Genomic DNA, 144,179 nt, shown 5'->3' with positions numbered 1-144,179 from the left:
ACATACATGAATAAGTTTTTTGAGAAAGTTATTTTTTATAAATAATAAATGTAGTTACTATACATTTTCTCCTCACTAACGTGTTTATTTACTAAGGTATTTTTGCCGTAAGTGAATATTACTAGGGATATTTAGCAGTATCTGCTCAGATACGACAAAAGTAGCTTAGCAAAGTGCTATTTAGAGATAACAATCGGGAGCGGTGGCTTAGCAAAATTATGTTTCTGCACTTAACTAAGCAATGAATATATTATGATATAGTTCATGATATTCATATTAAATGAATTTTCGTTTACTAGACTCCACGTAGACAACTTTTTATTCGTCAATAAAATGCTTCATTAAGTAAGGCATGTGTCTTTATAATTGATAAATGCAATAAATTGAAATATAATTTATGTTTTACATTTATATAATACATTTTTTATTATCTTCAATGGCATGAACTTATAGAATGTAAAAGATATTTATTGAATACAAATCACAATACAAAAAGAAAACATGACAATGTGCTTAAAGTGCAAATAGAAAATCTTAACAAGTGCAATAATTAATCATTTTTGTCGCTTACTGGCAACTGATTCCAAAACGCAAAACAACTTTGCGGTATTATACCTTTTTCCGAATTAAGAAGATTTTTGATTATGTTATTTTTTTTTCGATAAAGTGATCCCAACTGCATGTTCATAATGTTGAGGCAGTTTAATGGCATTTTTCAACATTTTGATGTTTAAAAAGTCAAGTTCTTTCCATGTAGTATCTTTATAGTTTTTTTTTGTAGAACAAAATGTTCTTTCCTCTTTCCGCCCGCAAATGTACGATATCACGTAAATAGGGCAAATTGTAGTTATCAGTTTTTCCCTTGTTGTTAGTCATAATTGATCTCGGGTCACCTTTTGTTGCCCTTGATACATTTCTGTTATTATTTTTTCTTTTTACAGCATAGTCTTTCCACTTGAAAAAATCATTTGGTTGCATTTCCACCACATTAACTTTTGCAGATGTAGATTTCACCGCATTTTTGAAATCGTCAAAATCGTAAATCTTTTTTGTTTTATGGATTGCTTTCTCAACCTGGTGATGAAATGAATCACAGGACATAAAAGTATACCCTGGCTCAAAGTACTTGATTTCAATTATGTCTGCATCATGTAGATAGAATTGATGCAGAACACAAGAAAGCTTAGGAAAGCCCAATTTTTATTTTGCGATGAGCAATTATCCATCCATAATACAATTTGCTTCATATCCCGACACGTCGTTATGAGAAACTTATATACCGTGCTTATAATTTCTTCTTTATTTCGGCCTCGTATGGCATCATGCCATAAGCATGCAACAGTCGGATTGTTTGATTTTTTCCCTACTGGTACGAAACTTTCATTGTAAACAGTTAATCTTCGGCTGAAAATAACAGATTTGAACATCTCACACCTGGGAAGCATAATTACTTTTTCCATGTCGACAGAGTATTTCATAACTTTGTCTATTGCACCCTCATCCGCATCCTTTTTATACTCCGCTCTAGCTGTAGTAGCTTTTTTAATGTGATTGTTCCATGCATCACAATGGCAATCTATTTTATGATGGTCTTCTGCATGTTCATGCAATATGAAATGCTCGCATAGTTCGCATTCTTCGTTACCTAACTTAACGAACGATATATTCATCTTCGATACTTCTTTTCTATATAACTCGTACGAACAAGAATCAGGATGTCTTTTTGTGAAGTCATGATACATTTTTTTAACGGTTAAGTCACTTGGCAAATAACGTCTGTTTGGGGCGTGCTCTCTTCTATAATGAGCAATTTTAGGTTCGAAGGATTCAATATGTTCAATGAGTGACTCATGATTATATTTATTCTTTGGAGCCCTTCCTCTTCTCTTGTCAAACTCGGGAGATATCTTACTTTTCTGTCTAGAGAGAGTTTGTAATATTGAGTCGTTATGTTTTTTATATCCTAAGGTTGCAAGAAAAAATACTTTACAAACCTTTACAGTGGTACCTTCATTTGTTTTCAAATAAAACGTATTTGTATTGGAACGTCTTGAGTCAGTCCTGCAAGTCTTTCGTTTAACAGGCATTTTGCTGACCATGTTGAGAACAAAAGATTTTCTGCCCTCTACAGAAGTAATGGCCCAAAATTGCTCATTTATTTCAATTCGCCTATTCTCATTGATGTTTGTTCTGCACACAAATTTGCAACTTTCACTGCATGGAGCCAATATAGGGTGAGATTCTTTAATCCTCTTCAGCTTAATGTCATTTCTTTCTTGAATGGAAAATTCAATTTTTTTCCTTTTTCTTGAATTCCCCTCTTTAGTTATTAGGCTTGAACATTGAAATTCTTTCCGTACATTAAAGCTGTCTGGATTTTGTAAAGGCTCATTACCTATCGGTACACTGTTAACAAGTTCAACTTGATGTTCTTCAAACTGGCTGGGTGAAGATTCTGTTGACTGCTTTTTATTTCCTTCCTTGCCACAGTTATTTTCAGGGTTTGCGACTAATATTGAAACAGATTCTTCAGTGGTTAAAGTATTTGTTGAATTTACTGAAGTGAATATGCACTCCTTTGTGTGATTTGAAGGCCAACATGAGGTATCTTGATCAGAAGAATTAGGTGGCAGGGAACAGTCATTACTTATTTCACAAACATTGTCCAGTTCTTCTTCGCAAATAAAACTAGCAAAATCTCCAATGCGACTAGACATACCTTTTGGCGATTCTCCATTGTCATAATTAACGTCTACATTAAGACTAAAAGGTGTATTTACATTACTCTGAATGTGACTGGAATCTTCTTCAGAATTAAAACTGATAGACTTAGCTGTCGCTAAATTTTTTTGCCAAAAATCTAACAAAATTTCCCTTCTGGAAAATACCATTGTCTTGTTCATGCATTAGAACTGTAAAAGCAATAGTTGTATTTTCATTTCCAGATTACTCAATTTAATGTATACGAGAATTTTAACAGCAGACGATGTTGGAGGAAAGTAAAATAAGAATGTAAAAGAATAAAATAAATATTTAGCTAAAATAAATCGGAAGTATAATTTTTGCAATTATTACTTACGATTTGAGAATTGTATCTTCACAGATAGTGACTAATAAAATAATTTTTTTCAAGATCAATCATATTAGATTAAAGTTTTTTGGTTTCAACATTTATTAACTGAGCGAAAAGATAATTTTTACAACAGACGATATTTAAATAAAAACAAACATTAAAAGAATGAAATCAAATTTTTAGCAGAGGAATCGGACATGAACATTTACAAACGTTTCATTTTTAAAAATGTCTGTCATAAAACAAATATTCTAATACAAAGATTTCAATATTTGAACAAGCATTAGTTTAAGATCTTAATTATTTTATTATCGGTCCACATCCACTGATTAATTCATAAGGGGAATGAAATTTTAGAATTCCAGCTCAATGAACTGCAACACTCTTAAGTGTTGGATTGCTAAGGCATAAAAGTCGTATCTACATTATACTAAGGGAAAAAAGGGTAACTACACAGATACCACTTAAGATGCTTAGTATTTGTCACTTACGTTGAAACTACCTTAGCAAACCATGCAAAATGAGCAGATACCACTTTTTTTCGAAGAATTTATTTTATATTTCCCGTTCGAATATCATTAAAAAAATTCACATATAGATAAAGTAAGATGCAAAGGATAACCTGGTGACAATAACTCATTTTTGATAAAATGTGCAGATACCACATCTGTGCTTAGCACGGCAGAATAAGCAATCGTGATTCCTCAATAAATAAAATAATAATTTGAATTTTGAAATTTCGAATTCAAATTATGTTTTTCGCAATCAGGACTGCGACACGACCCTACTCATTGGAGTTATGGTTTCTACAAACGACTCCTGTCCCCCCAAACCTGCCCCTCCTCCTAGGTGGTTACATGTGTATAGTGGTGTGTGTAAGCGCATGTCAAGCTAAATCAAGCCAGGAAAATTTGAATGTTTTTTTTTTTTGACATCCTTCAAAGGCATTTTTACCCCTTTTTACACAAATCAAGTCCATAACATTTCAACGCTTGCCTATGGGGCGTACCTATGGGCTCTAGTCTCTCTGGTGAACTTTTAGGATGGTGCCCTCCCCCCATACCGTTTCATAGAAATTCATTTTTGAAAATAACATTAACAAGTTATGAAACGGTAGAACCTGATCGTAAGTAAAATATTCTAGCAGAAGTAGGGGGATCCGGTTATTTCTTCCGTAGGAAAACCTCGATATTGTTGTATGAAAAAAGCAGTTTTAGACGATCTTTGAAAATGGAAGGTGAAGTTTTGGTTCCTCCTCCCGGTAAATTTTGGAATTGAATTTCTAAAAGCGCAACTGCAGATAACCTTCGACTGTTTTTGAGAGAGGGGTCTACGGGGGGTTCTCGGCCAGTAATTACTAGGGGTGAGACCGTTAAGCCCCAAACCTCTACACAATCTGAGATAACAACAGCAATTTTAAAAATTTTCAAAAATAGACGAGGGAAAGGTCCTGAACCTTTTCCCCTTAACATTACCAAAGATAGTCTAAAATGCATTTTTTAAGACTACAATTTTGAAAATTTCTCAGGAGAGAAGCCCCCGAACCGCCTGTTATTTAGTTCATCTTATGCTTTCGATTAGTTCACATTTTTAATATTTAGATCTAGTTTTGACTCCCTAAATCCATTTTGAACCAGAAGCTATGTTCTCTTTCTATATTTAAAATTCTTTTTGAAAAAAATCAGATACCATCAATTTTAGAGACGTAGCCTTGGTACTCGGCCAAATTCTGATCAGATACTCGGTTAATACCGAGTAGTTGCAAAAAATTGAATAATGTCCAAGACATACTAAAATTTATAAAAAAAAAAGAGCAAGCATTGTGTTCTGCAATCATTTACAATTAAAATTTATAAGTCAAATTTAAATTTTGAGAATAATGAAGTTAGTAATGCTTCAATGGAATAAATCTTTATTTTGATGTCCCCAAAGTAAATAAAACTTATTTATTAAAAATTACGCAAAAAAGGTAAGTATAGAAAGTATGGAATTTTTATATTAAAAATGGATTTTTGCTACAAACAAAAATTAGTTATAAAAAATGTAAAAATACCTTTGTTTAAAAAATAAAAGGACATAAAACAACGTTAAAAGTACAGTGCAGAAACTCTGCAGACACGTGTTTTGGCCTTACAAGGAATTCCTATTTCAATGCACAAAATGGGAGCTCGTAGATTTAAAGGCATCCAACAAAAGTCAGATTTTTTTGTTGAATGTCTTTACATTCTTTAGCTCACATGTTATGCACTGAAACCTTGTAACGGGGGGGGGGGGGCAGAAACACGTTTCTGCAGTGTTCCTGCACATTTGTTTTATCTGCTTTTAAAAATTATTTATGTTTGGCGGATTAGAACTATAATTGATTGTTATACAGTGAAACCCCTCCTAACGGACATCCCTCTTATGCGGACAATTCTTAATTCCCCAGTTCCAATGCAAATAACATTAATAAATCCCTGTCCTGCCGACACCTCTATACTGCAGACAAAAAATGTGTCCAGTTAGGGTCCGCATTAGAGGGATTTTACTGTAATTTGTTTTAATTCCAACTTGATTAATCATACCTTTTATTTATTTATTTTTAATTTTAAAAATAATTTTTTTGTAAAATTTTTGACGTAAACAAAATTGTATATAAAATGCGCAATTAAATTTCAGCAGGAATTTAGTTTTAAAAACTATTATATGGACAAGGTGGTCTATACTACTATTCCAATAAATTCAAAATTCATCACATGTGTGTCGGTGGTTCTTCTTAAAACATAATTGGTACTCGATAACTCGGCCGAGTACTCGGTAACTCGGTACTCGGCCGAGTAGTGAAAGGCCAAGTACTCGGGCAAAGTGCTACTCGGTACGTCTCTATTCAATTTCATATAGTTGCCCAATTTCTTGACCTCGCCTCGACCATGCATCCCTTTTCCGTTAATTATCTAAACCCCCAGGCTCCCTTGTATAGTGGTACCCCCATTACTGAAGCTCTGGGCATGCCTCTGTCCCCAGCTACTGAAAAGTGGTTGCGAAAAAAATTCTGAAGGTTTAAAAATTTTTAAACCACTGTTTCAGACTCTCAATACGACAGTTAATTAACAGGCAAAAACTTTTAAAATAAAAAATAGTAAGCAACATGGCCTGTATGATTTCACATGAATTGACCCACATACTATTTATTTGCATACTATTTTCTTAAACATATTATCACCAAGTATCTGATATGTTTCTTTACTAGAAAACTGGTACGTTTTCAACATAAATCTTTCAAAGTTTTATAGGAAACTGTTTTCACATTAATATAGGAATAATTTAATAATGTGAAATCGTTTCAGCTGTTTCTGTGTGAAGATGCTGGTATCAAGTTCAGCTCTGTGTGACTGGACGTCTCATCGTCGGGAGATCCCATTCGGATGCGAGTGAGTTTCAATCGTTGAACAGTTTGCGATATAGGTTTGCTGTCCCGACAGTCTTTCGAAAGAGGCCATTCAATGTTGCTCTCCACAACATCCTAAAATAATATTTTGTGACATCACAGTAGAGTTTTTAAAACTTTGGAATCGAAGAGTACATGTTGAACATGCCCGATATGTAAACAACTTTCACCCGCAAGAATTACAAATTCAAGCTGCAAGGAGCTTATTTATGTTGCTTTTAAAAACTTTATATTGAAAGCATAAATGTAGACTCATTGGAAAATACATACCTTTGACAACCAATGTTTTCATTAGATTATTCTCCCTGGACATTGCTCAACAAAAGAAATGTGAAACACTTTTTCTGGATACAAATTGTGGAACTTCTGCTTTGCTTAATATAAACTTGACAAGCTGAATAGAAAAAAAAGAATCATGTAGCGTTTTATGTGTTGAACTGGCATATTATTGATTTTCTCTTTTAGAATCTATGCTTTTACGCTTTTGCTTCATTCGGAAAAAAAAAAAATTGAATTATTTTGGCATGTCTGTTCCTATAGAAACAAACTCCAATGTGCTTGAAACATTGTACACTAATGAAAAGCCATATTCTTTTGATGATTGTAAAGAGACATTTTCTCAAAATTCAAACTTGGAAACACATTTGACGCTACACGCTATTGAAAAACCATATTCTTGTGAGTACTGTAAAAGTACATTTTCTTATAGTTCGAATTTGAAAAGACATTTGAGGATACACACTAATGAGAAGCGATATTCTTGTGAGTGTTGTAAAAGAAAATTTTCTTATAGTTCGAATTTGAAAACACATTTGAGGATACACACTAATGAAAAACCATACACTTGTGAGTATTGTAAAAAGACATTTTCTCAAAATTCAAACTTGGAAAGACATTTGAGGGTACACACAAATGAAAAACCATATTCTTGTGACTACTGTAAAAATGCATTTTCTGATAGTTCGAGTTTGAAAAAACATTTGAGGATACACACTAATGAAAAGCCATATTCTTGTGATTATTGTAAAAAGGCATTTTCTAGTGGTTCAAACTTAAAAATACACTTGAGAATACACAGTAATGAAAAACCATATTCTTGTGAGTACTGTAAAAATGCATTTTCTGATAGTTCGACTTTGAAAAAACATTTGAGGGTACACACTAATGAAAAGCCATATTCTTGTGAGTACTGTAAAAAGACATTTTCTTTGAGTTCGAGTTTGAAAACACATTTGAGGATACACACTAATGAAAAACCATACACTTGTGAGTATTGTAAAAAGACATTTTCTCAAAATTCAAACTTGGAAAGACATTTGAGGGTACACACAAATGAAAAACCATATTCTTGTGACTACTGTAAAAATGCATTTTCTGATAGTTCGAGTTTGAAAAAACATTTGAGGATACACACTAATGAAAAGCCATATTCTTGTGAGTACTGTAAAAAGACATTTTCTGATAGTTCGAGTTTGAAAAAACATTTGAGGATACACACTAATGAAAAGCCATATTCTTGTGAGTACTGTAAAAAGACATTTTCTGATAGTTCGAGTTTTAAAACACATTTGAGGATACACACTAATGAAAAACCATACGCTTGTGAGTATTGTAAAAAGACATTTTGTACTAGTTCAAATTTAAAAACACATATGAGGATACACACTAATGAGAAGCGATATTGTTGTGAGCGTTGTAAAAGAACATTTTCTCAAAAGGTAAACTTGGAAAGACATTTGAGGATACACACTAATGAAAAGCCATATTCTTGTGAATATTGTCAAATGACACTTTCTTATAGTTCGACTTTGAAAAGACATTTGAGGATACACACTAATGAAAAGCCATATTCTTGTGAATACTGTAAAAAGGCACTTTCTGATAGTTCAAGTTTGAAAAGACATTTGAAGATACACACTAATGAAAAGCCATATTCTTGTGAATACTGTAAAAAGATATTTTCTTTGAGTTCGAGTTTGAAAACACATTTGAGGATACACACTAATGAAAAGCCATATTCTTGTGAGTACTGTAAAAAGACATTTTCTTACAGTTCAAGTTTTAAAACACATTTGAGGATACACACTAATGAAAAACCATACGCTTGTGAGTATTGTAAAAAGACATTTTGTGCTAGTTCAAATTTAAGAACACATTTGAGGATACACACTAATGAGAAGTGATATTCTTGTGAGTGTTGTAAAAGAACATTTTCTCAAAGTGCAAACTTGGAAAGACATTTCAGGGTACACACTAATGAAAAATCATATTCTTGTGAGTACTGTAAAAACACATTTTCTGATAGTTCAAGTTTAAAAGCACATTTCAGGATATACACTGATGAAAAGCCATATTGTTGTGATTATTTTGAAAAGTCATTTTCTGTTAATACGCATTTGAAAAGACATTTGAAAATACACACTAATGAAAAGCCATATTCTTGTGAGTACTGTAAAAAGACATTTTATTACAGTTCAAGTTTTAAAACACATTTGAGGATACACACTAATGAAAAACCATACGCTTGTGAGTGTTGTAAAAGAACATTTTCTCGAAATGCAAACTTGGAAAGACATTTTCGGGTACACACTAATGAAAAACCATATTCTTGTGAGTACTGTAAAAAGACATTTTCTGATAGTTCAAGTTTTAAAAAACATTTGAGGATACACACTAATGAAAAACCATATTCTTGTGAGTACTGTAAAAACACATTTTCTGATAGTTCAAGTTTAAAAGCACATTTCAGGATATACACTGATGAAAAGCCATATTGTTGTGATTATTTTGAAAAGTCATTTTCTGTTAATACGCATTTGAAAAGACATTTGAAGATACACACTAATGCAGGGATTAAAGTAAAACAGACAAAAATATAGGTTTTTTTTTTTAAATATAGGACACATTTTTAAAAAAATATAGGATTTATAGGCTACCAAAAAAATTATTAAATTTTGCATACATATCATTAAAAAGTTACCTTTTTGTGCCACTGATGAAAATATATGCATACAAAACTTGTTAGACATATATAGCTTTTCGATTCTTTACTATCAGTGTATAAAACTTAAATTTATCACACACATAAATAAATAAAAATGATGATAATAGTATAGGAAGTAATAATTTATTTCAATTTAAAAAAAATCAAAATCAAATGAAATTTCTGTAAAATTGGTGTAAACTTGGCAATTTGGCACAAAAAGCTGATTTGCCATCTTGGATCCCATTTTTCGGAGATCCTGGATCTTCAGGATTTGGATCTAGGAAGCTGAAAATTTGCATTGATTAGTTTCAAAGGCATCTCTACTATTCTATAAAATTTCATCCAAATCGGAGATGGTCGAGTGGGGACCCCTAGGTCACTTGACATGGAATGACTCGTAAGAATTTTTTCGTAGTTTAAACTTAAAAAAAAAAAACATGTTTGTATGTCTCCTAATACTTGAGCATGTATTGATATAAATCAGGCCCGATTATGAACATGAATCTTTTTAACAATTTTATAAGAACTTGTTCTTATATTAACATAAAAACAATAATATAATATCTTTTCAGCTTTTTATGTATGAAAGTGCTTTTTAATGCCAAGTTTGGCTCTGAAAAACGGGACATCACATCGTTAACATCGGAGATTCTGTTTGGATGCAAGTGATTTTCGAACATTGAACACTTTATGATGTTGGTATGCTGTCTCGACATGATTTTGAAGGAAGCCATTCATTATTGCACTCCATTATATGGTGAAATAATACTTTAATATCGTACTTCAATTTTTGAAAATTTGACATCTGAGAGTAGATGTGGAACATGACCTATGTATAAACAGCTCCTACACAGAATATTTAAAAATACAGGCTGCAAAGTTCTTATTTATCTGTTTTTGTGAAAACTTGCCACCGAGGGTAATGATTTAAGAGTCCTCGGGAAATAGATGCCTTTGACAACAAATGTCTTCATCAAATTGTTGGTAGAAACCCGTATTCTTATGATTATTCTCTAAGGACATTCATTGCTCAATAAGAGAAATTTAATGCAATTTTTCCAAAAGCAGATTGTGGAAGCATTACAACTACTCTGGTTAGAGAAAAGTTTGATGGTTTACAAGCCCTTCTGAAAGTAAGAATGAATCATTTAATGTTTATGTAATGAAAGGGAATAATTTCGAACATACCTAGAATTTATTTTTGCACTAGTACATCATTTAGAAAAATTTATTTTGACATGTCAGTTTCTATAAATGCTAACTGAAATATATGCTGGAAACGTTGTGCACTGAAGAGAAACCCTTCACTTTTATTGTTGTTCAAAGACATTTTCACGTACTTATGATATGGAAAGACATTTGAGGATACACACTAATGAAAAACCGTATTCTTGTGATTATTGTGGAAAATGCATTTGAGGATACATACCAAGGAAAAACCATACTCTTGTGATTATTGTAGAAAGGCATTTTTTCAGAGTCCCCATTTGAAAAAGCATTTGAGGATACACACTAATGAAAAACCATATTCTTGTGATTACTGTTAAGAGGCATTTTCTGATCGTTCAAGTTTGAAAAGGCATTTGAGGATACACACTAATGAAAACCCACTTCCTTGTGATTATTGTGAAAAGGCATTTTCTAAAAGATCCAACTTGAAAAGGCATTTGAGGATACACACTAATGAAAAACCGTACTCTTGTGATTATTGTAGCAAGTCATTTTCTCAGAGTCACCATTTGAAAATGCATTTGAGGGCACACAGTGTCGAAAAACCGTACTCTTGTGAATATTGTGAAATGACATTTTCTGGTAGTTCACAGTTGAAAAGACATTTGAGGGTACACACTACTGAAAAGTCATATTGTTGTGATTATTGTGGAAGGGCATTTTCTGATCGTTCAAGTTTGAAAAGGCATTTCAGGATACACATTAATGAAAACCCACTTCCTTGTGATTATTGTGAAAAGGCATTTTCTAAAAGATCCAACTTGAAAAGGCATTTGAGGATACACACTAATGAAAAACCGTACTCTTGTGATTATTGTAGCAAGTCATTTTCTCAGAGTCACCATTTGAAAATGCATTTGAGGGCACACAGTGTCGAAAAACCGTACTCTTGTGAATATTGTAAAATGACTTTTTCTGGTAGTTCACAGTTGAAAATGCAAGTGAGGATACACACTAATGAAAAACCGTATTGTTCTGATTACTGTGAAGAGGCATTTTCTGATCGTTCAAGTTTGAAAAGGCATTTGAGGATACACACTAATGAAAACCCACTTCCTTGCGATTATTGTGAAAAGGCATTTTCTAAAAGATCCAACTTGAAAAGGCATTTGAGGATACACACTAATGAAAAACCCTACTCTTGTGATTATTGTAGCAAGTCATTTTCTCAGAGTCACCATTTGAAAATGCATTTGAGGGCACACATTGTCGAAAAACCATCCTCTTGTGATTAGTGCGACAAGACCTTTTCTCTTAGTTCAAGTATGAAAAGGCATTTGATGAGGACTGATTACAGGGCTGCCAGTGGCGACTAAAAAAGCAACCATTGCAACTATTTTGAGAAGTTGCAGACTATGACGACTGTTTTGGCTTAAATTAAGGCAAAAACGACCATTTTGTTAAAAAAAAAAATGCCACTATTTTGCCTATAAGCGATTAAAATGTAAAATGGTTTTCTTAGTAACTCTGTTTTTAATCTTATTATTACTGTTTCATTCTTTATTTATTTTTTTCGATTTCTTACAAAAAAAAAAAAAAAATGAAATTATTTGTACTGGCAAATTGTACAAACTCAGTGCTTAATCTGTAGTATTTTTTTTTTGTGATAATTATAATGAAAATCATTCCTTACGAGGCAATACAGCATTACCATACATTTTGAATACCTGGTGCAAAAAAAAAAAAAAAAAAAAAAAAAAATCGCAACTCTCAAATTAAAGTATTAAATTCTATATTTATTTTATTGTTTTACTGTAAAAAAAATATGAATATAAGAAGTATTACATCGAAAGAGCGTACATGAGTATGCGCATCTATTTTTTGAGTTATTAAAAATACATGAAATATTTAACAGGGGTGAAGTTATTTAATGTATACAACATTTTTTCCCCCTTCAATTAAGGAATGTGTTTCAATTAAAAAATGAGTTTATCTTATCAATGCTTTTAAAGTAGCCTCCTCTCATTTAGGTATTTTAGTCAACTCTGTGTCTTTAACATCTGGCAACCCAGTCATTTTTCTCTTCTTGATGTTTTCTGCTGCTGTATCATTCCGACAATGCCATTTAATGAACATGGAGCAATCAGCCTCATATTACGGCATTTCACTCTTTACTAATAATGAAGAGATACAGGCAATATACCGACAGCCCAGTTACCCCATTCAGAGACTGCAATTTCGTCCTTGTTTGGACTCGTCAGTCTGGAATAGGGAATAACTTAACTGGAGGCAGATGTCATTTCTTTAAAGCTGGGGATTACCAACAAACTGGTACATATAAGGAAAGTGGATAACCGGGCTGTCGATATATTGCATGTAGCTGCCTTAGTCTCGGACAAGGACGGTAACTAACTGCTTGATGAAGTGATGTTTTTTTATTTCTTCATTTTGAAAAGATAAAATTATCTGTCACAAGTGCCTGTAATATTCAGTGTTTTGTTAGAACAATTTTGTAACGATCAATGAATGTATGTGAATTCTGAACTTGTTTTAAGTGATTGTTAGTTATGATTGTTGGTCAATAAAAAGATGCCTCTTGAAAAGCTGGTCGTGCGATGATGTGTACCTATGTAATGCCAGCAAGTCGTTGCATGTGTATAGAATATAAAAAGTAAAGCGCAAAAATAAAAACAATGGGGGGCGGGGGTTAAAATGTGCAAAGCAACTATCTTTTAAGCGAAGAAGATAGGCAAAATATGTTTTTTTTTTTTTGTACATTGTAAGCGATATAAGCAATGTAAAACTATGTTCCTAACTAAATGAGATCAATAAAGCAAAACTTATTGCCCCCCCCCCCCCAAAAAAAGACGGGGGAAATAAATAGTGTCAACTGATTGTCTGGCTAAGTTAGTTAATTTGATAATACCAGATCAAAGAACTTTTTTTCACAAATGCAACTCGATAAATCTAGATTAAAAGGTGAAGTTACCTTTCTTTTACTTTTCTTACGGGGTTCAGGTGCACGTTTTACTACTCCTTTATGTTTAAGGCGGATAAGCTGATTTGTACAATTTTCAAATTTATGGTTTTAGAAAGCAGTGTGGGAAAGAACATCCAGATTGAGAGCTAAAATACCCCCTCCCCGCCCCCTCCCTTTTTTTTGTCGGGTGCCTAAGTACAATTGAGCCAAAAGTTTAGAAAAAAAAATGTTTTCTGCCATACAATCGTGGCTCACTCCTTTTAAAATTATTATTTCATTTAAAATATAGGGCTATGACCCCCCCCCCCCCCCCCACCCATGTTTTAAATGAAATAGAAATGTATTGAAGCACTTGATTCTGATAAAGTATAATTAGTAAAACCATTGACATAGTCAATCTAATTATAAAATAATATTTTCGTAAAAGTTTTCTTTTTAATGGAACTGCCCGGGTATTTGTTTGCATTCCTTTGACGTTTCTGCAAAACTGAAAAGCTTCTTAGATTATTTCTCAAATCATTCAGGCAACGCTGTCTTATAACATCTGTGACTGTCAATATAGTTATTTACCCACTTCCTTAGTTTGTACTAGGGGGCACCGCCCCCTGTTTGTTTCGCTCACCACCTGCTGTGGCTCAATCCGAATGCGGCGGATGACCATTGATATTTTTAATGTTTTTACACCTGAAGTCCGGCCTCTTAAAAAGTTTGAAAGGGTGAGACAGAGCGGAATGGCTTTCCTTGGATGTCCTGCTTCCAACAGTACCAGTATCGACTTGGTAGACGCTGCCAATTCGGAAGAGATAGGATTACAGTCATATACAAACCAATAGCTCAGAAATTACTGATATTGAGGAGAATTGGTACGATTTTAAGAATATTAATAGTGAAGGGAGGGATACTTCCAATTTAAAATGAAGGCTACTGCAAAAATGTTACTGTAAACAAAAAACGAGTCTTGCATTGAGTTGCCAATTTAGAATTGAAAATTTTTAACAATAACATTCCATTAATTCTAAAATCAACTTTACATTCAAAACAGACGCCATTGATGTTTTTCTGCACTTGCGAGGGATTTTTATAACAGCTCGAGAGCAATAGGGAAGTTTATGATTTTTCAATTTTATTTTTATATGATAGAGTAACATGTATGAACATCATAGGTGAAAAAAATTTTGCGATACGATAAGTAGTTTTTTTATAATTAATTTTTAAAGTTCAAGCCCTTGTGACGTAAAATGGCATAGGAAGTGACGTCATGCGCTCTTCCGATAGGGTAGAAGCCGAAGGTCACGCATTCGACTTCGAAGACGAAATGTAAAAGGCTTATTTCCTCGCATTTAACTCCTCGCGTTTCTAAACCTGTCATCCTCTCGGAAATATTCGAATATCATCATTGATGTTACATGAGGAAGATTATTTAAATTGTGCTTTAACGAATCCGACCTCCACAATGGGTTTAAAAGGATTATTGAATTTCTAAAAAATAAAAATATCAGCGCGCTCAAAATGTTCCTAGCGAAAACATGGGATCTTCGTCGGAAGGCTGCCCATTCGCGCCCTGTGACGTAGGCTCGTGACGTTTCAGAAGCACGCACTTTTGCGCTTGGATTTTTAAAAATCAACCACGGTCTTTTTAAAATTCGGCGATGGTGAATTTTTTAGTTTTGAGGGTCAATTAACAATATCCAATAGCTAAAATATGAACATTTAATAGGTTGCAACTTTCCTATTGGAAATTTTGTGGGGAATCGGGACTGAAGACAATTCGCAACTCCAACGAACTATAGGGGGCACTGAAGTCACTGTCTAATGGCGGACTTAAAAACTAAAACAAACGCACGTGGTAACGAAGAAAATGCTAAAAGTGTTGTGATTTTTGTTCGCACATATGATTTTTTCGCTTTATTCTTTTTAAATTAATTTTCAAAGTCTTGTGGATATTCTGGCCCACGTAGAAAGAAATGAGAATTCAAGAAGCGTTACTAAACGTCAAAGATTAATGCAAACTACGTAGTTCGTAGTTCTAAGCAGCTATTTCCACGATGTTGAATTCGATATTTATCAATTCTTGATAAAACTAAATAATAATTGTAGCCTGAAAAGAATAACAATTAATGCTAGAAAATTCAATATGACATCACAAATTATTATCGAAAGAAGATGATACTTTTTTGCCTTGCTTGGCTGGCGCTTATTGTTTTGCATTTGTAGCTGAGTTATTTCTCTCGAATTCCCGAATCGGTTAATTTAAAAATTTTCTGTTTCGATTTTTCTAATTTCTGAGTTACGATTTAATTGTGTCATGTTATGCAAATCATCAACAAAATTCTCACGGATATATGGTGGTAGTTTTCTTTTCAGTTGATTGACCATTATTTCTTTTCACTTATCGAATTCTGTAATCTTACTACCATTTTATTCCACTCATGATAAAAATTAAAAATTGTTTAACTAAAAACACGAAATCTCGCCAAGGCTACTTTGCTTGCACAATACTAAAACTATAACCCTAAACAAATTTGGCGAAACCTTTCAGCTGAGAATAAAAGGAATAAAGTAAATTCTTTCTCGGTTAAACATTTTTCATTTTGTTCTACGATAATAAATTCAAGAAAATATTTTGCATACTGTCCATTCCAACTAAATGCTGCTGTAAAATATGGTAAGTTTAATTAATTTAAGATTACCCCCCCCCCCATATTCTTACAAATTCATACAAAACAATAAAAATTTTTACCTTGCATAACGTTATCCAAGTTTGTTAATCCAGAATTTTCGCTTTCACCAATTATTAAGGAAATAATGAAAACTAACATTATTTTGAGAAGCTCGAGAATACTACTAAGGGACGAATTAATTTCTGTAGCTGAAAGCAAACTAAGACACATCGATTGCGTTAATAAATACTCAGAACAAACTGCCTGTGTTTACGTCAGCAGACATACGTGGAACGCAACGTGGCAATGTTTCAGTTTTCCCGGCAGTTTTATAAATCACCGCAAGGTAGCGTATTCGAGCGCTGGAGTTCCGAATCGCAATGTTACACTTAGGTTGCGTTCGCCGAACCTCCTCGGTCGACCGGTAATAACCGGTTGAAAACCGCAGCGATCAATGGTTGCGTTCGACGAGCTCGACCGGGAGCGACCGGTTAGTTAATCACGTGACAGCTAATGATCACGTGCTCCAATCAACCAATCAACTGCTTAGAATGGTTACCGCTATGGTAACCGGTAGATCATAGAACGCTTCAGTTAGTAACCAGTTACTTACCGGTCGACCGGTGAGTTTCGTCGAACGCAACCTATCAGTAATCTCACCGGTTACCATTTTCAACTGTTGATTGGTTGATTGTAGCACTTGGGGAAATAGCGATCGCATCGGTGCATTGTGATCGGCCGTGTTTCACTTGAATCTCTGTGTAAACCGCTCGCTAAAATAGGTAACACTATTCGAGCACGAGTAATTTGATGTATATAGAAGAGGAGGAGCTGTTTGTCGTATTTCATTACGAGCATGGAGGATGGCGCCAGATTGAAATGAATTAAAACTTAACTGTGACCGATTACCTTTGCTGACGCGCCAGCCCCGGGTTATCCCTTGTGTTGTTGTTGCGTTTTTAATCTCATCTAAACATTCTATTTAACTATATTGCTTTCTTTTCAAGTCGCTTCTATTCGTTTTTATAATTCCCTCAAGTGCCAGGACCATCTTTTGTATTTCACGCAAAACTCCTGTTGGTTAAGGCGTTGAAGATTATCCTTCGAATGTTGGCAGAAGACAACAGAACAGTAATCCACCAATCTTTTTTCAACTATATCGTTATTTTGATGCCAATGAGAAAGTGATCGTAAGTATCTAGTCTCTTTGGGAATAAAAAATGCCAAGTGTTTATGTGTGTAACCTTCTGAAGTGTTTTGGGCTGTCCATAAAAAAGTCACTTTTTTTAAAACGTAATTTGATCATTTTCCTCCCTTTATCACATAGTATTATTCTGGCCTTGGGAAGGTTAAGGGTCGTATCTGCAGAAATGAGGTTTTGAGGTAGTTAAAGAAACGCGTTTTGGATCCTATACGAGCAATAGGGAGGTGTTGACATTTGACACATTTTTCGCAACCTTGTGCATTCAATAAAGCTTAAGTTTAATGAATGATATACAGGGGTGCCCATCCCCCACCTCCCAAGTTCAATGGCAAAATCCCCCCCCCAGAAAAAAAAATTCTCAGCCCTTTTTCCCTTTTTTATTTTTAGCTCTCTTTTTTATTTTATTATTTTTTTAAAAATATTTTTATGTATTTATTTATAATAATAATTATTATTTTATTAAAAAAATTTTGTGCTATGTCAATAACATACACACACACACAAACTGCATAAATAAATGAAATGAAATATAAGCAAAATAAAATGAAATAAATAATTTAAACTAAAAATAAATCATTTTGATGGCGCAACTTGCCCATAATCCCTGTGGGCACCCCTGACAATACAGATGCAGAAAAAAGAAAAAAAAAATGCTGATACTCTGCCCTCATCGGGCATTTTGATACATTTTATTCTGTTTTTGATATTTTTTAACAATATACAACTTCTCAAAAAATATAGTTTCTGACAGTTGGGAGGGACACAAGAGTTTAGACAAAGACGGTAAAAACCACGGTTTTTACAGTAATTTTTACCTTAGTGTCCAAAACCTTGCAGACCCTGATACATGTGTACATGTGATGGTGTGATGGACATGTGTACATGTGATAGTGTACGTGTATACGCTAGAGCAGCGGTTTTGAACCCATGGGCCGTGAGAAGCCCATTACTGGGCCGTGGACACTGGTAGCGGATTTGAACCAAAGTAAATCTTAGGGTCTTATTTTCCATTTTTTGCAAGAACTCACTTATTAGATGCATCATCACTCAAATGCTCTAATTAAAATTTTTCATATTTCTTGGGAACTTCCCCTAAAATTGAAGGTGAAATCTAATGAATCAGAAACATCATTTTGAAGAGAATTGTCAAAGAAACTACTAGTATCAGCTTCAAGCTTCAAGTTAAAAATGCTCCTCCTCTGTCGAACTGGCATGACTAACCAGTGAATCGGGACGCTCGAGTTCCCGAAAGCAAAAAACTGCTAAGTTTGCAACGTACATCGCAGAACAGATGCTTGTACTGCAGAACAATCCTGTTCATATATGAAGGAGAAACTCGGATAAATTATCTGCAGAAAATCTACAGGTTTTTGCAGAAACTGTTGGTTTTCTGCAAATATCTCCTAGCTAAAGATGTAGTTTTGCAGAAATATTACACAGTTTCTGCAATTTTGTTTTTTCAAATTGGAAGTAAACTTAAAATTTCCGCAAATTACGCTTCTTCGGCTTTAAACTCGCGCAAAATGTCAAGTTTTATCTGTCATTTGCAGGAACTTTGGATTTACTTCAAATTAAATAAATCTGCTGAATTTCTAAAAAATTACATCTTTAGTTAGAGGATATTTGAACAGGAATTCTACAGATTTGAGCAGAAAATTTCATCTTATACTTCTTACCCCTGGGCAATTCCATGATGTCGGACGTAAAAAATGAAGAAAATTTTCTCAGTTTTATTTCCATTTACCAAATATAAACTGTTTAAAAATGATCCAATTTTTTTACAACATACTTACTACATCTCACTGATTAAAAAAAATGTTAGTTTTTCAAAATAGATCCCTAAGGTATAACTTTAAAAATTTAAAGAGTTGGTGTCGGACATTAACACACAAATAGTAAAATTGATGGTTCACTTAAAAATAGTGTTGTGGATTGGGTAAATACCCAGTGGGGGTAGGTAAATATTTTTTGGTTATTTACCCAAGGCCTGGGTAAGTATCCAAAAACTGGGTATTTTACAAAAAAATGCAAAAAGTGAATGAGAATTTTTTTTTTTTTTTAACCACCTTGCAGTTAATGACGAGATATCTCGTCCATTTAACATGTAATTCTGGGACTGTCCAACTGCAAAGGGGTTAAATCTAAATATGAAATAATTGGTACAACTGATACATACATATGTATTACACAGTTTATAATTTTATTTTTTATCGAAAAACTTAATTGAAATTATCAAAGAAACATATTGCGAACCAAAGAATCTTTCTTTATCCAACACATTTAATGTGAATATCATATTAGAGTGCTGAGTTGTTTCACACAATAATTCTTTAAATATCTGATCAAAATACAAATTTTAGGGAAAAATTTATTGATAGGGTTGGTTATACAAGGTATTCCGTTTTAACCTGCAAGACCTTTATTTTTGCAACCGTTAGTTCTAGATGCTTACTTCCAATTGCAAAAATATTCAGATGCAGAGTAAAGATATTGAAAGTTTGAAGCAAAAATAAAAATGAATCAAAAACTACAAAATTTAACTTTTTATACAGCTCTAGGTCCCCTAACTTATATTTAGAGAAATGATCTGAATTTAAAACTTACTGACACAAAAAAACTTGACATTTGTGCAATGAAAACTCAAGGAGATATTCCATTTGAAAGTTTTAAGGGACCATGCAGAAGATGAAATTAGAACTTATTACCCTTTCAGAAGAATGACATGTTGGCAAAGTAAAAAATACGAGATACAGTAAAACCCCTCCTAACGGACACCCCTCAAAGGCGGACACCTCTCTTATGCAGATAATTTTTAATTCCCCAGTTCCAATGCAAATAACATTATTCAGCGTTCGAAATTACTGCTGGTCCGCTGGTCCCAGACCAGTGAAACTTGCCTACCTAGGACCACCACAATAAAAGAATCAATGGTCCTTGGGACCACCAATCTTTTTCAAGTAGCTTTACATAATTTTAAGTCACACATCCACATTTTACTCATTATATAGTACAAGGGGATGGGGTGGAGTTCGATAACGCCCTGAACTAAGTAGCCCTGAAACTAAGTAAAAATAGTCATATTAAATTATCAAACTTTTGGTAGCCTATTTTAAAGGCTGCTAATGAAATTGGTTTTCAGACTGCATGCACGCACACACACACACTTGGGTATTTAATATTCCATATTTAAATGTTTCATAGCCAAGGAAAATTTACTCTTTGCTTACTTGTTAGTTTAAGTGTAAGTTTAAATCCGACCAGTGGTGTTATCTGTGGACCAGTATATATTTAAGTTAACTGGTCCGAAGCACCAGTAAGATTTTTTACTGATTTCTAACGCTGTTATTAAAACCCTGTCCTGCGGACACCTCTCTCGGACAAAAACAATTGTCCCCGTTAGTGTCCGCATTAGAGGGATTTTACTGTATTTACATTTTTCATTTCTACTCAAAAATTCATGCAAATGTTATGCCGTGATACGCAAAACACGCTGCAAAACCTTGAACAATTTGAAAAATCACTCTGCACGCATATAATTTTATAAACACTCATTAACTGCAATATTTTCCCCCAAAAGATGTTACTGACGGCGAGTGTAAAATTGTGTAAGTTACAAAACGCTGCGTTTCGTATCTCAGTGAATATTGGTCGTACTAATGTCAAACTTTTTTTGTAATTGTTTTTCAATGGAGATTATTTGGAACAAATCTGATATACCCCCCTCTTGGCGACTTTTTCCTGTTGGCGCCAAAAAAGCGTCGCCAAGAAAACTGTCATTAATTATTTAATGAAATTAATGCATTAATTTTTTTCCGTTGTTTCTCCGGGATACGAGCCCTCGGTCTCATAGTACTTTCGTAATGAGACCTCGGCCCTGCCTCGGTCTCATTACGAAAGTACTATGAGACCTCGGGCTCGCCAGTTATCCCTCCGACTTTTAATATACATCACAGTCGGATATAAGTCACAGATCTCCTCCGTTCAGTATACAATAAAGTCACAGATTTTATGTGAAATTAACACCATTTTTGTGCTACAAAAATGCCAACCAGACCAAAATACAAACTACCAGAAACACACTAAAAACACAATAATTCAAAATATGTTCACTTACCTTTTTTACTTTTCTTTTACTTCCTCACGTGAGGCAGTGCACATATGTTCCGCTCTTAGGGAAATTATCCCATTTTTTATTATCATTACTTTACAAAAATATTTAAATTATGTTTGTTTTGACAAAAAAAATTCCAAAAAAAACAACCTTATTTTACTTGTATTTTGTACTCCACCCAATTAATTTCGCGAATTATTTCCAAAAACTTTACAAACATATCCTCATTTTTGTATTCACAATTTTTTTTGTATAAATAATAAGCTAAATAAAATTTAAAATCCCCTAATCTATTATATGTTGGTAGAGTACTTTTAACGTGTCTCCATGTGGATTCAATTGTGTTAGTGTGACATTTAGTTTCTGGATCTACAAAATTAAGTTTATGGTTGACTATTAAATGTCCATACCCCTCCTCCCCCAATGTATCATATGCCCTCCAACAATCGGAGTGCACCGTCGTGCCTGGTAGTATCCACTGCTTAATTGCCAAAAATAGAGTTTCCCTACCCCTATCCCCAACAGCAACCAAAAAAGTTTTCCCCGAACCCCGTTCAACCCCACCAAAAACCCATTGTCCCTCAACTGCATGTCCCCGATTATATTTTCTTTTCCCAAATTTAGATTCATCAACTTCAATAACTTTCCCAACCCCCCCCTATTTGTTCGGATTTTAATTCAATGTAATTTAATATTTCTTCATTAATATAATTTCGCCAATCGGCTAAAGTTTGTGATGAAAAAAAATATTGACTTTCAATATCAGCAGTTTTGGTCCCAATTAAAATCTCATATGTTATCAAAAAAATCTCCTCTATTTTCAACTTGCTAGAACTAAACCATGACCCACTCCTGATCGTTGCTTCTTTTCCACAAACAACACCCCCAATAACCTTTCTACAAAAAAAAATTAACCCATCTGAACATTTTTTAGCTTTTTTAATTTTCATAACAGAATTACATCTAGAACATAACATTTCATTCTTAAGTAAACCAATTTCCCTTAAAAATTCTAAAAAAACCTCTTTATTTTCAATTAGTTTAAATATAAAAAATCTATTTAGGACTCCGGTACGTCCAAACGTTGGACGACCTGACGAAAAAGAAAAAGAAGATTCATTCAAAAATTTCAATTGATACATTTGGACAACATCACAAACCGAACTCATAATTAAAATAGAAAATTCAACTAAATTAACATTAAAAAACAACAAGAAAAAGAATACTCTAAAATAAAGTTTGAATTGAAACTTTATTTTAGAGTATTCAACTTAAAATCTCCCTAAGAGCGGAACATATGAGCACCTACCTCCTACCACACAGACACGTGCAAAAAGACAGACTTCGAGAAACTACTTTCCAGCGTTCAAGTTGCAAAACCAGGGTTGCCAAGTTATCGCCTTATTGGCGATTTTCGTATCGAGCGAAAAATTAAAATCTCGCCAAGAGGGGGGCATATCAGAGGAGAGCCGATTATTTCCCTAAATATCAATAAGTCAGAGGACCTGGGGCCCTTGTAAAAAGTTAAAATTTGTATTTTTTTACTCAATTTTATTTTTACTTCAATTTTTCAATATCTTAAGGCTGCATTTGATTTTGAACATTTTTGCAACGGGAAGTATGCATCTAGGACTAACGGTTGCAAAAATAGAGGTCTTGAAGGTTAAAACAAAACACTCTGTATATATACATAGTGGAATACATACAGAAAAGTATTTTAGTTGAATATAAATTTTTGAAATAAATACCCGGGTTTTATTACCGGGTACCGGGTTACCCATTTTCCGGCTATTTTACGTCACTACTTAAAAATTATTAAAAGTCTGTGAATTGGCTTACATTTTAATTTTAGAAACAGCATAATTCTAAAGTACACGTATTATTGAAGCATATTTCAGTTTTCAAATAATATTATAAAGAAAAATATTATTAGCTTGGTGTCGGACGTAAATTGTTCTCATTTCACGAAAACTATTGCTCTTAAATGTAAATACATAACAATGATTACAGTCACAAACATGTAAGTTATAGGTTACATATAGTGCAACAAAATTTGCCAAGTAAATTCCGCAGTAGGGTTGGTTGGGGGAAGTGGGTCACTCCTCTAAAACCGAAATATGCATCTGGTTTTCATACTTTTTTTACATTGATCATGTCATGGTTTATCACAGTGATTGGTTTTGCATATATTTGGGCTTTGTGGAATTTTTTTTAGGTCAGAGAGTTTATAGTCAAAAAAAAAAAAAATCTGAAAAATATTTTTTGGCAAGTTTCAGCAGCATTTTTCAAGGAAGTGTTTCCCGATTAGCATTAATTTTTTAATAATCATTAAACATTCATGTACAGTTGAACTTAAGGTGCATACTACATATACCTCAAAACTCAAATTTTGAATTGGTAGCCAATGGCTACCAGATCCTCCTAAAATGGTAGCCAAATCTCAAAAAATGATAGCCAAACTTTATTTTAATTTGAATTATTTAATTTATTTTATTCCGTTTATTTATTTAGTATGTGTGTATATGTCATTGGCGTAGCAAAGAACGTTTCTTATAAAATAATAATTAAAAATAAATAAGTAAATAAAAAATATTAAAAAAATAAAATAAAATAAAAAGCGAACTAAAAATAAAAAAGGAAAAGAGGGTTGAGGAAAATTTTTAGAGGAGGGGGGGGGGAGGAATTGAACTTGGAGGGAACAGGCACCCCTGCCCAGATATTATTTAATCCATCTTTTGCAAACCATAATCTGCATTAATTTATCTTTAAGCAAAACACATCACAATAAAAAAATAAATAAATAAAAAAGATTATTATTATTATTTTTAATTTTTTTCAGCTTTCAAAACTTCTAGAAACATCACAGCTTTCAACCAAAACACGAGTTAGTTCCTTGATAAAGAAAACAACAAAATACCAAAAACTTGAACAGAATGTAAAACCTAAACCACTTGCGATTCTACAAAAATATTTTTTTGTTTTTACAAATGCATGCATAATTTTATAAAAATTGAAGCCTGAGTGTCAAAAAATAAATAAATAAAAGAAATTTAATCAATCTAAAACAAAACGAAAAAAAAAACAAAAAATGAAATAAAAGACCAGCAGAAGAAAAAAAGGGTTTCAGCCGTATTCTTTCCACCTTCTCTAGACGCAAGGGTGCCATTTTTTAAAATTATTTATGTGTTTTATAAATACGATTGTACTTCTCTTTGTTTATTTTGGAACACACATTTTCCTCTTCTAACTGGTGAAAATGGACAATCTACAACGCGGCGCCATTTTGAAAATTTACCGCGAAACTTAAAAATAACAATTTTTTTAAGGAGAAATAAAGTAAATAAACGGATATGTCCTCTCTTCCAGTAGGTTTTATATTTTAAAAAGAAAAAAAAAGGAAAAACAAACAGTATGATTGAAACAAAAAATCAAAAATCTTGCAAAAAAAAAATTTTTTTTTTAGCGATATCGTTTTTAGCTTGTCTCGGTGCATTTTGACTCAAAGGCGCCATTTTTGTTTATTCATATGTAAACCAAATGTACAAGATTAATTCTTTTCAATTCTTTCTATTTTGGAAAGGACATTTTCGTCTTAACTGGTAAAGATGAACAATAACAACGCGACGCCATTTTGAAAACACGTAGTTTAAAAATACCGCGAAACGAAGAAATAGCCATTTGTTAAGGAGAAATAAAGTTGAAAAAGGAATTTAAGATCAAAAAAGCATAATTTACTAAATTGGTGTATGAAATTTGTCTATTTTTATGATCGCGTGTAAAGAAAGCCGAGTTTTCGAAGTAGAAGTTTTGTAACGAATTTGCCGTCTTGATTGCGATTTTCGTTTTCTATTCAGAACAAGAACACGTAGCACAATTACCCACGATTGGACAATACTCCCCCCCTTCCCTCCTTCATCCCCGGCGATCCGATAGCCGAACTTTTAGTGGACAAAAGAATTTGGAGAAAGGTCATATGTCAAGACTATAGGTCAGGGAAAGTTGCATTGGCGAATGGTAGCCACATTGGTGACTGAAGTGAAAATAATGGTCGCCAAAATTTGAAAATTGGTCGCATTTGGCGACTGGCGACCGCGAGTTTTGAGCTTTAATACTACAATCAGAATTTTTGAGTAAAATATTTTATTAAAAGCTGTTTTAGAGGAGGGGTTTACTTACTATGTAAAACTTCGCTATAAGACGTCCCCACACTATGGGGTAAGTGGTCCCCCCCCCCAACAGTGAGGATTTGAAAATCAGAAGCAACTTTGATGAAATATGTGTATTAGTGAAATACAAGACAACTATGCTGACTTAATAGGAATTGATTTATATGGGTTGAATGTTGATAATGGTTCTTCCTTAGCCAACTTTACATAGACACAGTCATTTAGTGTTTCCAATTTCTTTTTCCACTTATAGTTTTGGCAAATTTGCCAAAATTGATCTTAATCAACTGTACTATGTTTATTCAACACACCTTTTCTCAAAAGGGGTCATACTTACCCCTATCAACCCTAAATGTATATACAATAAATTCACTATGTTGTTTATTATGCATGTTTCACTTGAACTTTGAAATCAAAGGCAAAAAAAGGAGAAACAAAGTTGAAAACATATGTTGTTTAAAGGAATGTAACAGCGTAAAAATTTTTTTACGTCCGACACCTCGATTTTAGTAAATAATATTCATTTGTTACAAAATGAAAATAGGTTACATCAAAGAGATTGAAATTCTTACTTTGTACCCAAAAATACATGAGTGTAGCTTTAAAATTATTGACTCAGCATAATTAACTGCACAATTTGGTGTCGGACGTAAAACACTTAATGTACCCCAGAGGAATTCTTTTACAAATCGAAATGAATTACATTTTGACACATTTTTGCAACATCACCAGCAACACATTGTATCTTTAAATGGTTATCCATCTTAATTCATAATATTATATGTATTTTTTGGAAAAAACAGAATTTCTTTGAGTGTCGCCAAATATGGTTTGAAAATACTCAAGATGTTGACCTTAGTTTAACCTCCTGTAACTTATTTATAACTGAAGTGATCAAATTTTTGACAGCCATTCCAAAATATACAACTCTTTACCTTTAAAATGACACCTCATTTGTTTAGAAATTTTAATTTTGAAAATTTGATCATCTGGTTGACCTCATCATGGAATTGCCCCCTGTTTATTGCTCTTTGGAAGACCCTTGTATTGGAAATTGTTCTGAAGGTAAATTTATAATGTATGAATTTATGTTGCAGAACAATTTCAGTCAAATGATTTCACGTTGCAGAACACCACAAAGTACAGCAAAATCTGTCGACAACGATACTGTTGGGACATAAAAAAAATATCGTAATAGACAGGTTATCGTTATAGGCAGTTTGATTATTCATGCTGATATTTTTCTGGGGCCAAAAAAGAAATTGGAACTAATGTCATATATCCCACCCTTGGTGACTTTATCCTGTTGGCGCCAAGAAAAAGTCGGCAAGAAAACGATGTATGATGGCATATGTCATACATCGTTCTTAGCGATGCTTTTTTGGCGCCAACAGGAAAAATTCAGATAAAAAAACATGATCAAAGCATTTCAGAACACAATATGTATAAAAGCAACATAAAACCACAGCAAAAAACATCATAAATATTTGCTTTAAAAATACCAGAAACTACAAAGTTTTTGTACACAAAGAAAAATTACTAGAAGGTATTTAAAATGCTTAAATTAACAAATTACTATCACAGCTCACCAAAGAAATATGTACCAATAGAAATTAAAGAATTAAAACTATTTTCCAGCATGCATTTCATCAAACAAAAACTTTTATCATACTTACTTAAAAAAAAGCAAAGCGATTCAATATGCGATGTTTGAAGCGGAAAACACTCCCAAAATGTAACTTTTTCAGAAAAAACGCTTAGTTATTCAAATTTCAATGTATGAAAAGTAAAGATGTCTTGACAGAACATCCCAAACATAAAAAATACAAAAATACCATATATTAATTTGGTATTAAAAAATGCTTTCAAAATACCTACTATATTTTACATAAAATAACACCTTCATATTTTTATAAAATCGTAGAGTCAACTTATTTTCAGAAATTCAGTACCTAAAGGAGGCATGTTTGCAGAATATGCTTGAATAGTTCTTGGCATGCATAAGAATTAACTTTTAGAATAAAATAACTGCACTTTTTTTGTAAAATAAATTTACATGCAGTAAATATAAAGTTAAAAACTACTCAAAACCCTCAAGATTTTGTAAAAAAACAAAGGATTTTGGTTAAATGAGAGTTTTCTTTTTTTAATTCTGAGTTAAAAACTTACGTTTTTATCATATAAATCCTCACTCTCAGTCTGAAACACAACATATGAAACAATGTGCCTTACCAAGACATACCCCAAGTTGGATTTTACACTAAATTAATGGTCAAGTTTAAAGAAATTCGCATTTTCTAATATTTATTCATTGAAACACAAATACTGAATCTAAACCAACACAAAATAAGCTTTCCTATAAGGTATATTGCACGAAAAAACAAGAATCTATGGACCGCTAGCAAGTAAATATGTGTGAACAGATCTAAGTTTGCCTTCGGGTTGCCAAACACAGGTTAGTTAGCCAGGGATGCCATGCTTAAACAGTTATCGCCTCGTTGGCGAGAAAAATATTTCAACTTTGTGTTAAACATCTGTACCAAAAATTTGTTATAGACAGGCTATCATTATCAGGGTTGGCAAAAACCCGGGTTTTTTTTAAAAAAAGCCCATGGACCTAGGGTTTTTCAATAAAACCCAACAAAAGCTGGGTTTTTTAAATAGAAATGTGGGTTTTTTTTTGTCTTTTTTTTTTTGGGAAAATGTGGGATGCTTGTATCATATTGTAGCGTAAGTATAGGGACAAAGCACAAAAATTGTCTTGGGGTAAAAAAAGCTGGAAAATTCAGTGTTTTCTGAAGGAAGGTATAAAAGATGACAAAACCCAAGAATGGTAAAGTTTCAGATTTTTTTAGTTTCCATGATTACCAACAGTTAAGACAAAGTTACTTCTCGAATGATGAAATCTATTGTTCGTTTCTAATTACTACTTTTTTTTTTTTTTGCATTTTACTTTATTGTATTTCGTTTTGTTATGCAAAACTACTCTAGAACTTCAAGTAGTTTAAATCCCTTTTTACTGAATTCCACCTCAATCAAGACATGTCTTTGAATTTTATGCTTCCTGTTTTTCTATTTCTGCATACACAAAGTAAGAAATATTAAACTTTTTAGTAAGATAATGAAAATGCTGTACATCCTATTCTGTTTTTTGTCCGACAGTTTGTAAAACCTGTTATTGTTAATTTCTAAAAAATATACCTTGATTATTCGAGATTTGTGCCGTGTTGGTTTGCAGAAAATAATTCACATGAAATCCTTTTAGCTAGAGCAGTTTCCTCAGTACAAACTTAGTACGATAATTCGAGTTATTTATTGACCAGTTACAGAAAAAAGTTAAATACATTTATTTAAAAATCTTTGAAGTATTTTTTAATTGCCATTAAGAGTTAAGAAATACTATTAAAGTTCAAAATTCAGTTTTTATGTTCATTGTTTGTGGTGAAGAACAAATAAAAAAGAAGTTTAAATTGTGAAAGTATTTAAATTAATTTTTTTAAAAACTACTCAGAAAATTTTAAAAACCCAAAAGTGGGTAAAATAATGGGTTTTTTAAATGTTTTTTTCGAAAAAACCCTTTGGATCCAACCGAATTGGGTCCAATTTGGCCAACGCTGATCGTTATACACAGGTTTCACTGTATTCTGCTTTGGGGCTTTTCAACAACCTACCAATTTGAATGAGACTTATCTCTTCTGACTTTTTTAATAAATTACATTCATAACTTTTTCATAAGATCTAGACACAGACACTTTCAGTTTTATAATTAGTAAAGATTATCTTTTCTCACTATTTGAATGATTTCCCTCGTAAATGTGCCCCGTTACTCAACAAAATTAAGAGTAATTATGATTGTATCTAACAATTTTATTAAGATTTATTTTTCTATTGTTGATTACAATCAAATATTTTAAGATGTTTTTGTTTTTGTGTGCAGGTGCTGCTTCATGCCCAATTCAACTCTTTAAACTGGACATCACATCATAGACATCGGGAAATTCAGTTTTGATGCAAGTGATTTTCAAACTTTGAAACGTTTTCGGTAGAGGTATGCTGTCTGAACATGCTTTTAAAAGAGGACATTCATCATTGCACTTCCTTGTACTGTAACACAATATTTTATTATATTATAACAGATTTTTTTTTTAATTTTGAATCCAAGAGTACCTGTTGGATATGTGTACAAACACCTCCCACACAAGATCTCTTAAATTGCAGAATACAAAAGCCTTCTTTATATGTTTTATGAAAACATATAAAAGGGATAGGGAATAAATTTTGAGTCTTCTAGAAAGGGGTGCCATAGACATCTGATGTTTTTATTAGATTGTTGATAAAAATCCGTAACCCTGGTGATTATTCTCTAATGGTCAGCAAAAGATATGTTATCCATGTTTTCTTCTTAGAGACATTTGCTGTACATAAGTAAAATTTGGCGATTTATTACCTGTACTGAAGAATATAAGAAGAAACATTTAAGGTTTTTGTTAAATGAAACTGCATATTATTGAATTCACCTTAGAATCTGCCTTTGAGCTACTGCTTCATGTGAAAAATAATCTTCAAATTATTTGGACATGTCTCGTCCTATAAAAACAAACTCAAATGTGCATAGAAGGTTGTGCACTGAAGACAAACCATATTCTTGTGAGTATTGTAAAAAGTCATTTTCTGTTAATTCAAGTTTGAAAACCCATTTGAGGATACACACTAATGAAAAACCATATTTCTGTGATCAGTGTAGTAAGACATTTTCTCAGAGTTCAAGTTTGAAAACCCATTTGAGGATACACACTAATGAAAAACCATATTTCTGTGATCAGTGTAGTAAGACATTTTCTCAGAGTTCAAATTTGAAAACCCATTTGAGGATACATACTAATGAAAAACCATATTCTTGTGAGTATTGTAAAAAGACTTTTTCTCAGGACTCGCATATGAAATCACATTTGAGGATACACACTAATGAAAATCCATACTATTGTCAGTATTGTAAAAAAGCATTTTCTGTTAGTTCAAGTTTGAAAAAACATTTGAAAATTCATAATAATGAAAAATCATATTCTTGTGAGTTTTGTGAAAAGTTATTTTATGATAGTTCGTCTTTGAAAACGCATTTGAGGATCCATACTAATGAAAAACCATATTCTTGTGATCAGTGTAATAAGACATTTTCTCATGCAGTGAGTTTGAAAACACATTTGAGGATACACACTAATGAAAAACCATATTCTTGTGTGCATTGTAAAAAGACTTTTTCTCAGGACTCGCATATGAAATCACATTTGAGGATACACACTAATGAAAATCCATACTATTGTCAGTATTGTAAAAAAGCATTTTCTGTTAGTTCAAGCTTGAAAAAACATTTGAAAATTCATAATAATGAAAAATCATATTCTTGTGAGTTTTGTGAAAAGTTATTTTATGATAGTTCGTCTTTGAAAACACATTTGAGGATCCACACTAATGAAAAACCATATTCTTGTGATCAGTATAATAAGACATTTTCTCATGCAGGGAATTTGAAAACACATTTGAGGATACACACTAATGAAAAACCGTATTCTTGTGAGTATTGTAAAAAGACATTTTCTCAGGACTCGCATATGAAATCACATTTAAGGATACACACTAATGAAAAACCATATTCTTGTGATCAGTGTAATAAGACATTTTCTTATGCAATTAATTTGAAAACACATTTGAGGATACACAGTAATGAAAAACCATATTCTTGTAAGTTTTGTAAAAAGACATTTTCTGATGGTTCTAATTTGAAAACACATTTAAGGATACACACTAATGAAAAACCATATTCTTGTGAGTTTTGTAAAAAGGCATTTTCTCAGGACTCGCATATGAAATCACATTTGAGGATACACACTAATGAAAAACCCTACTCTTGTGAGTATTGTAAAAAGACATTTTCCTTTAATTCAAATTTCAAAACACATTTGAGGACACACACTAAAGAAAAACCATATTCTTGTAAATTTTGTAAAAAGACATTTTTGGATAGTTCGTCTTTGAAAAAGCATTTGAGGATACACACAAATGAAAAACCTTATTCTTGTGAGTATTGTAAAAAGGCATTTTCTCAGATCGGAAATTTGAAAACACATTTGAGGAGACACACTAATGAAAAACCATATTCTTGTGAGGATTGTAAAAAGGCATTTTCTAATAGTTTCTCTTTGAAAAAGCATTTGAGGATACACAAATGAAAAACCATATTCTTGTGAGTACTGTAAAAAGACATTTTCTGATAGTTCTTCTTTGAAAAAGCACTTCAGGACACACACCAGTGAAACACAATATTCTTGTGAGTACTGTAAAAAGACATTTTCTAATAGTTCCTCTTTGAAAAAGTGTCTACTCTTTGAAAAAGTGTCTAAGGACACACACCAATAAAAATCCATATTCTTGTGAGTATTGTAGAAATACATTTTCTGATAGCTCGAATTTGAAAATACATTTAAGGATACACACTAATGAAAAACCAGTCTTGTGATCAGTGTAATAAAACATTATTTCAGAATTCAAGTTAAAAACACATTTGTGGATGTACAAGAATGAAAAACCATATTCATGTGATTAGTGTTATTGGACGCAAAGTTTAAAACCACATTTGAGGTTACATACTAAAGAAAAAGCATATTCTTGGCATTGGTGCTTGCCGATGTTGGCTGATTTGAACATTGTTATACATGGGCAGTAAAATATTACAATATTCTAATACATTGCGATGTTTCGGTAGTTTTTCTGTTCCTTAAATCTGGTGTGCCCTCGGTGGGCTTGCGGGGAGTCATGGTGCTTGGTGCTCTACTGAATTTTTTTAGAGGTGTTTGGAGTTTTCTTTTTCTTTGTTGTATTGACGTGGGGAGAGAGATGGCCCTCCTGAATAAATAGAAGCAAAAGAAATTTTCACTGAAAATCATATAACACCAGTAACACTTCCTTTCATATGTTTTCTGGAGAAGTTGCCACCCCACTCCCCTCGTAGTAATGAAGTAACAGTATGTGTGTGAGATGATTATTAACTGAACGTGATGTTTTTGATTCTATGAATAAGGTTTGAATGTAACTGCAAGAAATTTGAAAATATGATTATTTCAAATAAGCATAGTATTTTAAAAAATAAAAGAGTAAGTTTTGTTAATTTGGATTAGCCTCATGAAATCATGACTTCAATAAAGTAATTAAAAATGATTAAAGTCTTTTGATTTTTTGAATCTTCATTTTGCAGTTTTAGAGAATGTAATTCTAAATATTAAATGTGTTGTATATACAGCATCAGCTTCAATTGAAAAAGGTACAATCTCTTTGTGTGCGTAACAGATTTCCCTACTCCAAAACAAAATATTATCATAATTATTATTATTATTTTTTTTTTGTGAATCTTACATTATTACCCCTCTAGTGGGACGAAAAACAGGGGAGTTTCAGAACGTCAAAGGACATCTCTGCCAGCAGATTAAAATATTCGAGAAAAGCTGGATTTTTATAAGAAGAACCCTCTATCTAGGTGTTGCCCCCGTAGTGGAAAGAAAACTACCCTATGTGAATTCCTGAGCATCAAAGAACCTCTGTGCCAAATTTGAAAAAGATCCGACGGGAACTTGATTTTTATGAGGAAAACCCCCATGGGGTATTGCACCTCCCTACTGCATGGGTGCAAGACCTTCCGTCTCAGGACGGATTTCCGTCTTGGACAAAATTTCCGAGACGGAGGTCGGGACGGAAAGCAATTCGATGATTTTCTTTCAGTTTTTACTTAAAAAAGAAAAATTGAGTGTTTGAAAAATATGCTTTATTTTTTTACTGGACCGTTCCATAACAACGAAATTACATCAACATTCTCTCGATTTTTCGCCATGAACTTGTTTTGCAACATGCTTTTAGAGGAGTGGCTTTTAGACTTGAGCCGTTTGACTTTTTTTAGGTATAGCTCTACTTTTTCCAACTCACTGCATTGCAGACTGCAGAGTTGCTGGTTATTCTTCCTGAATTTTTGAAATAATCGTCTCTAATTGAAAATCCATTTTCGATCATCCTTTCGTTTTTTGTTTCATTTGCGGATTTTTTTTTCTTTTGCAAACTTTACACACAAATGAAAATTATCTGCGTTCTTAAAGTGTCTTACAGTTGAATCTGAATCACTGATTGAGAGTGATTGCTGACGAGATGAAATGTTTACGCCACAGCAAAGGGCGTCCACATACCAGGTAAAATGAGAACTATCAGTGATTTTAAAAATTTTAATGAAAATAGGAATTTATTTAATTTGAATAGGAAGCTGGTTTGAACCACCGATGAGCACCCGTTCCTGCATTTTTGACAAGTGTGGAGAATCACTAAATTCCAATGCCATTTAATCTAACACTCGCTATAATGGAACTATGGGGAGGGGAGAGAGAGAGAGAGAGAAAGAAAGAGAATAAGAAAAATAACGGCAGCACACGAGTCCGCGAAAAAACGCTGCTCTTGCAAAGATAGTAAGTCCGCAAATTAATCCAAGATACTGAGGTCTTAAAACTTTTATATCTTGGACAATCCGGGGGAGGGCGGGGGGCTACTCTCTCCCCCGAAAATTTCTACATGTTGAAGTATTGAAATGCAAATAAGGCTATTTTTGACTGAGTTAAGAGTTAGGGAATTCGGGGGTCTTTCTAGAAACATTTTCGAAATTGTAGTATTAAAACTTTGGGTTGTCTTTCGCGATGTGGCGACTGGAGTAGCTCTTTCAATAGAAAATTAATCTTAAACACAAACTTACACTTCCTTTAGTAAACACAATGAAAGGGGGGGGGGTATTCTACCGCCCAACCCGAAATATGTTTCTGAAATTTTAAAGAGATTTGTTTTGAGCCAACTTTTGATAGGAAGCTTCTTTCAAAAAGTTTCCGAAATTAAAGTATTAGAACTTTTAGGCGGTCATAAGTCATGTTTATAGGTAAGGGGAGTACTATTCCTATAAATAAAAATTTAGAAACTGAAGCCTTAAAAATTCAAATTTAGGACATTTGTGGTGAACTCAGAGGAAGAGGTTCGGGAGTTCTCTTCCGAAAATTTTTGATCCTGAAATATTTAATATGCTACTTTAGTTATATTTGAGTGCCTTAAGAGGGATGTGATTCAGGGGCCCTGCCTGGGGTAAGGATTCAGTTCTCCTTTTTCTTTTTTTCTAATTAATGAATATTGGAAAGTGTACCTCGTTTAAAAATATTTACTTCACTGGAGTGGTTTTTTTATTGCTAATTTCACCACCTGCTATCTTATAAAAGAATTCTTTTTCAAATGAAAACCGTTGGGGAGGGGGAGATGGTGTCAGTTCATTATTATTAGTCACCCATACCCCTCCCCCACTTTTCCTTCTATCTGGCTTTGTTGACGCTACCTTGGGTGGATTTGCTGATGATGCAAAAGTGAAAATCTTATGTCCCAAGTCATTTTATTGCTGACATAAAAATGTTTGCGCTCGGCAAAAAACTAATGGCGGGGAGTTGCAAACGCTTTTATCCCTAACATTATCCAACATCGTCTAAAATTGCGTTTTTAGAACTTCAATTTCGAAATACTGCCAAAGGAGGGTTCCTGAACTCCATCTCTTCGATAATACATTCAAAAAGCATATAAACGTTATGAAAGATGGAGTACAATTTCGTTTTGAAAGCTTCAATTTCGGGGAAAGCCCAGAGCGCCCCCCTCACCCTTTCTCTTATATTTTTGAAGGTCGTCCAATATTGTGATTTTGGGACTCAGTTTGAAATAATTGATCTAAGAGTCCCTGAACTCCTCTTTCCTTGAAAATGGCCTACCATTGCGTTTTTTTGGACTTCAATTTAAAAAAGTTAAGGGGGGAAGCCCCACCCTCCGTTATTGGCTAGGTTTTTGGAAATACGATAACAAAATGTTTAAATGTTACAATTTAAAGGCTTGAAATTCAAATCAAACACAGATTCCAAAACTGGCATTGTTAAGAACTACAATATTTATACACATAGATTATTCCTTAAGCACGCATACGTGGGGGGGGGGCTGAAAATATTTTCCGTCTTGAACACATCACCAAACTTGCACCCATGCCCTACTGCTTAGAGGGACAACTACTACCTCATTCCAACTCATGTGCATCAGAAAATGTTTCTTCCATATTTGGAAAAGATACAATAAAAAACTGGATTTTAAAAAGCCCCCCCCCCCCCCTCCCTGAAAAAAGACTACCCTACGTGAATTCCTGAGCATCAAAGAGCCTGTGTGTCAAATTTGGAACAGATCCGACTAAAACTGGATTTTGTTTAAGGAGCCCCCCCCCCTCAGCAGTTAAACTCCCCCTCAGGTTAATAGTAGCGGCGTTTGGCCGAATTGGGTCCTTCAGATGCATCCTGCTGAATAGATCGGCTGGGTCCATCACAAACGAAGCAGCGTTTCCGGATATATTGTGATAAGACGGGAACCGAGGTATATCAAAAGAACGGTAAATAGAAAATCGGTCTGCCGATGATTGCTTGCTGTTTTGTGTTTTGCAATGTATTGCCCAGTCCTACTTGTGATAATTGTGAAAAATCCATATGTGACGCTTCTTTTTTAAAAGTACATTTGAGATAACACACTAAAAAGCAAGCCATTCTTGTCAGTGTCACTACTGTAACAGGGATGCTCACATAGGGGGATCAAGGCGCACGGGGCCCTAAGATATTTCAGGTGTGGGGCCCCTTTGGTAGTTTGAAAACGTTTCTCTCGGTGGTGTAAGAACCTTCTCCCCCCCCCCTTTTACTATGTTTGTCTCTTTCTTCTGATACATGCAGCAATATTTTTACTTTTATTGATCGTGTTTTAATGTGTTTTCTCTGATGTCCTGTTTGAATTGTCCTTAAAAGGGGAAATGGTATCAAGATAGGGATCTAGGGGTTCCCCCCCCCCCGAGGAAGTTTTGAAAAATATATATAAAATTCTGCAATTTACAAATACAAATAAAAATACAAAAGTGACGACCAGCAACAGGCTCTGGGCCCAACTAGGCTGGTCCTAGTCAATTTACAATCCTTAGTGAAGATCAATGGCCCTCTTAAAACTATCTACTGCCGTGCTCATTACCACCTCTTCCGGTGAGCTGTTCCAAGGTTCCACTGCTCTGCTAAAATAATAATTTTTCCTAATATCCATGTTAGCCTGAGATTTAAATAGCTTAAAACAATGACCCCTTGTCCTGTTTTCAGTGCTAAACTTCGGCCCCGTAACATCTTTCATTTTAATAAATTTGAACGACTGAATCATGTCCCCTCGGTCTCTTCTTTGCTCAAGACTACATTTTTAGCCTTCTAAGCCTGGAATCATAGTCTGTGAGAAAGTCCATTTATTAGCCTTGTAGTCCACCTTTGAACCCTTTCCAATACATTAATATCTTTCTTAAGATAAGGAGACTAAAACTGAACAGCGTACTCCAAATGAGGTCTTACCAAACTTCTAAATAAGGGCAGAAGAACTTCTTTAGATTTGTTTGAAATAGATCTATTTCAAACAAAACACCCCAAATTTTACGGGGTTCCTTGAATCAGAAAGGAATGGGCCCCAACTGTTGATCCTTCCATTCTGCTTTTGAATTTATGATTTGTCTTATCTGTGTACGGTTATAAAAGTATTTCAACGGTGTAGTTATTCAGTAGTACTTATTACATTCTAAACTACTGGGCTTATACATTTTTCTTTTTAGTTCGTTTTGTTTTTACGCAGTTGGGGTTTTTTGTTTTTATTTAATAATTTTTTTCATTAAAGTGGAAGGTAGATCCTCTCTTGTCCACGTGAAAAAATAACAAGAAAAACCTTTTTCTTGTGATTTTTGTAAAACAACATTTTCTCAGGCCTCACATATGAAAACACATTTGAGGATAGACACTAATGAAAAACCATATTCTTGTGATCAGTGTAATAAGACATTTTCTGTCACAGCGCATTTGAAAACACATTTGTGGATACACTAATGACAAACCATATTCTTGTGATCAGTGTAGTAAGACATTTTCTCAAAGTTCAAGTTTAAAAACATTTACATAATAAAGGAAAACCATGATTAGCGCTGGGTGATGTTGCACATTTTAACATCGCATTACAGCAGTGAAATATTGCAATGTTGCCTTAAATCACGTGTACCCTCTTTGAAGAGGGCTGGGGGCGTGGGATGCATTGTGCTCTATTGAAATCTTCTAGTTGGTGTTGGGATTTCTCTAATTCTTTGTGTTACTAGGGGGTGGGGCACTCCTGTATAAATATACATAAAAGATATTTTCACTGAAAATCATTTCTCTAACACCAGTAACAATCTATTTCTTATGTGTTTTGGGAGAAGTTGTCCACCCCCCCCCCCTCCTGTCTCTCTCTTTTTATTATAAAATAGCTGTATGTGTGTGAGATTATTATCAACTGAACATTATATGTTTGATTCAAAAATAAGTTTGGAAGATATGAATGTAACTGCAAAAAATTCAACAATACCACCTACTATTTTAAACAATACAATAGAGGGTTTGTTAATTTACAATAGCCCGAGTTAAATAAAGTGATTATAAAACATTCAAGTTCTTTCATTTTTGGGCATTCCTTTTGCAATTTTAGACTGTTATTTTATATATTTATTTTTGTGCATAACAGAGTTCAGCTTTCCAGAACTAATTGTCATATTTTTTTCATTTAGAATCATAAAGACATCTGTGCCAGTGTATTTTTATTCGAAAAATATTCACAGAGGTGGTTGTCCCCCCCCCTCCTTAGCAGAACAAAAACTACCTTATGAATTCCTCAGCTTTAAAGAGAATCTGCTAAATTTCGAAAGGATTCGATAAAAACTTGATTTCAATTAAAAAAAAAAAAAACTCCTATGGGGTTGGGCCCCCATGTCTTTGAACCCTTGTTTGAGAACTCGCATTAAAAACAAAGGCTAGTGCTGTAAAATGACATGCTTTCGAACTTCATATTTAATGACACATTTATGGACTCGCACAAAAGAAAAACCATATTACTGTGAGTATTGTAAAGAAACCTTTGTTCTGAGCTTTGAATACACATTTGAGCGTGCACACTAATCCAAAACCAATGCTTAAAAGAAAATAAGTAGCAGTCACATTCGTTTTTGTCATTCAGGGTGTGTATGCTCTTTCAAAACCATTCCAATACTCCTTCTTTTTAGGAAAAAAAATTCAAAGAGCGCTTTGAATTCCTGCATTTCGCAACTCATCCCTTCAAAAAACTCTTATTTTTTCATTTTAAAACTAAAATCTCATTCAAAAAGTGACAATTTTCTCGTTTTCCTAGTTAAACGTATATTTCTTCCCTCTTTTGGTATTGTCATCGAAGCGATGATTTGTCACAAAAATGTTTACTTTCAATTTCATAGATATTTATCATTGCACAGAAGCGCCTGGATTTCCATTGGATGAAAATGGTGCTTTCAGTCGCCTGCCAAAATATGGAGCATTGTATGCAGACTTGCTTTTGTTTGTAGGGAGACTGTAATATTCAGGTGAAGGGTCCAAGGTTTTAAGGGGTTGAGGTAGAGAGTCCTTAGACATTGAAAAAACAGCAAAATTCCTTAATTTCTATTCGTGTTGTGTGCTTATGTCAATTTTTTTCATTTTCTTTCTATCTTTTTTTGAACGGTAGACATCAAGTTGAAGAAGCTGCCAAATTGTCAAATAGAGTGGAGGGTAGCGCCCTCTCCCCAGCACCTTTTTTTGGCCTCAGCCGACATTGTTTGCATTTGGGTTTATGAGCTTATCCAAAGGGGGGCAATGGATGGCACCTGCACTCCTTCCAAAATAAATAAGATTTAAAAACCTTAAATTGACGGTTGCTTTACTTTCTAAGTCTATCAATCACTTCAACTGTAGTAGCTTTGTCACTAACTTTGAAAGTATGCTTAGGGATCCTAAAAAAAGGAAAAGAAATTGTGTGTCTAGTTGGGTTAATATCGCTATCAGTTTAGAATTACATTGCTACAAATTTTGGAGGGAGGGGGAGGTGGACTGGTCCCGTAATCGCCCAAAAGATAGACCTGCCCAGGGCCGAAATTCATATTTTTTGGAGGGGGAAACTCTCAATTTGCCGTATGTAACTCCAAATTTCATCAAATGATGGTAATTTTGCCGAATGGGACTACAACTTTTGCCGAATCATCAGACAAAACTCGCCGAATATAGAAAATTTTGGAAGGTTACAGGAATCGCACATCGAGGCTCCCCTGGCCTGACCCCTACCCCTTACATATTGAGCTGGATACGCCCTTGTTTGGGTTTGACATTGTTTTTAATACTTTTAAATTTTCATTAGAAAAAAATCTGCTCCTTAATTTAGGGTGTCTTGTTCATATTTCAAGTTTAGATATTATAGTTTAGTGGTTAATTCAGGAAAACGTCGTTAAATCCTAATAGATGTAGCGAAAGGAGCTGAAAGCTTGACCAGTTCCTGGCAATTATGTAGCGGATGCCCTGTTCACACCCGTAGCAAAGAATATGTGTTTAATGTATTTCTCACATATATTAAATTATAATGGAAAGCATTGGACCTCCCCCTCCCCACACACTGGAAGAACCCTTGCCATAGATTCTACTAAGTAAAGTAATAATTTCAAACATAATGTTTTATTTTTTGGGGGGGGGGGGTGGAAATATTTTTATCTTGTCTGTAGTATATCAAATAACAATTTGGATTATTATTTGATAATCGGAAAAGAGAGGAAGGTGTCACGTATTGCTCTTCTTCAGCTCGAATGGGGGGTAACCCCTCCCTATCTGGAGCCGCTCCTGAATAAAATTTGCAATGGATAGCAAAGTTGCGCATTTTATACTTAGTTTATGTAAATGTTTCATTTCAGTATTATATTATGAAGTACATTTCAGTATTATAGTACAAGATATTTTATTTGTTTTAATCAAATCAGTTTTTCTTTGTTTTTTCGCAGTCCAACGCATAGTAAAATGCTGGAAAAACTTTTCGATCGTAAACTCTTAATGCTAGTTTAAAAATAAAAATCGTAAAACAAAATTCTGAACAGGCATCTCGTTTACAGGACCAATCTGTGAGCTTAGGGCCAAATTTGAACTGTTATTCCCTCCCCCGCCCCCATCCTCGACTGCTTGCATACGTAGACACCTGTATTTGTAATTTTACGGAGGAACTAAGAAAACGTTTCTATTTTGAAATAGTAATTACAAAAAGGAAAAAAGATAAAGTTTGTTTTCTTCTATGATAATGAAAGGGCATTTATTAAATACCTTCAATAAAGCATTGCCATTTTCTCTGGCGACTGCGCAGCTTATTAATTTTAAGTATAGTCAAAAATTGGCCCAATACTTATTAACCAAAATAATTCCAGGTACATAAATTAGCATCAAAGTCTCAAAAATCATATTCATCATACTAACATAAAGGTAGTGTTTGTTGAAAAAAAGTCATCATTCTCTTCAAATTTTCCAACTTTCTGGTTTTGTCTCCATTTATTTAACAGATCCTCTTAACATGTGAAATCTACATTTTGCGTTAAAATTTAGATTTTTTTTTTTCTCATATATTCAAAAATGGGACACAGAAACGTGTTTGGACTATCGTTTTCCGGAAAGTTTCACTTTTGGTTTCAATTCTATCCCGTAGCGCAGGTGTTCCGAAACTTTTCGATTCGCGGCGCCGTTTGAAGAATTATAATTTTTCGAGGCATCCCGGTCTTTATCATATATGCGTACGAATGTTATATATTAATATCGTGGGCATTTCGCGGCATCCTTTTTCGTGGATTAATCGGTAAAAATCGGCTAAAAAGAAAAATTGTGAAAGTGGCCGCCAGCCGGTGTCCTAATTATTTGGCGCATCTCTACTCCGCACCAGGGAAAAAAATGACGTTTATATTCTGTTTAAATTCTTGAGACATTAAACAAGAAACTGAAAACTTTTATATATTTATTTTTTTCTCTCCTTAAGAGAGAAAATGAATAAAATGCATATGACATTCAAATCCCAAAAATGAGGAAATCAATAAAATATTTGTAAACGAATTAGTTTCTTTTACTTCAACTATATGGGCGATTCTCGAAAAAAGTGTCCCGTGTGCATCGCTATTTTTTCCAGCTAACCAAAGCCTTCAAAAAATAATGCTGTTGAGGAATAATACATGCTTTAATATACTATCAAAGCATAACAGTTAATCCCATATTTAATTAATAGTTACTTGAATAAAATAAAAAACTTAGCATTAAGCACGGGACATTTTTTCGAGAATCGCCCATATTATATTTTATCATTTATTGTGGGGCCTATTGACAGATTGTGTTAAATTGATCCCTTCTATTTTGGTCGAACTTAGAAATATCAATCATGAATTTTAATCTCTTTTGATATTTTTCAGTTGTTCCCAGGTTCCATTGTTGTAATACCCCCTTAGTAGTTAGCACACTCATAAAAGTATATTTCAATTTTTCAGAAAATTCGACGTGATAAACAAAGGTTACACAACATAGTTTTAAATTTTAATCTATAGTCTTTTTCAATAAAAATATTAATTTAAAATTAAAACCCTACCATTGTTTGGAAAAGTAACACAATCTTGAAAACTAAGAAATTACGACATAGATAGCGAAAATGAGTGAGCTCTATTTGCAAATCGTGTATTAATTTAAAAAGTAACTCTAATATATGGACATGCATACTTGATGAACATTGCATGACTGACACAATTTTGCCTACTCATCATTTAGTCATTAACTAATGCTTTTCTTGCTTAGTCTCTCTAATTTATCTTTTATTATCTTAGAATTTACTTTATATTGTGGGGCTTCTTGGCAGAATGAGCTACACTTCCATTTTGGCCACATTTTGCAACAAGAATATCAAACAGGAAGTTTTGATCTCTTTTGTTTTTTTAGCAATCACGATTGCTTATTGTTCTCACTTGACTGTTTTGATGTGCTATCATTTTATTTTCCCGCCAGCACCCTCTGCAGCATCAGCGTCAACCGGCTCCTCACGATGCTGCTTTTTCAGCGAAAACCATCTCCAGGTTGCATCCATATGCCACACACGCGCATACATACACAACTACACACACACAAACACATATGCCTACACACATACACATTCCCCACCACACACAAACACTCATGCACACAACTACCCACACACTCATACCTGCACACAGACACAAACACACATGCCTACATACACATACCCCCCTACACACAAACCCCACACATACATAAACACACATGCCCATACGCATACACACTCGTGATTGCGAAAAACATAATTTGAATTCAAGATGTCAAAATTCAAATTAATTCTTTTTTTTTTCAATTTCGCCCTTATTAGACATGCTCCATCGTACCTTTTAGTAGAGTTCATTTTCAAAAGAGAAGCATATCCTCTGTAATATACAAATATACACAGCATTGATGAACTGTATGTCTGTGAGACAATTTCTTCTACTCAAATTCATCCAAACACAACTAAACTAGTGCTTATTCGCTATATTAGCACCCAAAATTCACCTGATTAAAATGTCCCCCCCCCCCCCACCTTTTCTAGGCTTCTTCCATCCTATGTAATATAAGAAGTTTATAGATTGATATAACTGTATCACTTTGTCACACTTGTAAGATAACATCACACAGAAGTAACAAATTTGATGTGAGGTTTGCAGAAAAAAAAGTAACTATTTAATAGAAAAAATTAAATATACAGACATAGACTTGGATATAAGAACTTTATTTTTAGCTACGAAAAATACAGGCACCATTTCAAAATATTTAATCTTAACTTCGCGATTAATGAAACAGAAATGTGATACATGGTTATAAACACAAAACTATTTTAATAAGTTGATTTAATCTCGCCAAGCAGGTGGTGCAGTTGATACCATTTTATTTTTCAAAAACGCCTAAACTTCTAACATGAGATCATAAGAGATGCGGGAATAGAGCTGTTTTAATGAGGATTACTGGACTGCATTGAATGCAGCCGAGGCCCTGACCCTAGATGGGCACCCTTATAAGATATCCTACATGAAAGAAATACAGTGAAACCTATGAATAGCGGACAGTCAAGGGACTAGAAGTTTTGTCCATTATTTGGAGGTGTCCGCTATTCGGAGGAACTACTTAATTTACCTTTTCCAAAATGAGTTGTTGTTCCCTTTGTAGAACACAATTGAAACAATTGCGAAAGGTTTACTACATTTTACGTCAAGTGTAATTAATCTGTTTGGAGTAATATCCCACTTATTGGGACGTTCTTTGCACGAGCAGCTCTGAACCACTTCATGACAACCTCGTCGATTTAACTGGTTTCTGTTCTGCAAAACTTTACATTTTTTAAATTTTCATTCGAACTCGCAATCCACAATTTTCTAATTTCGTCTTTATCTTTTAAAATTTCGCTGAATTGAGTTTTCCCAACTTGAAAACGATCGGCAAGACAACGCACACTTATTTTTTCTTTTTCGGCAACATCCAAAACATTAATTTTTTCTTTCAATGTCAGTCTCTTTATTTTAGTTGAAATTTTAAATTTCCAATAATATTGTCACACAAAAAAAATCAACTAAATCAACACGCCTTTAGGAAAGTTTGCAACTGCAAAGCTACGATTGCTGCATGAAAAGCAGGTTCACTTGCCTCAATTCATTTCAGGGTATGAATATCCCATTACCAACGGCGTCGATTCGGCAGAGTAACCCCCTTCCCCCCACACATACTTTTTATGGTTAATTTATTTATTTTATCTCGAGTATCACTATTGCATGATTGACAGTTGGCAATATGACCTTGAATATGGGCAAATCTTTTTCATGTCTAAAAATTAAACAACCCAACGAAACCACGGCGCCATAAAGCCGACTACTACAGGCGCCGGTCTGCTCAATTGCATCTCCCGAGAGCCCCAGTTAGAAAAAGCGCCCAGTTTCTTCTTTTTTATCTTAACTTTTAAATAGTTATTGTGTACAAAATTTATTAAAATCTTAAGAAAAACGTTCGTTAATTGTTAGACTGATATCAGTTTTCACTTATCTGCTTTAATACTCTCAAAACTAGCCGTATCAAAATTATGACTTTTTTTTTTCTTTTTCATTTTCTGCTGCCCGCAAAAAGTACCATGTCTTTTAGTTCTTTTTTCTTCTGCCCCAACTTTTAAGCCCCAATCGCTGCCTCTGCCCATTACCATCCTTTTAATTCCAAGAAACAGTGATAAGGGAATGACGGGGGGGGGGGGGAATATCTGCTGTGGAGGATGAAAAGCTTTGTAAGGCAAGCAGTTACTGAGATATTCTGTGAAAAGAAAAAAAACGGAAGTGCTACAATTGCAAGGGAAATTTTTTGTGAAATGACTGTCCGTTTTTCGGAGTGTCCGTTATTCAGAGTGAATTACATGGAATGGCCTATATTTAGGGACTGGGACTTGCAAAAATGTCCGTTTATTAGAGCTGTCCGTTATTCGGGAGGGTCCGTTAAGGGAGGTTTCACTGTAGTAATGAGGCATCAAGGAAAAGGGATTACATTGTGATGATGGCTCTTTGTTGCACTGAGCAAAACGGGGGACACGCAAAGGAGCTTCGATAGCTGGAGTAAAATTGCTTTATACATTTCCATAAAAGTTGTGTAAAGAGGGAGAGGTTTTTAAAGAAATGATATGGGAAAAAAAACTTATTTAAAACACGCACGCACAGAAGTTTCTCTTGTACCAGTCATTGGAAATTGAGGGGTTCAACGAAACTCCCCACACTTTCGGGTACACTTCATTTACAAACAAAAAATGTAATACATTCAAATCTCAATCCAGTTAATACTTCAAGTTATGGAACGTTACCACAGCTCCTCAAGGAATACTTCAAGATAAAGGAATATTTGAAATATTGAGAATTAAATGTGTGACACAAATAAAAAAAATAATGGGTTCCGGGATTTATTCCAGATGGATGGAGACCTCAGTGATCGTCAGTGGTGACCGGGGCTTGTTAAATATGTCCATGGTCACAAAGTCCTTCAAGTTCCCATGCCAAATAGAACTTCTGGGGCTGCTGGATCCTGCTCTGAATCAAAAAACCAGAACTGTCTTCAAGGCCCCATCCAACTGGTTAATCTTCATATTGTAGTAAGTATGGGGACCCTGGAGGGCTGAGAGAGAGAGAGAATCCCATTCTTCAGTTGATTCTATAACTACTCTTCAGGCTCAGAAAAAAACGAAAAGCACAAGCAGAGTTAATGGCAGCAAATGAAGCCAATTCCTTCTACTATGTGCCATTCAGGCTGCAACTAGACACCTGAAATAGTTCTTGGACTCTGGGAAGAAAAAACAACTTAATTTAAAAGCGACATTATTACAATGCTAATGGACACAAATGTTTTTTTCATCCTATTCAGAAAAATAATATACATTATTTCTCAACATGTTTCTGATTAAAAGATTTCGTCCATAGGTACACTAGTAAATTAGCTGTTATCAATACTTATTCGCTATTACTCTTTTTATCATCTATTACACCAAGGTGTAACCATGTAAAAAAAAAAAAACCTTAGCTACGATTCCTTTATAATAGAGATTATATCAAGCATAGAAGCAAGACACATTCATACGAAAGATTATTCAAGAAACAAATGCATTACCTACATATTACCAGAAAATTCTCAAAAATATAGTAACAAAACCAATTCAGGTTGAGAATCAAGTTTTGTAACAGTCTAGGAGTAAATCTAGTTTCCAATAATCTAATAGACAATAGAATAGCATCAGAAAGTAACAATTTTAAAAATCAAACAAACCCATATTTCCGTTGATTCAGTAATTACTCTTCAGGCCCAGAAAAAACCGAAAAGCAGAAGCAGAGGAAATGGCAGCAAATGAAACCAATTCCCTCTACTATGTGCCATTCAGTCAGGAATTTTCAGCCTCTGCAACTGGACACCAGAAACAGTTTTCAGACTCTGGGGAAGAAAAACTTAATTTAAAATTTTAATGCAACACTATAACAATGCTAATGGAATGGTATACATTAGTTCTCAAAATGTGTCCATCATATTCAGAAAATAATTAATATATTTTGCTTCTCATTATGTTTCTAATTAAAATATTTCTTCAATAGGTACAAGTAGTAGCTGTTATCATCAGCTTATTGTTTTTAACTTTTTTGTTGTCTATTACACTAAGGTACCATCTATTATATAAAAACAAGTATTTAGCTATGATATCTCAATAGAGATTATATCAAGAATAGAAGTAAGACACATTCTATTCAAGAATTGAATGCATTACCAGCTTATTACAGGAAAGTTCTCAAAATATAGTATGCTACAAAATCAATTCAGGTTGGGAATCCAGTTTCATAACCGTCCAGGAATAAAATAATTTTCTATTTACACAAACAAACAATATAGAATAGCATCAAAGAGTAGATCTGTAATAACTTAAAATAGATTGGACATCTTTCTGCATATAGGGAACAAATTTTCAAGAATAAAAATGACTGTTTAGAAACTGTTTTATAACTCAGAAAGTTAAGAACTTGCATCAAATGAATATATTCCTGCTTTACAAACATAACTCGGTCAACAGGTACACCTAAATTTTGAAAAAGAAAAATGTATAAATCTTTTTCTTCTAGAAAATACCATATTTTGCCCCTGTCTTTAACTTGGGTAATTTTACTCAAATGTAACTGATTCATGTAGCCTTGAAATAAAAATATACATTAATTGAAGAGATAAAATGAGACAAAACACTAAATCACCGTTAAAAAGGCACACTATATAGAAAGAAATAATATTCAAAGCTAAATATAAGATAATATAGCAGCAGAAGTTATATTCAGGCAATGTAAAGAAGTAAATAAGTCAATTCTCAAAATAAAAGAGTGATACTTAAATCCAACAGAATTAATCGGCTGAATTATACACGTGTAAATTAATTATATTCTACATCATCATTAAAAGAAGAAAAAGAAGTTACTGAAACGATTTCGAATCGAAGAGAGAGCAACAATAACATTTGTCTAAAAAGCAAAGTATTAATTACATAGCAAGAAATTATTGACAGTCAAATTAATCAAATCCTTATTTACTTCATATCCATAATTACGACGTTCAACATTGAGCGAAACCGTTTTGTAAGATACTATTAAAAAGCATTTCTTTAGAAATTAGTTATCAAATATGAAAGCTACAATAAACGTAAAAGTTTAGTTTTTTTTAAATATAGATAAACATGTACCATTGTTTGTTTCCTTTATGAAGCAAAGCAAAATCCTCTTTGTTCTCGTGTTCTTGAGCTTCAAACCATTACGAGTTCACTCTGAAGAAAGAGAAATGCATAAATTAATCCTTTCATCTCAACAGCTCAATATTAAATATACATTGTAACTTGTTATTGACATCAAATTACATTAAGGACATGCAAGATCCAGCGAAACCATTTTGTAATACATTAACTAGAGACAATTTTGGAATAAATATTACTTGAAATAACAAATGAAACTAGCAACATTGTTAATTACGGCAGTAATATAGGGATTTTGTGAAACATAAATTGAAACTAATCTTTTAAACATACCTCAGCTAAATCCTCAGGCTCCCTCGTGTATCTACTGATTGTTCGCGCGCCAAACTATTGCATCGCCAAATGTCAAGGTTGCCGTAAATTCCCCTGTCAAAATCGCCAGGATTTTACTCTTATTAAAGTCTGCCCAGAAGAACTTCTTTTTGATTGCGCTACAAGTCACGAAAAGTTTTGTCATAGCAATTAAGAAGTGAATTGGGAACTAACTCTAAGTGCCAACAGTTAGTGCAAAAATTAATTCTATGAATTCAATTATTTGTCTGAGAATATTTTATGTTTAAAAGAGCCTCGCAAAATTGCATCGCATACGTCTACTTTTGCTCTCGCGCCGCCACTGCTGATGACACAGATACTAAAACATCTGCACGTGCACATTGTCATAAGCGATTCCTCCTTTTCCTGCGCTGCGCGCGCAGCAGTCACAATTATTCCCTTCCCCCTATGGAAGAAAGTGAACACCGCAGATTTTCCCTGCCCAGAGAAGTCGAGAAACGGCTAAGTTTTGAAGTCTACAACATTCTGGCACAAATTATTTAAAAAAGCAGCTATTTTGTAGTGCTGCCATCTATGTTCATAATAAAGAGCTAGAGATCGACCCAAAAGCCATTTTCCGTTCCAGGTGCGAAAGCGGCTTCAGAAACGTATTGAAGTTGTTGCCTATTTCTACAAATTTGTAACAAAGTAAAAATATAAAAGTAGCCACAAAAATATTTACAGGAAATGGAAATTCAAAAGTAGAATATGATTTGGAATATCGCACCTCCAACAGAGAAATCATATTCGATAGTGCTGCCATCTTTACTCATGATATCGAACTAGAAAACACCCCAAAAGGATTCTTCAAAGTGGAATGAAAGCTAAATTTTTTCATTTTATTTTACTTTAAACTGTTTTAACTTTCGAAAAAGCTACGGTGGGCATGAAATAAGAAAAAATTATTTCCAAACAAATCTGAGTGTCTCAGAAAAAAATAAATAAAAGCATAGAAAAGGAGAATTGGAATTTATACGATTCGCAACTCCAACGAACTATAGGGGGCACTGCAGTCACTGTCTAATGGCGGACGAAAAAACTAAAACAAACGCATGTGGTAACGAAGAAAATGCTAATAAGTTTAGTAAATTTTGTTCGTATGCATGATTTTTTCGCTTTATTCTTTTTAAATTAATTTTCAAAGTCTTGTTGATATTCTGGCCCACGTAGAAAGAAATGAGAATTCAAGAAGCATTACTAAACGTTAGAAATTAATGCAAAATACGCAGTTCGTAGTTCTAAGCAGCCATTTCCACGATATTGAATTCGATATTTATCAATTCTTGATAAAACTAAATAATAATTGTGGCCTGACAAGAATAACAATTGATGCTAGAAAATTTAATTATATGACATTACGAATTATTGTCAAAAGAAGATGATACTTCTTTGCCTTGCTTGGCTAGCGCTAATTGTTTTGCATTTGTAGCTGAGTTATTTTTCTCAAATTGCCGAATCGGTTCATTTTAAATTTTTCTGTTTGGTATGTTTCAAATTTCTGAGTTGTGATTTAATTATGTCATGCTATACAAATCATCAACAAAATTCTCACAGATATATGGTGGTAGTTTTCTTTTCAATTGATCTACCGTTATTTCTTTTTACTTATCGAATTCTGTAATCCTTCTACCATTTTATTCCACTCATGATAAAAAATAAAAATGGTTTAACTAACATGGGCGGAATCTCGCCAAGGATACTTAGCTCGCACAATACTAAAACTATAACCCTAAACAAATTCGGCGAAACCTTTCAGCTGAGAATAAAAGCAACAAAATAAATTCTTTCTCGGTTAAACATCTTCCATTTCGTTCTATGACAATATATTCAAGAAAAAATTTTGCATACTGTCTATTCCAACTAAATGCTGATGTAAAAAATGGTTTGTTAAATTAATTTAAGATTTAAAAAAAAAAAAACATATTCTTACAAATTCACACAAAACAATAAAATTTTTTACCTGGTATAACGTTATCCAAGTTTGCTAATCCAGAGTTTTCTGGTGTTAACGCGCTTTCACCATTTCTCAATCAAATCACTTTTTAGAGGGAAATAATGAAAACTAACATTACTTTGAGGAGCTCGAACACTTTCTGTTGCTGAAAGCAATCCAAGACACATCGAATGCGTTAATAAATACTCAGAACAAACTGCCTATGCTTAAGTCAACAGACATACGTGGAACGCAATGTTTTAGTTTTTTCGGCAGTTTTGTAAATCACCGCAAGGTAGCGTATTCGAGCGCTGGAGTTGCGAATATTAAAACTTTTTTTTTCTTCTGATATTAGGTTATTTTAATGAGTTTATTATTATTTTTTCTTTTTAAAAGCGATTAAAAGATTTTCTTAATTTAAAAAATATATTAGCTGCTTTGTTTAAAAGGTTTGTTCGTTTATTTATTTTTACGAAACGATAGAGGAGAATGTTGTACCATGGGACGTTTGTACCTTGGGACACTGGAAATTTCTATCTATTTTTAGCAGCCACGTTTTTGTAATCTCTAATAGTAACCTTCACCACTAAATGGTGTCATAGTAAAAATCAGCATCAAATGAGTAAAATTGACGATTTTGTGAGATAAAAAAAAATTTCACGACTCAAAAGTTAATATTTTCTTCATTTTTATTTCATTTTCTGTCTTTGTATTTGTAAAACTAATCAACTGAATTTTATTTTGTTATAAAAGAGAAGAACTTTAAATAATTTGGTTATGAGAAAATAATGATAGTGCATCTATATTGACTACCATTTTGGTTTTTCTTAAACCACGTGGTGATTGTGCCTTGGGACAGACAAACATATTGTACCTTAGGACATGTTTCAAGCAGGGGCGGATACAGAAAAATCTTTTTTTTGGGGGGGGCACGAGAAATTACCCCCCCCCCCCCACCTTCGATGTTTCATAACAAAGTTTTACTGACTTTATTTTTAAATGCGCGTGTTTTTTTAATTATTTTTAAAGGATTCTTTCAGGTCTATGAATCTACTTCTAAGTACATGAATATTATGCACTTTTAACGCGGACGGAAAACATCTTTAACGTTTCAAATCATTTAAATGCTAAACCCAATATAATGTCACCGAGATGCTAGACAATGCACGGCTTTACATAGGAACATTGTCATAAGAATTATAACACGAGGGCAAGGTTATCAAATAAATTCGTACTTCACTTGAATTTTTTAAATTAATTTATAAAGAAAATCATAACTTCCTAACATATAAGTTTTACTGAAGAATTCGGAAACTATTTCTGTGTGAATTTCAAAACAGTTGCTGATTTGTTCTCAAAGCCATGATACAGTTGAGATAACATATTGATACTACATGCCGTTTCCATTAAAAATCATGGTCTTACTAAAAAACTACCATATAATCATTTGCAATTTTTTATAAGCTGAAGAAGAAATATATTATTTCGCAAATAGGTTCTTGGATCAAAATGACTCTCTTAGGTGAGCCTACACATAAAAAAAAAATGTTTATTATTGATTCAATCAAAGAAGAATTAGTAGAAGAATCGCGATAATACGGTCCCTTGAATTCGAAACCAGTAAGTTAAATGCATTCTGCAATTCTGAGCCTCTGACTCCAGTAATAGTTCTTTAGCAAACGAAAATGCTTTTATTCAAAATATGCTGTCTGTGTTTTGTGTTCTTTTTAATTAACTACGTGAAAAATGAAAAAGAAAAGTCAATTAAAAAGTAATAAATAAAATAGTGACATTAATTCATCCTTTTGGGGGGGCACGGCCTCCTAGGCCCCCCTTAAAATCCGCTACTGGTTTCAAGGAACAACATATGCATGGTTCTTAGCAATTGAGATATATTTAGGAACATGGAACAATGTTCTAATCCTTTTTAGTCTTTTAAACACAATTAATGTTTTAAAATAATTCATTATTTATTATTCATGATCTAGTTCATTACAATATTTTTTTTTTTTTTTTTTTTTTTTTTTTGTCACTTAGTGCAAAATTGGTTCAAGTAATTGACTGTTTCCTGAATCATGAAGACTTTCCGCTAGTACAACAGGATGTGTCCCAAGGTACAATAGGATGTTGTACCTTGGGACAGCTTGGAACTACTACTTTAACTGACTGGCAATACTTTATTTTCAAACTGTCTGAATTGTATAGAAATATGTTGCGGAATTGAAATGTGACTTCTAGATTTTAAATTTGGTTCAAATAATTGACTTTAAAAACTAAACTATGAAGTGTCCCAAGGTACAACACTCTCCCCTAGTACCTCTTTTAAGCAGGCTTGCCAGATCTCTGAAATGGCCAACCAAGACACACGGAATACCCCCCCCCCCCATCGCTAGTATTCAAAAGGAAACCAGGGGGTGATGTTGGACTCAAGTAAAACTTTCTATAGACAGTGTGACATTTTCAGAAACTATGAGGACCCCCCCCCCCCCCCATAAAAAATTTTGCAACATGCAAACGGTAATTATTGAAAAGAAACATTTTAAAAGTTTTCTTTCTTTTTAAACAATTTTTCAGCTTTATAATGTGTTGTCAGCCCAAAATATTTGGAAATTTCGGATCACGAACACCCTTTAAGGGCCCTGGCTGGTTCTTAGCGTATTTTAGAGGGTAGTTCATTCTCAATGCTATGATTAAATATTAATTATGAGCCTAAACCAGGGGTAATAATAAATGATACAAGCAGATAAATTTAAACATTTTATTTTTTACATGTTAATATTTATTAGTTACTTTCGTAAGAATAAATATTTTGCCTAAAACATAACTGGAAAAGTTAGTCATTAGCATGCAAAGAAAAAAAAGTATTTTCATATTTTTCATCCATGCTTTTTCCTCACAGCAGATTAATTCATTTGGGTTCAGCACTGCCCCATGACTAACTTTATGCAGAAGACTTCAATGTGGTGTCACTGTTATTTACGTTACATTGAATTGTAAATTACATGACATGATGCAAATTACTTCAAAAAAATTACTATAAATTACATAATTTTGATTCCACTAAATGTTTGAACAAACTTTAATTTTCAAAATAATATATTTTTTTTCAATTGACCAGCTCAAAATTTTCTTTGGCACCATATAAAACATTTTCAATATTTAATCTTAAATGTAAACAGTCTCCGCCCAGTATAATATTATACAGGGTGTTTCAAAATGAATAGCGAGGTTTTAACATGTTATAATATGTATCACACCAAACTTACAGCCGCAAGTGATATATCAAATGAAAGAGAAACTCAAACAGTGTTACATAATAGCCTACAAGTGTTCAATGTGAGCACCATTCGTCACTCGTCAAGACGATATGCGAGTTCTTCCCAAACTTTGATGAGTGTCTCATTAGTAATTGCTGCAAGAGCTGTTTCAATCCTGTTCCTTAATTCGAGAAGGTCGGCTGGCAGTGGAGGCACATACACACGGTCCTTAATAACCCCCCCCCAAAAGATAGAAATCACACGGCGTTAGGTCGGGTGACCGTGGGAAACAAGCCCTGTCATTCGGCCCCTTACGGCCAATCCAGCGTTCGGGTACAGTTAAGTTAAGCCAATCGCGTACCTCATTACGCCAGTGAGGCAGCGCACCATCTTGCTGAAAGATAAAACACAAAGCGCTTTCTGTTCTTTAGTCGCCATCTTTGCTACAAGCGCTTTCTCGCGGATTGCAGCAGAAAAATTCCAAGCGCATGCAAAACTGTTTGAGTTTCTCTTTCATTTGATATATCACTTGTGGCTATAAGTTTTGTGTAATAAATATTGTAACATGTTAAAACCCCGCTCTTCATTTTGAAACGCCCTGTACTACAAGCACACAACATGCATCATTTCAAATATCTCCGAATAAGGGACGCCTCTCTTTAAGGGACAGAAAGTTCAGTTTTCTTAGTATTTCCTTACTGAGAGGTTCTACTGTATTTTCATAATGGAAGAATTCATTGGAACTTCAATGCTTAAATACCAGAATTCGGGAGCATAACCAAAACAGAGCCCATTAGCTAGTTTTACATACGAATAAACTTTTTACTTAATACCCGGCATTTCTAATTGCCCCTTAACCCTACATTATTTCTGTTAGTATTTTAGTAATGAATTACATACAATTAAGGAAAAATTGGAAGCTTGAAATATTTCATACTAATAACTTTATTTTAATTGTTACCTAATTACTCTTGCAGGGGAAAAAAAGAGTAAGTACCAATATGAATATTTGTTTCGACTAGGTTTTTACAACTTGCTGTCCAGAACATGATGAAGCATTAATTCTTGCATTTATGAAAAAATTAGAAATAAAAAACAAATGTTTTTTAAAAAATGAAATTGAATACTTGTGCAGGGGTATTTTCACAATCAGAAAAAGCAACACACTATTCCATTTATTTAGTAACACACTATTCTTCATACCTATTGCTAATGGACAAAAATTTTATTGTGTGATAATATTTAAATAGGGTGGTATAAAGCAGTGATTAGATACATGAAATACACAGCCAAAAAAAAGCTCAGTTATTCCAACCGATGACTGCAGTTTCGTGCTTATTAGCACAGGGTGGCGACAGGAACTGTAAAAAAAGTTCCCTGACTTTTTCCTGATTTCCCTCATTAAGTCCACCAAATTTCCCTGATTTACGTTACCAATGATAACGGTTTTCTTTCTTTGTTCTACTTGAAATCCATTGTATGTTTGTATTAAATGCAGTATTTTAAACGTTTTAAGTTGTGTAAAGGTAAAGGTAAGATATATTTTAAAAAGATGCTACTTTTTTAATAAAATGGCTAAAAAAAAAACAAGAAATTTTTTTGGAAGGAAAGAAAAACCAACAAAACAGTATATTAAACTTTTATACATGGAAAGATAATAGAAAATTCAAAAAAAAAAAAAAAAAAAAAAACTTCCAGAAACGACTTAGCATAAGAAATTTAAGAAACTATTAAAATTACTCTTAAAAACATATGTGTATTTATGATAGAACTACAGAGTAATTGAAATTATTTTGAACTATGTTTTCAAACAGTATAATAATTGTTGCAAGAATAACAAGTAATAGTGCAAGAATAGAAGTAAAGTAGTTATTCTTATCTAACTAATTGCATATTTATGCAAAAAAGATGAAAACATTTGACATCCATTCAGAGGGAGCTTTTCTCTAATCAAGAATATAGGTTTAATAAATGAATACAGCATTTTAACAATAAAAAAATAAAAATATTTACTTAAGTTCACAAGTTAACTCTATTTCAAACGATTTCAGTATGTAACGAAAAAAATCTTAGATTGCTTTTGTAAGAAACAACTTTGAATGCAAGAAGAAAAAAAAAAGCAATTAGTTAATATCAAAATATATAAAAGAATACAACTTGGTTATAAAATTAAAAAATTACTTAAGTCTGAAGAAAAGAAAACCTTTATAATCTGCGGTGACAACAAATAGTATAACGGCAAAAAACAAAGTTTTTTTAATTGAAAGTTCTATTTTGGCAATTAAATTAAAAGCCCAAAGAAGTAATAACTTTTAAGCTTTTATAGTATTAATTCAAAAACCAAAGATTTCTTCTTGAAATCGTGATTACAGTACTTAATTACTACGAGACAATGAAATAAAGGCAACGGAGCTAAGGCATTAATGATGGCTTCCTCTTTGCCTGTATGGTTGTTTATTTTACGTAGCATTGAAATCGTAAAAGGAAATTTCAAGCTAGGTAAAATAAACAACCTAACAGACACAGAAGCAATCTTAATAAGTTCATTCTGTGGTTAATAAGATTCAATACTTTGACGTTGAGGAAAAAGGTGCACAAATATGGGGCAGTGTATCATCGCACCTCATTAATTTTACTTTTTTTGAACAGATAATTGGCGGAAAATGCGTAGGGAATTAGAGTATTAATTTTGTAAAGCAAAAAAAAAATTTTTTTTCTTCATAAAATCAATTTTCCCTGATATTTTGTTATTTTTTCAAAATTCCCTGATATTTCCCTGATTAATAAAGTTCCCTGACTTTTCCCTGATCTGTCGCCACCCTGTAGCAGAGTCGTGCGCACGGGTGTCACCAGGGGTACCGCAGTACCCCCATTAGCTCAAAGAAAACAAAAATGACAGAATTAAAAGTACAGAGCACCTTAATGTTTCGCTGAAAAATGTGTCCGTGGAGAACTTTAAGGATGGTGCTCCCCCCCCCCCTCAAAACCGTTCATTATGAAACATCATAATCTAATCGAAGAAAAATATTTTCGTAGAAGTCGAGGCATCCGGGGATTTATCTCCTACTAAAAACACGAAGCTGTATTGCTTGTAGTAGTAAATTTATCGATAAGCGTTTGTAGTTTGAAGCTCGTACATTAAGGTGTTTAAAGAATCACTGAAATACAAATGCGAATTCGGTTTTCTTTTGACAAAAATCTTTTCAGTCATTCAACACTTTCTCATAAAAGTATAAAAAAACCAAAAGCTTTTTGTTGCGTGAAAGTTAATTGTACTTTTGATATCTTTTTTCTGTTAAAATACGATTTTGAGGCAGCAATGTGCTTCGCCTGTTAGCCTAACATTGACAGATGAAAAGAGAAATTGATGAATGACCAATTTTAAGGATTTAGGAAGACGTTCCCAAGAGGCCCTGAGACGTCCTGTCAAAGGCGCCCACAGGGTACTAATTGTAGTGCTAAGCATTTAAGATAGGTATCGAGATATGACTCTCATTTGCAAACAGGTATGAGTAGAGACTACCTCAAATCTTAGACCCCCCCTTTCTCTTTAAGATTCGCGGCGGTCCCGGAGGAGCCGGATTACTCATGAAAAGACTGATTATGATTTCGATTACGATTATGGGAGTATCACAGACAGACTATGATTATTACACAAAAATGTAATCGATTACTCAGATTACGATTAGGTAATCGGCAATTACTCCCTGATTAAAACAAAATAGAAGATAGAGACAAAGCAAAGAAAGAGAAAGGAGGGAAGTCTCCGAAACTTATCCTTTTATTTAACGTTACCAAAGGAACCTAAAAAAACCGTTTTTGAAACTTTGATTTCAAAAAAATTCCAAGGGAGAGTTCCCAAAGCCCCATCCTTTCACTCTCTTTATAGAGATGGCTTACGATTACATATTTAGGACGTCTACTCCTTAAGACTTCTATTTGTAAAATTTTCTGAGAATCCCCGAACCACTCCAACTTAATATCAAAGTTCGTCTAAAATTTTTATTTTAAAGCTTTAATTTCGAACAGTATTATTGAAGATCATCTACAATTGCATATTTGAAATTAAGTTTCAAAAAACACCAAGTGAGGGTACGTGAACTTTTCTGCCCATTACCAATAATCCTCTAAAAACTGCGTTTTAGAAGCTGAGCCCTCTTGACCACATTGTTGAAGTTCGTCTGAGAATTCGTTTCAAGTTCATCGACCATTCCGAAGTGCCTACATCCTTAAAGAACGTCTGTAATTGTTAGAGCTAATGTTTCGAGCACTTTCTGGGAAACAGCCCCTTACCCTACTTACCTAACCCCTACTTCTCAACCCCCTTTCTTCCCTCCCCTATACCGGAAATAATTCTGTTTTTAAAAGTTTCAATTTCGAAAAATGGACGGGAGAAAAGTCCCTGAACCTTTAGCTTCTAACATTACCAAAGATAGTCCAAAATGCATTAATAAGACTACAATTTCGAAAAATTCTCGGAGAAGAAACCCCACCTCCTCATTTCTGAATGAATATTTTGCTAACAATTAAGTTCATAATTCTAATTTAGATCTAGTTTTGTTTTGACTGCTTGACTCATTTTTAAACCAGAAGGTAAGTCCTCTCTCTATATTTAAGATGTTTTGGAGAAAAAAAAAATCAGATGCCACTAGTCTCATACTCACCGAATGTTTCGACTTCGCCAAAGCCCTGCCCCCCTTTTCCGGGAGTTATCTAAATCCCCAGGCCTGGTATAGTGGTACCCCCATTACTGAAGCCTAGCGCACGCCCCTGCTTATTAGTACTCATCAGCCCGGCATAGGAAGTGACTGAGCTGGAGGTGGAAAACCTCTTAAGGAAGTCAAGAGTGCCAAACGAACTGGTAGCTAATATAGAATTAGCACAGACCAGACGAGTGATCGAAGCAATGGTTCAACTCGAAGATTGAAGGCGAGGAAAGGTATTTTCAATAAGTTACCGCCCTATGGCCTGGACTAAGGCAGAAATACATGAAATACACCGCCAGCTCAGTCATTCTAGCCGAGGACTGCATTTTCGTGCTTGTTAGCACTCATCAACCCGGCATAGGACATGCGACAGCTTAGTTGGCCCATTCAGTAACCAAACCCTGATCCTCGCAAAAAGCATAAGGAAGTTAGAAGGAAATCTCAAATCAGTTTTATTATTTTTCGCTTAAAAAATATCCGTTTTTTTGGGGGGTCCCTTCCCAGCTCGGAGGCCCTCGGCGATCGCCGACTTGTCCAGTCCGGGCCTGGGTTAGGCAAATTCTGAAAGCTTGTGACCAGAAGAATGGTTGATGGTAACAAATAGACTGACATTGTGTGTTTTTTTTAATATATAAAAATATGCATTTGAAAAGTAATGTAATGTGTGACGAATTGGAGAGGAGGTAAAGTGAAGTGTGACCCTCTTTGATAAAGAGGTGAGTGAGGTCCAAAACATTGAAGTAAATGGTGATATTATTTATAAATGGCTCATAAGAAGTTGTTTACAGATGATGCCAAGCTTTGTGTGGGAAGGGTGGGATAGGGGAATTCTGACAGCTTGTGACCATGCAAAGACAGGGGTTATCAAATACAGTTACATTACATCATTTTTATAATATAATGCACAGAAAAAATTAGCGTGGTAAGTTACTAAGTGGGGTGGGGGTAAGGTGAAGTATGACCCTCTGGGACAAAACTGAGTCGAGGCAAAAATAGGGAAAAATAGTACATTACTGAAAAAAGACCCTCATAAGCAGTTTGCTCTTAGTAGACCGTTTTGTGGGAAGGCTGGTTTAGGAAAATTGTGATATCTTGTGACCAGGTGAAGAAAGGGAATAATAAGAAGACTGAAATTACATTTATTTAAAACAAAAATATGCATGTAAAAAGTATTGTGGCAAGTGACAATGTATGGAGAGGCTAATGTGAGGTGTGACCCTTTGTGTCAAAGGGTAGAGTGGGGTCAAAAATATTGAGATATAAACCACCCTTAAGAAGATGTTTACAAATGGTGTGAAGATTTGAGTGGGATTGGTGGGTTAAAGAACTTCTGAAGGTTTGTGAACAGACGAAGGAAGGTGGTCACAAGCAGACTGACTTCAGTTTTATATAAATATGCATGCGAAAAATAGTGTGGTAAGTAACAAAGTATAAGGTTAAGTGTGTACATGTGTGATAGAGGTTAGTAGGATGTAAAATATTGAGAAAAATGGTGACATTACTGAAAAACAGATCCTCAGAAGTAGTTCGCAAATAATATCAAGCTGAAGTGTGACCCTTGGGGGGGGGGGGGATGGCTGTTAATGGTTGGGAAATGTCAAGTGCTATATTTAGGGCATGGAAATAAGTGTACAAGTTACTATTTGCAATATTAAGTCATTAGTCAGGCAGAAAAAGTTACTGGTCTGGGCGCCTTAATAAGTCAGGATTTGAAGTTTAGTCAACAGTGCAGCATAGCTAGTAACAAAGCCAATAAGATGCTTGGGTTTATCAATGGATCTATTTCAAACAAGTCTAAAGAAGTTCTTCTGCCTTTATATAGAAGCTTGGTAAAACCTCATTTGGAGTATGCTGTTCAGTTTTGGTCTCCTTATCTTAAGAAAGATATTAATGTATTGGAAAGGGTTCAAAGGCGGGCTACAAGGCTAATAAATGGACTTCCTCATTTAGACTATGATTCTAAGCTTAGAAGGCTAAAAGTGTACAGTCTTGAGCAAAGAAGAGACCGAGGGGACATGATTCAGTTGTTCAAATTTATTAAAATGAAAGATGTTATGGGGCTGAAGTTCAGCACTGAAAACAGGACACGGAGTCACTGTTTTAAGCTATTTAAATCTCAGGCTAACATGGATATTAGGAACATCTCAGAACCCCTAATTGACAGATCCATCTCTGCAACTGAATCACTTCAGAAGCAGGGGCGCACCCTCTCAATATCTCAGAGCCCCTCAAAAAATAAGAAAAATACCCCTGAAAACACCCCGCCTAAAAATGTCAATGGCGCAGTCTGCGCCATGATCCCCCCCCTCCCTTCCTAGGTGGGCACCCCTGTCAGAAGTCAACTATACTGAGAGGTTCATTCGATTCTCAAATCGATCGAAAAATACACTGCTCAAGTGATTGACATCTCGAGAACTCAACATCACGAGAAGTTCAAAGTCAGAACTCGACAGTTGATCGCTCGAGCACTCGGAAAGTGATAATCGAGAACTCGAGAAGTTCATCGCTAGAGAACTCGACAAGTTCATCGCTCGAGAACTCGAAAAGTGATAATCGAGAACTCGAGAACTCATGATAGTCGAGTTCTTGAATGATCTTGAATAATCGAGTGATGCGATTATGAGAACTCGATTATGCCCATCACTAATACATGTTGTATGATTTTAGATTTCTGGCAGAATGTTGTGATCAGTTGGGGATTTGGCTATCAAGAGGACACCCAGGAGGCCATCTGATCCGTCTTTGCAATATCAACGTCAACATCACCCAAAGCTCGGTGCGTAATTTGTCTTGTTTTTCAACAACTTCATCATTAACGGATTTGTCAGCTGACTGTATTATGACAGTTGGACAGAAACCTTCTTGTTTGGCCGTCGTTTCAATTTTCTAACTGACGTTGATGTCCATATGGTTTATACAGTCGTCTCTTTTTGCGTAACAGTTTTGTAGACTGGGTATCCTCAGTAACAACAGATTTAAATTTAATTAAATCAATGTCGTTATCAATTTCCTTAAACAGTACGTATAGTGCTGACTTTCTGCACGTACTCAGTCCACCAATTCATACTGCGTATACGTAATTTTGCAAATCTTCGTCCGATTCCTTGGTAAAGGGCTGTCTATAAATAATGTCACACTTTTTTTTCAACATTTTTAACCCTCTACAATCCCCCCCCCTAACTTTGTCACAAAGTTCGTTTTACAAACATATTCGTATTAAAAATGCTTGATGTCACACTTCTTACTCTTTCCTTCCCCCTCGTCAAAGTCGCAATTTCACGACCCCCCCCCCCCTCACACCTTAAACATCATTTGTGTTGTAGTAACCCACAAATACTTCTTTATTGTCCATCAGGATTGTCGAACTAATTGAAGAAAGAGGAATCCTTTCGAGTCAGTTTGAAATTTCTGAATGGCAAGTGTTCCACTTTTTGCTATGAAAGTGCGTGTTTGAAATTCTGTAACTTTTGATTTGTAGAATAAAATATAGCAAAATAGCATATCCAGTTGAAGGAAATTTAAAGCTCTACAACTTTGTCATTGACAATTTTCACGAGTACTGATCCTGGGAGGCACTAGGAGAAAATGTTTGATACAAAGAAAGAATTTTTCCGAAAATCATCGATTTTTTATAACATATACCAAGAAAATTATTGGAAATTTGACAAATATGTGTAGAAACAGTTTCATAGTAAGTTTATTTAGCTTGAATTTTTATTTAAAACGCATTTTTTCAACCGTTCCCGACATTTTCTCGAAAAACCCAAAATTTTCTTCCCCTCCCTTCCTCCCATTTTTAGCTCACCCCCCAGGGTTGGGGACTTTTAGTTTACTTACTAACTACCCCTAACAATATTCAGAAGTCAAAAATTATCGCACATTCCACGCACGTTACAATGTGTTCATTGATTGGACTACAAGTCGAAATAGATGTTGGGATTCTTTTTTTTTTTTCCGCCAGTGCAAAATAAGTGCATCAGAAGTATTTTTTTTTCAAGTGATTTTTTTGTTTTATTTGAAATTACAAATCCTGAAATAAAAGTACGGCATGTTCACTTGCAGAAAAAGGAGAGTGGAAACAAAGACAATATAATAAATCTGTGATTACATAAAAGATAAAAACTGAACCAAGTGCAGGAGTTTCCCATTCTCAGAAAGCTTATTTGTGATTATTTAAGAGCCAGATTGTCCTTTTTCGGCTAATTATGGGAAGGAAACATTTGATGGATCTCAAGAAGAAATTCCTTTTAAACACTATAGAAGCCATCTGCAAATATACTCATTTCTTAAAATCAAAATTAGATCTTTTAAGAAGTTTCTAAAAAGTCTAAATTTTTTTAAATGGTTCAATAAACGATTTAGTAAACTTTCAGATTGCAAACTTACTTACAACAATAAACTGTGTATTACAATTATGAATAATGACTGTGTTAATAAAAGAAGACTTCCATTTCTGATTTCATCCTAACCGCACAGCATGCCATTTCCGATTTTAATCATTTCTTTTATGAAAGAGGTCGGGATTTGCCGATTTATCTATGCTCTAAAATGGAATAGATGTTGCCGGGGTAGCTATGCAGAAACGTACTTGTTGCCACCGGCGCATTGGTGTGACAACACAAGAATATCCAGAAAACACTTCTGGTGCTTGAGTCTTTAATAAAGTTACAAACCATACAATATGAAATACACCACCATCTCAGTCATTTCCAGCCGAGGACTGTAGTTTCGTGCTCATTAGCACTCATCAGCCCGGCATAGGAAAGTGACTGAGCTGGAGATGGAAAAACCTCTTAAGGAAGCCAAGAGTGCCAAACAAACTGGCAGCTAATAAAGAATTAGTTCAGACCAGACGAGTGACCAAAACAATGGTTCGGTTTGACTTGAACATTAAAGGCAAGGCATGGTATATTAAGTTACTGCCCATTAACTTACTGAATATACCATACAACATATTTTTAAAAACACAAAAAACACTAAACAGTTCAAATAAATTTGAAAAAATAAACAAATAGCTTTTTTAATAAGTTTTTTTTAAAAAGTGTCTTGTAGTAGTACTAAGAACAAAATTAAACATTCGTTACATCAATGATGTAACGGATGATGTAAATTTAAAAACGTGTTCACTAAATAAAAAAATCACCAATGCAGAGAATAACTACATTAAACATTTTTACAACAATCAAATACAAGGGTAAAAGCATACATAAGCATAACATGCAAAATGAGTTAAAAAGCCAAAGTTTTAGCTCTCTAGCTATTTGAGTTGAGCAGCGATGAAGTCGGAAACATCCGTTTGCGTCTTGAAAATTCGTCACTTTTTGCACTTCTGCTTGGTATTTCATTTTTTTTATACATGTGATAAAAATATTGGAGCACCAGAGAGGTCGCACTACTGAAAATGCATAGTGCAAGAAAACAGTCGATCTACAGTCAGGGCAAATAACAGCCTAAATACCTGACCTTTCAAAAGTCACTAGTTATACCTACCTCTCAACAGGGCCTGATTATCGCACAGGCCAAGTAGGCCTGGTTCTGAGGCCCCAAATTGCTTAAAGTTTTTTGCATAGCATTATTACTACAGTAAAATTACACGTATTTTTAAAATAATATTAAAAAATAATAACTTATTAATAGGAACAAAAAAGCTACCTTAAAGGAGAACTTCCATTCATTCAGCAAGTAGCGAATTTACCTTGTTACAATTATGAGGAGCCCCAAAGGTATATCATATTTATCATAAATGCATATGATTAATTTATATGCATTTATGATAAATATATAGATAAAAGGTTCCAAAAATGCATTCCGACGGCCCGCAAACCTGTAAATCAACCACTGCAATCCATTATAATGTCTTCAGGGGGCCTATAAATTATTGTCTACCTCGCTTTTAGTTAGTCGGGCCTCGCCTCTCAACAAATTGCACCACATACAATTTTCAAATCAGATGCAATTTTCACACACACACACACACAAGCCTGAATCTAGTAAAAATTACTTAAAAGCAAACTTCAGGATTATGTGATCGGGCTGCTGAGAGAAACTAAATTAAATTTAACGAAAGAGAAAATATTTGGTGCTTTTACTTTTAAGTGATTGCTGCTGTGATTGGGCAATAACACCTGTGAGGCTAAGAACTTTTGCATTGTGATTTATTATTTTTTAAAAATCAACCTTAATCAACCTTAATTTATAGCTTTTTTAATCTTCACTCTTATGTTTAATTTTTTTCTTTATTGTAGCAATTATGTTCTAAAATTAAGGTGTTGGTATGACCTAGTTGATGTACGTGGACTGTAAATTAAAGAGTGGCAGCATAAACTACAGTTATGGCAAACCTAACCTGGCAGCGAAAATGCCTTACGCTGTGATCAGGCTTTGTGTAACCTCCCCAATTGTTCCAGCACGTAAGGGGTAGGGTGTACCTCCGAGCCGACTATAGACGCTCGCAGAAGAACGGGATTATGTAAAATAGATATCCAAGTGGTGATGTATCACTATCATCGATGTATAAGAGCAAAAAACAGTCACACAATGAACAATCGTGGAAATTAGTCTAAATGAGAAAAATATGACAACGTGCATGCATGCAAAAATGAAAGCATTTAAAAAGAGTTTTAAAAAAGTCTGCAAACAGCTGTTTTGGGGTTATAAAAACAAACCCCTTCTTCAGTGCATATAAGAACGAAGAAACTTAAAGTCTAAGAACGGACAAATGAACCAGAAAAAGTAAGACATGGACGAGTAAACAGACAGAAAATGGCCGGAACGGAAACTTTACGTCAGCAGAAAACAGCAAGGATAACACCTTGGAAAAACGTCATACACTGAAAAAAATTTATGTAAAGAAACTGTAGGGAAAAGAGGCGTGCTCGACAAATCAACTAAAAAAGTGGAATCTTTCCAGATCCAGTAAGATTACCAAAAATCTACATCGTAAGTGGAAGTGGATAGTTTTGGCAGAAGAAAAGTCGAAGTTATTGTCGCAGGACCAACAATGTTGGGCAATGGAGGAACGTTTAAAATCTTGTTTTTTGACATAACTTTCATGTTCTTTTGTACGGAATTAGAGAGCACGTTAGTTTGTCCTATGTATACCAATCCACACTGACAAGAAATACTACAGAGCTCCCATCTAACACATTCCTGAACAAGGTGTTTAAGTTGTAAAAATTTCAGTTTATTAATTGGGGAAAATGACAGAAAATTTTAACTTTTTCATGACTTTAGCGATCTGATGACTGATTCTTGGGAAAAAGGGTTAAAAGACAGAGTTAAAATAAATGTCAGGAGTATGTGTCAAAAATTCAATTCGAACGAAAGTAAAACGGAATTAGAACAAATAGGTAAAGCCCGGAAAATAAAAGTCTTAAAAGAGGCTAATTTTTGTTGGTTGTCAAACACAACTTCATATTTTTCAATAAAACTGTAAAAAATACAAGGTTTCTTCTTTCTGTACAGTAATTTTCAACACAAATTTCCAATTTATTCATTTTCAAAAACTTCAGGTTGGTTTTTCCTTAGCGTGTATAATCAAATGGCGTTTTAAATTTCTACTAGGAGAAAATGACTTTTCACAAGAATGTGGTTTTTCTTTGGTATGTGTCGCTAAAAGGCCTTTTAAACCTCCACATAAGAAAAATGACTTTTTACAAATTTTACAAAAATATGGTTTTTCTTCAGTATGTATCATCAAATGGATTTTCAAATATCTACTAAGAGAAAACAACTTTTTACAAAACTCACAAGATTATTGTTTTTCTTTAGCATGTCTCGTGGAATGGATCTTGAAATTTCCACTCTGAGAAAACGACATTTTACCAGTTTCACAAGATTATGGTTTCTTTTCAGAATGTGTCCTCAAATGCCTATTTAAATTTCCATTCTGAACAAATGACTTCTTACAAATTTTACAAGAGTATGGTTTTTCTTTAGTATGTATCCTTAAATGGCTCTTTAAATTTCCACTTAAAGAAAATGACTTTCCACAAATTTCACAAGAGTATGGTTTTTCTTTAGTATGTGTCCTCAAATGGATTTTTAAACCTCCGCTGTGAGAAAATGACTTTTTACAAATTTCACATGAATGTGGTTTTTCTTTAGTATGTGTCCTCAAATGCCCCCTTAAACTTCCACTATGAGAAAATGATTGTTTACAAATTTCACAAGAATACGGTTTTTCTTTAGTATGTGTCACCAAATGCGTTTTTAGAGTCCCCCTTTGAGAAAATGAATTTTTACAAATTTCACATGAATATGGTTTTTCTTTTGTATGTGTCCTCAAATGGACTTTCAAATACCCACTCTGAGAAAATGACTTTTTACAAATTTCACAAGAATGCGGTTTTTCTTCAGTATGTATCCGCAAATGCTTTCTTAGATTCTCCCTTCGAGAACATGACTTTTTGCAAATTTCACAAGTGTATTGTTTTTCTTCAGTATGTGCCCTCAAATGGGCTTTTAAGTTTTCCCTCACAGAAAATGTCTTTTCACAAAGATCACACAAATAAGGTTTATCTCCAGTATGTATTCTCAAATGCTCTTTCAATTGTGAAGTGCAACTAAATGCCTTTTTACAATACTTGCATGAACCTGATTTATCTTTGATGTTCATATGCATTTTTAGCTTTAAATTTGGATTCACAAGATTAGACTACTTAACTGCGGTCAGATACGGGTCCCCTTGATTGAACTCCAATCTAAAAATAAAAATAGAAACTATTTTATTCTAATGGGAAAATAACAAAATGCATACAGTTATCAAAACAAAACAGTCTTATAGTGTCTCAAATTTAATTTTTAAAGAGCCGTGAGTAAACAATATTTTAGATATTTAAATACACTGACGAGAAAAAAATCCCAACACCAAGAAAAAGTTATTATAATGAAATTTTGACCACGCATTTGTCTAGTTAACATGTTTCATTGATTACATTTACAAGATCACAAGTCAATTTAAACTCAAGAAACTACAGTTCAAATGTGAAATCTGCCGTCGGCAGGTCAACGGCAGTATCTGCAGAAATGAGTTTTTGAAGATATTCCAAAAAAATATGTGTTCGATATAATGCTAACAATGGAGAGATGTTGGAATTACTTTTTTTTTTTGCTCCCTTTTTTTAGCAGAAACCAAATAAGCAAGCTTGTGTAATAAAGCTAACGTACAATAGATGACAAATATGCAAAAAAAAAAAAAAAAAAGAAAAATTTGCAGTTACTGCCGTTTAGCTTCCCAAGGCAGAAATGCTGTTTCAATGTCAGTGAATCTTCTACATTTTGAATGCAAACCTGCATGCATTGCGTCACAAAGGTTCTGAATGTCATTTTGTGATATGGAGCTCCATACTTGTTGAACTTATTATGTGAATTCTGGGACAGTCAGTGACGGCTGTAAATAATGCTGGAGTTCTCGTTCAATGATATCCCACATGTGTTCAATAGGAGACAGATCTGGTGATCTCGCAGACCAAGGTAACATTTCAACACACAGTAAAGCACATTATTTTGCAACAGCGGTGTGAGACGGAGCATTATTCTGTTGGAAAACTCTCACTTGAGTGCGATTCATGAATGGCAATTTTACAAGTTGAAAAACCAGACTGACGTACAACTATGAAGCCAGCGTGTTAGGAATAACCACGAGAAAGATATCCCAGCCCTAGGAAATTGCTCTTCGGGCCATGACTAAAGGTGTAGGTCTAGTTAGTCTAGGCAGCAGACTGTCAGTCTAGTTGCTGGCGTTCCCCTGGCCTCCTTCTGACCAACACAGGTCTTTCACTGCTACCAAGGCAGAATCGGACTTCATCAGAAAACCCAACAGGGATCTCCACTCTGTCTTCCAATGAGCTCTGGCTTGACACAACTCATGTCCCAAACGGCAATGTTTTGCCGTCAGTGGCATACATGCTAAAGCATGCGTGTCTCAGAACTGTCCGTGAAGCTGAAGTATCCGATTTCTCACAATATGTGGTGTCACTGTGGTGCCAACTGCAGCTCAAATTTCTCCTGTAGACCCAGTGGGATGCAACACATTCGTGCGCTGGGGCACTACTGGGGGGGGGAGTCTTTCCCCCTCGCAAATGCCGCATGGCCGCCCGGAACCTGATTTTCTTGAGGTAGTACATCGCTGGACCACTGCTCTCGACAAGCATGCGCAGTGGATGCATTCCGGTAAAGTCTTTATGCAATATCGCGGAAAGAAAATCTACCGTCTTGAAGCCCCACTACACGACCTTAATCAAACTCAGTAAGCTGCTGATATTAGCTTCTTCGTCTTCTTTAAGGCATTCTTAGCTAGCATCAACTCAATAAGTTGAATTTCACAGAAAAAGAACTCTCACGAACTATACAGCTCACAATTAAAGCAACCTGTTTGCAAGTACTATGTTTGGCACTAGAGTCACAATTATACGCCAAGGGCGAAATTTGAATCAATGTCATCTTTCAGATGTATAAACAGGCCTACGTTATTTTGTTTATCTAGTACAAATCTTTCTTGCTTTTGGGATCATTGTGTTCCCACCAGTGCATCAGAAAGTTTTTTTTTCTGCAAACAATTTATTTATTTTGTTTGAAATTATAAATCCGGAAATTAAAGTATGGCATGTATACTTGCAGAAAAAGAAGAGTAAAGACAAAGACAATAAACTTCATCTGTGACTGAAGAAACTGAACCAAGTACAGGAGTTTCCAGTTTTCAAAGGGCTAATTTGGGATTTAATTCAGAGCCAGAGGGTCACTTTTTTGGCTAATTATGGGAAGGAAACAGTTGTAGGACCTCAAGCAGAAATTCTTTTTAAAAAATATGGAAGCTGTCTGTAAACTGAGTCTTAACTCATTTCTTAAAATCGAAATTAGATTTTTTAAGACGTTTTTAAGGAGTCCAAAAAACTAAATATCGTTTTACAATATTCGCATGAATATGTTTTGTCTTTAAACTTCATATGCATTTTAAGCTTCAAATTTAGGCAATCGATAGTCAAACTTAACTGTGGCCTCAAACGCGTCCCCTTGAATTACACAATCTAAAAACAAAAAAGTATTTCATTCTAATGGGTTGAAAAGCATTATGTATACAATTTTCAAAACAAAAGGAAGTCTTATATTTTTGCACAGCTAGTATTAAAAATGCCATGAGAAAACAATATTTCAGATATTTAAACATTTGATATCTGCAACAGAATTTACTTGAGAAATTTTTTAAATTTTATTAGAGTATTATTTAGAGTAGACTGGGGCACGTTTACGCAGTGCCCTTTTTCGGAAACGAGTTATAACTGGAGAGCCAACAGTCATAACATATTGATGCTGCTCCCTAGCAAATATCCTCACAAGTTCTTGAGCATCAGTCAAGCTTTAGTCTAGCATGCAGAAAGATTAATCTGTTTTTAACCAAGTCGAGTAAATTTTGAGTTGAACGTTTTGAAGCTTGTTGTGAATAAATAATACTTAGTTAAAAAAGAAGAAATGTATGAAAATTGGCAGAATTTTATCCTTTTTTTTAGAATTATATTTTTTGTATAAATTGAAACGTTATTACCTTTTTTTGCACGCTAAAAATAAATCCAAACTTGTCGATGGGGCAAGTTTACGCATTGACGTCTGAGCACCTTTACGCACATTCTTACTGTGGCTTTCTTCTAAACGTGCCTTGACGCATTTTTTGCTCCAAACTGTCTCAAAACGATTTTTGCAGGCTATTTAGTTTTTAAAATCACCTTAAATTTCTAATAAAGTTACAAATGTGTATCTTATAGTTTACAATCATGTAGTGCTGTCTTCATGCCCATTCAGCTTTTATTTTATTCACTATTCAGTCTGTAATAAATTTGCTTTATTTTTAATGATGGTAAGACATTATGATCAAAACTTTAACAGAATTGCATCAGGTGTCAAAATAAATATGCGTAAACATGTTCCGGGTCCAGGGCAAGTTTACGCAACCGACTTGGACTCAAAAATAATTTTTTTAACGGTTAAGAATACAAACTGAGCAACAATTGAATATACTAATTCTGACTAAATTAATTGCTTCATAAAATGGCAATGTCTAAATTTTCCTAAGTTAAAACATAATATTTAGAAAATTTATTGAAAAAATTCCGCATAAACATGCCTCGGTCTACCCAATTTATTATTCTCAAATGATTTATTTATTTTGCTTGAAATTACATATCCTGAAAATAAAATACTGAATGTTATACTTGCAGAATAAGAAGAGTAAAGACACAGACAGTCAATTAAACCTGATTGCATTAAAAGAAAAAACTGGACCAAGTGATAGTACCGTATTTTCTTGTTTTACAAAGCAGAAATTTCTTTAAAAAATATATAAAATATCTTTAAACAAGATGCTTATACTCATTTCTTAACAGCAGAATTGAGGAGTTTTTAAAAAGCATAAAATATTTTTTAAGACACAACCAAAAACTTTTCAGTAGTTATTTTAGGGCAATTTCACGGAAAAGTGGACATCAGGGTTGAAATTTAAAAAGTGTTTTATTGCTATAAGTTATACATCAAATTGAAGCTAATAACATGAGATCTATGATATTATAAAGAAAAATTTTCATAAAAATAACCTTTTTATTATTTTTTTTGAGCCTAAAGTTAACGTAGTATAACAAACTTGTATTTCAGAAAAATATAATATTTTCATTTGCCCAGGATTACTATTTAAAGCTGGAGAATCTTGTATGTGTGTGTGTGTACTATTATTTGTAACATCTGTCTATCCTTTGGAACTTAATTTTTTATAACAAAATATTTAACACGATTTATAGTAAAAATAAAGTTATAAAGTTTCGCTGTCACACCCATCACAAAAAATATGCTTAAGTTACCATAGCAAATGCATTCTTTCATGGAAAAACATGAAACTTTCCAAAGTTCTAATGTTTGCAGGTCTGAATAGGAGTACAATACATGAAATACACCGCCAGCTCAGTCATTTCCAGCCGAGGACTGCAGTGCTTAAATTTGCTCAAGTATTTATTCTCAGGGAAAATTTGGTGTGACGGGTTTGACAAAACCATTGGGACAGGTGTGGCAGCAATTAAAATAACTTTTAAAAACATTTCAAATAAAATAGAAGATTACACCTTTTTATTTCTTAACAAATTAGCATTGTAGTTAAAAAAAAAATCTGAAAATCTTATAATGTGACAGGTTTGAATTATTTGAAGGATTTCAACAAATGTTTTTTGGTTATGAAGTGAGTTACTTTTATTTAATTCTTGAAACATTTCAGAGGAGTAAAATAGCTTTAAAGGAAGTAAGTAATCAGTTGCACATTTATATAACTACTCTGTTTTGTGAAAATGCTTCAGTCAAATTTTTTTCATGAGATAAAAAGTAATACAGTGAAACCTGCGTAAGTTGACCACTTGCGGTGCAGTACTTTGGTGGTCAATTTAGACAGGTGGTCAACTTATAGAGGGTAGTAACGAAAACTTTTTTTTTGTCATTTCTTGCCCCATGCATTCATTTTCGAACTAATTGGAATACTTTAAACTCAATTTCACTGTTTAACATTACTTTAAGACAATAAGTAAAAAAGTTTAAAATATTTTTAGAGATTATTTACCAGAATGACACTTAAATTATCATACGCATTTAAAATCTGTGTAAATCAATCGAAGAAAAAAAATGTCTCGTTGCTTATGAAAAACCCTTGACATTACTTGACATTAACAATTCCTAAAAATTCATAATAAGTCAAAAGTGACTTAAATTCTTTGATTTTTTCTTGTACATTAACTAGAGACGTACCGAGTAGCACTTTGGCCGAGTAGCCGAGGACTCGGCATTTTATTACTCGGCCGAGTATCAAGTTACCGAGCACTCGGCCTTTCACTACTCGGCCGAGTTCCAAATACCAATTATGTTTTAAGAAGAACCACCGACACACCTGTGATGAATTTTGAACTTATTGGAATAGTAGTATAAACCTCCTTGCCTATATAATAGTTTTTAAAACTAAATTCCTGCTGAAATTTAATTACGCATTATATATATACAATTTTGTTTGTGTCAAAAATTTTACAAAAAAATAATTTTTTAAATTAAAAATAAATAAATAAAAGGTATGATTAATCAAGTTGGAATTAAAACAAATTACAGTAAAATCCCTCTAATGCGGACACTAACTGGACAAATTTGTTTTCTGCAATATAGAGGTTAGTCCAGTCACTTTAGCCAAAAAAAGGGTGTTTCTACGGAATAATTTTAAGCCAATTTTTTATTTCACATAGAGCTTTGTTATATCATTGTAAATGACTCCTCAAAAGTTCCCAACATTTGAATGTACGCTTCCGCCTTTTTGGGGGGGTTAGAATAGGGGAGAGCAAAAATGCTATTTTCAGTATGTAGGCAAGTGAGATGTCATTTTTTACGAATTTTACGCCCTGAATCGAATGGAAACGGAATCAAGTTGATAAATACAGCGAAAAACTAAAAATCTAGTTTTTCTGTGTTAATAGTTTCTAAGTTATAGGGGTTTTTATGGAAAATAAAAGAAATATTTATTAAGTGTTTTGTTTTCAAAAGTCTGTGAGCCGAAATCCGTCGAGTCAAAATGAGCGTAGCGAAGGACAGCTAGAGGGGAAAGGGCAGGTGGTTGAAATGTTGAAATACCAGTTCACCCGTCTCCGCAGCTTTGCCCCCCCCCCCCCCCTCAGTGAAGTCCACTGCTTTGAAACGTCCGTCAGCCTCAGTGTCTTACCGTTTGCCTGACTGAAAAGTGCGTAAAATCTGTTCTCTGTTTCTAAAACACGTGTTCCCTGCGTGTGTGTAGTATTTCAAATGAACACGTTGTGTGCAATTTGTGGTAATGCTTTACTGTGTAAACGCACTGTATTTGTAAAGCGTGGACTTGACAGCCTTATTGCCGCGAGTAATGAGAGACAAGATGGAAAAGTTTCGTTGTTCACAAATAAGTCTTCAATTGAACTTCACGTGGATTGTCGTATGAACTATATCCGTAAAACAAGTATAGCAGCATTTAAAAGAAAACGCGATGCTGAGGAAGCAGCCTCGTCAACTAGTCCTACTAAAACCAGAATGCGAACTGCATCATATTTTAATTTCAAAGAATGTTGCTTTTTTTGCGGAAACGAAGCTTTAGTGGATAAAGAAAAGAAAAAGCGGAAAGAATTCCGAAAAAAAAATAAAAATGGTTTCAACCCTCGAATTTAAAAATACTGTGATGAATATGATACAAACAAGAAATGATGATTGGGCAAAAAATGTAAGGCAGCGCATCATTTACGAAATTGATTTGGTCGCAGCTGATGCCAGGTATCATGATACTTGCTTAGTTAAATTTTCAACGAAAGCATCAGAAGTGCCTGCAGGTCGTCCTATAGAACAGGGCATAGTTCAGGCTATGGATTTAATTTATTCGTTCATTGAGACAAATGATGATTGTCAGTTTACTCTTTCTGAACTAAAAGACGTGATTGATGATTTAAACTGGAAGCCTGATGACAAAACCATTAAGAAAAAACTTGCTGAGCGGTTCGGCGATAGGCTTGTGATTACTAACAAAGAGAAAGGACCAACTATTCTGTGCTTTCGAGACACAAATTATGACTTGTTAGCCAAAGCATGGTATGAAAACAGAGGATCGGATCCAGAAAAGGAACGATTGAGAATAATAGAGAAGGCAGCAGAGATCATTCGTCAGGATATACGCTCTGCAGTATGTGAGGTAGATACATATCCTCCCAGTACTAAATTGTTTTCTGATATCAACGCCAATGTGCCCAAGTCATTGCTATTTCTAATAGAAGAAATTGTCATAAAAAATAGAAAAGGCACTGTAGAACCTTTAAAAAAGAAATCCACTGCTATCTGTCATGCCATCATGTCTGCAGTTCGTCCCCGGTCCTTCATATCGCCCCTACTCCTTGGAGTAACTGTTCATTTCCATAGACACTTTGGTTCCAGACGTCTAATAGATATTTTGTCCAGCTTAGGGTTCTGTACTTCCTACAAAGAAGCACTTCTGTATGAATCCTCCAATATACTATATCATCAGCCTTCAATTTCCCCTCCTGAAGAAGGATGTTTCATTCAGTATGTTGCGGACAATGCAGATCATAATATCGCAACAATAGATGGTTTGAATACATTTCATTCCATGGGAATCATCAGAATTGTTTCTCCTCATGATAAAGTTAATGATACCCTACAAACTCTACCAAGGCTAAAAGTGATACCAAGTGCCTCAGAGCTAACCAAAAACACACAAATACCAATCAAAATTTATGAAAATTGTGGTGTAAAAGGACTGAAAGAAATTATTGTGGATGAGCTTGATTGTAACCCAACAACCGCTTCTAGTCTTCGCAATTCAGATGTTCTGTGGATGTATGCCAAATATAGGGAACTACAGCAAATTCCTGGGTGGAGTGGTTTTATGGAGCTGTTGACAAAACATGAAGAATACTATAAATCACGCGTCATGTACTTACCATTCATAAACCATCCTCCAAGCAATTATGACACCATTTACAGTACATTGCTATATGTTCTTGAAGATGGTCTCAAATATGGCCACACTAGCTGTGTAATAACATTTGACCAACCTTTATTTATTAAAGCAAGGGAAATTGTTGCTTCAGCCGATAAAAATTCACGGGTCTCCAAAATAATTGTGAGACTTGGAGGTTTTCACATGTGCATGTCTTTTCTCGGTTCAATTGGCTTTATCATGGCTGGAAGTGGCCTCAAAGAAGTAATGAGCACTATTTACGCTTCTCATTCGGTTGACAAAATACTGTCTGGACATGCTTACTCTCGAGCTGTTCGAGCTCATACACTTTTGCAAATAGCTCTATCTAAAATAATTTTCCGTGAATTGCTTTTGACTTATGACGAACAAAAATTTATGGACACTTACCTTAAAGAAATTCATAAAACAACACCTCCCTTTTCTGAGGTGGAAGAATTGAGGATTCTTAGTGATGTGAAAATTAAATTCCAAAATGAATGTTTCAATTTGAAACATAGAGGACCAACTTCAAAATTATGGATCCAGTATTTGGATATGGTGTTAATCCTCAAAGAGTTTATAAGGGCTGAGAGGAGAGGGGAATGGACCTCATATTTAACTGCAATCAAGAGAATGTTACCTTATTTCCATGCTGCAGGACATTTTTTGTACGCCAAAAGTGCCCACTTGTTTGTACAAGACATGGAAAAGTTGGAATTATCAATGGATATAGGGACCTTTAAAAAATTTACTGCTGATTTTTTCACTATTAAGCGATCGGACAAATTTTTTTGTGGAACTTCAAGTGACATGGTAATAGAACAGTCCCTAATGAAGTCCTCAAAAATGCAAGGAGGTTTCGTACGTGGAAGAAGTACGAAAGAGAGTGTTTTAACAAAGTTTGTCGTAGGTTTGCTAAGTGCAAGTAACGTTACTGAAGGACTTGAAAACTTTTGCAAGATTTCCTTTGCAAGTGGAGAACAACATGTGGATGCACGGGAATCACGGGTAAAGAGAGACCAAGAAGACGTTAATAAAGTATCCAAATGGTTTTGTGCCCACAACCCTTTCCCAAGCGTACAATTGATTATGTCCATTGCAACTGGGGTTACAGGAGATGCGAAAAAGATAAACTGTTACGACGCACTAAACATTGGTGCAACTATGATGGGGAAAAAAGTCGGTGAAAATTTTCATGATGTAAAATATTCACGTGCTGATAGAGTTTGTTCTCTCCAAATAGTGAACAGCCATGTAACAGTTCACGATGTTGCCATCCCTGTCGACCCCTTGATGCTGTTTCAAAGAATAAGTGTAATGAAAAGATCAGATGATGAGCTTCGGGAGTGTTTGAAATTTGAACTGGCTCCTTATCCAGTTGCCCTTTTCGATGAAATAGGAATGAGGAAAACAACCAAGTCGTCGCTGTTCCACAATTTTAACCCCATACATAATAGTTCTGATTTTGGAAGCGCAAATTATGTTATTGATGGAGGTTACCTTCTTCATCGCGTGGTCTGGCATCAAAACGATTCATTCGGAGTGATTTGTGACAAATATGTGAAGTATGTCGAAAAGCAGTACGGCCAACGCACTGTCATCGTATTTGATGGTTATACTAATCCAGACAAAAGTGTCAAAACCATGGAGCAACTTCGACGATGTTCCAAAGCAACATCAACGGAGATACTTTTTGATAAACATATGATTTCAACTGTAAGCCAAGAAAACTTCCTCGCAAACCCAAAAAACAAGAGTAGATTGATCTGCTTGCTTACTGAAAAATTTAAAGCCGTTAATATATCTGTCAAGCAAGCAAAAGATGATGCTGATGTGCTTGTTATAGAAACAGCACTCATGATTGCGGAAACTAATAAAAATGCTACTGTTATTGTTGGAGAAGATGTCGATCTATTGGTAATCATGGTAGCTCGTACTCCACCCAACCTGGAAATATTTTTCCTCAAGCCCGGAAAAGGCAAAATAGAGCAGAAGATTTATTCTTCAACAAGTTTGGAAAGAGATTACAAAGATTACATTTTATTCCTGCATGCTTTCTCAGGCTGTGATGGAACATCCGCTATTTTCAGAAAAGGTAAATCAGCAGCCATGAAATTAATACAAAAACGTCCAGATTTACAAGATGCCATACAAATTTTTAATCAGGGGAATGTTTCTCATGCATTGATAGCTGAAAATGGCATACAACTTTTTCTGGCCATTTATGGTGCTTCATCAAACCAAAAGTCATTAAATGATTATCGTTTTTCACTTTTCACCAAATATGTCACAAAAAATAAAGCGGTTAATTTATGTACCCTGCCTCCCACATCAAATGCAGCTGAGCAACATTTGTTTCGTGTTTATTACCAAGTACAAACATGGCTTGGTAATGAATTGAATCCGCAGGAATGGGGCTGGATTTTGAAAGACAATTTGTTATTTCCAGTACGAACAACTCAACCACCCGCCCCAGATTCAATTTTGAATATGATTTTCTGTTCATGTTCTAAAGGTTGCGGCAATATCTGTGGATGCCGAAAATTGGGACTACACTGTTCTCTAGCATGTGGAAATTGTCATGGGCAGTCTTGCTTAAATGTTGCACCAAGGGAGGGAATTTCTGAAAGTGAAGTAATCATTGGTACCGAAGAAATAGAAGTGATGGACGAGAGGGATTTTTAATGTATTGAACAATTTTTCTGTAATCAAGAACAGGTGAGAGAAACTATCAAAACTGTATAATAATAATAATATAAAAAGTAAATTTTTATCATAACAACATTTTTTTGAATAGTATAATGATATTTGTCTACTGTTATTATAATTTCTCTAATGTAAGTTTACACTTAAAATTTTTTTTTTAATTTCAAAATATTCTTCGTTATGTATGTGACGCATGTGACTTTTTTTACACATAAAACCCCTCCTGACTCGGAAACTATTGACTGTATCAACATGATTCTGTTTTCATTGAACTCAGCGTGAAAAGTGCACAAAAATAGACACCCCACTTGCCCCACATACTTAAAACGAGATTTTTCATCCTCCCCCTTCCCCCCTCTTAAAAGGGGGGACGCGTACAACCAAATGTCGGGAACTTTTCAGATTTTACTTAGAACGACATGAGAAAGCTTTGTGTGAAAAGAAACTTTGGCTTAAAATTATTCCGAAGAAAAATTCTAAAGTTACTGGACTAGGTGTCCGCAGGACAGGGGTTTAATAATGTTATTTACATTGGAACTGGGGAATTAAAAATTGTCCACATAAGAGTGGTGTCCGCCTTTGAGGGGTGTCTGTTAGGAGGGGTTTCACTGTATACCAATCAATTATAGTTCTAATCTGCCAAACATAAATAATTTTTAAAAGCAGATAAAACAAATGTGCAGGAACACTCCAGACACGTGTTTCTGCCTCCCCCCCCCCTTTACAAGGAACGTCTTTTTCAGTGCATAACATGTGAGCTAAAGAATGTAAAGACATTCAACAAAAAAATACGACTTTTGTCGAATGCCTTTAAATCTACGAGCCCCCATTTTGTGCATTGAAAAAGGAATTCCTTGTAATGCCAAAACACGTGTCTGCAGAGTTCCTGCACTGTACTTGTAAGGTTGTTTTATTTTTTAAGCAAAGTTATTTTTACATTTTTTATAACTAATTTTTGTTTGTAGCAAAAATCCACTTTTAATATAAAAATTCCATATTTTCTATACTTACATTTTTTGCGTAATTTTTAATAAATAAGTTTTATTAACTTTGGGGACATTAAAATAAAGATTTATTCCATTGAAGCATTACAAACTTCATTATTCTCAAAATTTAAATTTGACTTATAAATTTTAATTGTAAATGATTGCAGAATATAATGCTTGCTCTTTTTTTTATAAATTTTAGTATCTGTCTTGGACAATATTCAATTTTTTGCAACTACTTGGTATTGGCTGAGTATCTGATCAGAATTTGGCCGAGTACCGAGTACTCGGCAAATTGGCCGAGTAGGCCGAGTACCGAGTAGTTACCGAGTACTCGGTACGTCTCTATTTGTAACAATGGTAATCTACTTTTCAACAAAATAACTACTTAATGAAGTTTGGCGCGTTTTCTAGGACTTTCCTAGGAAAGGTTACACTTTAGCAAACATTAAGCTTTCATTTGACTTTCTTGGACGGATACTTATTTGTAATGGTAAGTAGACTTATACTTTAAGGGGTTACAATACCTCAAAAATGATGAAACGATCAAAAAAATTTTTATTGCTTATTTCAAAACTAAAAACTATTCTGAACACAGGGGAAAAGTTTCATTGCTTTAGTTCAAATATTTAAAAAGTTATGAGTGTTTTTAGGCCATGCTCGCTATGTGTTCTTATGCAAAAGAAAACTTTAAATTGCTTTTTCTCGATGATGGTTTTTTTTGTATTTTCATATCATTAGAATCCCTAAGGATTTTTTCTATTAAAGATACAGTTTTAAAGTAATACTTTTTGCAATTGGGATAACATATTTGACAAAACTGCGCATTGGATAAGCATTTTATAAATAAATCAAATGTTTAGACCATGTTAAACCTTTAAAAACCAAATTAGAAAAAAAAAAACTTTGATTTTTTTACAAATTAATCACAGAAAATTTTCTAATAAACTCATAAGCAAAATGAATGAACAGATTTTTAGATTTGATTATAGTGATCGTTTAGCAAAAAACTTTTTTTTAAATCAGTGCAAAAAAAAAAAAAAAGCCTTAGGAATTTATAAAAAATTGAAATTTTCCTCAATTTTTTTGAATTTTTAAAAAATGTAGGCAATATTTTTTAATTTTAAAAATAAATTATTGATTAAGAAATAAGTATTCATGTTATGGTTTCAAAGAAACATAAAATTTACTAAAATTTTAAAAAAATGCTTGAAAGGTACTGTGACCCTTAACTTAACTATTAGATAGTTTAAATTATCGAGACATATTAAATGATCAAGATTTTTTTTTCTATACGTTTTAAATTGAAAGTACAAATATTAATTAGTAGGTTACAATACTTGAACTTTCGTTTTAACAGTATTGAAAAAATCATATTAGAAAACCATTGTTTTTTTTTTACAGCTTTTGGTTTCAATCATTCGTTTATTCAATATTTATCAAATTCATGCGTTTTCACAACCAATATACACCAATTATTAATTTATTTTAATATACAAACAAGAAGTTTTTATTGCACTATGAGAGGAATAACACTCGGGACACCTGAGTGGTGTTCCGAGCCCGCAACGCGAGTCTCACAGACAGGTTGCAAAGCAAGAATTTTTATCGCTCGGCCACAAGTGCCAGTTTTCTTTACGCATGCGCCTTGAATTCTACTGACAGCACACTCGAAAAACACACAAACATAGTGCTTCTTCCGTGCCCGCGGATTCCAGTGGAAGCAGTGTCTCGGGCACAATGGAAAATTCATAAAAATAATATAATAAATTCGTAAAAATGTATAACCTATACATTATTAAAAATACCATACTGGCTGATTTGCAAAATTTATGGAACAATTCAGACAAGGCAATATGAACATTTGATAACCTTCCTAGTTTCCTTCAATTGGCTTTACTTAACTCATTTTGATCAATGTTTAACGAACCACGGTTTAACTCATTCTTTTTTTTTTTTTGAGAGAGAGACAAGTCTTAAATTATCCCATCTGCACCTGCGGATACATAGCAGCCATTTTCTTTTTTATTGCAGATTCATTCAGGCTTTTCTTCTTAAATTTTCTTCTACCGTTACTGCTTCAAAGTAGAAAAAATTTTCTTCTTTTTTAATAAGATTGCTTTCAAGAATGGTAATAATTTGATTCACTTAATTTTAAAAATTATAATAGCTCCCCCCCCCTACAAAAAGAAAATCATTTTTGTGGCCTTATTTCTTGAGATTTTGAGCAGGTATTTACAGTTGTGTTTCAAGATTTTTATTTTGTCATGATTTTAAATGTGATTGACGAGTGCATTATGACTTTGACAATTCAACTGATTTTGACGAATTACCGATAAAGATTATTTAATTATTAATTTAATTGTTCTTCATAATCAAATCTTTTTATAGTATGTTTTTGAATTCTATTGGTAATCTTGCTATGGAACCTTAATTTTATTTTGTAATTGTGTACTTTTTGCAAGTTCTTAGTTTTTTTCAGTTTTGGTACGCATTGTCATTTGTATTTTAAATTGTTGTTATGTGAAATTTATATCAATGCCTTCTTCAACTTATAATTCAGAAATATGTAATAAATTGTGTTCAAGATTTTTTTGCCATGATATTTAAAAATTTAAAATACACGTTAGCTACTCCACATCTCCCACCTAAACCGAGAAGGTTTTGCAGCCATTCGGGGAGAAGAGGAGGAGTCTCTCTCTCTCTCTCCCTTGCACGTCGTCACGCAGGAAGCGACAAACGTCCCACACAGCACACTCGTCCATCAAACGACTATTTCCCGTCGAAACTCATCTAAAATCTCATCTACATCTAAAGGTGATATCTATTCTACGACTAATAAACGTTATTTCTAGCTGTTCTATTAAACGTCTATGACTGGACATCTATTAGTTATCCTTTACAGACGTAAATTAGATCATCCACAAGAGTGGTCTACTAAACGTCGAATAGAAGTGTTCAGTAGAATCAATGCAGACAGTGATGGGCGAGAGCGGATTGCGGTGGTGCTGATTACTGCAAAAATTGAATTAAAAATAGTTAATTAGTTCATAAAACAACGGTTAAAGGGCTGGAACTTCATTTAAAAAAAATTAATGACGATGATGATATTTATAAATTAATTGACATGTTTGGGAACACTTTGTTGCTATAGTATTACTGTTAAAGCACGTGCTTCAACGTAGGGTTGAGCAGCACCGCTTTTTACTTCTGATATTTCAGCGTCTGTTTTATAGCGCCTTGATTTCGGTAAGCCTATTCATCTTGTTGACTTCTGTTTCATAATGATACAGGGAAATAACACTGTTGGATAAAAATATAAGCTTGCACACATGAAAAATTAAAAATAAATGTTTAAGTTTAATAGTGTAATTGCAATAAATACTAAAAAATTGGACTGGCAGAGTAGACAAAAATGTATGAATTTAAAAGGTTAAGGAAAATGTAATGTGTTGTATAAACATTACAATTAGGAGTTCAGAATTTGAAAAAAGGTTCGCTGCGTTATAGGCGCACCTAGAAGACGTTTTTTAGATTATCTATAACTGTTCTTGGAAACGTTACCTAGCGCTATGGATATCGTCCATTATTGATATAATTCCACCATTTTTCATCCATTGTAGTCGTCTTTTCGACATGTATAAGACGACTTTCGAATGATCTGAGGGGACATTTCGACGAGTTGGGGACGGTTTTTAGATCAGTTATAGACGAGAGTTTGGACCAGATTCAACGATTATTCCACCAGTTTGTGTTGTGGGGGTGCCGTCTACCAGTCAATTTACGATCTACCATTACCTTTTTGGGTTTTGTCCAAGGATTGCCGGCCACTTCGCGAAATGGCCAGCCAAAGTAGAAAATACAATATTAACTGCAAGTATTTTGGGCTTTGGCCAAACCTCTTGGCCAATACGCAAAATGGCTGGCCGATTCGCGAACTGGCCGAACTTCGGGCTTTGGCCCTAACATATACGGTAAACTCGAATAAGTAGTAATTTGCTGGGCTCTTACAGCATTAACTGCAGGGAAAGGAGGCAGTTTTTTTAATAGGCAAAAACATTATTATTTTGATTGACAAAACTTTGAACGCGGTTGTGAATCACGGACAAACACATGCAAGAGATTTCAAACACAAACTAATCAAGATGATTTTTTTCATAGAATGACTAAATTTTTTAAATATATTTCTAAAAAAACTATGCCACCCTACGACATGACATTCAAAAGAAAAATAAAATTTTTTCTTTTAAATTCTCATTTTGTGAGGGGAAAGTAATATGACAAAAACTTAAAGAAATAAAAAAAGCAAGAGAAGGATTGGGGGGGGGGGAGTAAATTAAAATTTTACTTTGGAAATACATATTACATACAAAATTATACCTTTTGCGCTCCATCTTTATAGTGCTTCCTCCCATGAAAAAATACCCTTCCGCACTTTCTTCTTTCTTTTCTTAACTCAGGAAAAATGATAGTTTGCTGTTGATTGCATGCAAGTAAAGTCCGATGATTAGAAAAGAAATACTATTATGCCATCTCTTAGCAACATCTGAAGTGCTTCCATGTGCATTCAATTTTTGCAATTACCAGTTTTTACGGAAAAGGGGACATTTAAGCTGTATACACAGACACCTGTTTTTCCAAAAATATCTTTGTAAGAATCATTTAGTCTTGAACAATCCAACATTATGTTTGATCATTCCTATTTTTGATGCGTTTATTTTCCTATTCCACACGATCATCACTTCCCGAATTCGACAGTCCTTATCTCATCTGTCAAAAAGAACTTGTGCTGCTAAAAGGTTGAATGTTCCTCGGTTCCCCCTTCTCCTGTGCATTCTCCTGTCCTACAGAGGTGGTCTGTCTTTGTGATCCAGACTGGCTAGTCAATCAATTGTATATTAGGGTCCTGTAAGTTGGTCAGCAAGCGAGTTTCTTCAAAAAGGGAGAAAGATAAAAGGGGGGAAATATTTTGGGCCTAAAATTTTCTGATGAAATTTATCCTAATTTAAAAAAATTTCGGGAATGATTGAATATATTTTTTTTTTTTTTGGAAACAAACTTCGATTTGAGAAAAAACTGGAACGAGGGGGGATGTGAGGCTCTGGAAGTGCGAGGTCATGCGCTTTCACCCACTTTGCCCACGTCTTCCTACACCTCTGATCACAAGAATATATTTTTTGTGCAGTAAGTGTTTTAGTGGTGTAAAATTTTACAAAAATCACACAAATACAGTTTTTCTTTTGTGCGCATCCTCAAAAAGCTCTTTAAATTTCTATTCTGAGAAGATGCCTTTTTAAATTTCTCAAGTATAAGGTTCTTCTTCTGTATGTGTCCTGAAATAAACTTTCAAACTTCCTCTCTCAGAAAATGACTTTTTCCAATTTCACAAAAATATGCTTTTTCTTCATAATGATCCCTCAAATGAGTAGTTAGACTTCCACTCTCAGATAATGACTTCTTATAAATTTCACAAGAATATGGTTTTTCTTTTGTATGTGTCCTCAAATGGATTTTCAAATGTCCACGCTGAGAAAATGCCTTTTTACAAATTTCACAAGAATATGGTTTTTCTTTCATATGTGTCCTCATATGAACTTTCAAAGTTCCACTAACAGAAAAAGACTTTTTACAAATTTCACAAGATTATGGTTTTTCTTTTGTATGTGTCCTCAAATGATCTTTCAAACTTCCACTCTCAGAAAATGACTTTTTACAACTTTCACAAGAATATGGTTTTTCTTTGGTATGTGTCCTCAAATGAACTTTCAAAGTTCCACTCACAGAAAAAGATTTTTTACAAATTTCACAAGAATATGGTTTTTCTTTGGTATGTGTCCTCAAATGAACTTTCAAAGTTCCACTCACAGAAAAAGATTTTTTACAAATTTCACAAGAATATGGTTTTTCTTTTGTATGTGTCCTCAAATGGATTTTGAAATGTCCACTTTGAGAAAATGCCTTTTTACAAATTTTACAAGAATATGGCTTTTCTTTTGCATGTGTCCTCAAATGAATTTTCAAACTTCCACTAACAGAAAAAGACTTTTTACAAATTTAACAAGAATATGGTTTCTCTTTTGTATGTGTCCTCAAATGAACTTTGAAATGTCCACTCTTAGAAAAAGACTTTTTACAAATTTCACAAGAATATGGTTTTTCTTTCGTATGTGTCCTCATATGAACTTTCAAAGTTCCACTAACAGAAAAAGACTTTTTACAAATTTCACACGAATATGGTTTTTCTTTTGTATGTGTCCTCAAATGATCTTTTAAATTTCCACTCTTAGAAAATGACTTTTTACAAATTTCACAAGAATATGGTTTTTCTTTGGTATGTGTCCTCAAATGAACTTTCAAATTTCCACTCACAGAAAAAGATTTTTTACAAATTTCACAAGAATATGGTTTTTCTTTTGTATGTGTCCTCAAATGATCTTTTAAACTTCCACTCTTAGAAAATGACTTTTTACAAATTTCACAAGAATATGGTTTTTCTTTTGTATGTGTCCTCAAATGGATTTTGAAATGTCCACTTTGAGAAAATGCCTTTTTACAAATTTCACAAGAATATGGCTTTTCTTTTGCATGTGTCCTCAAATGAATTTTCAAATTTCCACTAACAGAAAAAGACTTTTTACAAATTTCACAAGAATATGGTTTCTCTTTTGTATGTGTCCTCAAATGAACTTTGAAATGTCCACTCTTAGAAAAAGACTTTTTACAAATTTCACAAGAATATGGTTTTTCTTTTGTATGTGTCCTCAAATGATCTTTTAAACTTCCACTCTTAGAAAATGACTTTTTACAAATTTCACAAGAATATGGTTTTTCTTTGGTATGTGTCCTCAAATGAACTTTCAAAGTTCCACTCACAGAAAAAGATTTTTTACAAATTTCACAAGAATATGGTTTTTCTTTTGTATGTGTCCTCAAATGAACTTTCAAAGTTCCACTCACAGAAAAAGATTTTTTACAAATTTCACAAGAAAATGGTTTTTCTTTGGTATGTGTCCTCAAATGAACTTTCAAAGTTCCACTCACAGAAAAAGATTTTTTACAAATTTCACAAGAATATGGTTTCTCTTTTGTATGTGTCCTCAAATGAACTTTGAAATGTCCACTCTTAGAAAAAGACTTTTTACAAATTTCACAAGAATATGGTTTTTCTTTTGTATGTGTCCTCAAATGATCTTTTAAACTTCCACTCTTAGAAAATGACTTTTTACAAATTTCACAAGAATATGGTTTTTCTTTGGTATGTGTCCTCAAATGAACTTTCAAAGTTCCACTCACAGAAAAAGATTTTTTACAAATTTCACAAGAATATGGTTTTTCTTTTGTATGTGTCCTCAAATGGATTTTGAAGTGTCCACTCTGAGAAAATGCCTTTTTACAAACTTCACAAGAATAGGGTTTTTCTTTTGTATGTGCCCTCAAATGTAATTTCCAAGATGAAATGTAACTAAATGTCTTTTTACAATATTCACAGAAATATGACTTGTCCGCTATGTCCATTCCCATTTTAAGCTTCAAAATTGAGCTAATGATTGAACTGTGGTCACATATATTATCTCCTGGCTGAACTCCGACCTAAAAATAGAAAACCATTTTACATTAACGGGAAAAAAAAGCAAAATGCTTTCAGTTTTCAAATCAAATCAAACTTTTATTCTTCACAATATGATGAGAAAAAACATATTCTTGTAAGGAGTTGTGATTCTTGTGGAATTGCCCCCTTTCATGCCCTAGAATTTGTTTATAGTCTAGAGTACTGACGAAAATGGTGCTAAATATGATAGGGGGGTTACTGAATGAATCTGTATGAAAAGAGATTTTCTTGCTAATTGTTCCCGCCATTGAAAAGGTTTTTCTACTCAACAGTCAACTTTCCTCTTTACATAGTAAGGACTGAGTTGGAGGGGGGAGGGGGTGCAACCCCTAAGGTATTTTATTTTTTATTGTAAAAATATTACAAATGCAATGTAAATAATTTTCAAACTATTATTTATTCCGTTAAGTCCCTCAAACCGCAAGGTGAGTCAATCGAAAATATTTTTTCCTATCAGTTTGTCATAGCTTTTGCTTTTAAGTTTCTTTCACAGCTTAGCATTTTGTCACACTAAAATACAAATTGTATGTGTGAGTGTTTGTGTTTTTTACTTTTCCTGTTACTTCTGTAGTTATTAGGATCATACAAATTTTGGTTTTCATTGATTGCATAGTTTTCTTTCTTTATTTATTTTATTATTGTTATTTATTTATTTATTTTTTTGTCTTCAAACGAAATCACAGAAGGGCTATCGCGCTATTAAGGATCTGTAGTGTTAGTTTGAAAAAACACAAGGTTTTTTTTTTTTGAAAAAGTCCAGCCCACCTGTGGTAAGGTGGGTGGGATGAAAAACATGGCACTTTTTTTTTTTTGGTTTTTCAAAGAATCATTTCAATCTCAATCTCTATTTAAACATTCTACAAAACCACTTTTACTTTTCATACAGCTATAAACAATTTTAATTCATGCAATTTCATTTAGGATGAATCTATTTTTACAAAAATCAACAAGAATTTGGTTTTCTTTGAAAAAACTCGTTACAAGAATATCACCTTTAAAAAAAAATGATTACAGGATCTAGATGAACCACAATAAAAATCTTGACAACTGTTGTTAATTCTTTTTATACCAATAAGGGTTGTGAGGGATATATTACAGTACTGACTTATTCTTAATAATTAAAACATTTGTTGTTGATTTAAAAATAAACGGATAAGCTTTCATGCAAGGTTGGCCAGGTTTTGGACACTATGGTAAAAACACTGGTTTTTACTGTCCAGTCTAAAACCCTTGTGTCCAAAACTATATTTTTAGAAATATTGTATTCAGTGAGAAAACATCAAAAACAGAATAAAATGTATGAAAGTAATATTTCATATTGAACATTTATTCAATGAGAAAATTCAACTTATTTATGCGGCTGAGTTCAATCTACTTACATAGAAGTTGAATTCTTGATTAAAATTTCAATTTTGTATGCATGAGTTTATTTCCTTTTTTTTTTTTTTTTTTTTTTTGATATTAGTAACCAAATTTAACTATGTTTATGTATGTGTGCAAATGAAAGCGGGGTTGGCAAGGTTTTCATCATCCTGTTCAAAACCCTTGTGTCCAAAAGTGTCCCAAACTACTGCTTGAGAAACTATATTTTGTGAGAAAATATCAAAAACAGAAGAAAATGTGGCTTTTTTTTTTCCACTATTTAATATATTTATTCAATGTGAACATTCAACAATAAATATATATGTAAATTTATTTATGCTGCTGATTTTAATCTAGTTACATAGAAATTAAATTCTTCATTAAAAATTTCAATTTGCATGCACGAGGTTTTTTTTCCTGCATAAACAAAATTTTTTGACATTTATGCATGTGTGCAAAAGTGTTCGAAATATAGTGCAATAATGGCTTAAATACAATAATTACAATTTTTAGTAATTACAGAATGTATTATATTAAAAATATGAACTAAAAAAAGAATAGCACAAGTTTTATAATATAAGTGTTTGATCATCAATTCCTTGTTTTTTAATCAATGATTTAAAATATAATTATTGTTGAAATATCATGTAAAACTAATTTGCCAAAACACTTTAAAAAATTTAGCTTTTTTTTTCCCTTTTTTTTTGCACCTAAATATTGCTTATTTAATAACTTTGAGTTATAAATGGAACGAAATTAGTTGTCTTGGTATTGTTCTGAATTTCCTTTCATAACTCAACCAACTGTTACATAAGGAAGTTTTTATGTAATTATTGGCAATTTTTTTTAAGTAAAATATTTTTTAAATAAACATTTTGGAGAAAAATATTTTCAAATACTCATTAATTAAACCTCATTAATATCTATATTTATGCATTGCGAATATTGCAGTAAGTACGAATTGATTAGATTACACCAATTTAGCTTTAGCATAGTTTTGGACAGTTTAAGACAGTTTCGGACAGTAAAATCCACCTGCAGGGTTCATACCCTTTAGGCAGAAAAAAATTCAAGCACTTTTCAAGTACTTTTCAAGGTAAAAAATTTTGTTTTCAAGGCAATATCATAAACTTGTACTAAAAATATTGTATGCAGATTTCATTTACTACAAACACATAGAAATAAGGCAATAATACAAAAAAGTATAGGAAAACAAAATTGCTTTTTCTACAACGAGAGACGCTTTGATGAAAGATCTACTGCGTTGAAAGTTTTTCTGAAAATGTTTGAAAAGTTTGGTCATAAAGAGAAGCAGATACTAAGAGGTTTGATTTTGAGGTTTTTCAAAGGTTGCAGCAGTCAGAGGTTTATATTTTCTAGAATCAGCAAATTAATACTTAAAAAAAAACCTTTCATAAGTGCTTTTAACTTTTATGGGAAGAAACTAAAATACCCAAGTTGAATGGCATTGCCAGAGAGGAGTTTTTGAAGTCACTCCCCCCCCCCCCCCCCTCCGGTTTCAACATTTATTTCCAATATCTATACAGTGGTTTATTACAATATAAGGGCGGTTAGGACAAAAACACTACCCAGAAAGTTATTTCAGTTTGCACTATTAAGTTCTAAAAATATTAGGTTTGCAAATCATTTATAAGTATGCAAATGTATTATTCATATGTATTTATTAGCTGTTCAACCAATAAGGCATTTCAACTGTCCTGGAGTAAATTTAAAAATTAGGAAGTAAGAAAAGTTTATGAAAGTCCACAGTCCAGTCTCTACACCTCAAAATATACAAAAGCAGCTTAAGCAGTGATAAATGCTCTGAATGCAAACTTGAGCCTATAAAGCTTTCATTGATTAACTTGCAATAGACAATAAATGTGCAAGTTCAGATTTATAGAGCCATATTTCGAAATTGAAAAGATTCACAAGAAGTTGACATATATTATGACAAAAGTAGTTTTATTTTGGAAAAAAAATGGGTTATTGTTGAAATTAGAATTTAAATTTAGAAAGGCAATAATATTCAGGTGTAATTGTGATTTGTGAGTTCATAAAAAATTACCTGAAAGTTTCAAAGAGCAAAATAGGGCGAGGGGGGGGGGAATATTTTTTAAAACTAAGACCCCTATTACTTGAATATACATATGTACAACAATAACTTTTGCTATGCATACAATTCATAAAATAGTTTATTAAGTCAAAATATTCTGCATAGAAATACCATGCCCAGTGCCTGTTGATAACCAGCAACAGGCACTGGGCCTAACTAGGCTGGTACCGGTCAATTTATTAGATCAAAATGAAGATGAATGACCCTCCTTAAGCTATCTACCCCTTTGCTGATTAAAGCCTCTTTCAGTAAGCTCCAAGTACCCACAATCTTAATAAAGTAGTAATTTTGAACATTTGAGGAAAAGGGGAAAATTGGAGATATAGGGAGGTAAAAGCATAAAAACGAACACTACTGGATTTCAAGTGAATAATCATAACACAACCACCCCTGTTATACACCTTATTTATTTTAGCAGACATAAAAAAATTATGTACTTATAAATAAAATTATATAAATCAACTTTATATTTAAAATACAAACTTTAAGTTAATTTGTTAGGTGCTCAACTGCTGAAATTTATTTTTAAAAAAAAAATCTGTTATGACCAAAAATTTCGGTAAAGATAGTCATTCAAAATTGCAAAAATAAATAAGCAAATAATTAAACAAGATCAAGGTAATAAATTCTTTAACTCTTTAGTTATTAAAATAAAAAATAAAATAAGCTAATCTGATGTAGCAGTGTCAAAATAACTACTAATTGCCAAAAACATAAAAATATTTACAAAATGCAAAAGGATTGAAATCTCAAACAAGGGAAGCAAATTTTCGCGAATTAAGTTTAATGTTGTCATGTTTCCCTTAAATAAACTTATATTTTACTGAAATTAAACATAAAATATGCTAATCTGCGGTAGCAAATATGAAAATAACATCCGATTAGTGAATATCTTTAAATATTTGCAAGATGCAAAAAGATTGAAATTTCAAACACGAGAAGCAATTTTTAGCTAAGTCTGAGTTCGTTCGACGTGGCATGTTTCCCATGAAATAAATTTATTTGTTTTTCATTAAAATTAAACAAAAAATATACTAATCTAAGGTAGCATATGCGAAACTAACATTTGATTAGCCAAAATATTTAAATATTTGCAGGATGCAAAAAGATAGAAATTTCAAACACAAGAGCAATTTTCCGCGAAACCCGAGTAAGTTCAATGTTGTCATGGTTTCCAAATTAATTTCTTTGTTAATTAATGAAATTAAACAAAAAATAAACTAATCTAAGGTACCATATGTCAAAATATCTTTCGGTTGTAAAAAACATCAAAATATTTACAAGATGCAAATGGATTTAAATCCCAAACACGGAAGCAATTTTTCGCGATGTTGCATACTGAACACATGTTCAGAAAATTGCATTGGTGAAATACTTTTTTAAAACTTCTAAGCACAATTTGTTGATTTTTGAGAGAATTTAAGCACTAAGAAACTTTTTCAAGGTTTTAAAACTTTTTCAAGGTTTTCAAGCACTTGAAAATGAACTTTTTTTTTTCAAGCACTTTTCAAGGTTTTTCAAGGGCGTACGAACCCTGACCTGTCGTGTCCTAAAACAGTTTTGGACAGTCCAAAATCCAACCTTGCTTTCATGGTGGATAACGTGTGTTTCGATTGAAATTTAAAATCAAGATTTTAAGTGTAATGTAAGTAAAAGCACTGTGTTAGATCATTATGCTAAGAATGTACTTTTATATTTCCAATCAACTACCAAAAAGCATTCTGAATTCAATTAACTGTTACTACGAACAGAATATTGAATTTTTTTTTTTAGAAATACATTAGTGTTTTCATAAAAAAGAAAAAAAGAAAAGAAAGAAAGGAATAAGAGAGAAAATGGGGGGAAATGTTTGGAAACTACTTTTGTTCAGAAGGAGAATTTGGAAGTCGTACCAGTGGCGAAATTTAAGATCTGAGCCTAGCATATTAACAGCTTCTGCAATATCGCAGCTAAAAAGGATTTAACTGCCATTAATAACCGGAGAATTAACTCCGGGATGTTTTTCTTTAAAAGTGCTTTAAAAAGTCATCCGGAATGTTATTTTTTGACGAATTAAAAAATATCTAATACTCTTCAAACAATTACACTGTTCTTTCTTGATTGCATCATTTTAGGGCACAAACCATAAAACCCAGCTTTTGCTCTACAAAAGCTAGTAACTCAAAAAGCATAAGATAAAACATCCTGTAATTTCAGATTTTTATTCTGTTCATGAATAATGACACATTCATAAAAAAATTGAGACAAAAACCTTTTTAGTTGATAAGCATCAAGGTACCAATACATTTTACTAAGATTTAGAGAAAGCTTTTTTAGGACAGCTTAAAATTTTTAAATAAATTCAGCAATATTAAATTTAAGACTTTTTTTTTTCAACAATGCAAATACTAACAATTTTCAGCAACATACTACAGTAGAAGACCGTTATAACGCATACCTTGGGACCAGAGCGTTTGCGTTATACAGGTTTTTGCACTATACAGATCATTTCACAAATTTTGAAACTAATATTCAGAATATATCTATATATATTAGCACTTCAGAATGAGTTTTATCTGCAATGAGTATTAAAGCACCAATATTACAATTGGTTATTCACAAATAAATATGTTTCATAATCAAAACAAAGTGAATTATCCTGCACTTTTGCTTCATGGTTTGCATAACAGCTGCATTTTCAAGAGCCATCTGGTATTTTCTGTTTACTGTGAATAAAAATTTTCATTTAAAAGCTTTGAATTAAGATGGAAAGATGAAAAACTGTTTCAAAATTTAATTTGCCTTACAATTTTTATGTTTGCAAAAAGAAACAGATAGGTTTTTTTAAACTTTAAAACCTATTGTTTACTTCTGAAAAGTTGTGCGGTTTATAGAGAATTGCATTATATAGGTCGGCATTATAAAGGTATTCTACTGTACTACTTTGACTGTCACTGTTATGGGTGAACTACTAACTCCATAGTGTGGGGACCTGTTATAGCGAAATTTTACGGGGTAAGTGGAGCCCCTTCTCTAAAAGTTTTTAATAATATTTTATTCAAAAATTCTGATTGCATTATGCACTTGAAGTTAAACTGTACATGAATGTTTAATGATCATAAAAAAATAAATGCTAACCGTGAAACACTTTTTGAAAAATGCTGCTTAAACTCGCCAAAAAATAATTTTCAGATTTTTTTTTTTGACTAAGTTTTCTGACCCAGAAAAAAATTCCACTTAACCCAAATATATGCAAAAATAATCACTATGATGAACCATGACATGATCAATGTAAAAAAGTATAAAAACCATATGGATATTTCAATTTTTGGGGGGTGACCCACTTCCCCCAATCAAGCCTACTTTTGAATTTATTTGGTAAATTTTGTTTCAGTATATGTAATCTATAATTTTATAACTGTAATCATTGTTATGTATTTACATTTAAGAGCAATAGTTTACATCCAATATGAACAATTTACGTCCGACACCAAGCAAAAAATATTTTTTTAAATAATTTTATTCCTTATAATATCATTTGAAAACTGTAATATATGCTTCAATCATAAGTGTACTTTAGAATTATGCTGTTTTTAAAATTAAAATGTAGGCCAATTCACAGACTTTTAATAATTTTTAAGTGAACCATCAATTTTACTATTTGTGTGTTTACGTCCGACACCAACTCTTTAAATTTTTTAAATATTTAAAGGGATTTTAATATAATTTAGGGATCTATTTTGAAAAACTAACATGATCTTTTATTCAGTGGGGTGTAGTAAGTATCTTGTAAATAAATTTGATCATTTTGGAACAGTTTATATTTGGTAAATAGAATTAAAACTGAGAAATTTTTCTTCATTTTTTATGTCCAACACCATGGAATTGCCCTTTTAAGAGTGCTGGAGTGATGCCTAAAACTAAATCCCTGTGCAGCCCCCCCCCAAAAAAAAGGTTAAGTTGACTGAGTCTTCCCTCCTTCTTAATTAATTTACTTCAGCTTTTCTACTAACTTTAAAGTATTCTTAACTACACCTAAAACGTCTTACAAATGACTCCATCATTCTTCAGCCCTGTTGCCTCCTTAACGGGAGAAAAATAAATCAATTGCCATTGCCTACAAGTTTCAACGCGTGAATTCCTTTCATTTACAAAGCCATAAAAAAAGAAGTGTGTGGTATGGTATGATCCTCAGCAGTCTTGCATAATATAGACGAACGCGCGAACGGCGTTCACAGAAAATTTTTGGCTCTGATGAAATTTTTTTTCACTACTAACGTTAATTTTTAAAAAAATGAATTTTTTTTTAAACCCCACATTTTATTTCTGTTTCTTCTAAATATTATGCAAAATTAATCTAAAAAATAATTATTTCTTGAAATCGCGATTATAGTACGCTAATTACTTAAAAGACAAAGGAGTCAACAGCTGCAAATCAAGTCGAGACCGCTCCTACTATGACTGTATAGTTTTTTATTTTGCACAGCCTGGATCGCGTAAGGGGAAAATTCAAGTACATAAAATAAACAACTTTACAGACTACGGAACGATCACTCCCGCTGTAAATTGAGTTCAAATGCGTTGGCGTAGAAAGAGGGGGGGGGGGAGCACTAATTTAAAACTTTTTTAACAGATAACATGCAGAAAATACAGTATTTATTTTTGCAGAAATACTTAATTTCAAACAAATAAGTAGTTTTGTTGATTTGTGTACAAAATCAAATATCTTCATAAAATTTTCAAGTAAAAAGCAGGTAGCTCATGTTTTATCAGATCTACATGAACTTTTTCACTGTAAAATGAAAGTAATAATAATGATCATGTGATTGATATTGAGCAAAAAATAATAGTTTAAGCAGTTTTCTTCAGTTAGTGAAAAGTAAGCATAAACTATATGCTGTTTGAAAATAAATAAATAAATAAATAAAAATAAAGTTCCATCCCCCCCCCCCCTTTTTTATATTTTTGTATAAAAGCGTGAATAAGGCAAAATAGTTATTTGCAGAAAATTTTCCAGTCAGGATTTGTGTTCGCAGAAAGCTTTTCATTTTATCTAAGTCTGATCCTCAGTTTGCCTATAGCAATTACTATGAAACAATCCCGAACCTTCAGCCTTCGACTTCACTTTCGGCTGCACCAGGTTGTTTCTTCGAATGGAAAACAGCTGTTTCCGTTCCGCAAACTACTTTTGCTGTCCCGAGTCAGGGTCTTGTCCCAAGTAGCGTTCCTGTACACAGATAGCCTCAAAAAGCTATCACCAATCAAATGCTAATGAGGTGGAGTGCTAATCGATTGGTTTATCTGTCGATGAGTGCGAGGTAGCCGTTTCCATAAGGGAACAAAAGGAAGTCTTTCCGCAAGTACGAGTCGGCGGTTTTGAAAAAGAAGCGGGGTTTCTTAAGGTTATTACAAAGATTTAAAATCCCTTTACAAAAATGGGTGAACAAATTTTGCATCTTCTAGGTGACAGAATTTTTTCATTACGCGACATTGGTGTCGCGTACTTCCTATGTCAAAAAATGCTCTGCCATATGGGGAGGGGGGGTGGCTATTCTATGCTTTTGTAGGCCTGAAAGAAGCATTTCAGACCTCAGAAATCAACAGCAGAGTAGCAGATGAAAAGTAGTGTAAATATAGTGTAAGGAAAAAAACAGATCAGCGTAATTTTTCTGATCATTTAATCAAATGTGCGACCAAAGAGGGTGGGGGGGGGGGGGTAATCTTTAAGCATAATATTTGATTTCAAGAGAGTGCTACTGTTGTCACAGTCCTGATTAATTGAATTTTAAATTTGCATGAAATAATGCTTCTACTTGAAACAAAAAAAAGTGAGGGGGGATTGTTTTTTTTTTATTTGGAGAGGGGGTCTGAAGCTTTGGGATGAGGTGCGCCATCAATCTAGGAGGACGGACACACTTGATTTCTAACTTTTACTTTGCGTGAAATAATATTTCCACTTGAAATGTATGGAGGGGTTTTGGGGGTGCTTCTTCGTTTTACGGGGAGAGGGGGGGCTCTGTAGCATTGGTGAGTTGTGTCATACCTCTTGTGGGGTAATCACCTTTAGTTTAATGCTTTTCAATTTAGCATGTTCCATTCCCACTTGAAATGCACTCAAAGAATTTCGAAAAAATGCCCGCATTTTTTAGAAGCGGAAACCAGACGAACAATAGGGTGGGATTTTTTACCTGCTTTTATTGGGAAGGTAATAAACAATTTGCAACTGGTTTAAACTCCTTCTTTTTTGGATGTTTGGGTCCGACCCATATTTTTACTGTACTAAAAATTTGGCACAATATGAGTTCGTAGCATTGGGTTGAGCACTTGGAAGCCATTTTTTGAAATTTCGATTTTGTTCTTTTTCTATTCTAATTTTTTTCGAAGATTTTATCAAGCAAACTATCATAACGTGGACGAAGAAATTACCATTACTTGGACTAGAAAATTACCATAACATGGGCAAGCAAATTAACATAACAAATTGGCTAAAAATTCATCATCCATTATTTTTAAATATATACATGCAAACCAAATGACTTATCAATTTTCTACCATGATGGCATGATGTTTCTCTGTGATTTTTACAGAGCACATGTGATCAGTTTTACAAAGCACATGAATATAAAAAATCAATATCCAATATAATAACCAGTATCATTGTTAGTTTTGTCATATTTTATTTCTAATACATTAAATTATCACATTTCACAAATGATTGCAACAATGTTTTATATCTAAACGCCATTCAAAGTACGTAAATCTTTGCATGAAAATTTGCATAAGTGTAAATAATTGATGAAATATTAATTTTAAAGTTGATGCATTATAATTTTAATGTAATAATAAATAAACAACATTGATTTGAGAAATTACAATTTAAACACTGAAGTTTGCACTGATTGAAAATATCGGATACATACGTATCAAACTTTCCGATATGCATCAAAATATCCAACATTTTCAGAAATATCCAATATTTTCAAAAATACTATCACGATATTTTCGAACCCTGGCGGTAAAGAGAGAAAGGATTCGAATACGTTTTAAAAAAGTGACATCTTTAATGGCACTTTAAAACACTTTAGAAGGCATGCACATAAAAATTTGGTACTTTTATTTCCCGAAAAGAAAAGATACTTACGATCACTTTCCCATTGGCATCGAAATACCAATATAGTTGAGAAAAGTTCGGTCGATTACTGTCTTCTGCCAATATTCGAAGGATAAACTTCAGCACTCTAAATAACGGGGATTTTGCATCGAATACAAAAAACGGTCCGGAACTTATAGAATACTGAAAACGAATAGAAGCGACTCGAAGAGTAAACAATATAGCTAAATTGGAAGATATAATAAAATTATTAAAAACAAGATAAAAATTTCAACGATAAAAAAGGCGCGTCAAGTCAACAGTGACGATCGGTCACAGTTAAGTTTAAATTCATTTCAATATCAGGCGTTCACCTCCATGCTCGCAATGGAATATGACACGCAACAGCTCCTCCTCTTCAACCCGCATTATAATGGTCGTGCTCGAATAGCGACTCTTCCTTCTCCTAGAGTCCCTTTTTCATATAGGGACTCTAACCTCCACTAAAGAGCAATGACACTGAAGAAGATGCTTGCTTCAGAGAAGCCTTCATTCAAAATTATCAATACAATTTCTATTGCTTTTACTGTTGTATGGCACCAAACTTTTGTAACAATTGGTTTCATATTTAATCATTTAATAGGAAAATTGTATGAAATTTACTGTTTTTGACCATAACTTTTTTCCTAAAGAACAAATATGGTCAAACAAAGTAATGAGACCCAAGTTGAGCCATCCCCTATCCATTGAAAAAAGAATCATCGAAATCGGTTCACTAGGTGAGACACTGTGAGTGGGCCAAAAAAAAAAAAAAAAAAAAAAAAATAATAATAATAATAATAATTCGAATTTTGACCTCTTATTCAAATTATGTTTTTCACGAGTGTGTGTGTGTATGTAGGCATGTGTGTTTGTGTCCAGGCATGAGTGTATGGGTAGTTGTGTGTTTGTGTGGGGGGGGGGGGTACCTGTGGGTGTGCTGTGTATGTGTAGGTGTCTGTATGTATGCGTGTGAGTGTGTATGTGTTTGTATGTGTGTAAGTGTATGTATGTATATATGTGTGTGTATGTATGCGTGTGTGTGTAGGATATGGACGCAACCTCTGGAGACTGCTTTCGCTAGAGGAGCAGCATCGTGAGGAGCCGGTCGACGGTGATGCTGCAGAGGGTGCTGGCGGTAAAATAAAATCATAGGAGCGCCAAAAACAGTCGAATGAAAGCAATAAGCAATCGTGATTGCTCAAAAAAAAAAAAAAAAAAAAAAAAACATACATACATACGGTATGAACTGATAATCGCCTCCTTTTTGAAGTCGGTTAATAAAAATCTTTGATGAATGTCAAACAGGAAGTTTCAGTGTAACTGATCCTTTTCTAACAACATTTTTTGTTTTGAAAATCGAAATGGAATCTTACGCAGCGGCGTAGCGTTGGTTTCTGCCGCCCGAGCAGGCACCAAATTTGCCGCCTCTCTTTTTTTGTCTTACTATATGCCCCCCCCCCCCCACACAACCAAAAAACTACATGCTTAATATTTTGCAGAACGAAAACGAGGGCATACTTTTCAAAAGAAGTCGAATAAACGAATCTCTTTATACAGGCACTTTTGGTGTAAAATTGTGGGATAAGTAAGCACTTTTAGTGGGACTGAAGCGGAACACCTGTACCAGTCACCTAAATAGTTTCGGCCCGATAATAAATTAAATAATAATTAACTGAATATTTATTGCTTCCGGTGATCAACTACTGGCCCTGTGGTAGGCGCCGTGTTATTACCAATAGCGGTTTATTTAAGGGAGCGGCACATTTTACGATTAAATGAATGAATCGACTTTTTCTTCTTGTTATAAAACCCCATACAACAATAGTTTTCCCCCTACAAATATTCTAACTCACCCTTTTCTTAGAAACGGGGGGTGGGGGATGAACCTGTAAATTTTGCTTACTTAGAATAACGTAAGACCAGGGGCGTAGCTAAGGGGGGGGATTTGGGGACAAACCCCCCCCCCCCCGAAACGTTAGTCTCAAAAAAAAGAGAAAAAGAAGAGGGAAGAGAAAGAAAAAAATCACTACAACTTTTTTCTGTGTAACAAAGGTCAAAAATTCACTTCGCTCCCCCCCCCCCCCCCCAATGCCATTGAAAATCTGCTCCATGAGTGACCCTCAAGTATAAAGACGCCTCCTTCTGCTGCAACAATATTTTGATAGTTGAGTGAAATTTCACACTTCGCTTTAGAAATGAGATTGTTTGTTAAATCCACGTATAGGCAGCCTTTCTTTGTCATAGATTCTGCAAATTGTTAAATATGTTTAATTTTATGAGCCGCGCAGTGGGAATATTGCATACAGTCAAATCTGTATATTTCGAATTTCACATTTAAAAAAATCGAGATAAAGAGGTTTTTAATTACGGAGGCTTTAAGAATTTTTTTACATAAATTTGAAATATGATGGTGAAAATTTGAAATCGATACTAAAGACAATATGGGCTCTTGATTAAAATTCCTCTTTATTAGTTTTGTTAGGTATTTATTCTATTATTACATTATTAAGTGCTTTATTGCGAGTTTAAGGAATCATTTTGACAGTAAAAGAAACTTTAAGCATATCTTTTTCAAGAAAAGTCTTTTATTGCCTTTTGGTCCCTGATTTTTTTTCTTTTTTTTTGGATTCATTATTTATCCTCTTGAGGTTAGCAATTGCAGCAAATCTAACTTGGCCAGTAGTCTACGATTTTCCTTTTTTCATCACCTGGAAAAAAAAACTTATACTTTGTTTTCACTCTTATCATTTCGGTTTTCTAAGGAATCACAATTTTAAGAAAGAGAGCAACCAAAGAACAGTACTAATCCAGATAACAGAGCGAAATGGCTTTTAACTTGAATGACCTTTAACCATGAACTTTAATTAAAAAGTCAGTAATCCAACGTTATTAAGCACAAAACTTGCAAATGATTGCAGACACGTGTTTCGGTGTTACAAGGAACACCTTTTTCAATGCAAAGAAGTGTGAGCTTTCGGATGAAAAGTCATCCAAGAAAAGCAACACGGTGGAACAGGAGATAGTATAAATATCAAAAAATAGAAATTAAACAAAACAAAAAAGATAAAATGACACATGGAGACAAAATTTATTATATAATTCCATCAGGAAAAAAACCGTTAAGTAATAAATTTTAAAAGAAAACCCATAAACAATGCAAAAAGTCCAAAAGTGAAACCACTCTGAATTAATTAGCAATAAATTTACCAGCGGGAAAAACTATGTATGGAAGCAATGTATCAAATGGAGAAATGCAGAAAAAACAGAGTGAAGGATAAACATATTGGAATTAGTTAATCACAAAACGAAATAAAAAAGCAAAAAATGAAAAAATAAAAGTAAGAAATGTACGACGTTTACATAAAAATAATAGAAAATCTAAACCAATTTTAACAAAGTCCACACAGAGGAAAAATAGGGAATTGCAGTAAGATCGTTAACTAAATTAGAACGGTTCCTCAGGATGTGGAAAGATTCCCCAAAATCAAGATCCAACGAATTGGGGCATTTTTGGATAATTTGATAAGAGTTAAAATCAAAAGAGTGATTCGATTCCCAACAGTGTTGAGCAATACTGGATTTATTCAGCTGTTGTTTTCTCACATAGCTTTGATGTTCTTTTAACCGAAATTTCAAAGAACGGCGGGTTTGTCCGATGTATCCGAGTCCGCAATTGCAAACAATTTTATAGATCCCACAGCAATTAAGAGGGTGAATAGAATCTTTAAGAGAAGAGAAAGAAAGTTTATTAATAGGAGAAAATACCACTTGGAATTGGAATCGCTTCAGAATCTTAGCAACCTGAAAACTGATACCAGGGAAGAAAGGCAGAACAACTAAATTCTTAGTGTTAAAAGTTCTATTAAGAACAACATTATGAGATTTTTTGCAAAGTTTTTTGTAAATGGAATCAACTAAGGTGGGCGGATAGTCTCTATCAACAGCCACAGCTCTTATATAGTTAAGTTCCGCATTAAGAAGCTCAGATGAAGAACAAATATTCATTGAACGATAAACATATGTGTTGAAAGCTGAATATTTTTGATTAGGAGGGTGAGACGATAATCTATGTGGGGGTAAGGAAACAGCAAAAGGTTTACGATAAACCGTAGTTTCAAAACCGGGAGAGTTCGAGAAACGAGAACATCCAGAAATGGAAGGCAATTATTCTGTTTTTTTTCACAAGAGAATTGAATATGAGGATCAATGGAATTTAAAATGGATAAAGCATCATCAATGCTTAGTTGATCGTGGTTTATAAGAACAAAACAGTCATCAACATAGCGAACATAGAATTGAAACTGTAGTTTCTGAAACAACTTGACCTCAAAGTAATGCATGTAAATATCACTAAGGATGGGGCTGAGTGGGTTTCCCATTGCCAAACCATCCGACATAGTATAAAATTTACCATTAAGAACAAAGGAACTTTGCCTTAGACAAGTATGAGTAAGGAAAACTAAATCCTCAATTTCCTTAGAGGTAAAATGAAATTCAGACAGTCTACTCTGAAGGCATAACATTGAACCCTCGACCGGAACGTTCGTAAATAATGAGTTCACATCAAAAGAAGCCATAAAAAAATTAATTGGAACGCAATTCTGAATTTTTTTGACAAACTCGATAGAGTTTTTTTACAGTGAATACATTATTACTCATAAGAGGAGAAAACACAGAGACTAAATATTTTGCAAGTTTATAAGAAGCCGTACCAATATTGGAAACAATCGGCCTGAAAGGAATGCCAGCTTTATGTACCTTGGGTAAAGCATAAAATCTAGCGCAATTAGCAATAGAAGGAATAACAGAGCGTTTAACATTTATTGGAATAGACTGAACAGACTTGACAGCCGAAGAAATAGTCTTTAACTCATTTTCACTAGGATCTTTAGAAATCTCTAAGTATGGACCAGAAGAAATCAAACCATTAGTTTTGTCAACATAAGATGATTTGTCAAGAACAACAATTTGACCACCCTTGTCAGCTTTAGTAACAACAATATCTGAATTAGAAGTTAAATTCTTTACAGTACGCCAAACTTCGAATCCGAAAATGATAGCATAACCGGAATTCGAGACGATAGAGGTTTTTGTTGGTCTGGTCTCGTGTGTGTCATAGGTCATAGTCAAAACTACCTTTGCTAACCAGAGTATCCATTGCAATCACATTGATTCTTCAAGCAGTATTTACTGCGTATTCTTTTGGAAACGGACAGTCTGTTTAAAGTAGTACATTCTAAGTGAAAGCTGTTGCATAATGAAACGAACAAGACCGATAACAAGCTTTTTTCAACTCAAAGAAAAAAATTAAAATGACGAAAAGGATTGCTCTAAAAAGAGAAAGTTAACGTCGTCTGAAGAAAACGAAGTACAGTCTGAAAAGCAGCGTTAGTCCCATCGGACCCTTTTGAAGGTAAATTTATTTTAATTCAAAAGAAAAACTGCATAGCATTACATGAATAAAATGTTTAAAAACGAGATGAATCTAGATTTCTATTAGCTTGGTTCGGATTAAAAAGTAGAAAATAAAAAAGACTTCTGTTTATAATACCCGAAAATTGCTGTTGCTCTCTCAAATAGATATTTATGTAAATTCTAAAGCAGCTAATAAAATTAAAAATAAATATCTTTATAGATATATCTTTATAAATATAATATCTTTATAGTCTGACCACATATGAGATTGAAAGTCAAACATCCAGTTTACAGGCGGAAATGGAATTATCTATTAGCTTTCAGGGATGCCAGCTTTTGTAGATGTGTGTTAGCCTCTACATTAAGCAGTCACACTGAAATGAACGGAACACGCTCATCAGATATTTGATTTCCCCCTGATTTGGATAGACTGGTTTTGACAAGACGTTGCAAGAAAATCTCACTTTAAATTAAATGGAGGGAAAAGAAAAAAAGTTAAATTTTCCATAACATTAAAAAAATAAAAAATTCTTTGCTTTTGTTTTGTTTGACACAAGTATCGGAATTGTGGCACCCCATTCCAAAGTATGTAAGATTCACCTCCCTCTTTTTTTTTTTAATACTAAAAAAATTTACACACACACACACACATTATATATATATATATAAGAAAAAACACCCCCCCCCCCCGAAAGTCGGGTCTAGCTACGCCTCTGCGTAAGACATACTTGGTTCAGGTATTACGAAGAGGATCATTCGGTAAATATTTCGACTAACTTAGGTTATAGCTGAATCAGGCTATGAATATTGATAGTGAGGTTGATGGTGTCGGTAGCCAATACTGAACGAACAGTTCCAAACAAATTGCCTTGCGCATGTCATCTACTTTGTTATGAGGGAGGTAGATCCCCACTAACTTTGCACAACTTTAAGAGGGAGAAATCCAGCTTCAAATGGATGCCTTGAAAAGTTTTCACTTCCTCACAAAAGTAGGTTTTTTTTCTTTATCTTTACTCATAATAAAGCTGAAAGAAATTCTCTCTGTCCGGAGGATGTCTGGATCTCTGTGACGCACATAGCGCCTAGACCGTTCGGCCGATTTTCATGAAATTTAGCACAAAGTTAGTTTGTAGCATGGGGGTGTGCACCTCGAAGCGATTTTTCGAAAATTCGATGCGGTTCTTTTTCTATTCCAACTTTAAGAACAAAAATATCATAAGATGGACGAGTAAATTACGAAATTATCATGACGTGAAACCGTAACATGGGCACAAGCCAATTGGCAAGATACGAAATTATCATGACGTGGAACCGTAACATGGGCACAAGCCAATTGGCAAGATACGAAATTATCATAGCATGCAACCGTAACACAGGTACAAGCCAATTGACGAGAAAATTCACCATACATCTTCTTCTTCTTTATCTTCTTTACTAATAATAAAGCTGAAAGTCTCTCTGTCTGGAGGATGTCTGGATCTCTGTGACGCGCATAGCGCCTAGACCGTTCGGCTGATTTTTAAGAAATTTGGCACAAAGTTAGTTTGTAGCATGGGGGGTGTGCACCTCGAAGCGATTTTTCGAAAATTCGATTTTGTTCTTTTTCTATTTCAATTTTAAGAATATTTTCCGGAGCAAAATTATCATAAGATGGACGAGTAAATTACGAAATTATCATGACGTGGAATGGGAGAGCAAATGAACGTAGCCAATTGGCGAGAAATTCGTCATCCATTATTTGTAAATATACAGGGGAACCGAATGACCTTTTAATTTTCAACTACGGGCAAAGCCGTGCGCTTACCACTAGTTAATAATAAAACTCAAAGTTTGTTTGGATCTCTGTACAGATTTCTGTGATGTGCATAGCGCCTAAACTGTTTGGCCGATTTTCTTGAAACTTGGTACAAAATTAGTTTTGTATCATGGGGGTGTGTACCTTGAAGCGATTTTTTGAAAATTCGATTTTGTTCTTTTTCGATTCCAATTTCAAGAACATTTTACCTAGCAAATTACCATAACGTGGACTAGGGGCGAGCAAATTACCATGAAATTCATCATCCATTATTTGTAAATATACAGGCAAATCAAATGAACTTTTAATTTTCTGCTACGGGCAAAGCCGTGCGGGTACCGCTAGTTTCCAATAAAATAGTTCCCACCTAAGCATATGGGTCAAGGTCAACAACCAAGACCATTTGCTCACCTATATTTTGCGTAGTTTTCTTCTTCCCTTCGGTACCATTTTCATGGCTTTGAAAAACTTCTTTCCCCTACTTTCAGCTATGTTTAGACCACATTTAGGCCGTGTTTAGAACACTTCCTCTATATGTGACATGCACACATCAGAACTAATAAATACACAATCAGCATTTCGAGAGACATATTTATTAATCAATAAGTACAGATGTAAAGTCTGGAATAAACCCATATTTCAGAAACCAGTACCGCTGACTGTTACAGAATCGTTAAAATTAGTGAATATGGTAGGCACAATTTTTTTTCAATGGCAAAAATCTTATAAAAATAAATACAAAATTCTTCATTATAAGCATTACTGTTCCGAATGATTTCCCCACAGATTCAGGATTTGAAGCAGAACGATAAAAACCAATAGAATTTCATCACAAGAACACAAAATTTGATTTACTCATTTATACACTTGCTCAGAAGCAAAAAGAAAAAAGGTAAACAGCTGTTCTGCAGAATTCCGTGAACGGAATTTTGCTAATTAGAGGACAATTTGTATGTTAATGATCAGGGTGTCTTAATAAATCAGGACTTCAAGTTTAGTCAACAGCGCAGCATTGCAAGTAACAAAGTCAACAGAATGCATGGATTTATCAACAGATCCATTTCAAACAAATCTAAGAAGGTTCTTCTGTCTTTACATAGGAGTTTAGTAAGACCGCATTCGGAGTTGTTACATCTGGCTTTATTCATGAAGATATTAGTCCATTTAAAAGGCAGCCAAGATGGGAAAAAGTAATTACAATAAACAATTGAACATGCAACAAAAGTAGCAATTCAAAATCGAAAATAAATCTGTAAATTAGAGGATTTCACAGTTGCAGCAGAAATAAAGAGAAAGTCATTTCAGGGAGTCCATGACAGATCGCGCAGACCAATAAAGCTTTCCGAGTCATTTTAGTTTTTGATCGGTTGGGTCAAGTTTCGAGCAGGAGAGGAGATGAGCAGCATTCGTGTTGCCAGAACAGCAAATTAGACAATTATTAGATGTCAAGATACCTATCTTGTGGAGGTGCTCAGCCAGGCAATCATTATCATGGCCTGTAGAGAGCTTAAAAAGGGTCACAGCTTCGGCTGGAGGTTTACTACAATGTTGGAATTAGCTGTTGAGTTTTGGTGGCCTTATCTGAGAAAAGATATTTCTGTATTGGAAAGGGTTCTAAGAAGGGTGACTAGACTAGTAAACGGGGACTTACATATTTAGATCACAATACCAGACTTGAAAGGCTTAATATGTATAGCCTGGAGCAAAGGAGAGTCAGAGTGGACATGATTCAGTTGTTTAAATTTATCAAAATGAAAGATGAAAATGGATTAAATTTTTGCGCGGAAAGCAGGAAGAGGGGTCATTGTTTTAAGCTATTCAAATCTCAGGCTAACCAGGAAATGAGGAAAAATGACTACTTTAATAGGATTGTGGGATAATGGATCTGCTTACCAGAAGAGGAGCAAGATAGTGGATAGCTTTGAGAGGGTCATTGATCTTCATGGGGGACTGATAAACTAGCTGGGCCAGGAGCCTGTTGCTGGTCGCCACATTTGCATTTGATTGTTCGATCAAATGGCGTGATTGAATGCTAAAATGAGGATCCTTTATTAGCTTTTACTATATCTTTTTCCATATACTGATATCCTTTTTAGCTGTATTTTAAAAGTATGTGGTTCTTTAAGCTATTGCATCACTTCACTAGTATCGCTTTTTACCTATTTTGCGAAATTCGCCTTTCTGCCGTTAACTTGGCACCCTATTTCGTGGATAATCTGGGGTTTGCGGTACCGAATATTTGGATAAAACTTGTTGAATATCATTTCTATTTAAATGTTGATTCAAAATGGAATTTTATGCAATCTAAAACTAGAAAAGTTTTGTGATTTTTATTTCTTTTGTTTGTGAAATGTAAAGAGGGTTGCCAGGAAAGTTCGAAAATGAAACTCCCGACTTTTCCATGTGGGCTCACAGAAAATTCCAGGTTATCGACGTCAACCGAATTTTAATTATTTTTAAAATATTGTACGATTTCCAATTTTAAATAATTACCAAATCTTATTTGGTTAAGCAGAAATAATCTGTTTGATTTTCTTTCCAAGTTTACAACTTCCCCTTGTAAGTACGCAATGCGAAGCAAATTGAGTAAGAGAGAATATGAATATACAGTAAAACCTGAATAAAGAGTTTACTGGTTAAGTGGTCACTCCGTTTAAGTCGTCCTTTGCCTTTAGTCCTGACAAGGACTTATTCACAGTAATGTAACACGATCCTCCTTTACTGGTCACCAAATTTAATTCTACTCCGGTCAAGTAGTCTCCCAAAAATTGATTTCTAAAACTCCTTTTCCTTATCGGATCTTAGAAAATAGTGTCGGACTTAGTTGAAAGGCTGTTTGATAGTCATTTTGACTTGAAATCTCGCTCCTCGGCTCTGGTCATTCAAAGCAAACTTCTTGCTGTGACTCTGCCGAGTGCCGAGAATATGAATCAAACTACATCCAGCAAGACAGACAAAACCTAACACCTGGAGAAAGTAATTATTTAACATCCATCCACAAGAGGTACAACAAACAGAATTTAAAGCTTGATGTATGTTAGAAGAGATAGTTATTTCCCGTAAGCAACAACTTCATCAGTCAACATTGATGGATTCTTTTAATGTACCATAAGCACAATAAAATAAAAAATTTTTAAAGTAATGTTTAAGTTAGAGAAAATAAAACAAAGTAACTATGATTAGTATTTTTCCCCTTTTTAAAATTTCCACTTATTTATAGACATTGATTACATAAGCTACTGTTTTTCTCACAGAATTCTACTGCTATTTATGAAAATATTTCTAAGGCTTTTCTTTTTCTTAATTTCCCACTCCACATGAGTAGTCACTCCGCGTAAGTGGTCAAGAATTTTAGGTCCCTTGAGGGTCGACTTAACAAGGTTTTACTGTAATTTAAAATATAAATGTGATACATTTAACCTACCCATTTGAGAGGCTACCCTGGGACTATATACATATGACACAGTGCTTTAAAAGTTGATTTTTTTCAATTGCAAAGGATGCTATGAAGGATTATTACTTGGAAAAATACAGTACAAATCTGCTTTTGCCATTGTAATGCTTTTTCAATTCTCAAAAACTTTACGCTTCTTACAAAAAAAATTTCCCACTTAAGAAATAGTGTACAGAATTTTTCAGGAATCTGATGACCGTTGCAGTGCTGTCCTGCTTCTGTTGTAACTAATATTAATTAATCAATAAATAAAGTATTAAATAAAAAAAAAGCCATTCTAGAATAGAATATTATAAAAATAAATTACAAACATCAAAATGATTTAAATATTTGCAGTAAGTAGAAGGGTTGAAATCTGAAGCAAAGCAAAAGAAGTTTCCTAAACGGGTTTAACGTTCGCATGTTTCCAACATGGTAGAAAATTTACTTAAATCTGAGTTAAATTTCAAAAATACAATAAAAATGCTATGCAGCTCAATTTCCAATTTTCGTGAACATTATTCTTAACATTAAAACGAATCGAAGATTTTCAGAAAAGTTTGAGGAAACTCGCTTCACAGCACAACTGGTACACAGCAGCTGCATCCCTCATATGAAAGGAAAGAAAAGAAATTCCCTCACCTATCCAGAAATTTCGGTGATTTGAGACTATTATTAACAATTCCATGTTTTCCCTCTCTTCCAGGTGTATAGCAACCCCTGTATAAATGCACAACCATGTAACATCTTAATTAATCTACACTAGGTTCAATATTTTAAAAAAAATTGGAAGGAATTCTTGGCTGCACATTGAAAAATTAGCAAATGGTTGACTAAACAAATTTACGCTTGTTTTCCCTGGCAGTGGCGCAGTGTTATGGGGGAGGGGGGGGGGGGGTTAAAGCACACCTCAAAGGCATTGGTTTTAACATAAATGCAAATTCTAATACAGTAGTTTATGCAAATGAAAGGACTCTTTCAATCAAAATATTCCCTTCAGAAGGTATTTTTGATTCTAAAAAACCATCCAGAAGGTATTTTTGATCAAAAAAACCCATTCAGAAGATATTTTTGATTAAAAAACCCCTTCAGAAAGTATTCTTGATCAAAAGAAAAACCCTCCCAAAGGTATTTTTTGATCAAAAAACCCCTTCAGAAGGTTTTCTTGATCAAAAACAAAACCTTCCCGAAGGTATTTTTGATCAAAAAAACCCTTCAGAAGGTATTCTTGATCAAAAACAAAACCTTCCCAAAGGTAATTTTGATCATCCCTCCCCCCAGAAGGTATTCTTGATTAAAAAAAAAACATCCTTGATAAAAAAATCCCCCAGAAGGTAGTTTTGGTCAAAACACCCACCTCTAGAAGTTATTTCTGGCTGTTCTAGTGTTTCTATATTGAAATGAGTGAATAATAGTAAGGTAAATGTAATTTGTCATATTTAGGAAAAGTTAAAATGGCCAAAAAAATAAGCCGTGATAATCTGAGTTTGTATTTCATTCTCTTACGTGAAATTTTTTTTCAAATTGAGTAACAAAATCGAATAACTTCCTATTCCTGCTACATATTACCTTCCACTCATTGTATAAAAATACGAGCTACTTTACCAATAGTAGCGCATTAAATATTGTTTATTATTCGGTTGCCGAATATTAGAGAACAAACAAGCACTAAAACCTTTCTTGAAAACTTCAGACATGTTCCAGGTTTTTGCGTGTGGATATTCATTTATTTATAGACAACGATCCACAATCTAAATTAGCAATACGGTTCTCTCAAAGTATACATTCACAAAGTTTTATACAAACTTGCGTTAAAAGAAAAGATCTTAAAAAACTTATAAGAATATAGCACTCCTTGATACTTGCTTCGCCCCTAAATGTCTTTCTAAAATTGAGCTGCAAAAAAGTTCTTTTTTACAAATTTCACAAGACTATGTTTTTCTTCAGTACATATCCTAAAATAACTTTTCTTACTCGGCCGATGAGAAAATAACATTTTACAATATTTACAATAATAAGTTTTTTCGTTAATGTGAATCCTCAAATGAATTTTATTATTTGAACGATGAGGAAATGTCTTTTTACAACAAAGGCACAAACAAGGTTCTTCATTAGTGCCGTTTCAAACTCAAAATAACAGAAAATATCTTTTTACAATATTCATATGAATATGGTTTTTCATTAGTGTGTAACCTCAAATGAGGCAATAAGAAGCAAAAGGATGTAAATGACAAAATTAAACATTTAGAGGTAACCAGCACAAATAGTAGGGGGACTTCTCTTCTGTTTTGCGGCAAGAGCTCTAGTACGTAGTCTGCTATACAGCATTCTCTTGATTATTTTTCTTTTTTTTTAAGAATGCCTACCTAGGATCTGAAATTTAAACGTGATCTATTTGAAAGCATTAAATAGTCTACTTACATCCCTTTGCTTCTCACTGCCTGAAATGTGAGGTCATAGAAAAAACTTTTCTACTCACAATATTAGGTTTTTTCATTGGTGTGTTTCCTCAAATGTGTCCTCAAACTTGGACTATCAGAAAATGTCTTTTTACAAAACTCACAAGAATATGGTTTTTCATTCGTGTGTATCCTTAAATGTGTTTTCAAATTTGAACTAACAGAAAATGTCTTTTCACAATACTCACAAGAATATGGTTTTTCATTTGTGTGTATCCTCAAATGTGTTTTCAAACTGGAACTAACAGAAAATGTCTTTTTACAATACTCACAAGAATATGGTTTTTCATTTGTGTGTATCCTCAAATGTGTTCTCAAACTTGAACTATCAGAAAATGTCTTTTTACAAAACTCACAAGAATATGGTTTTTCATTCGTGTGTATCCTCAAATGTGTTTTCAAATTTGAACTAACAGAAAATGTCTTTTCACAATACTCACAAGAATATGGTTTTTCATTTGTGTGTATCCTCAAATGTGTTTTCAAACTGGAACTAACAGAAAATGTCTTTTTACAATACTCACAAGAATATGGTTTTTCATTTGTGTGCATCCTCAAATGTGTTATCAAACTTGAACTAACAGAAAATGTCATTTTACAATACTCACAAGAATATGGTTTTTCATTTGTGTGCATCCTCAAATGAGTTTTCAAACTTGAACTAGTAGAAAATGCCTTTTTACAAAACTCACAAGAATATGGTTTTTCCTTTGTGTGTTTCCTCAAATGTGTTTTAAAACCTGAACTAAAAGAAAATGTTCTGTCACAATACTCACAAGAATATGGTTTTTCATTTGTGTGCATCCTCAAATGTGTTATCAAACTTGAACTAACAGAAAATGCCTTTTTACAATACTCACAAGAATATGGTTTTTCATTTGTGTGTATCCTCAAATGTGTTTTCAAATATGAACTAAAAGAAAATGTCATTTTACAATACTCACAAGAATACGGTTTCTCATTTGTATGTTGCATCCTCAAATGCTTTTTCAAATCAGAACTCGTAGAAAAAACTTTTGGACAGTGCTCACAAGAATATGGTTTTTCTTTAGTGTGTATCCTCAAATGACTTTTCAAATTTGAACAATCAGAAAATGTCTTCCCACAACCCTCGCAATAATACTGTTTTTTATTTGTGTGTATCTTCAAATGCCGTTTCAATTCTGAATTAACAGAAAATGTGTTTTTACAATAGTCACAAGAATATAGTTTTTCCATAGCGTATATCCTCAAATCTCTCTTCAAATATTAACTTTGAGAAAACGCCTTTAGACTATATTCACAAGAATAAGATTCCTCTTTAGCATGAAACCTTAAATGTCTATTTAGTTCTGAAGAGTTGCTAAACCTTCTTTTTTTCTTTTGTTTTTTGTCACAAATACGATTTCAATTTGATGCACATACTCATTTTTTTAAACATAGCAAAGGAGAATGTGCAATAAACAAAAAATACTGTTTTCAAACTGTGGTCAAATAGACTTTTTTTTTTTAACTTCCACTCCAAATCAGTTGCAGGTCCAGGGCAAACACAAGAATGGCTTTTCCGCAGCGTGTTAAAACCAGGACTTCTGAAAGCAACATTATAAGTGTCATCATTGTTGAAGACAAAATGCTTAATGATTATCCAATACAATTGGAACCAAGCTTGGAAAGTCTTTGACAGTGTCTGGATCTAATGAATGGGTTTTATTGTCAAGTCAAAATTCCACTTTTGACATGGGTTTTTATGTAACTGTCAAAAACCCAAACTACTGTCCAAGACCTGTTTAAAATTAATACAGGCAACAAAATTACATAAGTTTTATAAATTCTGAGTTTATACAGTAAGAAAACCTTTTTACTTGTATTATATTTTTTTAAATGATATACATTAAAAAAGTTCCAAACATAAGTTGGATTCAACAAGCTGCATGTCTGTAAAACAAAAGCGATAAAAGAAAGAGCTAGTATCACTACAATAAAATCTTTATATAGTGTGTTGGGATAAGTAGTACCTCTTTTTAGAACAGTTCGCTTTTGAAGCCTTACACTAAAGTTGAAGTATAAAGTTAAAACTTACTCCATCTGAAGATATAATTAGGCCACTAACCATGAATTTAAATTCAATGCAAAATTATCTAAACTAAAACGGAAAAAATATGTTACTTTGTACGTTAAGTATGACAAATTGATTAAACAATTAACTTTAATGTAAAAAAAACCATGGGGTGCCTTCCATTTACATTTTTGCAAGGACAACAAATGGAAGCTATTTAAAACAACTGATATGAAGCGCACTACGCTTTTTCTTGCATTAATCGGTCAATTACCTATCACACTGGACATCAGGAGTAAAAAAACAATGAAATTGAGAAACATGTAAAGCCTATATCTGGAAAATTTCAGCAAAAATCGAATAATATCTCTAGCTGCCCATTTGACTTTAAATTCTAAATATTCAGCCAGATTTTTCACCAAACTGGCGAAAATGGAATGACAATTTATTATTGTCTCTCATTTGAAACTACAAATGGTTGCAATGAGACTCTAGCATGGGCGTCGCGGCCGGGGGGTCCAAGGGGTCCGGACCCCCCCCCCCACAATATTTGAGGACCGGTCCCTCTCAATATTTGAAAATCGGACTTCCTCGATAATTGTCAAGATGAAATTCATTATTTTGGGGAAATTATTTTTGCTTTGAAGACTTTAAACAGTTGCATAATACATAATTTACCATGTTTAATTCATATCAAATAAAATGAAATGAACATCAAAAAAAAAAAAAATGAACTAAAAAAAAAAAACAAAATAGGTGATGTGTATAGTGAATGGAAAGTCGGAAAGTGAACTCCATTGACAAACCATTGCTCTGCTCTCTGCGCACACTAGCTTCAGTGGAGGATGCTAGAAAGGAGACACCTTCTCCCGAGTGCAATGTCAACCATACATAGTCGAGTCTCCAGCGTATATGGACACCCACCCACCCCCTTTTTTTACGACTCTCGTGCTAATAAGTCAACAGAAGTCAAATGGGGATCTGAGTTTCTGCCCCTTTCAGTGGCGTATATATGATTTTATTTTGGAGGGAGCCCATGTAACTAAGATTAGCTCCCCCCTCCCATACACTTTTTTTTGTGACTTCAAATTTTTTGGGGGGGGAGAGGGGGGGAGAGAGTAAGTGTCCTGATCTTCTCATTTTTTTTGTGGTGAGGCAAGGACTTCATACTGTCACCCAGTGGCGCAACCAAAAAAATAGTTTTAGGAGGGCACTGTTTAAAAAAAATTCTTGCTTTAAGTGAGTGGGGGGGAGGGTCTTCCCCGGAATTTTTTTGGAGTTGTAGTCCTAAGAACGCAGTTTTAGACGGTCTCTGTTGAAGGTATGGGGAGGAAAAATTCTTGGGCCTTTCTGAGGAAATTTTTGGAAATTGAAATCTTAAAAACGCCATTATAGGCTATATTTGTTGACGTTAGTGAAATGAAAAGAAATAGACTTTTTGAAGGTGTCCTCGATTGATTAAAAAAAAAAAGAAAAGAAATACTGCGAAATCCATCCCCCCTCAGCGCAATTTTTCGAAATTTAAGTTCTTAAAACGCAGTGGAGCTCTCCCCAAAAACTTTTGAAATTCAAGACCTAAAAAACGAAGTTTTAAGGAGATAGTCAGTGATACTAGGTAGAGGAATTTATATGCTCTCCACCTTAAATTTTTCGAAATTGCAGTTTTTTCATTTTCAGATTTCATACGGGATCAGTCGGACACTCGCCCGAAACGTTTTCGTAATTGAAGTCTTAAAAGCGCGACTGTGGACCGCACTTGGTAACGTTAGGGGTTCGGGCCATTCTTCAAAATTGAAGCTCCATAAAAGCAATCTTAAACGACTTTGATGCTTTCAGAAAGCAAGGCGTTAGGTAATTGTTCCCTAAAAATTTTTCGCCTTTGAAGCCCTGAAAACGAGGTTTGAGAAGCTGGTTTTAGTGGGTGGAGGGGGCTCACAAAGTGTAGCATTTTGAAGACTGACTTTCTTATTTTTAGAACGTATGGGGAAAAAGAAAAATGGGACAGGGGAGGGAGGGAGGGGTAAAAGAAATGGGAGGTGTTGGACTCAATTCCCTGATCAATAGTCTAAACTTTTGAATTTTTTTATTTTAAGGTTCATTTCAAAAGCAATTCAGACTTTTTCCAAACATTAGGCAATCTTTGGAAAGGAAGAGTTCGAGAATCTTCCCCTGAAAGGTAAAACGCAATTTCAGGTTATCTTTGGAGACGTTTAGAGGTAAAGAGCGGTTTTAGGGAGTTTTTTCCTCCGAAAATTTTCAAAACTGGAATCTTAAAGACACAATTTCAAACTATTTTTGGTAGTAACCTTAGTGAAAGGGTGCTGGTTTGTGGACCCCCCTCCAGAAATGTTTTGAAATTGATGTCCAAAAAACGCCTAAAGAAATGCATTTTTAGATCATGAATTTCCAATATTACTCCAACCGAACAACTGTAACTTATTTAAAATTTCTTGCAGGGGACGAGAGTTAAGGAGAGGAACATTTTGAAAACCATTCTTTTCAGACTGACTATAAAGAAAGTAAAAGAAAAAAAAAACGGGATGGGGGTGAAAGAGAGGGGAACTTAATTTTTTAAGCGATAAGTTGCATCTGTTAAAAATATTTTAATTTAAAGTTTTATTTTTGATAGAATTGAGATTTTTTCCCCTACATTATTTGCTTTTCTTTTGTTAAAATAACTTTGCTTTCCTAAGACACGTTCTTTCTTGAGTGAAGGGTACGGGTCTTCTGACCCCTTCTGAACACCATTGCCTAGATCTTTCTAACGCAAGGTTACCAAACTTCAACGATTCGCTGTGCACCCTTTAAAGAATTAGAATTTTCTCATGACATCCTAGTCTAGTTTTACATACATATTATTCTTACCACTGACACTTCGTGGCCCCCATCACCTCTTCCTGGGGCACCCAGTTCGAAAACCTCAGATTTGATGGTTATAATTATTATCACTATCATATTTATTCATTTATTTTTATTTTATTTATTTATTTATTTATTTTTGTTGTCACTAAAAGTTTGGAAATAATTTTCGAGCAATTAAAACCAAAATAACTACTTTTCTTTAATTTTCTTTCCCAGATTTTGGAGGGGGCCCGGGCCCCCTCAGCCCCTCCCTTATATATGCCCTTTGCCCCCTTTCTTTCTTATCTCGTTTCTCGGCGCTTCCAGGTTTCTGTTTCGAATTTTGCAGTGTTTGTTTCGCCGCTTCGATTCAATTTATAGTGACCCCGATGTTACCCAAAAAAATGAGACACCAGACCTCTTTGGCGGTTTTTTGCAGCTGGCAACAACACCCTGGCCAAAGGATGCACAAAAATTTAGAAGACCACTTAGTTGGTCAAAGGTTACGTTTGGGGTAGAAAGGGAAAGGAGACGTATCATGTGTTTGACATTATTCAACACGTGACTTCAAAGTACCTTACCGAAGCGCGGTTTCTCAAATGTGTTTGCGGCATCTCAAATTTGACTAAAAAAGCGTTACGTTACAAAAAAAAAAAAAAAAAAAGAGGAGGAGTCTAAAAAATAACGTGCAATTTCAAAAGCAAATCGTAAGCCAGCATAGCGTTGGATACTGTGATGTCACTTTCGATAGACTAACAAAAAAAGAAGCGCAAGATGATCATAAAAAAAAGACAAAAATAAAAGGACGTTCCGACAAAAATAAAGATAATTTCATGTGGTCTTTTGGTCTCCTTGAGAGGAGGTGACCTGAAGAGCGCTCCTATTTTGGTAAAAATACTTTTCTTTACATATTCGATTGCGGCTATATGGAGAGGTGGCTTGAAACGGGAAAATGTAGCAAACCTTCTACATCAAATGAACCTGAGCAATTTTTAACAACTGAATCATCATCAACATCCACGGAACCATCTTCAAAAAATCAAAAGACCGTGATAGGTAAGTATCATTCTGTTTAGTGTAATACATGCAGATGCTCCCCGATTTTATGCTATTCAGATGGGGTTACTTCTCGATTTTCCGAACGAAATTCCTAATTACCCACATCACTACATCTAATGAGAATATCTTTTTAATGCAATATTTCGCTAAAAACTACTCGAAATTTGAATTCTCGTCAGACAAAATTTTCTGGGAAAGAAAGTTTATGAAAGTTCACAGTGACCTCTTATCGAGTAGCCCCTGAATGCCTGCTAATCAGGTATGCTTTACAGTCAATATTTTGACATTATGAGTCCTATCGGAGCTATTGCGTTCAACTTTCTTTTTTTTTTTTTTTGAAATGTTTCAACTTTTATAAATTTTAATGGAATAAGTAATACTCCTTTTAGTAAATAATACTCCTTTTAGTTATTAAAGCTTCACAGAAAATTATCCATTAATAATCCTGCTTTACTGAACAAATTTTATTGAAATAACCCATTTTAAAACTTATAGTCACGTGTCAGAAAAAAGCAGTTCATTTCTCTATCTCTTTCCCATCGTCCGCTGATCAGAATTCAATTATACACCAAATGCTGTTTGTTCTCTGTGTAGGCCAGTACTTACTCTGTGAAGTGTGCCTCTCAAGGCAGGCCTGTCACTTAAAGAGGATCAGGAGGGGCACTTTCCCTGCTGACTTTGAGAAATCAAAAATTAATGTATTTACATGGGCATGGTTTTTGCTGTTTTTTGTTTTCATATGCATTGAGTGTATGGATGATTCAACAAAAGAGCAAAATTTTGGTGCATTTGTTACAAAAAACCTGATAAAATTAAGAAAAAACTTTAAAAGGTAGCATTATTAAAATATGATATTATAAGAGCTTAATTATTTGTGTCTTATTTTATTTTTGTAGTTGTGTTTTTCGTAGGTTCGTGAATGTCATAACGGTGAATTATATACTTTAATATTTTAATTAAAAAACATCAAATTAAACTCCTTCGAATCCAACTTGTGTCAAGAACTTAGAGCTGCAGGGTTTATCACTATGCAATATAAAAATTTAATTATACAGTTGTCGCGGCTTGTATGAGTCACATTTTGTTCTAAACAGCTTTGATTCCATAAAGCGACTGATTCAATAAAGTTGGATTTCGTTTTTGAGGATTTCATTCATTAAGAACGGTTAATTCAATTGTCCACTGTTTCAAAATATTGAAAATTTGGTGCGGCTACTCTTGGTGTGCCGCCCTTCGTCGTGTAAATTTGAAAGAAGCTTCAGTGTGCTGAGAAAGCTGAAATTGTATCTAAGGTCGACTATGACACAAAAGCGGTTGAATCATGTTGCTTTATGCTAAGTTCACAAAAACATCTTGGACGAAATTGATCACAAAAAAAAATAGCACGGATATTCGCATCCCATGTGCAGTCTAGAAAAAATGTATTTGTTAGTATTAAATTATTTTTCTTATTGTGTAGTTATGTAAATCAAGATGTACCCGTTTAAAAGTATTGTATTAAATGTAAACCCATTATATATATATATATATATATATATATACACGAATTTTTCTTAATGCAACTTGAAAATGACAGAGTCAGAATGGTCCCCCCCAATAAATTTCAGCTGACGACGCCAATGGACTCTAGAGAAATAAATACGTAATGTACAGTTAGTTGAATGACCTACGCAATTGCGAAATGGCCTTCAAATGTTTATGCAGCGTGCAAATCACACATGCTCTGCCGCCCCTAGCTTGCCCTTCCTTTGTGTTGTTCACTGCTGTCAACTGCGTTCTTTGTTCTAGAGCGCTGTTTTTCTCTTCTAAAGTAGTCTATTTAGTTACAATAGTTTCAAACTGTTGAGTTATTACTTCAAATGGAAATGAAGATGCTGTTTTGACATATAAATAACTTGAAAGGAAAGAAAAAAACACATTTAGAAGTGAAGATTTTTTTCTACAACGTCACAAATGAGGATTAAACTTGCAAATGTAGCACAGGCTGATGTGTCCGAAGGGGGGGGGGGCGGATACAAGGGGAGTCCACTCCCCTAAACAGTCGACAATTCTCTGTCCACATTGAGTATGGTAGTTTGTATTTGCCCCCGTCCTATAGATCACTGTCAATTGTTTTAAAGGCTGGTTTGAAAAATACGAGAATAATTAACTTGAATTCAGTCAGTTAAGATACAGTCAGATCAAGAAAAAAACCCCTTCAAGTTACTTTCAGCTTTTGTACAATGTCTTTTCATCCGTACACTTCATTTGCATTGGAAAAAAGTGTTCTTTGCAAAATTGAAACACATGTGTCCAGTAATCTGCAAGTTTTGTGCAATAAAACATTGTTGTTATCCTTAATTTTTCCTTTAAAGAACTCTTTTGATCTTGACACAGTAAAGTAATGGTGGTTTAAGCACTCAGATGCTAGTAGGGAACTCACTATTACTGCTTAAATAAGGCACTTATTTTTTTTTCTGTTGATTTACAATATTTGAAGGCGTTTGAATCTTTTTTAATTGTTTATTTATGTAAGTTTCTAATTGCAGTTCTTAAAATTTTTAAGAATGCTCTTCAGAAGTTACAGCTAGCAAAAGCTAGCAAGGCAAATGGAAAACGTCAATTGAACATTTGTGGTGAAAACCTAACACCAGACCAAGAAGAAATGAAGCAATCTAAGTGGAGAGCTTAATGTGAGATCAAACATTTAACTGAAATGGAACAGACCTTAATTATAAAATGCTACCGATTAAGGGGTTTGTAGCTAGGACTGAAACAGAAACAGTCCCAGCAAAAAACATAGTTAAAGAGAGAGAGAGAGAGTTACCATTCTCTAGCCTGCAATAATGCTACAATATAATGCTACAATAATGCTACAATAAGCCTGCAATAATGCTACAATAATGCTAGCCTGCAATAATGCTACGAAAATTGTGTTTTATTGCCCCCCTAAGGGGGCTTTGCCCCCATAATGGGACGAAAACTACCCTATGTGTTATTCTGATGCATAAGCTATATTATTGTAAAGTTTCAAAATCCACTCAGTAGTTTTTGCGTGAAAGAGTAACCATCCATACATCCATACAGACAAACTTTCGCATATATAATAGTAGTAAGATTTGTGTCTAATCATAACAATTACATTTCCTTTGAAACTTGAAATAAAAATTGTGATTTTTGACTTTCAAACATGATTGACATTGTTTAAAAGAAAAATAAGTATTATTTCCCTTCCTTACAATGTAACTTTACTGTCTGACAATGAAAGCTATTGAGTTTTGATTTTTCCAATCCAGTCAAAGTCCAAATCAAAACTAAATTGTTTTTTTTTTTTCTTTTCCAACAGAAACCCCAAAGCAAAACTGCGTAATGATTTCTAAAGCTGAAACAGAACTTAAACTGCAGTTTCAGTTTATTCATACGGTCATGCGAAGCACAGTATAAAAGAAGTCATACCAACACTTTAGAACAAAACTGTGTTATTGTAACGAAGTTTTTCTCTGTTTCGCATTTTATTCAATAAATAAAATGCTTTTGGGTCATTGCATCAGGAACTATTTTTTAATTAATTCTGAAAAAAAAAAAGACATCTTAATCAATTATATGGAAGAACCGAACTTTAAAACACAATCTCCCAGCTTGACTCAAATGCAGACTCCATTTTTGTGCTTAGCACGGCAGTATACAGGGCGCGGCAAAAAAAAAAAAAAAAAAAACCTTCGGACAAAGATTGCATCATCGGATGGAAGTAAAGTATATCTTCATTTTAATGAGTGTCTTATTTATTTTTGTATTTCACTTTATTAGAAAATAATTTACAATGCATATCGTAGTTTATGTATTGTTTTTCAATTTTCTTCAAGGGCGCCGATATGCAAAATTTTGAGGGGGGGGGGGCTCAGCTACCCCACGGTTTAGCAGGATATTTTCTCCATAGAAACTGATTTCAGTACAGATTAGAGCTATTACGACACAGGCCTACATACACACACACACAAACACATACACACAACTACCCACACATTCATGCCTGCACACAGACACAAACACATATGCCTTACACACACATACACATACCCCGCCCCAACGCACACAAACACTCATACACACAACTACCAACACTCATGTCTGCACACACATACCCCCTACACATAACCCCTCCCCTACATACAAACACACAGGTCTACATACACACACTCGTGATTGCGAAAAACATAATTTGAATTCAAGATGAAAAAATTCAAATTATTTTTTTTTTTTTTGGGTGGATGAGGGCCATAAAATGAATTAAATAAGTGTACTAGAAGGACATGTTAGAAGCTGTAGTATTTCTGTGAACCTAAGAGCACTTCAGCACAGCAATGTAGACTGGACATTTCAAATTGATACCATGCCAGTACATACGGCCAAAAAGACAAGAGTGGTGCAAGGCGTATTGTTTTAGACTTGATATCATCTTTAGAGGGACGCTCTACTCACTAGACCTCAATCACATTTGTTATATTGTATGGCCTGTTTTAGAGTCAAAGGTCTATCTTAAACTACACATAAGTTTGGATTCTCTCAACCAATTGCTTTATAGGGAATAGGATTGATTAAAAGACTTGTGGCCCTTGAATGAAAATTTTCAATCAGTTGTACCTTTGTTTTACTTCAAAAGGCGGCTAGTTTGAAATCAATTAATTTGTTCATTGCTAAAGATCTTCTCATATTATTATGTTTTAATGTTTTGTTAATTTATTTATTTTTAATAAAGTTACATGGAAAATTGCTTGCCTGCTTTTTTTTTTGCCGCACCCTGTACATTTGGTTCGCACAGTCAGCAGAAACATAGTTCTTTGATTAAAGTTATGCAGTTATGCTTGTTTGTTTTATGAAGAAGGAAAATAAATTCTTCACTAAGGATATTGTTTTTTTTTTCTTTGCAAAAAGTATTAAATGTTTTTTGATTTATATGCAAATTACATTTTCATACAACAACTTGCATTATCAAAGTTAGACAGTATTAACATACAAGGAGGGTGAGGAAATTGCATAAGAATTTAAGTATAAGAAATTTCTATTCACTTTTTGCTGAAAATTTCAATTAAAACTTCTTGAAAAGTTTACAAAAAATTAATTTTTTCAGTTTCTCCGAAGTAGAAATAAACCCCTTTGGGGTAAAAAAAGTTTTTTTTTTCGTTTTTTTGGAAGTTTTCCGGGTTTTTTTCCGATTGTTTTCATCTTTAGTCAGGACACAAAAAAAAAAAAAAAAGTCTATGGATACTGGCAGAACCATACGATTTATGGAGATGTAATTAGGCATAACTTCTTGTAAGTTTTATATGTATATCCCATAAAAATTTCATGAAATTTGGAGATGGTCGAGTGGGGACCTTGTCAGAATGTAAAACACTTGGACATGCAATGACCCAAAAGTGTATTCACACTTGAACTGTGATATAATGCCTTTTTGCAATACTCCCAAGAATATAGTTGGTCGCAGGGCCCGACTAACTAAACGTGAGGCCCAAGGCCCACAATAATTTGGAGGCCCCCTGAAGGCTATTTTGTTTAAAATGTGTGTATTTTTTGTATATTTGTTATGCTATGCATAATTCTTTAAGTACTCTGGGGCCCCTTAGGAAGAGGGGGTCCCAGGCCCAGGCCTAGTAGGCCAGTGCGGTAATCAGGCTCTGGTTGGTCGTTCGTACCTATCGTCAAATGCAGGGTCGGGAATTTGGACTGTTCAAAAAAGGTTTCGGACAGCACAGGTGGTATTTACCGTCCAAAAGTATGCTAAAGGGGTGTAATCTAACCATTTTATAGGTACTTGCAGCAATTTTCGTAATGCATTAATATTAATGAGGTTTAATTAATGAGTATTTGATAATATTTTTCTCCAAAATGTTCATTCAAAGGAATGTGATTAAATGTGCAGTATTTAGGTGCAAAAAAAAAAAAAAAAAAAATGTTTAGTTTTTAATGTTCTTTGCAACAAAATTTACATGATGCCTTAACGAAAACTATTTCTTAAATAATAGATTTAAGGAACAATAAATTGATGATTGAATACATGCACTTTATTTTAAAACTTGAGCAGTTTCTTTTTTTAGTTCATATTTTTAACAGAACTGCAACAATAAAAAATTGTAATTTATTGAACTCAAGTCAATTATTGCCCTATATTTTCAACACTTTCTTTTGCACACATGCATAAATGTTAAAAGATTTGGTAACTGTTATATAAAAAAAGGAAAAAACCCTCATGCCTACAGAATGAAATTTTTAATAAGGATTTCAACTTCAACGTAACTGCATTAAAATCAGCTATGTAAATAAGTTGTTGCATATAAATTAAAACTTGAATGTTCGCGTTGAATACACATTCAAGAAAGGAAAACATAATTTTAATCGATCTTTTTTTTATATCTTCTCACAAAATATAGTTACTCAAAAAATGGTAGTTTTAAACATTTTAGGAGAGTTTTGGACACAAACTGTTACAAACAGGATGGTAAAAACCTTGTCAACCCTGATTTCATTTGCACAAAAGCATTAAATATAGGGAAATTTGGATACAATTATCAAAAACAAGCAAACAGACAAAATTTTAAAAAAACGCACGCATACAAATCGAAAATTTTAATCAAGAATTCAGCTTCAATGTAACTAGATTAAATCAGCTCCATAAATAGATTGAATGCTCATCATGGAATAAATCTTCAATACACAACATTACTTTGATACATTTTGTTCTGTTTTTGATATTTTCTTACAAAATACATTTTCTATATAAAAAAATAATAATAATAAATTATACACTTTTGGACACATGGGTTTTGAACCAGAATTTTTACCGCAGTGTCCAAAACCTTGCCAACATGTTTAAATGCATCACTAAATGAGAATCATAAACAAAAGTCTTCTGACACCATAAGAGTATGAATGCTTTTGTATACCGTGCGCTCTTGAATGCCAATTCATATTTAAACAATCAGAATGTGTAACTTTACAACGCGCACAAAAATATGGTTTTGCGTTATGGTAAATGCATATTTGCATAAAACTCTCAAATGCAGTTTCTGCGTAAATTTAATTTAGTGCGATTTTACAGGTTCTGCAATACAATTTTGGGTTCACAGAGTTTCATTAGTAGGGGAATGTGGGGTAAAGTGAAATAATTAAGATGACTGAGCTCTTCTGAAATGAACAAATTGGAAATTTATTTTGAAAATTACAGTATGAAAAGAGAGAACATTCCAATTTACAATTAAACTTGCATCGAAACAGTATTTTTTATTTTTGTGACTACACTGGAAATTGGAAATTTTTCGCACCTTTTTTTTTATGGGGCAAAGTACAAAAAAAAAGGTTGATTAAATGAATTAGTAAATAAAAGGTAGAATGAATAAATGAAAAGATAATGAAACAATAAATTAATATTTAGCAGTAAGTTACCGCCTCTAAGCCACAGAGTTGGCAAAAACCCAAGTTTTTTTTTTTTTTTAAAGCCCATGGACCACAGGTTTTTTGAAATAAAACTCAACTGAAGCTGGGGTTTTTTTAAAAGAAATGTGGGGTTTTTTTTAAATCTTTTTTTAGGGAATATGTGGAATACTTGTAGCATATTGTAGCGTAAGTATATGGACAACGCGCAACAGTTGTCTTAAGGTAAAAAAAGCTGGAAAACTAATTAAAATTCGTTTTCTGAAAAAAATGCGAAAAAATTGTCATGGGGTAAAAAAAGCTGAAAAATTAGACTAAATTCAGTGTTTTCTGCAGAAAAGTATAAAAGACGACGAAACCCAAGAATGTAGCCCAGTGGTTGGGGATTTGAATACGGAAGTAATTGGTGGAAAGCTGGACATTGCTTTAATCTATGCCATATGGGTCTGAAATGACCATACTAAATTTCTCTAAGGAGCAAGATTATGGATCCACTTTTGTGTGCCTTTTCAGATGTATATCCAAACTCTTACTGTGAGAAAATGTCTTGTTACAGAACTCACAAGATTACGGTTTTTCATTAGTGTGTGTCCTCAAATGTCTTATCAAAGTTGAACTGTGAGAAAATGTCTTTTTACAATACTCGCAAGAATATGGTTTTTCATTAGTGTGAATCCTCAAATGTGTTTTCAAATTTGCACTTTGAAAAAATGCCCTACTACAGTGATCACAAGAATACGGTTTTTCATTAATGTGCATCCTCAAATGTGTTTTCAAATTTGAACTCTGAGTAAATGTCTTTTTACAATGCTCACAAGAATAAGGTTTTTCATTAGTGTGTATCCTCAAATGTGTCATCAAATTTGCACTATGAGAAAATCTCTTTTTACAACAATCGCAACAATATGGTTTTTCATTAGTGTGAATAATTAAATGTCTTTTCAAATTTGAACTATCTGAAAATGTCTTTTTACAATGCTCACAAGAATATGGTTTTTCATTAGTGTGTACCCTCAAATGCTTTTTCAAAGATCGACTATCAGAAAATGCCTTTTTACAATGCTCACAAGAATAAGGTTTTTCATTAGTGTGTATCCTCAAATGTGTCATCAAACTTGTACTCTGAGAAAATCTCTTTTTACAACAATCGCAACAATATGGTTTTTCATTAGTGTGTATAATTAAATGTCTTTTTAAATTTGAATTATCTGAAAATGTCTTTTTACAATGCTCACAAGAATAAGGTTTTTCATTAGTGTGTATCCGCAAATGTGTCATCAAACTTGTACTCTGAGAAAATCTCTTTTTACAACAATCGCAACAATATGGTTTTTCATTAGTGTGTATAATTAAATGTCTTTTCAAATTTGAATTATTTGAAAATGTCTTTTTACAATGCTCACAAGAATATGGTTTTTCATTAGTGTGTACCCTCAAATGCTTTTTCAAAGACCAACTATCAGAAAATGTCTTTTTACAATGCTCACAAGAAGGTAGGTTTTTTTGAGTGTGCATCTTTAAATCCCTTTTCAAATTTGATCTCCGAGAAATGGCTTTTAGACAGTACTCACAAGAAAATGATTTTTCATCTGTGTGTAATTTCCAGTGTATTATTGGTTCAGAATTCTTAGAAAATGTCTTTCACAAATTCACATCAAACATATGGTTCCTTTTTAGCACACAATATTTCATGAATTTTCGAGTTCTAATTTACAGGAACTGACACAGCAAAATAATTTGAAGACTATCCCTTCACGTGAAATATAGCTTAAATGCAGATTCCAGTTAAGTTAAATTATATAACATAACAACGTCATAGCAAAAACGATATATATTAAAACTTGTAAAGTTGACCACCTTTGTAAGTTCACCACCTGTCGAAGTTGTCAGGTAGCGAAATACTTCTTTATCATATACATAAACCTCTATTAGTTGTCCACCTCTCTAAGTTGAGCACAAAACTTTGGCACTGCAAGTGGTCAACTGACACAGGTTAACACTGTACGCTTTTTCTTTTGTTCAGTTCAGCCTGTAAATCGTGAAATTTTACATTTACCAGAGCAGTTTCATTATCCACAATATGTATTCAGAAAAAGTGTATCACATTTCTTTTTTCAAGCAGTGCCTTTAGAAAATAATTACAAGGTTTTGTATTTTTCTTAACACTCTAATAAAAAAGCATTGATTGTCAAAGGTATGTGTCTTTCAATGCCTCTTTTTACATTCCCAGTGGCAAGTTTTCATAAAAGCATAGAAATAAGACTTTCGTAACCCGCATTTTTAAATACCCTGTGTAACAAGTGTTCATGCATAAGCTGTGCTTAACATGTACTCTTAAATTCCTTTTTTTTTTAATTCAAGAGTTTGTTACAAAATATGATTTTAAAAGTTTGAAAATCACTTGCATAAAAACGGAATCTCCCGATGTCTGAGATCCCAGGTTCAGTTTCAAAGAGCTGGAATCGGTAGATACCAGTACCTACACACAAAAAAGAAAGCAGCTGAAAGTATTTAATAGCAATCAACAATAGAAAAACAAATTCTTATAAAATTGTCTAATACCACTCATAATCAAGACACACTCATTATTTTGCCGAGTAACAGGGCTGGTTTACTAGGGTATAAGTCATTAAATGAGTCACAAGAGACAATAGAATGTAAAAAAATTTGAATTTCGAGATCTTGCATTCTCAAATTATATTTTTTCCAATCGCGAATCGCAATGGGACCCCACTCGTTAGGTTTATCGTTTCTACTAATTGCTTTTAACGCAACCATCATCGGGCATCCATATGTAAAATTGTAGGGGGGGGGGGCTCAGATATTTTAACCATGGTTTAGCATGATCTTTTCCCCATGAAAACCAATTTCAGGACAGATTAGTGTCATTAAAATTTGACATTTTTAATAACTTAATTCATTATTGGCAGGAGAAGAAAAGTTTTTACATTTTTGCAAAGAAAAAAGTACTAAAGACAAAGAAGTTCTAATTTCTATGAGGTGGGTGGGCTTGAGCCCCCCTTACCCCCTAAATGGGCACCCTTGCATTATAGGCTACATTTGTTGACTATAGAGTAATGAAAGGAATGGAACTATTTAAAGTTGTCGCCGATCGATTAAAAAAAAAAAGAAACTAAACCAATCACCCCTCTGCCTAATTTTTCTAAATTCAAGTTCTTCAGTGAAAGGACATCAATTTTCTATTATTGTTCAAACCGAACAACAGAAACTTATTTTAAATTTTTTGCAGGGGATGAGGGAAAAGGAGAGAATATTTTGAAGACACTTCGTTTCAGCTTGACTAGAAAAAAAAAGAGGAGAACTTCATTTTCCAAACAATAATATGCATCCGTTAATCTTAAGATTTCTTATTTAAAGAATTGAGTTTCCCCCCATTCCCCTAACAATACTTGCTTTTCTTTCTGTTAAAATATCTTTGCTTTCCTAAGACAGTCTTTTCTTCAATAAGGGGTATGGTGCGGGGTATCCCCTGACCCCTTCTGAACACCGTTGCCTGGCGCCCTCAAATACAGGGTTCCGAAACTTTAACGTTTTGCGGCACTCTTTGAAGAATTAGAATTTTCTCACGGCATCCTAGTCTAGTTTTTCAAACATATTATTATTACCATGGACACTTTGCGGCACCCTTCACCTCTTCCTGCGGTGCCCAGTTCAGAAATCTCTCTTCTAACGTACTATAATTATCGTCAAGTAAAACACCTCGCAGTGCCTAAAAGTAACCACAGTAAATAAAAGAATATAAACTTCAAAAAAAAAAGGATTAAAAAAATTCAACATTCCTCAGAAATGATTAGGAAACGGGTTGAAACATTTTTCAAAATAAATGTTTTGACCAGTTTAGAGCAAGAAAAATCCTGAGAATTTCAGCTCAGCTCAGAACAAAAATCTAAAGACATTATACATTAAAACAAATGAACAAAAATTAATTAAAGAGGCAAAAATAACTTTGCAGAAAAATTCAGGAAGTTTAAAAGCAGGGAACAATCAAGAAAATATTTAAAAGAAAACCCGAAAATCAAAAAAACATAAGCCTAGCTTGTAAGAAATACAGAATAAAAGCTGAATCATTAACTTTTGCCAATTCTTTCATTTTATGTGAAAATCCTTTCAAAACCAATATCTACAGACTTTAGATCTACTTTCCAAGACTTCCAAGATCTACTTTAGAGCAATTTTGAAGTCGGTTCTTTTTTTTTTTTTTTTTTCAAAATTTTTTTATTTTATTCTTTTTAGTGTAAATGTAGATATTTCAGTAAAAGTAAGAAGTTACCATCACAAAACTTTACCCTATTTTTTTCATAAAAATGCTCCATACTAAAAAAAAAACTATAAACACGCATCAAACTTGAAGCGACTGGCACTAAAAATTTATCTTTGTTCCTCTCTGGAATTCATTTGTGTGCTAATTTAATTATAACCATTTAAATATCCCCAACTAATTTACATTTCACAGCTTACCAGTTGCTTGTGATGCAATACTGTACAGTTGAGGCAAACATAACCCGGTAGTATTATGAAGGCTAAGCAGATCCTGTTCACTGCATCACCTCCCTTCCAGGTTAGCTTTAATACCACTATGGAGCAATGACACTGAAGAAACTTGATGCTTGCTTCAGAGAAGCCTTTATTAAAAATTATGATTACAATTACTATTAATGTTACTGTTATATGGCACCAAACTTTTATAACAATGGTTTTCATATCATTTTCATTTAATAGGGATATTGCATAAGATTTACCGTTTTTTGCCCATAACTTTTTCTAAAGAACAAATATGGTCCAACAAAGTGATGGGACCTAAGTTGAGCCATTCCCTATCCATTAAAAAAAGAATCATCAAAATCGGTTCACTAGGTGAGACGCTGTGAGTGGACAAACAAAAAAAAAAAAAACATACATACGGTATGAACTGATAACCGGCTCCTTTTTGAAGTCGGTTAAAAACCCCTCATGCCTATAAATTGAAAATTTTAATGAAGAATTCACTTCTACCCAACTATTAAAATCAGCTATGTAAATAAGTTGTTACATATAAATTAAAACTTGAATGTTCACATTGAATAAACATTCAAGAAAGGAAAACATAATTTTAATCGATCTTTTTTTTATATCTTATCACAAAATATAGTTACTCAAAAAATGTAGTTTTGGACAAAGGATTTTTTTAACAGGACGGTAAAAACCTTGTCAACCCTGATTTCATTTGCACAAAAGCATTAAATATAGGGAAATTTGGATACAATTATCAAAAACAAGCAAACAGACAAAATTAAAAAATAAACGCATTCATACAAACTGAAAATTTTAATCAAGAATTCACCTTCAATGTAACTAGATTAAAATCAGCTGCATAAATAGGTTGAATGCTCAACACGGAATAAATATTCAATACAAAACATTATTTTGATATATTTTATTCTGTTTTTGATATTTTCTCATAAAATACAATATTTATTAAAAAATAGTTTTCAACACTTTTGGATACATGGGTTTTGGACCAGAGTTTTTACCATGGTGTCCAAAACCTTGCCAACCTGTTTAAATGTGTCACTAAATGAGAATCATGAACAAAAGTCTTCTGACACCACAAGAGTATGAATGCTTTTGTATACCGTGCACTCTTGAATGCCAATTCCAATTTAAACAATCAGAATATGTAATTTCACAATACGCACAAGAATATGGTTTTGCGTTTATGGTTCATGAATTGTTGCAAAAAGCTCTCAAATGCAGTTTCTGTGTAAATTTAATCTAGTGCGATTTTACAGGTTCTGCGATACATTAGTAGGGCAATGTGGGGCAAAGTGAAATAGTTAAGATGACTGAGATCTTCCAAAATGAACAAATTGGAAATTTGTTTTGAAAATTACAGTACGAAAAGAGAGAACATTCTAATTTACAATTAAACTTATATTAAAACTGTATTTTTTTTTAATTTTTGAGCCGTCAATGAAAATTGGAAAATTTTCACTTCTTTTTTCACGGTGCAAAAGAAAAAAAAAATTATTTTTGATTAAATGAATTAGTAAATAAGGGGTTGAATGAATAAATGAAAAGGTAAGGAAACAATTAATTAACATTTAGCAGTAAGTTACCGCCCTTAAGCCAAGACTAAGGCAGAACTAGATACAAAATAAATACATTAATTAATAAATGAAGAAAAATACATGAGTGATTAAAAGAGTGAATGGACTAGAAAATCAGTGAATGAATTAGTAGAATAGCGAAATGAAGGAACATAAATAAATCAATTAATAAATGAAAACATAAGTGATTCAGTAAAGGATTGAGTGGGTAAACAAAATAAACTATTTCACTCTGTCCCGTCCACATGTACTTGACTAATTGTACAAAATGTTCAAAATACAAACAAATTTAATATTAACTAAATTAACGCAGCATCATACATTAGAAGATCTCAATTAATATTTCAAATGTTGAAAATAAGAACTTCATCATTTTATACTAACAAAAATAAATTTTGACTTACAACAAACAATTAAAATACGATAATCAATATTTTAAAACTGCCTGTACTTTCATGAGCTTTAATCTTTGGCGATATTTTTTTCATGATTGGAATAGACTACATAAGCAACTACCAGGGTTGTTATAAAGGCTACCAGTTTTTTTTTTTTTTCCTCCAAAAAAATTCCAAAAATCCCGCCTTTTTTTTTTTTTTTTTTTGTTTAAACCAGGTTTTTTTTATTTAAACCGGGTAAACTTAGTTAAAACACTATTGATAAAAAAAAAATATTTTATTTTAGGAAAATCATGAAGATTTTATGAATTAAATGTTATCGAATGTGTAATATTTATATGTGTAACAATAATTTCTTTGTAATTAATTAAATAACGAAGAGTAAAATCTTGTAATTTTATTTCCTCATACTTTGAGATTTCTTTTTGGAAATATTGTTTTAAAAAATCTTTAACTATTAGAAAAAATACAATACGTAATTTTGTCTTGGTATAAATAATCAAAGAAATAATTTACTGTGATGGTTCTTCAGACATTATCAATTATGATTAACCAATAATACATTCATGCAAACTAATTTCCTGGTAATAATAACCATCTACTACAAATAAAAACTTAAATTCATGCAATTCTTACACATGGAAAGTATTTTGCAGAATCTACAAATGAACCATAGGTCTGATGTACGTTACACAACTTTAAAAAAAGTTACAAATCATGTAATATATTTACCTAATGTATCCGTGACAAAAATTATAGATACAGCACAAGTAGGATTTACGGAAACCATTATGTTTTAAATTGTAGACATTATTTCTCCTGGTTTAATGCATTTAGGAACATGATTTTTTTAATCAAAGAAAATAAAAATCATATTAATTAAAAGCCTCAGTAAACTTAAAAAAAAACACTCTTTTAAGATAATTTTCATAATGAAGAGTGTTCTATAAATTAATGTTTGTTGATTCTTTCACCATTCATACATAAGACTTCTTTTATTATATTGGGATCAAAAAAGTTCTTTAAAAGGTGACAATTTGAATTAAGAGCAGAGTTACATGAATATTTTTGGCTCTCATAATTATGTGCATTATCATTTCTTGCACTTACTGAATCGTCTATCGGAGGAGATGCAAAAAAAGTGCAGGTATAAGTGCAATCTTTTGCCTACTCAAGTGTTCTTGGACTTCAGTTATTTTTTTTCCTCTTGTCATTTAAATATTCTAGAGTTAAAATTTATATACACTTTGCATCGCTTCAATGGTACATAATCTACCTCAATAAATTTTAAGTAATCAAGCAAATTAGGTAGCACAAAGTTTTGGTTCAATGTGCTTTTCGGACTATTTTGAAATGCAAAAGACTGAAAAATAATGATAATTGAAAAATTAAAAAAGAGCTACTTGGATTTTTTTAAATGAGATATTAGAAAAACTCAGTTAGTCTTCCTTGTATATTTATGTACCTAACAGGAAAGCTGCATAGATTTAAAAAAAAAAGAAAAAAACAAAATAAAAACTATTTAACAAAGTTGCATTACCTTCAAAACTATAATAAATTTATTAAACCTGTAATTTATCAATGAAGCTTTGCTAGTTACTTTGCATTAATTACATTTTACTCTTCACAGTAATATGTAAAATTCATGAAAATATTCTGGGAAAAACTGAAATTTTTCAAAAAAAACATTTTTGGAAAAAAACCTCATGGTTTTCTTAAAAAACCACTTGGCTTAAACCATGGTTTATACCAAACAACCCTGGTACTGCATAGTTAAAACATTACCATTTTGGTGGCGCTAAACACAGAGTAAATATTTCACTCTTTCACTTCCATATTCTCCAACCTATCTTTCATTGAGTTAGTTAATGTAAATTTCAGAGAAATGTCATTTCACAAAAATCGCAGTTTGGGTGTTATGTCTTCTCGATGTATTCTTAAACGCCAATTGAAAGACGATTTCCAAGAATTTTTTTTTTCTTTACAATACCCACAAGGTTACAAGAGTACTCAAAGTGGTCACTTTAGCTTGTTTCCTCAAATGTACTTTAAAAGATGAAGGAGCAATAGTCGCAAGATTATGGTTCCAGTTTGGTGTGCGTTTTCAGATGTATATCCAAAGTATGACTGTGAGAAAATGTCTCGTTACAGAACTCGCAAGAATACGGTTTTTCATTTGTGTGTGTCCTCAAATGTGATTTCAAATTTGTACTTTGAGAAAATGTCTTTTTACAATGCTCACAAGAATATGGTTTTTCATTAGTGTGTATCCTCAGGTGATTTTTCAAAGTAGAACTATCAGCAAATGCTTTGATACAATAATCGCAAGAATATGGTTTTTCATTAGTGTGAATCCTCAAATGGGTTTTCAAACCTGAACTTAAAGAAAATGTCTTTTTACAATACTCACAAGAATATGGTTTTTCATTAGTGTGTATCCTCAGGTGATTTTTCAAAGTAGAACTATTAGAAAATGCTTTGTTACAATAATCGCAAGAATATGGTTTTTCATTAGTGTGTATCCTCAAATGGGTTTTCAAACTTGAATTAAAAGAAAATGCCTTTTTACAAAACTCACAAGAATATGGTTTTTCATTAGTGTGAATCCTCAAATGTGTTTTGAAATTTGAATTTTGAGAAAATGTCTTTTTACAATACTCGCAAGAATATGGTTTTTCATTAGTATGGATCCTCAAATGGGTTTTCAATTTTGATCTAACAGGAAATGCCTTTTTACAATACTCACAAGAATATGGTTTCTCTTTAGTGTGCGTCCTCAAATGTGTTTTGAAACTTGATATATAAGCGAATGACTTTTTACAAAAATCACAAGAATACGGTTTTTCATTAGTGTGAATCCTCAACATATGTATTTTCAAACTTGAACTACGAGAAAATGTCTTTTTACAAAACTCACAAGAATATGGTTTTTCATTAGTGTGAATCCTCAAATGTGTTTTGAAATTTGTACTTTGAGAAAATGTCTTTTTACAATACTCGCAAGAATATGGTTTTTCATTAGTATGGATCCTCAAATGAGTTTTCAAAGTAGAACTATTTAAAAATGCCTTTTTACAACATTCACAAGAATATGGTTTCTCATTAGTGTGTGTTCTCAAATGTGCTATCAAATTTGAACTTTTAGAAAATGTCTTTTTACAATACTCGCAAGTATATGGTTTTTCATTAGTGTGTGTCCTTAAATGTGTTTTTAAATTTGAACTTTGAGAAAATATCTTTTTACAATACTCGCAAGAATATGGTTTTTCATTAGTGTGTATCATTAAATGTCTTTTCAAATTTGAACTCAGAGAAAAGGCTTTTAGACAGTACTCACAAGAAAACTGTTTTTCATTTGTGTGCATTCTCAAGTGATTTATCATTTCAGAACTCATAGAACGTCTTTTTACAATACTTGCAACAAGCATATGGTTTCTTATCAGAGCAATGTTTCATGCGTATTTGAGTTATTTGCAGGAACTGACATGGCAAAATAATTTGAAGATTATTTTTCCAGGTGAAGTAGTAGCTTAAATGCAGATTTAGGCAAGTTAAATTGTATGATATTTCATTACATAAACTTAACACAGTAAAACTTGCTAAGTTGACCGCTTGTTGTAATCATCAAGTACAGAAATACTTCTTAATCATATATATTGACTTTTATAAGTCAACCACCTCTCTAAGTTAAGCACAAAACTTCAGCACTGCGTCTTCTTTTGCTCAGTTCAGCATGTATATCGTCAAATTTTACATTTACAAGAGCAGTTTTATAATTTACTAAATATTCAGGATAAGGTCATTAAATTTCTTTGCTAAGCAGTGTCTTTAGAGAATACTTACAAGATTATGGATTTTTCTTAACAATATTATAAAAAAGCATTGATTGTCAAAGGTATGTGTCTTTCAATGCCTCTTTTTACATTCTCAGTGGCAAGTTTTCATAAAAGCATACAAATCAGACTTTTGTAGCCTGCATTTTTAAATACCCTGTATAACAAGTGTTTAAACACAGGGTGTGCTTTACATGTTCTCTTAGATTGCAAATTTTTAAAAATTCTCGAGTACTATTACAAAGTATTATTTTACAAGTTTGAAAATCACTTGCATCAAAACGGAATCTCCCGATGTCTGCGATGTGACGTCCAGTTTCAAAGAGCTGGAATCGGGGTATACCAGTACCTACACACAAAAAAGAAATCAGCTGAAATTATTAAATAGTAATTAACAAAATGTTTTATTATAAAAAAATTCATAATAAAACATTATTATAATAACTATTTGTTAGGTACTATTACTATTAAAGAGTAACTAACAAATAGTAATTATTAAATAGTAATTAACAAAAGAAAGACAAATTCTTATAAAATTGTCAAATACCATTCATAATCAAGACACACTCATTATTTTGCCGAGTAACAGGGCTGGTTTAGTAGGGTATAAGTCATTAAATGAGTCACAAGAGACAATAAAATGTAAAATGATGAATTTTGAGATCTTGCATTCTCAAATTATATTTTTTTCCCAATCATGAATTCCAATGGGACCCTACTCGTTAGGCTTACTGTTTCTACTAATCGCTTTTAACGCAACCATCACTTGAATTCACGTCAAAATTCAAATGAATGCCAGGGGTTGGATGTTATGTACTGGATACGATCTTCACGCAAAAAAGGAGTGTGTGAAGTCGAGAAGGTCATCTATAAATAATCCAATTCTGAGACACATGGACACAACCCCCCAGGGGAAGGGACATGCATTGTGGAGGCCCGTGGATCAGAGGAGCAGCTTAATATGCTTTATAATTTTTAGGATACAATGCTATTCAGTGCTAGAAAAATGGTTAAAACTTTACATGCCCCACCGGGCATGTTTGTCTAAAACTTACATGTCTGAATAAAATTTTTATGTGCACCGAAATTTTTTACGTACAGAATAAAATTTTTATGTATCACTAATCAGACAGCTTTATATCTGAACTAAGAACTGTTTAAAAATTATAAAAAGAATAGTTTAAAGAAATACTTTAAAAACTAAGCAGTCCTTAAAATTAAAAAATATATATAGTTATATAAAGGGCAAGATCATTTCCATACAAACCAGAAACAGCAAACTCTCTTTTTCTACTCAACTTAAGGCAATCCCTTTTGTGGTAAACAAAGACATTATCTTTACACTTTACTAAGGCAGACCGTTCAGTGATATAAGCGATTATTCTGAATGATTTTATGTTTGTAAAAATATGATTTTAGCAGTACTGCTTGAAATAAAGTTTGAGTTCCCGTAAGGAGACGGTAATATTTGAAAAAATTACCAAATAATAAAGTTTTAGGAAGAAATATTTGATTAAAAAATGAATATACAACGGGGCGTGTAAGGGTAAGAGGTTCATGCCCAATCGAATTTTTTGCATGCCCCGGGCATGTCGGGCAGTATAATTTTGGAGCCCTGATGCTATTAAAAAATATTTTTGTTTAACATGATCAATATTTTTTTCATAAATCCCTTACATATATCTTTCTCTATAAAAGGTTTCATCTGATTTCAGCCACTTTAATTTTTTTGAACTTAATGAACTCAAAATGGCCCATATATTTATGAGAATGACCCATGGATGTTTATTTGTGCGTATCTTCAATTAAGCTCACAGCACGGTGGAGGCATCTGGCTACTTTTTAGCAATCTGAGTCGTGGAATCAGAGTCAGAATGATTTGGGGATGAAGGAGTGAAAAAAACCAATTTAGCTCCCATCCCTCCTTTTTTTCTTTTTTTTTTTTGTAATTTCAATTTCGGAGAGGAGGAGTGGAGCTGGGATTGGGGATTAGCAACAGTGCCCTGATCTTCTCACTTTTATCGAGGTGAGGCAAGGACACATTGTCACCCAGTAGGGCAACCAAATAATTGTTTTTGGAGAGCACTCCTAAAAAATTCCCTTGGGGAGTGGAGTGTCTTGGGGTTCCTTCCTGGAAAAATTTTGGAATTGTAGTCCTAAGAACGCAGTTTGAGATGGTCTCTGGTGATGCTAAGGGGTGGGAGAATTCTGGGGGTGAGGCGTGGATAAACGACTGAAATTTTAAGAAATTGAAGTCTTTAAAACTCCATTATAGCCTGGGCATCCATATTACGGTGGTCCAAAATTTCGAAGGTGAAAATTTTTTGAGTCCTACCCTCCCATTTTGTTCCAATGTATTAAAAAATAAATCAGACAAAATTTGAAAACATTTCGATAATATTTAAAGGTAGCTCAATGCAGATAAAGTTTTCATCATTGCTGAATAGAACGCGTACGACACACGACCATTGACCTCACTAAGGTAAAATACAATTGCTATTTTTATTAACAAGAAAACAATTGCTTTATAAAATTGCTATTTTATATAGAAACTTAACAATAGCCATTATGAAAATACTTTTGTAAATACAAGTAAATACATAAACTCTATTCCTTTAACAGTCGTAATCGAATAAATTTTCAATTTGTTGCTGCATATGTATGTATTCTTAATTGTTTTGGTTTTGATTTCACCAAAGTTGGAATGGCAGTTTGCACTTATTTTTGAAATACATATGTCTCTTTACTTTAAAATAACTGAGCATGGCAAATACATCAATTAAACCAAAATCAGAGGTTTATCTTCTTAGTTCAACCGTAAGTGAGCTGACAGGTAGTAAACTACCTTCAATTCGTATGGCATTGGGTATGTTTCTTTATAACCATATTGAATTAAAGAAAACCGTAAGAGAATCTTCAAGAAGTACAATAGAAGAAATAACAAAATTTTGGCAGAAAGTCAGAATACCCGTACAAAGACCCCAAAACTATCAGCCCAAGTTAGAAAAACTTTATTAACAATGGAAGTTATTAAAAAAAAAAAAAACAGAAGTACAATGACACAAAAAAATAAAGAAGGTAAGCTTTGCAGGACTGGGGTCTAACTGACAAGGTTTCTGCAATGTGTTTGATGGAATGAGCGTCAATATCGGGGAAAGCAAGGGTACCCATGCTTTACTAGAGCAAAAACTAAAGTAAAGGTTACTATATTTTCCATGTCGACATCACATTATGGAATTAATTATTGGTGCGGTTTAATAAATGTTTGGGTTTTTCTTCCGCACCAGACATACCTCTTTTTAAACAATTCCAGGCCTACTGGGAATTCGTAGACAAAGACATCATAGGCATCAACAATAAAGACATTTTAGCACAAGTTACAGATGTAAAGGATGATAACAATAGTATTTAAATGAAAAATTATCATATAAGCTTTGTGCTACAATATGATTAAGGTGAAAAAACAACGTAAATAAAGCACAAATATTCGAGAAAAATGCAGCATTCAAGAAATTTTTTCTCGAATATTTGTGCTTTATTTACGTTGTTTTTTCACCTTAAAAACAATAGTATTTGCTGAAAGATTACTACATGAAGCGAGGGATGATTATCGAGAATGTCTTGAACGATGCTTAATATTTCTCAGTAAAGTTCCTCCACATGATATCAAATTTGTAGCACCTGGGGCTATGGATCATGCTAGATGGATGTCCAAAATTTTGTATTGTTTCAAAATATGGATGTTTAGCTGTCAATTTACCATCACATCAATAGAAGAAAAAGGGTTGCAAAAAAAAGCATATTTGTTATACTTGTGTATTTAAAGGCTTGGAGGACTGTTTCTATGCCTTAAAATGCACCGTGTAACGATTTTAATGAAAACTTTATTGAAGTATAAAAAGATGGATGAAGACATAAGCAAAACTGCAATGCAGAAATTTGCCAATCACCTGTGGTATTTGTCAGAAGAGCTCGTGGCATTAGCCCTTTTTGCCAATAAAGTGCCACAGTGCATTAAAAGACAGATGGTGAAGGCGATGAATGAAGTAAATGAGAAAAATAATGTGGTGAAGCACCCTAAGATTTTGCTAAAACATTTTATGGATATGAAATTTGAAGAACTTGTGACAAAGGAGTCAATTTCATTTTTTCAAAGTATGGGTTTACCTGATACCTTCATTCAGGTAGATCCAGAAATCTGGGAGCTTCAGGAGGATTTCAAGAAAGCAAAAAGGATTATTCAAAGAATTTCAATGGTTAATGATAATGCTGAAAGGGGTATAGCCCTTATAAAAGAGTTTAATGAAAAAATGACAAGCAATGATGAACAATTCCAATTCTTGTTGCAAGTTGTCGCAGAACACTGACTTATTTTTTACTCACATGGAACAAAATGAGGGGGTAGGACCAATAAAAATCAGGAATTTTTTAAAAAGGGCATTTTTTGGACCACCCTAATCCATATGTAAAATTTTGAGGGGGGGGGGGGGGCTCAGATATTTTAACCATGGTTTATCATGATATTTTCCCCATGAAAACCAGGAGATTAGAGTCATTAAAATTTGAGGTTTTTAATAACTTAATTCATTAATGGCGGGAGAAAAAAGTTTTTACATTTTTGCAAAGAAAAAAGTACTAAAAGCAAAGAAGTTCTAATTTCTAAGGGGGTGGGCTTGAGCCCCCCTTATCCCCTATATGGGCACCCTTGCATTATAGGCTACATTTGCTGACTATAGAGTAATGAAAGAAATGGAACTATTTAAAGTTGCCGCCGATCGATTAAAAAAAAAAGAAGCTAAACCAATCACCCCTCCGCAGGGGCGGCAAATAGGGGGGGGTCAAGAGGGGGCGGTTGCACCCCCAAATTTTTTGATCAGAATGATAGAAAAGGGGTGAATTCCATTATGTAAGTCGGAAATCAAGGTTCATTAAAGGAAATCTCGCTGGTTCTCAGTAACTATTTGATGAAACTCGACACATTCCCAGACTAGAAAGTGTTTTTCGTTATTTGGATGATGACTTAGAAATTCATGAAGTATTTTCCGGCCTTTTCAGAACATAGAAAACTGATAGAGAATCATGGTTGATTTTAACTAAAGAAAACATTTCCTGATAAAGGCTAAATATTTCATACCTGTATGCCCGTAACGATGGTATGTTCAATACGAGAGGCTCGCGTAAAGTGGTGTGGCTGCATGTGGCTGCAGTGAATGTGAAATATCAAGAAAATTCCTTGATATTTCACATTCACTTCCACGCTCATTTTTTTAAAGCGTATATTTATTTAAGGAGTGTTCATCGCTTTCTTCTACTAGAAACACGCTTCAGCTGCTCAATGCGTTATATGAGAGTTATATGCGTTATATTAAGAAATTTCAAAAATGCATGTGATTATTGAATCAACAAAAAACATATCAACAAATACCATTTATGGGACTCTATAATTATGCAACCTCGGAGTGACACAAGATGGTCTTCAAGAGTTAAAACTAGAAAAACAATTCTGTATAACTTCGAAGCAGTGATTTGACGACTGAAAGAATTATTGCAAAACGATTCTTTCAATGGTGAAAAAGCTCATGCCCTTAAGCATGTATGACTTCGTTTGAATTTTAGTTCAATTTGTTTGCATTGAGGAAAGTTTTTGAAAAATGCTTTACTCTATCAAAACATCTTCAATCCGCTACCCTTAATTTTCAAACTAGTCAAGCCACAGTTCAATCTACGATTGATCTGTGCACTATACTACCATAGTTCAATTTACAATTGAAACTGAAAATAGATTTTACATAGATGTATATTTCAATCAATCGTGAAACTTTTCAAAATAATTCGTCCTCCGAGGTGACAAAAATCCACATGACGCTGTGAAGTCAAACATTGATTTTTTAATATTTTGTATGAAGTAATCGATTCAGTTTTGATTGAAATTAACACAAGGTTTGATGATAATTATTTTTCTGTATAGTTGGCTTTATATTATCTGGATTGGATTTTGAAAATGCAAAATAAAATCTTTCAATAACGAGTAAAATTTTTAGCATATGGCAAGAAAAATTACAAGCAATATACCGATAGACCGGCATCACATCCAGAGTCTCCACCTTCGTCCTTGTTATGAACTCATCAGTCTGGAGAACTTAACAGAGCTGGAGGCAGATGACATCTCATTGAAGCTAAGAGCGCCGACGAGACTAGATTATTCAATGAGGAAAAATTAAGTCCCTCACAATTTTTGAAGTTGCCTTGTGTGATTTTGGAAAGCAAGATATAAAAAGTGTTTTCATGCATATCTTAGTTACTTCAATTATTTTTTAATTATTCCAATCAGCTCAGCTAGCTGAGCTGATTGGAAAGTACTTCTCTACTAGTAGAGAAAGATTTTTTTATGTCTCAGGAGGTTAGAGAATTATTTTTGAAGAACAATGGGCAAAAAAAAAAAAAAAACTTTTCTATTTAGCTCTACTGGCAAAACGGCACGACACTGGGCACTGTAGTAACACGATTCCTTGCTCTTCAGAATTCCAAAAATCATGCATTAAAACTTTTCCAAAAGGTATAAAAACTTTAGTATCGAGATGTTATGTATGATAACTTATTAAAAAATGAATCAAAGTTTTAATTGTTTCTAAACACTAAATTTTATTCATATTAAACCGATTTTATGACAACTTCCTGTTATAGCTTATGTGTGTTTAGCACCACACTGTGGTAATACATATTTAAGAAACTCGACCCCCCAAATGAAATGCTGCCCCTGCCCCTCCGCCTATTTTTTCTAAATTAAAGTTCTTCAGGGGAAGGACATCAATTTTCCATTTTTGTTCAAACCGAACAACTGAAACTTATTTTAAATTTTTTGCAGGGGACGAGGGAAAAGGAGAGAATATTTTGAAGACTCTTCGTTTCAGCTTGACTAAAGAAAATAAAAGAGGGGAACTTGATTTTCTAAACAATAATATGCATCTGTTCTTTTTTTTTTAATTTTAAGATTTCTTATTGAGAGAATTGAGGTTCCCCCCATCACCCCAACAATACTTGCTTTTCTTTCTGTTAAAATATCTTTGCTTTCCTAAGAGTCTTTTCTTCAATAAGGGATATGGTGTGGGGTATCCCCTGACCCCTTCTGAACACTGCTGCCTGGCGCCCTCAAATACAGGGTTCCGAAATTTTAAAGTTTTGCGGCACTCATCGAAGAATTAGAATTTTCTCACTGCATCCTACAGGGGTAGAAGTGGTCAACTTTTAATACATAGGACATTTTCCACCAAAAATATAGCACAAATATAGGACATGTTTTATGAATAACACTGATATGAAAAAATAAACAATACATAGTATATATAATCTAGATATTCTTGTATAAATTATTATCAATGATTTCAATTAATAATTTTTTTTGGAAGGTACATGAACCTTTTCTTTTGCTTCTGATCGTTATGCATCCCTACAAGAATTTCCCATTTCTTCATGAATTTTGTATTTAGTACTATGATAAATCATGATAAAACAGAACTCTTTCCTTGGTAATGCATGCATAATTTATTGCTTTCCCAATTGCAGTACCTTAATTAAACTTAAAACTCTTATTATAGAGTCAATGCTTTAAGATGATCTTTCTTATGTCAGTATCTTTTTGTTTGCGAGAAAAACCTCTTTCAACTGATGCTACATCTTATGAAAGACAGGGTTTCCGCTACGGTCGCATTTTTCGCAAAATGCGAAAAACCAATTTAAATTGCGAAAATAAAACAAGGCGTTTTTGCTTTTTTGCTCAAATAAAAAAGTACAGAAATAAAGAATTTAAAAAAACAAAACTATGCATGAAGCATGATCCGAGAGATTATTAAACAAGAACAGCGATATTCAATTTAATCATATTACAGTTCTTAGTTCAGAAAATGTTTCAATTACTATTAAGCTCAACAGCCAGTACTGAGTCTTTATTTGCAATCTGACATCCTAATAAATGAATTTTTGGGCTTCATTAAATGTCGATGTTTTAGCATTTTGCTAAACTTTTTTTTCTAACTTCAGCTTTTTGGCTAAAGAAGTTTTAAACTCAGCTTAAACCCTGATGAAAGGTGCTAAAGACTTTCACTACTAAAAAACCAAAGTATTTGCATCTAGAAAGCTGATCAATTTTTAACATTAAGAAGTATTTTTCTAAAATGAATTAATTTACATCCAAGTAACATCCAATCCCCATTCCTCAAAATTTTTAACAAGATGGTGACGTATCAATGGAAGGATCCTGTAAAAATTTTATATTTTTTTTTTAAATTTCTGAAAAGCCTTTTTTTCAATAACCAATTCTGCTAAAAATATAGTGTTCAAATAATGTAAAATTCTGATTTTAGTAAAAAGTTCAAATTTTGAATCCAGGCAGGGTTAATTTATCGTTTTTATTTATTTATTTATTTATTTATTTATTTATTTTTTTTTTTTTTTTTTTTTTTTTCATAATTACCCACATTTACTTCCCACATTTTGTTGTTAGTGAAAATTCATTGGCAAAGTGCTTCATCAATAGTTTGGAGAGCTTGTCATAAAATATAGACCATTGAAGCTTTCTCTTAAAACAAATTGAAAATTTTGTCAAAAATACTCTGCAAAGTTTAAAGAGACAGGTGCTGGCAGAAATTCCAAAAAAAAAATAATAACAATTTTTTTATAAACAAGCATCTTGTTTTTAAGCAGTCTTGAATTGTCAAGTCGTGAAAGAAAGTGTGAATCAAGTGATCAAAAAGCTTTTTTTCAATGGTGATTTTCTACAATTTTTTATAACAAACTATAAGAATACAGGAAATATAGGACAATTTCAAAAATATAGGAAATATAGGACACTTTTAATGCTTTTTTTGAAAATATAGGAAATATAGGATATATAGGACTACTTCTACCCCTGATCCTAGTCTATAGTTTTTCATACATATTATTACCATGGACACTTCGCGGCACCCCTCACCTCTTCCTGTGGCACCCAATTCGGAAAGCTCTCTTCTAACGTACTATAATTATCATCAAGTAAAAAACCTCGCAGTGCCTAAAATTAACCACAGTAAATAAAAGAATATAAACTTTAAAAAAAAAGGATTCAAAAAATTCAACATTCCCCAGAAATGATTAGGAAACGGGTTGAAACATTTTTCAAAATAGATGTTTTGACCAGTTTAGAACAAGAAAAATCATGAGAATTTCAGCTCAGCTCAGAACAAAAATCTAAAGACATTATACATAAAAACAAATGAACAAAAATCGGAAAAACGTAAGAATAGCTTGTAAGAAATACAGAATGAAAGTAGAATCATTGATTTTTTCCAATTCTTCCATTTTATGTGAAAATCCTTTCAAAACCAAGATCTACAGTCTACGGGCGAAAACAGTTTTGAAATTTTTTAAAACTTGAACTGAAATTAAAAAGATTGGCTTAATCTCAAACAACATCAAGCTATGGAGTCTTGTTTTATTGCTGAAATAACTTATAAATAAAGCGAGTTTTCAAAAATCGGAATTAAAAATCCACATAACCACCTAGAAGCCTCTATACAAAATAACTTAAATTAAAAAATAATAATAACAACAATAATGAATATAAAGAAAAAAAAACAAATGAGTTCAAGATATGGTAGGTAAAAATATTAAAGCAGCTGATAACAAACAGCTGTCACTCGTTTTAAAAACTTGTTCATTATTCGGGGAAGGAGGGTCAGCAATCCAGTAGGCAGTGAAGGGCCCAAAATATCCGAACCTGGTTACGTCATTTACACACAACCCAAAGAAGAAGACACACATAAACTTTTGCAATAATTATTTCCGAAAAGATGAAATACTCACGAAGCAAGGAAACAGTTGAAAAAAGTTCAGTGGACTACTGTTCTCTCCCAATATTCGTAGGATAAACTTCGGTGCATAAACTAACGGATATTTCGTACTGAATACAAAGAGAGCCCGACACTTAGGATACTAAAAAAGAGAGAATTGACTCAAAAGAGCGCAAAATTAAGCACAATAGCAAAATAGGATGCTTAACGAAATAAGACGCCAGCAAGCATGAATCGCGATGTCAACAATGCAATTGGTCACAGTTAAGTTTCATTCCAGTTCAATATCTGTGGACCGCTTCCACGCTCGCTTTGGACATGATGATGAAATAGTTTCTCCTCTTCAATCACCACTGGCCCTATTCTCGGTTTCGCAGCGGTCGTTTTAACTTTTGGTATAAGTCTAACTGTAAAATTATGGATGGCACCTTTATCGCCAGTTTGGCATGCACCAAAGGTAAGATGATCTCTAGAAAGTTCCATTAAAACTGAAAATAAACAGGACCTGATTACCGCATAGTTCAACTAGGCCTGAGACCCCCCCCCCCCCCCTTCTTTAAGGGGCCGATTTTTTACCTTACGCCAGAGCATTTTTTAAGGAATTTTCACTAGGCGACATAAGTTGAAAATAATTAAATATCTAACTGTTGCTATATATATATCTTTTTATATCCGTCGTGAGATCAAAAACGTAGGGGACGTATGGAACTGGCGGCCGTTTAATTAATTCAAGCGTATCTTAAATACATAGAAAGATAATAGGTTCAGCTTCTGGTTTATGAGTAAACCTTTAATAGATCTAAATATTGGCAAAAAGAACCTGATTGTAAGTAATCGAGTTCGCTTATTAGATTACCGGGGAAAGATAATATCTTGCTTTATAATATTAACTGCG

General features: G+C 33.4%; 1 protein-coding gene across 1 annotated transcript; it reads right to left on the bottom strand.

Annotated features, from left to right (window-relative positions):
• Positions 1–77,499: 77,499 nt before the first annotated feature.
• LOC129233716 (protein krueppel-like) lies at positions 77,500–123,689 on the bottom strand (the record flags this gene model as incomplete). Its single annotated transcript, XM_054867694.1, has 3 exons — positions 77,500–77,528; positions 110,071–110,317; positions 123,621–123,689. Coding segments are annotated over 3 exons (345 nt in total), but the record flags the coding sequence as incomplete, so codon positions are not given.
• Between the last annotated feature and the right edge of the window lie 20,490 nt (positions 123,690–144,179).

The sequence above is a fragment of the Uloborus diversus genome, unplaced genomic scaffold (assembly GCF_026930045.1).
Source record: "Uloborus diversus isolate 005 unplaced genomic scaffold, Udiv.v.3.1 scaffold_65, whole genome shotgun sequence".
NCBI lineage: Eukaryota > Metazoa > Arthropoda > Arachnida > Araneae > Uloboridae > Uloborus > Uloborus diversus.
This window is presented reverse-complemented; position numbering and strand designations above follow the sequence as displayed.